Genomic DNA, 144,179 nt, shown 5'->3' with positions numbered 1-144,179 from the left:
GGGGGTGAGACAATTTCTCATTCCTTTGCTCACCCTCAAAACCTACTATAGAGTTTTGTTGAGCTGCATTGGATTCTATTGGTTGGCTTGAGTAGTTGAAGAGAGCTTCAAGGAACACAGTGGGCTTGAGAACTTTCTCACCTGCTGGCTATGTAAGCTCGAAAGGCTTTCCTCTATTGAAGTGGTGCAAACAGCCTCATCACAAAAAAAGTTGGCACAAGAGCAAGCAAGAAAGGAGAAATTATGCAAGAGGATCTTCAAACTCTACTGGGTGAGGCCACAGCATTCCACAGACGAGCTTAAACCAGAGCTAGAATCCAACCAATAAATCCCTTTGTGCAGAATGGTGGAAAAACTCACACACAGCTATTTTTTCTCTCTCCCTCAAATAAATATTACTCAGCCTCCACTTCTATAACCGTCAGTCTTGTCAATCTTAAAGCTCACCCTGTGTCCCAAAAAAGATACTATAGGTCCTACAGACCCTCATGTATCCTCCACAGATGTATCTGCCTTGCAGGATATTTTCATTTTCTCTGAAAGGTAACAGGAACATCTTTCCTTGGTTTCTGTGGATTTCAAGTTATTTTTAATTTTTACTTCCACTATGACTGTTTCTCTAACTTGGGACTCATTAGACAAAAAAAATCTCTGACGGGGAGAGTAAGGAAGAAGAATCGTCGGGGTCCAAATGAACAATATCTAGTCACCTATACACTGATTAAAATAATCTGTTACTTGGGGAATAATTTGTTTTTGTCAGTTTTCTTTGGCCTATTAATTATTCCCATGCAGGTGTTCAAATTCCACTGTGTCCATATATCCATGGTGATGTCTTTGACTATATTTGCTCAACTCGTTGAAAGCTAAATGGACCATACAGAAAAATCTGATGAATGGGTGAGATGGGAATGCAAGAGAGAAGAGGACCACAGTGTCAGTGGGATTGCTATGGTGCAAGGGACTTGGGGGAAAATGGTGCTTCAGGGATGAATTCCGTTGACTCCTGTACTCTTGTAGCTTCACTGTTCCCTGTGACTGGCCATGGGGTCTTTGCAAGCCATTTAACCTCTCCGAGCATCCTTTTCATAATGGTGAGCTTGAAACGATGCTGTTTACTAGTTTGTAACAGGCTTTGGGATCCCTGTATGCTGTCAATTGCTTGATATTAACAATAATTGCCTACAGAGTTTTCTAAACCATTTACACGAAGAATCTCTGAACTATGATGTTCAGTTACAATATGCTAATAGTCAACCAATGTGGAACAGGATACTTTCCTACACTGAGCTGACACACTTTGCCTGCTCAAAGCAAGGGCATTCCATTTCAGACTTGCATTTTTTCTCTGTTTCAAGCTTACGACTGTCTTGGCATTAGAGAATGAAAATCTTTTTTACGTCAGCTTTCCTCTACACTTCCATTGTCCCACTGTGCTTGGGAAACCACGCATGTATCTCCCTTCCTGAAGCAGGGGTGGAAACATTTCTGCATAGGTTGCGTGTAGCTGTGGTGAGAGACTCTCAGAATTCCTGTGAACAAAGAAAGCTTTGTGCTGAAACATAGCTTAAAGGAATGGCATGAAGCATGAGGAGATTTGCAGGAACCTACCCAAAGGAGAAATTGTAGGAACTAAATTTCAACCAAGAACAATGTAAATAAATCTGACTTGCACAGACTATATAAGCCAGAGAGACAGCAGAGAGGAACAGAAATGTCAGTGACCTGGTCCAGGTTTCTAACCTGCCTGGAAGGACATGTGGCAGATGAAAGGGAGGTAGAGGCTGCTGGAAAGGTATTTTTGGCAAAATTTAAAATTTCTCCCCTTTGGCCAAGAAATGAGTCAACCAACAGGACTTTATGATAAAATATCAAGTGGAAAAAAATGAAGGCATAAAAGAAGCACAAATCAGCGTCTCTCACCTTGAGAATCCTACAGTTTAGTTGGTGAAACAAGATAATCACTCCCTAGTTAAGCTCCTCTTTATGTTGGGAATCAGTGGATTTCACAAAAACATGCCTCTTGAATGAAGAATAGGATTATTTGGAAGAGTGTCTTGCGGCAGAGTCTGAGTTTCCAGGAGTTGGAATATCATTCCCAGTTGTTCAGGTACTTGATCTAGTTTATCACTGTATTACCAGCATCTGGAAGAGTTCCTGCCGTATAACATTCAATATTTGTTGAATGAACAGATTACTGAATAAAAGTGAAACTGAGCAGTGTGAGTACAGTAAATATGAATTGGGGTTCAGATGACAAGGATTCCCTTTATCATCCATTGGAAAGGGTTGGGCCATCAAAACAGCAAGTATAACAGCGAGAGAAAACATACAGGGATTTTTCTGTTTAGTGAAGTACGGGGCAGTCCAGGGCCATCGAAAACCTAGATCATTCCATGTTCCTGCTTTGCCATCCTTACCATGTAGGCTTTGTCCTCACCGCTGTCACCTCATGGTCACAAGATGGTGGTGGCTGTTATAAGTATCACATATGTGGTTTGGGCAGGGAAAAGGGGAAAGGGGCGCTAGAACGAGGGGGAAAAGCTGAGCTTCTCCTACGGAGGTTTTGCCCTTTATGTTTGTCAGTTTCTCCTTCCCCAAGGATTCTTGCAGGCATTTTCTTGTCCAGAACCATGATAGGAGGCTATTTCTGACTGCAAGGGAGTCTGAGACCTGAAGAGTCTGACAGCTTTCACCTTTGTCTCTCACAAGGCATTACCAAGTAAAGAATCCAAGTAGATTTCTGGAGAGATAGACCATGAGGGGAGAGAGAGAGAGGTTAGGTGAAATCTCAATGTCAGATGGCTAGTCAATGGTGGGATTAGGACCCACTTCCGTCTGTCTCTGAGGCTCGTACACTTAACCTTTCCTTTTCTAGCTCTGTGGTAACGTGCAGTTGTTTAACCCCTTGTAAGACTTAGTTTCCCCTTTTTATATAATGGGATAGTTATAAATTCAGAGGCTTTTTAAAAAAATTAACAAAAATAATGTTTATAAAATATTCAGTCATATACACACACACATACGAAATGCACACAAAACTGAATGACCGCCCTATTGACATATGAAAATCAGAGATTTACACACCAAAACCAGGTCAGACAATCCCTTGTGTAAATGACACGGTTATTTTATTATAGTAGCAAATTGATACAGAACTTCACTGGAGTCAGGATTCATGGCAAAAGATAGTTACTTTCTCCAAGATTGACAGCGTACCGTTTGCTGGTCCCCAAAGCATTAAGGTTTGGATGAGTGAGGGTCACATCAGACTTTCTGGAAACGCGTCAGGCTCTCTCTGAGTCCATCCTCCTACACATAGGAGCTTTCTGCATTTGTTAGCCTGCGTCCTGCCAGGCCAGCTCATCTGGGCCAGGCGCAACCCCTCAACCCTGGAGTTACACAGTGGACTGTAGATTGCAGGGTTCTACAAAATGCAGGCATAAGCAAAGACTCCGCTTAAACTACACTTGGACTCTGCAGTGAAGTGCAACCAGTGCCCAGGACGTCACTAACCTCAGAGCCAGAAAACTAAAAACAAAACCACTTTACAAAATTCAGTTAATTTTCTGAAAAAGTAGACTGACAGCGGTTGTACAATAAGATGTGCCAGTGATTTCTTTTTAAACAGAAACCTCTACCAGGAGAAAACTGAAAGCTAGGATTTACAGCATTACATATAATTACGGAGTAATGAGGCTGATGGCCACCTGTGGTTCTCACTCTCCGTAACTCACATAGACTTGCCTTTCCGCTGCCAGAAAGTCTTTCTTGACTATGCACTGGTTAAATATAAGGGAGTTTGTAAAACTGTTCAAAGAACGAGATGCTAAAAGTTCTTAGTAAGAAAATTATTAGGTAGGTATTTTTTAAAAGACATGTATACAATGTTTTTAATTTCTTTTACCTAACATAAAAAAAGATGACATTTTAGAAAACATAGGAGAGCAAAACTAAAAAAGGCACCCCAAAGTCTATAATTTAAACATAACCACTAATATTTTGATCTATTATTTTCTAGTCTTTTTCTTACAAATGTATTGATATATATATATCAATACATCTATATATCTATATATATATTTAGCATATCTATATATCTATATATCTATATATCTATATATATAGATATATTTAGCATATCTATATATCTATATATCTATATATCTATATATCTAGATTGATATATTTAGCATATCTATATATCTAGCATATCTATATATCTAAATATATATCTATATATATATTTAGCAACTATGTTATATATTTTTAAGTGCCGGCATGACTAACATAATAAAGTGAACATTTTAGCATATTATTAAATACTTTTTACCACTTGCATCAATCGACATACAGCCTAAATAAACTGACTTCTAAAGCAAGAGAACCAATCCATAGTTCCACTCGTGCTGAAGAATATTCATCATCTTTAAACCTACAAGCACTAAATATTTCATTTTAAACAAATAAAAATCGGTATGTCTTCAATTTTTAGAAAATATTTATTTGATTACTGCAGATTTAAAATTTTTCCATGTGCTTTTTGACCAACCATATATTATCATTTGCAAATTACCTGGTCTTTTCCTTTATATAGTTTGGTGGGAAGTGGGAATGGAAAGTCTTATTTGTTCCTTATTGGTTAGTAAGAACTATTTCTGTAAAAGAACAATAAACCTTTGTCATTTATTGTAAATATTTTTCTCGGTTCGATATTTGGCTTTCTTATGGTCATTTTCAGTCGCAGGAATGTAATATTCTCATATGTTCAAACCTCAGGGACTTGGAAAGGATTACAAATGTAAATGCATACGTAAATAAATCTTTCTAATCAGGACATTCCTAAAATAGTTTGTAGATGGGAATGGGTATATTTGTGTATGCAGGTGGCTGCTGGCTGGTGATCGTCCAGCCTCACTCCTCTGCCTCTATCAGGGTGGCCAGGTTAAAAATGCATTTGCTGCAATTGCTCTATGGAAAGGTACGGGTTAGGTGCTCTTTCTGCTGCTAAGAGGTGGATAACCTTGTGAAGAACCCAGTCAGAGAGTGAGTTACTTAAAATAAAATGGGAGGAAGACTTTTAAGAGATGGAACATCTGTGATAAACTCATTTTCTGTGTGAGCACCGACGGAGATTCCTGTCTAGGTCAGCTGAGCGGCATTTCTATAGCAGTTGAAAATTCATTTCATTTCATTATCGGAACTTTCAAGCACCACGGTTTGGATCAGGGAACAGCTTCTTAAACCTACAGGAAGCTCGTTTACCCCTGCTGAGGCTCCAGCTCCCTTTCTTATGGGAAGGTAGAGAGGTAGAGATGGCTCGCTTACAAATCCTGGCAGATACAAATATATAGATCTATATCTCCCTATATATAGCTTCCCTGATCATATATATAAATATGATCTGTATTGAAGGAATGTGAACATTTCCATCTCAAGCAGCCTTAATACTATCCTTTTTCTGTTTGATTTTGATCTGCTTCAAGGCTACTTTCCCAACTCCTTCATCTGTTAAAAATACTGCTCTCGGGGCATTAGTAAACAGAGAAGCACAGTGGAACAAAGGACAGAGCGTCAATTCTCTCAACAGCCAGCAATGAAGCAAGTTGGAGTATTTTTCAAACAACAAACACTGATTGAGAAAACTTTTAAAGAATCCCAGATGGCATTTACAGAGTCAGAATGAAATTAATGGAGGGGAAAAACAATCCACATTACTTGAAGCCTTTACAATGAGAGCCACAAGATTTCTACCTGTTCTTCAGTTGTGGCTCTCCGGGGCTCAAAAGCCGTAACCGAAAGTGCGTTTTTGTATCCTCCACGTCAGAGAAAGAGCCAGAAGCCAGTAGACACTGGGAAGAGGCCGACTGAGTGACTGAGACCAGGGAAGGCGGCACACTGGTAGAGACGGGGGCATGGTGATTGGGGTGACACACACATGCTGATGACAAAAGACATGCAGCCAGTTACGGCAATTCTGTGTCCAGAGAGTGGAGTGGCAAGGAGGGGGTGGCAGCATCCCAGGGATCAGGGAGCGGGTGCTGCAGGGGGATTCCAGATGGGTGGGCCTGGCATCAGGGTGAGAGAGTTTAGAAAGTGAGTTACGGTAAAGGAGAGTTTCTGAGGGGAACTCAGTGCAGGCCTCCATCCCTGGGTACCAGCAGGAATAAGCCACAGGCCTCTCCACCTCCTTCTGAAGGAGACCTGGAAAGGTCACTGAAGCATGGACCTGGGCTCAGGGAAACAAGGCAGATTCCCGTGAGAGATGGTTCCCAGAGATGGTAGCAGCCCCACCGCTGAGCATGGACAGAGCAGCTCCTCAGAGGGCCCCCTCTGCACGTCTGGGGTTCTGACTCCTTCTCTTCATCCTTCTAAAGATAGGATTGGCCTTCTATCTCCAGAGTGCTATGTCTGCAGGGGAGAGAGACAGACAGACAGAGAAAGGAGAGTGTCCAGCTGGGCTAAGGGCAAATACATGTAATAATAATATGGTCAAGTTCTGCTACTTTTAAGGAGTTAAAATTGAAAATTTTACTAATTTTACTAATATTTTACTAATTTCAATGCCTGGTAGTATGTGTGTGTGTTTTTAAAATTGGACTCTATGAGTGGGTCGTAGAATGACGGAGGGCAGTGCCAACGGTAACACTGCAGCAGATGACCTTGCTTGAGTACTTACTACAGGACACACATTACGTGAAATGTTTCACAAGCATTGTTTCATTTACAGGAGCCCTTTGAGATGGGTGCTCTTTTTTTTTTGCAGTATGCGGGCCTCTCACTGTTGTGGTCTCTCCCGTTGCGGAGCACAGGCTCCGGACGCGCAGCCTCAGCAGCCATGGCTCACGGGCCCAGCCGCTCCGCGGCATGTGGGATCTTCCCGGACCAGGGCTCGAACCTGCGTCCCCTGCATTGGCAGACAGATTCTCAACCACTGTGCCACAAGGGAAGCCCTTTGAGATGAGTGCTCTTTACCAGTGTAAGTGGTAGAACTTGCACACAGATTTCTCTGACTTGGAAGCTTACAGTACTAGATGCTGTAGCATATCTCCTTGGTCTGAGAATGTCTGTTACATGTAGGATCAGGCTCAGCCTGACAGATTCACTGCTGTACTGAAAGTACAGGATCACATATCTTGTCAACACAGGATATTTGATCTGAATTCCCGACCTTCAACTGACTTCACCTTTTGCCCACGTGAAATTAGTAAAATGGCTACATTAGCATTTCTTTTAATGCTCTTTTTTAAAGAGTACATTTTTAAGCACGGAAATAATGCACTTAAATGTGCTCTACAAAATGCACGTTTGTTTATAATAGACCAAGAAAATTGCAAATGCAAAAGTACAAATTGTTTTAGACATGAGCAATTTTTGTTCTTAGAGTTCTTATAACAGCTTAAAATACACATTTTAGTCTATATGTGCTGAGAAATGTCTTTTTAAATGTTGACTTGTGATTCAGACATATCAAACATTCTCATTAATTGCAAATATATCTCAGTTACTCTCTATTTCTTGAATTAGAATAATACCTACCTCATTTTAATGACCAATATAGAGCAATTCACACATACGTAATTTATAAGTAGGAAGCAAGATGGAAAATAAATGTACAAAATGCTAAGTCCGTTACCTCAAAAGACAAACACCTTTATTTTATGTATTTGAACAATTCGGCTTGTTGCTAGATCTGAACAATAAAGGTGGAAATAGGGAGAAAGAAAAATAGAAAGGAAGAAAACAGAAATAGAATAATGGTGGGAGTTTGGGGAAATAATAGTTATTTAGCCACGTGACGAATAAAAATGAATGATTTTTTGGCAGAAATATTTCATTAAGGTAGGGCTGTGCCTTTTTTACTCATTTATATTAGGCTTAAATGCCAGAAAAATGTAATTATTTTGCCGACTCTCATTTACTAAAATCATTTTAAAAGTGTAGTTCCCAGACACCCATCTGTCATATCAGGAAATAGGCTAATTTTCTCTTTCTTTCTTTTTCAAATATGCTAGAAAAAATTAGATAAACTAATGTAATGTAATTTATTATATATCTCCTCCACTGTCAAGAATAATATACTTGTTAGAAAACTTTGAAATAAAGAAAAATAGAGGGGAAAAATCATTATTTTTAACCACCCAAAGAAAACAAATCTTAACATTTTAGTGAATTTCCTTCCTTCCAGTCTTTTTTTCCCCCTATGACCACTTAACGGGTTTAAAGCAACATTTTTGCAAACCACTAAAATATTTAATAATTACTGATACATTCGTATTATTTTGTCCTAGATTGAAAAGAAGCAACAAAATGCTTCAGGAACCTTTAGTTCATGCATCTTTCTCTGAGTCCTGCAGAAATGATGTTTTAGTCTACGCTGAGTTAATTTCAACCTTGCATCCCTCACTGCTTTTGATGTATTCAACCATATGTGCCACAGAGCAGAGCCTCCATAGACTGTTCCCAAGTCTCTCTCCCAAGTGCATCATAATGATGATGGAACCATGAAAGCAGCGTCAATGAAGAAATCGCACCATTCAGAGTGTCAGTGTAGAATAAATCGAATGAACTTAATGTCTCAGGAGGTATCCATTGGTTCCAAAATTGGAACATAATACATGGTAAGAATTTTTTTTTCCCTGAAGACATTAGCCAGTAATAGGTCTGTTTTGATTCCATTAGCTTAAAGCGTAAGTTGCTCCCTGTACTGCTTAGTCTTTTACCAAAGATTGATGAGAAAACAGTCGACATAGTCCAAGTGAAGGGAAATGTTGATCGTTCTGTGGGAAATTCAGGTTCTGTAGGAGTGGACTTTGCATCTGACTGTGCATGTCCATGCTTACCCCACTTGAACGGCTGTGTGGCTGCTTGAATGAGGACTCAGGAGACCTTGGAAGTTCAGCTGCGACAATCAGTCACTCAGCAGGCTGACCCTTACTCTCTTGTCTCCAGTGGAAGCACAAGAGAAGTTATTCTAAATCTGAGAATGGAGATTTGATATTAATTGTCACTGATGTGGCTTACAGACCTAAACGTTACAGACTCAAATTACGTAGGTTTGAGTATTAGCATTTGGTGCCTTCATGCATGAGGGGTCAGCTCGGTGTGAGAGGAATGATGGGAGGTTTTCTAGCTTTGGCTACTTTATCCCAGAGTCAGTGCTTTCTTCCTCAGGAAAGTAGTTCTGGTCTGATGTTTTCTATGACTTATTGTCTCGGGAAGGCGCTGTTGCCTTAATCTTTCCAAAGAGTATGTAACTCAACGCAGGACATCATCCAATTGTTATTTTTGGATAGGCTGGGTGCTCTTGTGTTATCCTCACATATTTCCCAAGAGGTTGACACCTACTTTTAGCGAATCAGAGAACTGGATTTGGCAGAATTCTCTAGGTTCTATTTTCTCTGCCTTAGTCGTGTTATAGTGTCAATGTTGTTGATGTGCACACACATACATTTTTAGGAATTGTATACATCATTGATTCATTTCTGTGTTTTATTATTGCCTTGGTATACAGAGCTATTCGGCATGAAGATGGTATTCCTTATTCTCCTTCACTGATAACACAAAACCTTATTTTATTTATTTGTTTTAATTTTTTTTTTTTTTTTTTTTTTTGCGGTACACGGGCCTCTCACCACTGTGGCCTCTCCAATTGCAGAGCATAGGCTCCAGACGCACAGGCTCAGTGGCCATGGCTCACGGGCTCAGCCGCTCCGCGGCATGTGGGATCTTCCCGGACCGGGGCACGAACCCATGTCCCCTGCATCGGCAGACGGACTCTCAACCACTGCGCCACCAGGGAAGCCCACGAAACTTTTTTTTACTCCCTCTTCCTCATCCAGTCCCTCTCCCTTCAAGGGGATCTTTACTGTTGTCCTCAAATAAGTCAACTTCTATTTATTCCTTGATGTTGCTCTGCTCACGTCATCACTTGCTTCTACCATGGTTACTATTATTGTTTTACTTGCTAATTAGTGAACCAGGGTCATTCTCGGAGTCTCTTCCTTTGGTATTTCTCTAAGTATTGGATTTCCTTTAGCTCCAAAATATTCTTCCCAGATTTCTTGTATTCACTTTTTGGTCTGGATAGGGAGATGGCAAACTTTTTCTGTCGAGGGCCAGATAGTAAATATTTTAGGCTTTGCTGACTATGCTGCCTCTGTAGCAACTACTCTGCTCTGCCGCTGCAGCACAAAAGCACCACAGACGATATTTAAACAAATGGCTGTAACCGTGGTCCAATAATATTTTATTTATAAAAAGAGGCAGAAGACTGGATTTAGCCTCTGGGTCACAGTTTGCCTGCCTCTGTTCTGGACTATCACCTGCCAGGTCAGACTTGCTGGTATCCTATCACGTTTTTGGCACATTAAGAATTTATAAATATTTACGGGCACAGTTATGTTCATTGTTAACCGTTAAAAAGCTAATAATAAGGAGAACAACAACAACATTTCTTGAACACTTAATGTGTCCTAGGCACTGTGTTAAGCATGGTATATGAATTATCTCATTTAATTTGCTCCATGGCCTTATGAGGTCGATTCTAATATGAGTCATATTTTAAAGATGAGGATACTGACGCCCAGAGAGGTTGAGTATCTTTTGCTCAAGATTGGTTGAAAGATATCCAAGTGGTCAGCCTCGAGAGCCCACACTAGTTACCACTGTTCAGGTGATTCTAGGTGTGAGGATTATAAGCCCAATGGTACCACGGTGAAAATGACTCGTTGAGTGTGCTTTAACCAGCTGTAACCCAAGAAATAACAACAGTGCCATCGGTGATCGCCCATTCCTCAATGATATTAAAGGTTGAGTACCGTTACCTCAGAAACCACTCTAAAGCGTTTTAGCCATGATAACTTCCTTCTCTTTTTCTTGCTGTCTTTTGATTATCCACAGAGAATGGAAGGGGAGATTTAACTGTTGGTGGAGAACATCTTTATTCTATGATGCACTGACATCGTTGCTTATATTTCCATTCACATGATTAATGGTAGCAGCAAGTCAGACAACTTTTAGCTTTTGGCAAAAATTTGGGGCTGGAGTAGCACATCCTTAAGGGTTTACGCTGACTGAAGCCTGTAAACGGCATATCCTTACTTTGCTTCGTAGAGCGTAGGTACAAGGTGAGGGATTACCCATATTATAACTTCTGGTTATATCACTTAGTCTCTGTAATAAATGAGTGCATATATTTTTTTAAAAAAATCTTAGTCTATATAAGAAAGCTAAAAAAATCTTTCTCTTACATGAAATAGTTCGAGAGCAGCTTGTGCATGGAAATGTCCTCAGAATTTTTGTGAGAGTGTCTTTATGTAAAAATGAATAAATGAATGTTGTCTGAGCATCTATTACATAAAATATGTATTCATTACTTAATATGTTATAGGAACTGTTGAGAGGGGGGTAAATAGTGTACCTGTCATACAATTCAAAAAACCTTAAGAACATTAAGAAACAACGTTAAGAACAACATTAAGAAAGGAAGTTCCAACTCCCCAACAACGTTAAGAAAACCTGATTATAAAAAACCGTTCAGTGTTGAAAATCTGAAGAATAAAAAAAAGAATGAGGAAAAAAATTAAAATCCTTTTTAATTGCCCAAAGAGAACCATGTACCAATTTGTGGTGTTTCCTATCTTCCTGCCCATATTCTACACATAGATCATTTTTTAAAAGTAGATCAAAAGATCTACTTTTCCCTGTACATACTCTATCTGTAGCTCATTATTGAGATAATACAGAATATAGCTTTACTTCCTTTTTTGCCATTCAACTTTATAGAGGGTTTTTTTTTCCGTATCATTAAATATCATGCAAAAGTATCTTTTAAATTATATATTGTATTCTGATTCCTCTTCACCAGGTAACAGGATTTCCTTCTCACAGTTATCTGGTACTCAGTTGGAATCCTCATCAGAATGGTTTATCTAAGAAATAAGGATGGGAATTCCCTGGCAGTCCAGTCAGTGGTTAAGACTCAGCGCTTCCACTGCCACGGCTTAGGTTCAATCCCTGGTTGGGGAACTAAGATCCTGCAAGCCACGCAGCCAAAAAAAAAAAAACACAAGGAAAGTTAAGACGTTTCTATTAAAATGGTTAAAATAAAACTTCGTGGGTTTAATGTTGGTTATCTGGAAAATTCACTTATGCCAAACTTATAATGGTAAATAAATGAGCTGTTAATGAATTCACATCGTGTCTGGTCCAAAAACGTCTATCTACATGACAGAATATAATCACTATTCCTTTAAATCAATGCAGAGTGGTAGAAGCTGTTTATCAATACAGGTGCATTTTTAAATGAAAATCCAGAGAACTATAGATATATAAGCCAAACAAAAAATAAATGGACTACTTGGCAAAATTAATTAATATGAATCATTGCTGTGATTTAGATATTCAAGAACTTTTATTTTCAAATTAACATTTTTAATCTTGCCACTCCTTCCCCCTTCAAAATACATACACTCACCCAACATGTACAACACATAACACATAAGACACAAGCGCACACAACAAACACACACACTTGCTCACAAACACACATCCATATTCCTGGATTAGTCAACCAATTCTCCATTTTGCTGTCGAGTTTAATCATAAGATTTAGTGACAGATATTTTTCATATCTTGTCATATCTAACTTGTAGAATCACGTACATATGGTGAATTTTGGTACAGAATCACGACCAGATTTTTTTCTAAAGCACAAATCAAAACATTTTGATCTTTCATTTAATATAAGCAATAAACCCCCTTGCTTGACCTTGTTTTGTAACTTTGTAAAACATGTGATTTGGGTGGGGGGCTGTAGGGGTGAGTTTCACTGTGTCAAAAAACATCTTGAATCCCTCTGCCTTTTTTCCCCTCCTCCTCGAAGCTTCTTCAAAGTTGGAATTCAGCTCAAAATCTGAGTCTAACTAAAATTCAATTCAGTTGTTAATCCCATAAGGGGATACAATAGCTGCTACACATGCTGGCAGACTCAAAAATCTACAAATTTTTGCTTTTAATAATGTTTTCCCAGTCTCTAATTTCTTGTGTAAGAAAACATTCTCTTGGACAATTACCCCCGTAATGTCCTTGCCAGAATCAATTTCAACTTTAGCTGTCTCAGAGAGTTCAGTAGCAGTCTGAGAACTTTTTCCTACAAATTTCATTTTGTTGCACAAGAAAACTAAGTTTCCTTTTTCAATGCCTTCTCAAATGCTCTCGCATATTGTTCAACACACACAAGACATACATGTTTTAACGATATGGCAAAGGACAGTATTCAGACTGTCTCCAATTTACAAATGGGTTAAGTTCCTAAAACCCTTTTATCAACCATTTAAAGCATGTTACACATCTCCCTAGAGAAACAGTGGTAGCATTAAAGGGTAGAGTCCAAGAAAAACAAAAAATAATTTAAACCATAATGCATCAGTATAAAGCACTTTCAGCAATATTTTAATGGCACGTAGCCACCAGTGATGATAAGAAATTCATTCTGAATTCCAGTAACACATACCAGAAACACATCTCTCCCCATTCGGTGGTTTCTCTGCAGGGGACAGAAGAACTGGCATGTGAGGTTAGGGTGGATTGCGTGACACAGGCGAAAATAATCCCTATGCCAATATCTTGTTAACACTCCACAGCTTCAAAAGGAAACACATTTCTCCAGATAACTCACACCCCAGGCGGATCCAAACGGAGGGAAAAAAGGATAAATTTATCCAGAAGAAATGGGAGCTCTAGTCTTCAATATACTCATTGGCCTGGTGTTTGTCTATCAGATTCTTTCTTTTTTTTTTCCTCTGAGAAGAGGGTAAATATTTTTTTTGAATACCTTGAAAATGTAATGACATCCAACCTCCACAATACTGGGGTCTCAGAAGCTACCTTCTGATCACCGTAGCATTTGGATCTAAGCATTTCATCAGCGGAAGTGACCAGCAAGCTGCCTGCAAGGAGACAGGTGAAAGCATCACTTAGTGAATACGCCACCATTGAGGGACGAAATGGCAACTTCGTGTCACGGGAGCAGCTATCCACTTCCTGTACGCAGATCAGGCATCACTCATCAATTGCCCTATTGTTTCCTGCTGAGCCTGAATGAGGTTTCAGAATCTTTTCCTATAATGGTGCCACATTTTTTCATAAAAAAATACATAAAAAGCCAATCACAGTCATCAACCATATTATCAGACCAAACAAGAAAAACCATATGATCATAATAAGAGATACATATGTAAATCTAACGCTAAATGGATCATGGACTTAAATACAAAACCCAGAACTATACAACTACTAGAAAAAAAGGATAGGAGAAAACCTCTGTGAAATTGGGGAAGGCAAAAATGTATATATATATGTCCAAAAGCATGATCCATAAAGGAAAAAGTTGATAAATTGGGCATCATCAAATTTAAAAACTTCTGCTCTGGGAAGACATTGTTAAGAGAATGAAAACCAAGCTAGAGTCTGTGATAAAATATTTGTATATCCGATGTTTTATAAGGGATTTTTTTTATAAGGGATTTTTTTTATAAGGGATTTTTATCCCGAATTATATAAAGAACTCTTAAAATTTAATTATAGGAAACAAAAACCCTCAGTTAAAAAATTGGCAAAAGATTTGAACACACTTTTTACCAAATAAGACATACGACTGGAAAATAAACTCATAGAAAGGTGCTCAACGTCCTAAGTCATTAAGGAAATTCAAATTGAAACCATAATAAGATACCACTACACATCAAATGGAGGGGCTAACATGAAAACGTCTCACCATACCAAGAGTACGGGGAAACCAGACGTGACTTCCTGGTGGGAATATAAGATGGTGCAACTATTTGGTAACTTCTTAAAAAGTTAAACATACAGCCGTCATATGATTCAGCCATTTGGCTCCTAGGTATTTACCTAAGAGAAATAAAAGTGAATATCCATACCAAGCCTCATACATGTAAAGCAGCTTTATTTATGTAGCCAAATACTGAAAACAACCAAAATGTCCATAAAAAAGCGAATGGATAAACATTCACTTATGGTGTATCCACACAGTGGAATACTAGTTAGTAACAAAAAGAGATGAACTACATGATGAACGTGAAGGAATTTTAAAATGATTTTGCTGAGTGAAAGAAACAAGGCAAGGAGAGTATATAATGTATGATTCCATTTACACAAAATTCTAGAAAATGCAAACCAATCTAAAGGGACAGAAGCAGATCCGTGGTTGCCTGGGGACCATGGGGCAGGAATAAGAGAAAGAGATTACAAAAAATGACAAGGAAATTTTGGTGTTTCACAGGTGTGTTCGTATGTCAAGATGTAGCAAGTTGTACATTTTAAATATTTGCAGCTTATTGGATATTAGTTATACCTCCATAAGGTTGTTACAATACCAAAAAAAAACCCAATCATCAGCTTTACAGAATGATTCAATCCTCTGGAGAGAATCCAACTGGATGGATAGTTCAGTTTCATGCAAGGAAAGAGTATTAGTGTGCAAGAATGGTTTCTAAACAGAGAGGAGGTTAAAGATGAACTATGGTAATTCTGTCTAACTAAGCTAACACATCGAACTATATTGATCATTTTTTAAGAAAAAATTAAAATGGGCTATTTATTGGCAATAGTGGAGAAAAAGGCAAATGTACAATGATTTATCTGAGCTTTTCCCCACTTCTGCTATCAGGGCTGAAGACACTGAGCTTCCAGGCATCTTCAGCTCAAGAATGGATGGGACTGGTGATGGCTAGCCACCTTGGACCATTCAAGGCTCTGGCTGGAAAGAAAGCATTTCTCATTTTAGGTCTTTGAAGAGAAAGCACAGCACTCCCACTTCCAGACCCAGACTCAGCTGATTACAATGCTCCCTTTCTGTCTCTTGTCCTACCAACCTAGGCCAGTTTTGGGTTTTTTTTGTTTGTTTGTTTGTTTTTTTGCGGTACGCAGGCCTCTCACTGTTGTGGCCTCTCCCGTTGCAGAGCACAGGCTCTGGACGCGCAGGCCCAGCAGCCATTGCTTACGGGCCCAGCCGTTCCGCGGCATGTGGGATCCTCCCAGACCGGGGCACGAACCCTCGTCCCCTGCATCTGCAGGCGGACTCTCAACCACTGCGCCACCAGGGAAGCCCCTAGACCAGTTTTAACTGCTCCTTCTTACCCATAGTCAGGGCTTAGCTCATCAGCTGACTCCCTTATAGAAAAGCTGTATGTTCTAGTTCCTTACCCTGCATGGGGAGAAAGAATTTAAGCAGTGTGTAGAATCCCATCATTGCTACATTCAAGTCTTGCACAGAGTGGCAGCTAATCGACATTCTTTAAAAAAAAAAAAAAATCTACAGCCTAACCTCTCTATCTACTGCTTAAGGTGACAGAATCCTAAACAAAACATTATACTATGTAACAAAGTCCCTGGAAAAAGCTTCACCCACTTTTCTTTCCTAACCAATCAAAGGAAGAGAAAACAAACAGAATTTTAAGGAGTCTTCTAAACACGAAGGGGCTGTATGAGCTTGGGCCAGTCACAACTTGTTAGTCCTTGATTTTCCCAGCCATAGAAATGAAAAGATTATACAGAAAGATCTCGAAGGTCTCATTCAATTCTATGCAGACACGTATGTTCCCAGGCCTTAGTGGGTTTGCAATCTGGTAGGAGTTGAAGACTAAGCATCCTGAAAAAACAGTAAGCATTACTAGAAAAAAATACAATTAGGTGTTCAGTTATGTGGTACAGATTCTGAGTATTCTAAGATTTGGGTGCACAGGCATTTCTGAGGTTGCAGAAGCAAGTGAAGGTTCGTGGAGAAATGATCGTTTCATCTGGGTCTTAGACATGACTTATTAGCACTGTAATTCCAAAATCCACTGGGGCAGTGGCTAATTTTCCAGGCAGGAACTGTGTCTTCCTAATGGTTGTACTTTTTCTCCTGAGAGCTTCTTGTCTACACCATCGGATTTAGCTCTAAATCCATTCTATCTTGTCCTGTTTACTGTGGACTCATGCATGCTAGTCCAACTCTCTTGTAAGGCTTTTGAAAGCCAAGCCTCTGCTCTACATTCCTGTATCCAGATTCATGGACTCCTTGGTTCAACATCAGACTAAATCCTATGCTCTTTAAGTCACAACCCTTTCTAAACTCTTTTTCATAGGATTGAAATAATTTAAAGTGTGTAATAAAGACAGGTTTCAAAGGAAAAGAAATTATTAAAGAAGAAACGAGGAGCCTGCAGAGGAGCGGAGGGTGATGGCAGAAACTTGTGTGGTACATACATACCACAAAAGTACATATATATGCCTATATACCATCATTCCTTTGTGGTCATGGGCTGAAGCCTCAAGTTTTTTTGGTTATTTGGTGTATCTTGTTTGTGTTTAGCTCTACTCTCTTCTACCCTGTTTGTTGTCTTTTAAAATCCTTCCTCCACTCTATGTAAATTGGTACCCCATGCTGAGGTCATTAGAGAATTGTAGTCTAGTGATAACCATGTCTGTAACCCTCTCCCAGACTCCAGTAGGGAGCTGGGCATAGAGTGATGCTTTATAAGACATCAGTTTCTTCATCTGTTTATTTATCCCTTATATTTAATTTTCCTTAGATAATCGGAATGTTCTCTGCTTTACTAAATTAGAGTCAAATTTTAGGGCATGGTTAATTCTGGTGTAACAATTGGCTGAGGCTAGAGGCTCCACTGAACCTAGACCTGCCTGAACAGTATAGAAATTTGGGACATGATGGCTTAGGGGACTTGAGCTAGACTAGGCTCTGTGTAGAATATGGGTCAGGAGGGGTATAGTAGACTGAGTCAATGGTCTCCAATGGTCCTCATTCCTTCCTGAACTTGTGCCTTCTGCCACGTGATTTTGCAGTTTTAGTCAAGAGGTGAACTCTATTTCCCTCCCCTTGAGTTTTGGCCCGACTTGTAACTTGCTTTGGTCAATTAAATACAGCAGAAATCACAGTGTGACAGTTCCAAGTCCAGGCCTCAGGGGCCCAGGCATGTTCACGCTTGCTCTCCTCTTGCTCCTCTGTGGTGGCCATGAGAACACACCTGGGGGAGGCTGCTGGAAGCTGTGATGTAGGAGCAGAGCCCCACCATCCCAGCCAAAGCTAAACTAAACGTAAAACCCCGAACGCATGTGTAAACCCAGTCAAGGTCACCTGAACCCAGCCTGTGTTGACTGAACCTTGAAAACATGTGAGCCCCCAAAATGTTTATCGTTATCTGCCACTAAGGTTTTGAAGTTGTATGTTCTGCAGCTTTACCGTGGCGATAGATAACTGATACAGAGGGCAGCCACGGAAGTGGGACTGGTGTCCAGCTGCAGCTCTAGTGACAGAGGAGCTGTTGGACTTTACATTCCTGACTTGTTGGTCCTGTCTGTTATTTGGAAGCAGAACTGGCCTCTTCTGGACACAGTCAGAGATGTTCTTGGGCAATTGGAGGGCACAAAAGTCCTCTAGGTGGTGATGCTGTACTTTCTGCTAAAAAGGGGGCTTCTTTTGGAGACTCAAATGATATAAAAGAGATATGAGCATCTTTTGTAAGAAGGACATGCCAGTTAGACTATATTTCCAGGTAACTTAGGAGAAATAGAACAAAAGGAAAACAACTAAATGTAGTACAATTCCTATCCGAGATATGGTGACATTTGGATCTATTAAAATGTCCAGAATGGGTAGACTGATCTATCCATTCATGCAACAAATATTTATTCAGCAACTTGCATATGCCAGACACGATTTTGGATATCGGAGCTGCATCGGTGAACAAATCATAAAAACTTCCTCTACTTGTGGAGCTTCTGTTCTAGTGAAGGGAGAGAGAGAATAATCAATAAACATAGTAAGCAAATCATATAATATGCTGAAAGGTGAGCCAGCCTATTGGAAAGAGAAAAAAAATAACGTAAGAGGCATGGGGAGTGCCACAGGGGAGGGTGCAGGGCAGTTACAATTTAAAGGTGACACTTAAGCAAAGACTTGGGAGAAAAGTGAGGTGTGTGGAGGTCTAAGGAAGAGGCTCCAGAAAGAAGGAGCTGGTGGAGTAAAGGCCCTGAAGCAGGATCTGGCCTCATGGTTAAAGCAAAGCAGGAAGCTGGTGAGGCTGAATAACAAACGGGAATGGAGGAGTAATAAGAAAGCTCAGAGAGGGAGCAGGAAACAACATGGTCTAAAACCTCGAAGACGGTTAAGAGAATTTACTTTGTACTCGGAGAGAACATGGGAGCCCGTGGAGGGTTTTAAGCACGGAGGTGGTCATAATCTGACTCAGCTGCCTGCTGGGTGAGGCTACACTGCCCTGGGGTATGGTGGAGATCAGTTAAGAGGCCATTACAGAAATCCAGGTGACATGCAGTGGCTTGACACAGTGCTGGCAGAGAATGTGGTGAGAAGGGGGCGGATTCTTGGTATATATTCAAGGTAGAGGGAAAAAGAATTTGTTGATGGATGGGATGAAGGGTATGAGAAAAAGCGAGAAGTCAAGGATGATTACAGGCTTTGAGAGACTAGAAGAATGGGGTTGCCCTTCACTGAGATGGGAAGACAGTGGGAGGAAAAGGGTTTAGAGGAGAGACTGGGATTTCTGTCTCAGACACATTAACGGTGAGCTATTCGCTAGACATTTAAATAGAGATATCCTATAGGAGGTGAAACTAGGATATTACTTTCTGGATTCATTGGAAAAACTACATTTTCCTTTTAAAATCATACAAGCAAAACCAGAAAGCCATAAATTCCTGATTTTCTAGCAGGGTGGTGACTATTAATACCTGTTTGCTTTAGTTTCCCTTCTAAATAACTTGACCTAAACCTTTGCACACACAATTTAATTATTCCTTATCAGGATAGACCCAGTTATGTTACTTCCAAATTATGAATTTTGTTTGGTGACGTAAATTACCAATCAATATCATAAAAGTCTCTCAAATCATCCCTTACATGATTTCCAGTGCAAACAGAGCTGAGAAAACCAGCATACCATCCAATTGCATATTTAGTGTTTTAATTTTAGATATACCTAAATTTATTTTATTCACACAAAAAACAGTTATTAACTAAATACCGAAAGTCTGGCATTGTGCTAGATACCAGGGGGTGCAGAGAATTTTTTAATTCCTTTTTTTTTTTTTTTTGCAATTAGGATCCTGTATGAGGCAAAGGTGCAGGTGATGGAGGTGTTAAGGAGTCAATGAGTAGACCGAAATATTCATTATAACAGAACCAAGTGCTGTAAAGAAAAAGTTTGAACAAATTGTGTGGGTGCACTAGAGGAAAACACTGTCTCTCCATTCCACATGCAAATTCCATCCCTAGTATGTGGACAATTCCTTGAGTTTTTAGTTCTTAGTTTCAACCCTTCCTCCCTTCTACCCCAGCAAGAGGGGCTGGTCGAGTTCAGAAACAACAGGCAAAACTGAGTTAATTCGATCAAATATTCAGAGATTCTGGGTTACCTTCCCAGATAGCAATGTTTTATCCCCTAAAAAGTGACCTCTCAAGGGACTTCCATGGTGGCACAATGGTTAAGAATCCCTCTGCTAATGCGTGGGACACGGGTTTGAGCCCTAGTCTGGGAAGATCTCACATGCCACAGAGCAACTAAGCCCGTGCGTCACAACTACTGAGACTGCGCTCTAGAGCCTGCGAGCCACAACTACTGAGCCCTTGTGCCACAACTACTGAAACCTGTGCACCTAGAAGCCCATGCACCGCAATGAAGAGTGCACGCTGCAACTAGAGAAAGCCCATGTGCACCCAATGCAGCCAAAAATAAATAAATTAATTAATTAATTAAAAAAAAAGAAATTGGCCACTCAAGTTTGAATTCTGGAGATGCTTTGTCATGTAGGAGTAAGGAGGATGTACCTACTGCAATCCTACTCCAGTGGCACTGCCTACTCTATTTCAGCCCAGGGGACACATTACTTGAGGTCCTCTTGCTTTCTTTCTTGGAAGCCTAGAGCTACTCCAAGTATCAAGTATCGTATACACTCAACAAAAAAACATGAAGTCACCAGCCTCCCCACCCGATGCCATATTTTATAAGATGATGTCCATTCTTGATCTCTTGCACAAGATAAACTGAGGGAGTGAGTGATGTCTGTTCACTTAAGAGCCTGGACTCTGCATTCAAACCTCAGCTGCACAGCTTGGGACCAAGTGACTTGGGTGAGTCACTTAATTGTCCTATGCCATGGTTTCTTGATCTGTAAAATAGGGAGATATATACATCAGAGATATATCAATCATATAAGATAATCCAGGTAAACCTTGGCACAAAGTAGATGCTCAATAAATGTTAGGCATTCTCATTTCTGTCTTCTGGTCTTGATACTTGATTTTACAATGCAGATGTTGATGATTCTAGAGCCTATGATGACCATGTGAAACAAGAGGGCTGTATAGGGCGGTGTGGAAGGTACCCCAAAGTCCCGGGTTTTATGATCCTAAGTATAAACACAGTATCAGGAAACTGGATGTCTAGACATTTTCTGAAATGTCCACTAGGTGGCAACATGTTGTCATATTTACTGTCCTCACTGTCTAAATTTGCAGCAAGAATCCTGAGAGAATACATTCCCCTCAACTGATAATTAAGAATTTTGTTATCTCAAACAAAAATGCGCTGGCTACATCCATCATTTGAAGAAAGGAAACGTTTCAACTAGTGGCTTCTTGTTTAAAAAATAACATTTTTTATTCACATGTTTGAATTGGTTATCCTTGTATCGTAAGAGCAATGTAATGCTAACTATTACACTCTAGGATTCGTCTATTTCCTATTCTTGGGCTCTTCTTTATTTGAATTTTGAATGTTCTAACTTGTTGGTTTCCTGACGAAGGATGAATAATTTAGGAGATGTTCATATCCATGATTCAAAAAATTTCATTGCCTGCCCTTCTTTTCATTTGTCGTGATAGTAACAACTTAGAGAGACAAAGGATAAAGAAGTTTTCTCTTCTCATGGATTTTGTGTTCTTTGATCAAAGTATTGATGCAGATGAAAACAGTAAGGAACAGCACATGGGACTGATTGTGTGATAAAACAAGGGCGGCATTTTTTCACAAATATCAAAGTAATCTCTCCAAAGTGAACTTCTAATTTACGTTCTTGTGCTACTCCCTTTATAGCGTGTTTATTTGGAGAGGCATAGAAAAGGCACAAGGGAGAAGAAGTTGATGAATCTGACATGAAGCTTTGGGAAACAGCTATCAACGAGAGAACAAGGAGTAAATAAAAAAATTTGTGGATGAGGTAGAAAACATTCCTAATGATTCCAATTGACATTAAAGATTTACATCTTGAGGAAGGGTTTAGGTTTATAGGGAAAGCGCAATTATATAACAAAACCATTATAAGGAGATGAATTGGAAAATATTTGTATGATGAAACTTTGTTACTTTACATAATACATATTTGAGTACATTATTGAGAGTGCTTTGAAAGTGCCATGACACAACTGATCGCTTACTTACTTTTACTGTAAAGCATTAAATGGATGGGGAATAGTTGATATTGATGAATGAAGTTCCAGAACAAGGGCTGTCTATAGGCATTGCTTCTGAAATCCCACTGCCTAGAATAAAACAATAATATATTCTTGATCAATACACAGGCTAAGTCTTTACTTTTTAATTCAAAGTCATTCATGATCAAATTATTACTTGAAAATGAACCTGTCAGCCTATTATAAAATTCTCATTCTCACACTCAGATTTTTAAGCAACATTTTAAAATTACTTTTGCTGTTATTAGTGATGGTACTGGGGCCCATAGTGGAAAAGGAGGCTTATTGATTATAATATGTATTATTGAGGAAGGGTCATCCAGCATAAACTTCCAATTATATTGAAAGTCACCCTGTGGTAATATAGAAATAGTTGCAAGTGTTGTACAGTAGGGTTTTATCTGTTTGTTTTGTAAAGAATACCCTGTCAGTATCTGAACGGTTTAGAATTATTGAGAGTTGTAGTTGCTGAGAGCTGGAAACTTTGCCTGAGCAAGAATAAAGTATATCATTGTTCATCAAACAAATATTTGTTGACTTCAGGATGTAGGCCTTTAGATGGTGAAACATGAATATCCGTCAATGTCGTATAGTGCTGCTTCACTGGCTTGTTTTGCAAAAAGCACATGAATGGTATACATGAATGGTTTAGAATTATTGCAAGTTGTAGTTGCTGAGCGCTGGAAACTTAGCCTTAGCAAGAACGAAGTATATCATTGTTCCTTAAACAAATATTTACTGACTTCTTGATTTAGACCTCAGGAATTCAGTGGTGATCCAGATAGACATAGTCTCTGCCCTCACAATTACTCATAGGTTTCAATAGGAAAACAGACAATAAGTAAACATTTGTATTACATATAGCAATGATGGGAAAGCAGGCTAGCGGACATTTGAAATAAAAGAAGAAAGTTTGCCTAGACTGCATATTGGAACTTAACTCTACTAAATCAGTGATTTGTACATGTAAAACAAAAAAACCCCACAAAACCCCATGTTGTTTAATGTAACTAATTAATGATCTTTCAAATAATCAGTAGACATGTTACACTACCACTTTGTTGGTACCCTGCGATCCTTCAAGCTAGCACAGAATCTACAAAACTCTATCTGATCCCCAGCTCACTGACTCACTGGATGTAACTTCCAGTGTCCATTCCATTGATAAAATCTGTGAGTGATACCCACTGCCCTGAATATGGGCAGCTGGTAAGGTATGTCTCTAGAGCCCCCAAATACTTCTGCTCACACCAGTGAACTGTATGCTTATTAAGTATCAATTACACTTTTCCCCAGACCTGTTTATGCCAGTTTTACTCTACATTTTAGTTTTTTTAATTTACTTAAATATTATGTAAACTGATAAAATAGTGTGAAAAGGAGTAGTTGTTTTTATGAAAACAAGTTGAATGCTTTGAAGGCTTAAAGACAGATTGCTAAAAAAAATTTTTGCTTTTGAAATAGGTATAGGTAAGAAAATTAACGGATTAGGAGAAACAGTAAAAATCTAGACGGGGCGTACCCTTAGATGGCTTCATAAGTGTGTTTAAGTCTCGGCTTTTTTAAAGAAACTGAATTTGGACATTGTAGTATGTGCCCTTTTGGGTGTATGCATTTAGAATCAAGATGCCCAAAGATGATTCAACAGACGTCAGCCACTTACTCAAAGACTTGGGCCCTGCCTCAAAATATTGATGAATAAAGGTACACTTACGTTTGAAGTTAAAGTGAAATGTTTAAAGTATTTACATGCCATTTTTTATGATTCTACCACTTTAACCAACTATTTGGATCCCACTGCAATTTTTTTTTAACCAAAAAACTCTTTAAAGTGTAGTTAGACAGCCCCTGCTTCCATTTCTGTACCTTTCTTCCCCCTTAAACCCTGGAATCAAGTTTTCCGTGATCTTAAATGGGTCCCCTGACAGCCCAGCACCAGAGCCAGGGGACTGTGCCTTTCATTTCCTTTCCATTCTCTCTCCATTCCCTGTTCATTCCACATTCAGATGCTCAGATATTGTAGAAGACTCCCAGCTAGCTCACTCCCTCCAGCCGGCACTCTACATGGAGGCCAGATTAATCTTCCTAAAATACAGCTCTGTTCAGGTTGCCCAAGTCCTGCCTGAAAGGTCTGTGGGGCTGGGCAGGAATAGGTCTGATAAAGTGGGGTGGGCATGGGAGAGGGGGAGGGGAATGGGGATGCATACAGGGGTTCCAGAGGCAAGTTGAATGAACCCCACAGAACAAATCCGCAGAGTTCACAGAAAAAAATCCAAACTGTGGTTGAGGGAGAGCCAGGAAAACTGTGTCAAATGTGAGGGCTGAAGGGTTACACTGAAGGGGGAAACCACAAAGGGAAATAGGATTGGAGAACTGGAACGTGGAATATATATTGAATGTGGTCTGAGTAACAAGAAGGCCTTGAAGTAAGCAGGAGTGTGGGGTTGGCTTTCTCCAAGCTGCCTGATATTTGAACTGTTGAGCAATCTCAGGTTTGGGGTTGAGTTTAAGAGCGGTGATGCCTTTTTTTTTTTTTTTTTTTTTGCGGTACGCGGGCCTCTCACTGCTGCGGCCTCTCCCGTTGCGGAGCACAGGCTCCGGACATGCAGGCACAGCGGCCATGGCTCACGGGCCCAGCCGCTCCGCGGCATGTGGGATCTTCCCGGACCGGGGCATGAACCCGTGTCCCCTGCATCGGCAGGCGGACTCTCAACCACTGCGCCACCAGGGAAGCCCAGTGATGCCTTTTTAGTTATACACCTATCCTTAGAAATTCCTTGGAAAACTACCTGTCTCCACTGCCTGCATTCTTGTCGGGACTGTTGACCAAGATTCTCTTCCTAACTTTGGCCAAATAATGAGCAATGACTCATACAGACCAATAAGATTCTCTGTCTTGGAAATTTGCATCTTGGGTGGACAGAATTTGGGGCGTTGACTCACTCTAACAGAAGTGTCTTGGAAGCACTTCCTACTGGGTCCTGCCCCTTGAATCCTGGCCTAGTAGAGCTATCTGGGTTTCTCTTTTTCCTGAGACTTGATTGTTCAGCTTTTCCCTTGATTCTGTGACCTCCTTCCAATTAAATAACTTAATCAGGGCCCAATTTCTGTTGCAGGCTGCCGCAGGCACTGACATTCTTCAGCTTAAAGGACTGTCTTGGCCTATGCCTACGGGGCTTTTCTGTCCAAACATTCAATCGTTCCCGAGGACCTGGCATATTAAGTATACATTCCTCTCCATGAAGTTTCAGGCCTCCCAAAATAAAATAATGGTCTACTTCTTAAGTTTTATTTCCTACTATTTTTCCTATTTACATTCTGCTCTCTAGTCAATAAATTACCTGACATTAGCTTAGCCATCTGGGATAACTGTCATAATAAAGATTGACAGTGAATCACACCCCCGGGTATCCATGCCTTTGCAGAGTCCCTCCTGCATTGACACTGGGCTTGGTCATGTGACTGGCTTCGGCCAATGGGACATTAGTAAATGCACAGAAGCAGAGGCTTTCAGAGAAAGCCCTTGTGCCTTGGGGTTTGTCCTCTTACAACACTGCTGCCACCAGGTGACAAAATCCAGTCTAGCCTTTTTGAGGGTGAAAGAGCAGGCAGTTCCAGCCCCCAGCACCCTCCTGCTGAAGACTCATGAGTGAGCAACCCACAGAAGCCAGTTGTGTGTTTTGATAAATGATGGTTATTTTAAACTACTAAATGTTAGGATAGCTTGTTACAGAGCAATAGAAAACTGAGACAAAAATGTTCCCATCTCCTTAATCAGAGCCATAAGTCCATTAGATATATTTTTTAATTTTCTAAGTATTAATTTTTTATATTCCACCAACAATCCCCTTACTGCTGCTCCAGCCTCTGCCTGCTGCCTGGACACAAAGTCAAAGCCACATATTTTCGTTTACTTTTGTGGCAGCGTCTGCATGACCAGTTTCTATCTCTTGCAAAATTGCAAGTAAAATTCTAATGTATTACAACATTTTAAAAATGCTACTTCTTCCATGAAGCCTTTCTTCCTGTACCAGGTGTGGTTTCTCCCTTTTTGAAACTCTCACCATACTGGAACTTTGAACTTCTCTCATGGTACTAAGAATTTGCATCGTATTCTTTCCTGTCTTGTGTTTGTCTTCCAGGTGGCCTCCTGCGTGGCAATTACCAGATGTTAGAGCACTTGTCTCTGCACGCCCTCGGCTCTGCTTCTCAAAATGTGGTCCCCAGACCAGGAGCAATGACATCACTTGGGAGTTTGTCAGAAACGCTAAATCTCAGGCCCCACCCCAGAAATACTGGATCAGAATCTGTGTTTTACCAAGATCTCTAGATAACTTGAATGCATATTAAAGTTTGAAAAGCTTTACTTTAATGCAAAAGTATGCAGCTGTGCATTAGAGTACCTTGGGAATTAAACATAAAAAATCTATCCCAATGCCTGGGGACCGCACCAGATGAATTAATTTACAGTCTGGGTTGACACCCACCATTCTAAAATAGAATTGCCAGATTTAGCAAATAAAAATACAGAAATACAGTTACATTAGAATTTTAGAACAAAAGTAAAGATTTCTTTTAGTATAAGTCTGTCTCAAATATTGCATGGGACATACTTACACTAAAAAATTCTTTGCTCTTGATTTGAAATTCAAATTTAATGGAGCATCATAAATTTTCTCTGGCAGCCCTACTCTAATGTTTATTCCAGAGCAGCGAGTGATTTTCAAACACGAGAGTGCAACAGAATCGCTTGGAGAGATATATCGAGTCCTAGGCCCCCATCCTCAGAGTTTCGGATTCAGTGGATTTGGGATGAGGAAGAAGAATTTGTGTTTCTAACAAGTTTCCTGGGAGAAAATGTTGATCTGGGAACCGCATTTAAGAACCATTGATCTAGCATTAGATTCGTCTGAATGGATGCCTTATATGGATACAAATTGGTGACTGGGAGAAAACCTCTGGGCAGATTCCATGGTTATCTTCATCAGCAATGCTGAACATGAAAAAACCTTATAATGGAGATGAGGATTATATAAAGGTCAGGTGTGTGGGTAAGAAAATCCATTCCCTATTGGACTCTTTAAGTTCCACCAGGGTCCCTATGTGTGCCCCTCCCTCCAGGGCAATGGGAAGCTTGACTTATCTCTAAGAAGATGGCTCTAAACCAGAGCTATCTCGTAGAAATACAATGTGAGCCACAGATATAATTTTAAAAATTTTAGTAGTTACATGAAAATAATTAAAAGAACATATGAAACTAATTTTAATAATAGATTTTATTTAACCCAGTATTTCCTTCATCTTAATCTGTAATCATTATCAACAATTAATAAGATCATTGACATTCTTCTTTTTCATAGTAAGTCTTTGAAATCTGGTGTATATGCTTAAATTTCATCTCAGTTAAGACCAGCGGCCACATCCCAAATGCTCAATGGCCATATGTGGCTCGTGGCTGCCTTATTGAACAGTGCTGCTTGAAGCTACTGCCTGACTCTGAACTTGGGGACACAACCTGACCTTGGACTGATCACCTGGTCCAACCACCGCATTCTTCTCTGACCACAGACTTGGGCTGGTTTCCAGGCTAGTTGTATTCTGTGATTTTTCCTTTTTACAAATTCCTACCCTTGCCCATCCCCTCCTCACTCCTGAGACTTTGCTTGAGAGGAAACCACATGAATGAAAATTCCAATGTCAAAAATAACTAACGGGGCTTAAAGGGACCTTGTTGCCCATCCAGTGTCACGCTGAAATGTTGCGTGAGACCATTGCTTCTTTGCTTTGGAAAGGTTTACCCATCACCCAAAAGGCTTAACCAGAGTCTCAGTCCAAGAAGCCCTTGTTAATCTGGTTTTAAAATCTTAAGTGCCAGAGAGACTAACATTTCCCTGGGATAGCTTGACTCCTATAGCTTTCCTGTTCAAGGAAGTTGGCTCCACATAAATAACACAAGTGAAAGAGAAGAAATACCATGAAAAGGTGATAGGCCAAAAGTCTTAAGTTCCTGAATAAAACATAAACAGAGTGTTATAACTGAGACTATTATTTATATTTTTTTTACAGATCAGTGGCATATTGATCTCATATTTGAAACTCTTTAAGTTGCAAAGTTGTCAAAGAGTTTAGTCATTTTATAGTTACAAGTCGAAAAGAAATTATTTATCAAACTATTTCTCTATGAGACAGAACAGACAGATGCACAGATTTTCTGTATATTAGTTCTACTTTCATAGCCTTGGAAGGTTCAGATAAGTTTCAGACTGAGGTTCTGTGAGATTTGGAACTTGGCTACTTTCATGGAGAAGCAAAGTGGCAGACAGGGGATTCAAAAGCTAGGATCACTGCTGTGATCTAGAATTATGTGTGAGGTCCTGAGACATGGGTTAAATTTAACTTAGATGATTAACTAGATGAATTTTCGGCTACGATTTCAGCTGTAAACAATCTGACAGGGTGATTGGCAGCCTCTCATTATAGAGGCGTAGTGATTAATTAACACAGATCTTAATTAATTTTGTAAGGCAAGGAACAGTATTTCCTCGCAGTGAAAATCAATATTTGAATACTTGGGGCCCCTTCTCTGAGTTAATTTCACTCAGATATTTAGCTCACTTTAAATTCCCAGTTCCTAGTAAATGTTATGTGCTTCCAACTATTAAGGTAATTGAGAATATTTATGATATTCTATCTCAAGCTATTTCTGGAAAGATGTGAAGTGTAAATAAATATATTTTAAAATTCTAGTTTCAATTTCAAAAGCATATTTCTATTTTTGTACTTGTCAGGATGTTAAACTACATTGCTAAAAGCAAAGAGGTATATAGAAATGGTGGGAAAATATCTCCCCTGCCCCAGCCCTGCCTTTGGTAGGAATTATCTCAGTGCTGTGCTCAGTGCACATTTAAATCATTTTGCCACTGTGAAAGCCTAGAGAATTATTTCCTTAAATATTGGAGTGAGTCTCAGGGACTCCACAGAAAGGAGATCATTCCCTTGGCACATGACTTAGCAGTAATCTCCATTCTGCAAATAAAACAAGAATGGGAGAATTTCTTCAGCCTGGAAAATTAATGTGCTGGGAGAAGCCAAAGATTGCTCAGAGGTTGGAAAGTGGACGGGCTGAGATTCTCCCTCTAGCTAGGAAAGAGGGGCGATGCCTGCCAAGTGGCTTAAGATGCGCACTGAACTGCGAGGTGGTCACTTGGACCGTGCAAAGTTGGGGTCAGAACAAATAAAGATGCTCGCTTCCCTGAGGAAGACGGCAGTGAATGTGGCATTGACCAGCGGTGCAGGGCAGAGATGCAGAGGGAGATGGCACAAGAGGGGGGGCTGGCCCTCTGGAGGAAAAGGTGCTCCAGAACATTCCTGTAGAGGGAATGTGGAACCTACTAGAAGCCCAGAGGCCCAGGGAGGACTCAGGGGTGAGGGGATGGGGATCTTCTTTTTCCTTTTGCTAAACCAAGGGCTAGAGCAAAGCTTGAGGGCTCTGGAAGGGCAGAGTGAAGAAAGCAGACAGGAAATGACTCCGCTCTGAAAGGGCCAGAGAGGATTGTGGGAAGCGATGGTCAGGAAACAAGTTCCAGCCTGAACACTGTTGGTGGGAATGTAAAATGATACAACTGCTGTGCAAAACAGTATGGTGAGATTCTTCAAAAAAACTAAGAATAGAATTATCATATGATACAGAAACTCCACTTCTGGACATATACTCAAAAGAATTGAAAGCAGGATTTCAAAGAGGCATTGTAATGTTTTGTAGCAACATTATTCACAATAGTTAAAACATAGAAAGTGACCCAAATGTCCATCAGCAGGTGAAAGGATAAGCAAAATGTGGTCTATCCATTGCAGTGGAATATTATTCAGGCTTAAAAAAGAAAGAAATTCTGACACCTGCTACAACATGGATGACCCTTGAGGACATTATGCTGAGTGAAATAAGCCAGTCACAAAAAGACAGATACTGGGGGCTTCCCTGGTGGCGCAGTGGTTGAGAGTCCGCCTGCCGATGCAGGGGATGCGGGTTCGTGCCCCGGTCCGCGAAGATCCCACATGCCGCAGAGCGGCTGGGCCTGTGAGCCATGGCCGCTGAGCCTGTGCGTCCGGAGCCTGTGCTCCGCAACGGGAGAGGCTGCAGCGGTGAGAGGCCCACGTACCGCAAAAAAAAAAAAAAAAAAAAAAAGATACTGTATGATTCCACTTATATGAGGTACTTAGGACAATCATAATCATAGAGACAGAAATTAGAATGGTAGTTTTCAGGGGCTGGGAGTGGGGAGAGAATGGGGTGTTGCTGTTTAATGAGTACAGAACTTCAGTTGTGCAAGTTGAAAAGAGTTCTGAAGATGGAGGGTGGTGACGTTTCTACCACAGTGTGAATGTACTCAACTGTACCCTTAAGAGTGGTTAAGATACATAAGTTTTCTGTATGTTTTACCACAAGAAGAAAAACTTAAACAAACAAACAAAAAGAAACAGTTTCTAGGACTGATGGAACCTCCTGTCACACCTAAAACCCATGATGCGGGTATTTCACGTCTGCAGGAGCAGTATTTTACTTTAGTTTGCAGGGTAGTTCTCTCCAAGCAGTATATTGGCTTGGTCAAAAAGTTAGTACACCAAATAGTAGTTATTTGGTATAGCTAAATATCACTCCTTTAAGGTCTCTTTAAGGTCATAGAATGGGGAGCAGTGTCTTCTTAGAACTGAAGTGTGGGAGTGTCTGAGTCTAAAAGCCCAGGGAGAATCAGTGATGTGGGCAGGGGGAGATGAGGTACCAGAAGGAGAATTTCAGGATCATCTGTGGACACTTGGGGCCCAAATGCCTGCTTGTTACTAAAGCCATGCTCCTCCCCAGGTGTCTGTGACTGCTTCACACCGTATGTACAAATCGTGTGCGCACAGAGGGGACATTTATTTGCTAGTAAAGATATGCTGTGACCTTTGGCAACTCTCTGCTTTCAGGAATAAGATGCAAATTAGACTTCTTTCCAGATTTTAAACTGATTCACCTGTTTGAGCAGTCCTAAATAGCTTCCTTTTTTATTTTTAATAAAATTTAAATTTCCCAGTTCGTCATCATGATAACATACACACATAAGCTTTCAATGTTTACATACTAGTCATTTTGATTCATTAATTGGACTTGTGATCGAATCTTATTTTCATGGCATCATGAAATTTACAAAGAAATCTGAGACTTCAAAGCTACATAAATCCAGTTTTTCTCCCAATTCATTGGCTGTTTTTCCTCAGTTTTTGCTACATCCTCCTCCTATTCCTGTCATCTCAATATTTACTCTCTGCTCTCATTTCCTCAGTTCCTTCATCCAGTTCTATATTTTTCCCATGGCTATAATAATTCATATATATTTATATCCAATTTTGAATTCCAGACTCATATATTCAACTACTTCAGCGTTATCTGTCCTCACTGGGTATCTAATAGGCATTTTAGTCATAACAGTTTGAACAAAACACTCCATTTTCTCTAAGACTTGTTCTTTCTTCTCTTACTCCAATCTCACAAATTAGTTATTCAACAAGTATTATTGAGTACGTCTTATATGCCAGGCATTGCTCAAGACTCATCAGGGAACAAAAAACGGAAGGGGTAGAAAATAAGCAGCAAATAGAACACCTAAATAAATTACCTAGTGTGTCAGAGGGAAATAAGTGCTTTGTAAAAAAAGAAAAAAGAAAATTAGATCGGGGTGCAGTGGAAAGAGGCCAGCATCACTAAATAAGGTGGTGAGGGAGATGTCACCAAGAAGGTGGCATCTGAGCAAAGACTTGAAACTGGTGAGGGAGTTCAGCATCAGGAATCGGTTTAAGAGATTAGAAAAGAGACACTGGAGAGAATATCTCTTTTTAAGAGTTCTTCTATATGTTGGTCCAAAGGCATGGAAATCTAACAGGCAGAGGAAATGGAATCAAGACAATGTTTTTCTTAAATATTTCAACTGAAGTACAAAAACACATAGAATGTGCAAAAATTCTAAGCGTAGATTGTGAATTATTTTTGTAAGGTGAACACTATCTAAACCAGAAAATATAATAATGCCAGCACCCCAGAAGCTGCCCTTGTACCCCAAGCCAGGTACTAGGCACCCAAGAGTAACGATTTCATTGACTTCTGATTCCACAAATTGATTTTTCCAGTTTTTGAATTTTATATAAGCGGAATCATTTAGTGTGTGCACTTTTGTGATGGGCTTCCTTCTTTCTGTTTGTGAGATTTATTCATGCAGGAGGAGGGCATTTATTCTCACTTCTGTACAGTATTTAATTGTGTATCATATCACTCTGTGATTTGCTTTTCACTCTTAATGATGTGATTTGATGAAAATAATTTATTAATTTTAATGTAGCGACATTTATTAATCTTATTCTTTAGGGTGTGTGATTTTGTGTTCTGTGTAAGAAAGGTTGCCCATGCCAAAGTTATAAAGATATTCTCCTGTGTTAAATTCTAGAGCTTTGCTTACTTTGTCTTTTAAATTTTGATCTAAAATCCACCTGGATTAATTTTATGTGAGGTGTGAGGCAGAGTACAAGATTCATCATTGATTATTGTTATTAAAAAACATCTTTTCCAATTTTTTCATTTCATAAATTATGTGACTGGATATATGTGACGTGTCTCTGGACTTTCTAATCTATTCAATTTGTGTTACTCTTTATCTCTGGGCCACTTGCAAAGCTAATTACTATAGCTTTTTACCCAGTCTTGATATCTGATTGTGTAAGTCCTCCAACACCGTTCATTTTGTTCAAGTTTATCTTTACTATTTTTGGATGTTTACATTTCTGTATAAATTTATAAATAACTTGTCAACTTAAATTTAAAAATATCATTTTGATTGTGATTTCTTTAAAACTAGAAAGGTCAATATGAGGACAGCTAACATCTTTCTAGTACATTTTCCACTTTACTAGTTAGGCTCCCCAACTATGAACATATTACGGCTCTCCTTTTCCTACAATCTTTCTTCAGTTTGGCTTAGTCTGTTTTGTAGTTTTCTGTGTAGAGATCTTGCATTTTGTTTTATTTATTTTATGTTCACTGGTGCTACTGTAAATGGTATCTTTCTAAAAATCATCATTTTCTATGATGATTGTTGCTTTTATGTAGAAATAGAAGTGATTGATTTTCTTCATGTATTACCCATGTATCTAGCAACATTGATGAATTCACTTCTTAGTTCTAATAGTTTATGTGTAGATTCTTGTGGGCATTCCTCATATACAATCACACTATCTGTAAATAAGGACATAATTTTTCCTTTTCAATCTTCGTATAATTTATTTCCTTTTTTTGCCTTAGTTCACTGTCTAGTATCTCCAATATGATATTGCATAAAAACTGTGATGAAAGTATCCTTACCTCATTCCTGATCTCAGATCAGATGCTTTCAATTTCTCACCAAATTATGACATTTTCTATAAATTTTGTGGATATTCTTTGATCAAATTAAGGAAGATTCCTTCTTAGTTTTCTATGAGTTTTGTTTGTTTTTAAATCATGAACAGGTGTTGAACTTTAACAAAGTATTTTTCTCCATTTTTAAAAATTATCAGATATTTTTCTGCTTTCTTAACGTGGAGAATTGTGTTGACTGATTTTAACAATGAAGCCAATCTTGCAACACTGGAATAAGCCCGACTTGGTTAGGGTATAGTATACTTTTTGTACTTTGCTGGATTCAATCTGATAATATTTGAGCACTTTACGTATGTGGTCATGAAGGACATTGGCTTTCATCTTCCTTTCTTGTAGTGGTCTTGTTATACTGTCTGATGGTCTAGTTGTGAGCACCAGATCAATGCCTAGCAATATCAAGGCCAGTTGACAGTACCATGCTGTCTCTTGGCTGACAGGGTCTGAATTTCTCTTTCTTAGTCTCCTCTTTTGGCCAAAAGTAAATAATGTTAGGCCACAGGGTACTGATGTAGGATATGTAGCTCTTTACCACTGCCATGATTTTACTGATCAGGAGCTCGTCCAGAGTGTGTTGTGTGTCGTTGAGGGAGGGTTACCGTTTCCTGCTCTTTTTGTTGCAGAATGAGTTATTCAAACCCCTGATATCACAATGGCTGTGGAGTAGCATTTAGATATCTGGGAAAGATACATCAGCCAACTGCAGCCCCAGTGATTACCAAAAACAAACTGGCCATCTGTTCTTGTACTAGACTCTGAAGCAGGGGCCTAGATTATCATCCCAGCTTATGAAAACATGTCCTGAAGTTCAATTGGTCTCTTCTAGAGACCTGGGTGGTCTTCTTGTCCTTACGATACAGAGGGAAGTGACATTGATTATTTCAGCTACTGCTAAGGCAGAGTGAACCATGTTCATCATGGAAAGAAAGATTATAAAAATCACAGCTTGTTAAGTCCAAAAGAATATACCCAACTGTGTACTTTGAAAGAAAATGAAAGAACACCTAGTCTTGCTAAGCGAGCAGCAGTAGTTTTAAGTAGTGATGTCTAGGGCTGACCTCCAGCTGGTCCACATTGGTTCATCTGTACCAGTTCATCATGGCTGGCAGCTTTTCTGATTGGTTGGTGCCATTGCTCAACCAGTAGGCACATATTTGGAATGTCAAGCTTGGTTATGTCATGGTTTTTGTATCCTTTATATGAAAGGAGTCTTAGAAAAAGATCTACCTGTTTAGACAGACATGTAGCTACAAGTAGCCACTTGTATATTGTTCATAAATATTTGCTAAGTGTTTTACTAATGAACTCAAAGCAACCAGAGTTTCATTTCCTACAGTGACTTTTTCTTTCCTCTCCTAGCAGGGATGAACAAGAAAAATCTATTACCTGGAGCTTTTGTTTGTTACGCACAATGTGTTTCCACCTCTCTGATTTATCTCCCACAGTCTCTCATGGTCCAGCTGGACTGGTCTACTGGGTAGCTCCCAAATCTGCCTGAACATTGACTTGCTTTTGTGCCTCCGCCTTTGTCTGATTTCAAAAGACTCCTCCTCTCTCCAGTATAACAAGGTACTTACACTCAAGACCCAGATCCAATCCTGCCTCCCCTTGAGGGTTTCCCTTGATTGTTCACTAAAGTCAATTTTCTCTCTTAGTCTTCTAGTACTTTTTAGCTCTCTTACTACTCAGTGATGATTTGTTTGGGACACTTTTAATTTATTATGTAATTGTATTTATAGTTATTTTCCATGTGCATGGGTAACTTATCCACCTATAGTACAAACTCATTAAAATTTAAAATTATAAAAATTGACCCCAACACTCAGCACAGCAGCTGGCATGGAGTAGAAGGATTGTTTTCCCAAGCTGGAGAGAGACATGTAAATACTCATTTTCCCAAGCTCAGAGTTCAGTCTGCAAGACTCAGGGGGGACCCACAGAGTTTGATTTTGTCAACATCAAATGCCTTCATTGCCATGTTTGCATTCCTTTCTCCATCCAACAAGTCCCAGAAAGCCCAGGAAGACTGTAGGTATGGGGTAGGAGGAAAACCTTAGAAAATCTGCCAACACCAGGCCCTCCTTAGGGCGGTATGGTGGGAGGGCTGTGCGAAAGGGAGTGGAAAGAAGAGGAGGGTAAGCAGAGGCATCACTAAAAAGGAGATGGGAGCATGCCTCCTTCATAATCTTGCCAAGCCTTCTTGAACTTATGCCTTTAAAAAATGAAATATTTAATAACAAAATCTAATTGATGTTTGAATTATAAAGTGATTTAGGAGCACAGCTGTGGTTAGTAGAATCATGACCTCAAAAAACTGTCCACATCCTAATCTCAGGGACTTGTAAACATGTTATCTTACTTTGTAGGTGTGATTAAGTTAAGGATCTTAAAACGGGGAGATTATCCTAAAATACCCCATTGGGCCGAATGTAGGTGAAAGAGGGAGATTCAGACTGAGAGAAAGAGATGGGGCTGGTTTTGAAGATGGAGAAAGGGGCCACAAGCCAAGAAATGCAGGCAGCCTTTAGAAAAGGATGGAAAAGTCCAAGGAACAGATTGTCCCCAAGAACTTCCGGAAAGGAACACAGCCCTGTTGATACATTGATTTTAGCCCAGTGAGGACTATGTCAGACTTCTAATTTACAGAACTAGAAGATAATAAATTTTCTTTTTTTTTTTCTGTACGCGGGCCTCTCACTGCTGTGGCCTCTCCCGCTGCGGAGCACAGGCTCCGGACGCGCAGGCTCAGCGGCCATGGCTCACGGGCCCAGCTGCTCCGCGGCATGTGGGATCCTTCCGGACCAGGGCATGAACCCGTATCCCCTGCATCGGCAGGCCGACTCTCAACCACTGCGCCACCAGGGAACCCCAATATGTATTTTTTAAGCAATCAAGTGTGTGGTAATTTGTTACAGCAGCCAAAGAAACTGATACAATAACAAATGCAGCATATCAAGCATTTTATGGGAAGACCTAAGTGGGATGCCCCATGTAAGCTGGAAAGTTCAGGGAAGGTTTCCCTGTATGCAGCAAATAAATGGAGAAGGAATTTTCAGGGCAAAGAGGAGGGGAAAGGGCATTATAGTGTGTGGGATCAGGATGTGTGTGGAAGAAACATGAGCAAAAAGGAACAAGGTGAGAAATGAGAGTGAGTTTGGATCACTACAAGCCATCCCACCTTGCTAGCAAGCAACATGGCAAGAGATGAAGCAGGAGGGATGGGGTGAGAGTGTGGAGAGGACTTCTCTGCCCTGGGGAGGGGCTTAGGCTTTAAACAGGGGGGCCTAAGGAGGCAATGAAGTCTTTTAATGAATGGTGGTGTGTATGTGTGTATGTATGTGTACTGGGGGGCTGGAATGACATGGTAAAGATTTGCACTAAAAAATATATCTTACATAGAATATATCTTACATATAATGTATATACACATACATATATACATATATATATGTGCACATATATGTGCATATATAATATATAGTATATACATATAATGTATATACTATATACATTATATGTATATAATGCATACAATGTATACATTGTATATATTGTATATACTATATACATTATATATATGTATATATACACATATATATGTATATATAGTATATATACATATATATACTAATATGTATATATAGTATATATGTATATATACTATATACATTGTATATATTGTATATACTATATACAATATATACAATATGTATATATTGTATATACTATATACATTATATTATATACTATATACATATAATGGATATACTATATACATTATATGTATATAATGTATACTATATATATATGTAATTCTTCCTTTTAGCAAATAACTTCCAAACAGAAATAAACAACAGTTATTTCAAATATAAACCCCAGTGGCTGTGTCACAAGGCACAGGCTCTGAATGTGGGCACCTGATTTGCAGTCAGACCCTTCTTCCCACCTGGGCAACAACATGCACTGTGCTCCAGGAGGGGAGACTGCACGAGGCACTTTCTTCTGCCCCTAAATCCCTCCTCTTTAGTGGTCCCCCTTCACAGGGGCATTGTCAGAGGATTTATTCAGAGAGGGTGCTGATGGTGGTTTGGGGATGCTTTAGTCCCTACACAATCTCCATCGGACCAACCCAAGCTATTCCAAAAAAGTACATAATACTAATACTTTTATAAACATATGGATAATCTTATAAAGCAGGTAGGTTTGAAGCTGCTCTGCTTGGAGTGGGTGTGGAGGCCATACTGTCTTCTGCTCAGCTTTCTCCCCCTGTCCACGGCACCCTCATCAAGCCCCAAGGATTCTTCGATCATCGTCAGTAAAGTACCACTCATTGCCCTCATTCATTCCACAATTACTGTGCAACTACCATGTGTCTGGAGCAGCTTCAGGCAATGGAGGTACGAAAGTGAAAAAGACAAATTTCTCTCTCTCTCTCTCTCTCTCTCTCTCTCTCTCGTTAACTAATGTGCAGATGGTAACTAGTGTGATGGAGAAAAACAAATCTGGAAAGAAACTTAGAATTTTGGAGTTGGAGGAATGAACTCCAAATGGGTTAGAACAGATAAAGTTTATCTTCAGATTCATTGATCTTAACAGGTACGCAGAGAACAAGGTCATCAGCTGAGCTTGCTGGAGAGGAGTTGTTGCTGGAAATCTGGAAGGAGAGGAGGAAACTTGAAACAGTCACGTAGGGGAATAGGAGAGAAACAGGTCTGGGGCTGTATCATATGATCACTGGGCAGCATTAAGGCCCATTTGAAGTTAATGATAATAAATTTAAAGTGAAGCCAGGTGACACCCCTCCCCCTCCCCCCAAAAAAGAAAAACAAATAATCTCAGGTAAGGTGTGAAGAAAAGAAGCTTCAGAATATTTGGCTATTTAAAATGATTTGTACATATTCTGTCATCAAAATAGCAACCAACTGCTATAGCCATAAAAGAAATCCGTAAACATCTATCCCTTCTTTCCCAATTTCCAACCTCTAAGACACACCACTGGCATTTTATATTTATGGGTGGTTTATAGATCCTCCTGAGCTGCATTATGTAGGTTGCCAATATTTTCTAATTCCACATTCTTGTTAATGAGTGGCTCCCCGTTGCCCTCCACACAAGATTTATTAAAATTACCCAGGGAATAGTACATTTACAGAACTATGAAATACAGTCACTGTTTCATACTGATTAGAATTGGTACTTTCAGTTGAAGTCTCCTCCCAGAAAAGTGCACAAAAATCTCACCTTCTCCTCCAATTTTGTCAATTTCTTCTGGGATATAGTGGGCCTTCAATACAAAATATTTTCCCTTAACAATTATTGTTTCTAGTAACTTTGTCAAAAATACATGAAAGACAGAAAATCACTTAGCTCTGTGATGCCAGGCACTGGGCCATCCATCCTGTGTTTAGCAGGCAAAACTTGGACCAATGGAGTAGATTTTGTTCTCCAAGGAGAGTTAAGGACAGGAAGAGAGGTGAGAGGCTCTCCAAAAGCAGGACAGCCTCAAATGCTGAGCCAGACGCAAGCTCAGAAGGAGGAAATGTGATGTTTATGGGACCAACTTGCAAATGCAAACATGAGTCAGCCAAAGCAACATAACAAAGGACCCTCAACAGCTGGATTTCTTTGATGTTTAAAGTAGTAATAAACATCCATGACTATCTTTGGAACATGATTTATCTCTACATACACATATATCTATTTAATAGAACCACAAGGATTAGTTAACCAAAACTTACCTAAGAACTATCAACTTTCACTTCCCTAATTGGGTCCCGATGCACAAGTTTATCTGTTGGGGAAAAAAAAATTTTTTTTTTACTTCCTATTACTGAAGTGGGAATCAGTAATTGTAGGGCTCCCAGGAAGACACTGAAAAACCCTCGGATTGGGGGGGATTTGGGCTGCAGTTCTCCAAATCTGTTACATGGGAGGGGGTAGAGCAAATCATTAGTGAGTTTTCTTGTCTCCTCAGGTCTAAAAGTTTATGAACTTTCAAAGGGATACAGGAGCCAACCTGAAAGAGTTCCAGCCAAAGCTGTAAAAATTTGAGCAACAAAATAAATAATGTAGTATTGAATTATAGCTCAAATTATAAACTAAATACGTATGAGTCCACACTGCTATAAATAAATGATTGAATAGATAAATATTTAAGAGGGAAGGAACACATCTACCTTACAGAATAATTCCAAACAATAAAGTAGATACTCCCCGCTCCAGGAGGTGGAGTTGCATTTCCCCAACCCTCCTCTCTGGAGTGTGGGCTGAATTTGGTGACACTCATCCAAAGAAAAAAGTATGGAAAGAGAAATAGCAACTGCTGGGCAGACTCTACTTTAAGCGATTTAGGTCAACATCACCAGTAACAAGTCCTGTTGCTATCGTGTAGCCCCTGAGAGGATGTGATAACGAGAAGGACATTTTACCTGTGTGGTCTTCCTCCCCCAAACCCATAACCACAGCCTAATCATGAGGAAAACATCAGAAAAAACCAAATGATAGATATCCACAAAATAGCTTAGCAGAATTTTTCAAAACACTCAAAGTTAAGAAAAACAAGGGAAGACCAAGAAACTGTCACAGACAAGAGGAGATTAAAAAGACATAACACTAAATGGAGCGTTGGGTCCTGAACGTGATCCTGGAACAGAAAGATCTTAGAGGAAAACTAGTGAAATCTACGCGAAGTCTAGTTTAGGCAATAGTAACGGATCAGTGTTCATTTCTTATTTTTGACAACTGTACCATGGTGATGTAAGATGTGAATATTAGGGGACACCGGCAGAGCGGGTTTAAGCAACTCTGTACTATCTCTGCAAGTTTTTGGAAATCTAAAATTACTCCAAAATAAAAAGGCTTATTATCAACAACAAAAGCAAAAATTTATGAACCTGGAGTGCAAACAGAACCTTTTTGAAAAAGCAGCAGCAACTATTCCCCTTTACATAACTCAGTTACTGAGGGGTGTGCAGTGCTGGGAACTCGGGTGTTGGGATGCAGAGAAGGCAGCCCGGGGCCGGGCGTGCGCGTCCGGGCGCCGCGGGGGCCCAGGCTCCTCCCCGGAGCCGCTGGGGCGCCGGACTCTGCCCTGGGCGCGCCCTGCGGGGCGGAGCCACCAAGCCCGGCCTGGCCGACCCGGCCCGAGGTCCAAGCAGAGCGGAAGAGCAGCGCCTGGACCCTGCGCTCGCTGAGCGCCCTCCAAGGTAGGCGAGCCCCTGCGATCTGCGGGCAGGTCAACCCTCCCGCCCCCCAGGTGAGTGGGTGTCCAGGTGCCCTTGGAGCTGCCCGCCCCCCCCAGCGCCGCCCAGTGTACCAAGGGCATTTTCCTGAAAACGGATCCTTGGTAAGGAGCATATTCTCCCTGTAAACCTCTTTTCTGGGCTCGGATTCCCTGGGCGAGAAGTTTGTGCTCCTCCAGGAACAGAGTTGCCTTCCCCGAGAAAGCTTACCCCCTCCATAGCCCTGTGCACACCTGATTATTTATTTAGATTGGTGTTACGCAGTCCCTTGGTCAGGGGTCCCCGCGATTCACAGGCGGTGGAGAAAGCCCTCTGGAGAACTTGCTGTCACCTGTGAACCCCTGCGTGGCAACTTTGACGGCTTACTGTGCCCGAAATTTTTAAGAGCATAAACAAATGAACGAGTGAAGGTGGTTGTCTTACCCTTCATTCATTCGTGCTGGCTTCTGTAGCTGTAGGTGTAGCGAAAAGAGAACAGCCTATTGGCTGACAGTTTTCTACTGTCATGGGATTTTAGAGCTGAAAGTTACTCAGCCCCAGGCAATTTTGCAAAGGGGCAATGTCATCTTACGGAAAGAACAGTACAGGACAGTGCAAAACTGGATGATGACATGGCTGTAACTTTTCAACCTTCTTCGAAAGGGAAAATAAATTTATATATACACACATATATATACATATATATGTGTGTGTGTGTATATATATATATATATATATATATATATATATATATGAGCAGAAGAAGCCGTTAGCTCCAAATGTAGCTGAAGCTGTGTCTGTTTACCATTTTCACTATAGTTGTTTGATTTAAGAATCAAAACCTTTTTTACTTCTTGGTATGTATAGACTAGATGAAGTGTCCAAAAGGGAATTACTTCTCATTTGCAATTGGGAAAAGATAATGTCTTTTTAACCTAATGCTATTAAATATTCAGTTCTGCAGAAGTCTGGCTTTTCAGAAATATGATCTGAGCTGGAGTTTCAGGTACCCTAGCACACACAATCGGTGCTGTTGTTTCTTCCTGCTGGGCTCTCCCCCCTCGCTCTCGCCCTACACTGATAATTTGAGAGTGAAGGGCCCTGACACAGAGGAATGTGCACCTAAGCAGAGGCTTCTCAACCACTTACAGAAAGAATGAAAATGGCTTACACTTCCTGTGACCTAGGCAAACTTCCCAAGGTTTTTACCTTTGTGATTTGCTAAATAAATGTAGTAACTAAACCTGCACTAACTAAAAAGAGATTTTTGAAATAAAGACAGACACTATTTCAGTTGTATTATTCACCTTTCTGATTCTGAGAATTAATGACAGGCATGTTATTTGTTAGCGTATTGATTTATAATGTGCTGGACAGTGGGCTTGAGTTGTAATCCCCAAATCTGGACAAAGCCGGAAGATCTAAGCTAGATTTGGCCAAAACTGAAAAGTGAGGTGTACATTTATTTGTTTAGAATAATGGCTGTAAAAGGGAACAACGGAAGGTTTCTGAAGCGAATGTCATTTAAAGTAGTGGCTTTGACTCTGCGAGGCATTTACACCAAAATTAAAAGGCCATTTATCGACAGAAAAGCATTTCAAAATGGCAACACGTTGCTATCAATTTAATAGCATGTTTAAGTAAATTTACATTTCACTAAGTGTGAAAACAGCCACCCACTGAATTTGGAAACCAAAAGCACGGTATGTGTGTGTGTGTGTGTGTGTGTGTAATGTGTGTGTGTGTATGTGTGTGTGTGCGCGCGCGTATGTGTGTGTGTGTATGTGTGTGTGTGTGCGCGCGCGCGTATGTGTATGTGTGTGTGTGTGTGTGTGTGTGTACACTCGGTTTTAGAAAATATTTGGTGCGCCTGTGGATTTTCGGGCCTAGTCATATATTCACTGAACGAATATCTATTGTGTAGGGCACTACGTTCTTTCTAGGAGACCCAGGGGGATACAGCTTTGTGTAAATAAGACACATTCCTGTCCTCATGGAATTTACACAACTCTGGACTCCTCCGGGACACCCCGAGGCCATAGATTAGGAATCACAGCAATCACCATCCATCACTTTTTGACAGTGACCGAAACTAGAAACTAGATTAGTTTCAAATCACAGACTCTTTTACACTGATTGAAATAGATTAAAAAATTGTAAAGGAACTTATATGTTATTCAAGTCAGTTTTCTCTTCTGCTTAGGTTGGGAAAGAATTTAGGGATCCTGTGTTCTGGGTTTAATATTATGAAATATTGAGATCTTAAACCTGAAATAGCTAAATATCAATTTCATGCAAATTCAATGAAAACTAAACTTGTAGTAGCAGATGCAATCATTTAGGGGGTGAAAAATTCAAATCGAGAGAATCCTATTCATCAACTTATTTTTTTCCTGTAAATTAGAAAAACATGACTATAATTATTTTTAACCTCAGAGGAAAAGAGTGACTTTATGTAAGGCATTCTTGCTTTTTTTTTTTTTTTTCATTTTGCTATTTTTAAAAACAGCTCTATTGGAGGTATAATTTACATACCATAAAATACATCCAGGTGTCCAATTCAGTGATTTTTAGTAAATTTATGGAATTGTACAACCATTATCACAATCCAATTTTAGAATATTTTCATCATCCCCATCCTTCCCAAATCTCAAGGGCCTGTTTTCAGTCACTCACCATTCTCACCCCCAGCCCCAGGCAAGCACTCTTCTACTTTCTGTTTCTTTAGATTTGACTTTTCTGGACACTGCATACAATGAGATCATACAATATACAGTGTTTAACATCTGACTTCTTTCACCTAGAATAATGTTTCCAAGGTGCATTCAGGTTGTGGCATGTGTCACTAGTGGTTCCTTTTTATTGCTAACTAATGTTCATCCCATTGGATGGCTATGCCACATTTTGCTTACCAGGTGATGGGCATTTCTGCAATCACATTGAAGGGGTAAGACAGATATTTTGGTCCAGCTTCCATGGTAGCATAATCTGAAAATAACTGATAGGAGCCAAACTTGTATTTATATTTATGAAAAATATATTCCTGATATGGATTGCTGATATTTACCAAATGTCATAACTGTGATCTTTCTGTGAGACTCCATGAAAGTAGTAAATCGTAAATCCTGTGCCAGTGGCAGGAAGCATCGGTCATTTCATATTCTAGGTTGGACTTAGAAGACGTTTAACTCTTTTTTTTTTTTTTAAATGTGAGAATTTATTTTGCCTTTATTTTATTTTATTTTTTTATTTTTTATTTTTTTTGCGGTACGCGGGCCTTTCACTGGCCTCTCCCATTGCGGAGCACAGGCTCCGGATGCGCAGGCTCAGCGGCCGTGGCTCACGGACCCAGCCGCTCCGCGGCATGTGGGATCTTCCCAGACCGGGGCACGAGCCCGTGTCCCCTGCATCGGCAGGCGGACTTTCAACCACTGCGCCACCAGGGAAGCCCTTGACTTTATTTTTGATAGATAATTTTGTTGGATATAAAATTCTTAGTTGACATTTTTTTCCCTTCAGCACATGTAATGTCACTATCTCCTGACCTCCATTGTTTCTTTGAGAGGTCTGCCTTCAATTTTATTTTATTTTTTTAATTTTTAATTTTTTTTATTGGAGTATAGTTACTTTACAATATTGTGTTACTTTCTACTGTACAGCAAAGTGAATCAGCTATACATATACATGTATCCCCTCTTTTTTGGGTTTCATTCTCATTTAGGTCATCACAGAGCATTGAGTAGAGTTCCCTGTGCTATACAGTAGGTTCTCATTAGTTACCTATTTTATACATAGTATCAATAGTGTATATATGTCAATTCCAATCTCCCAGTTCATCCCACCACCCCCCTTCCCCTTGGTATCCATACTGTGTCTCTATTTCTGCTTTGTAAATGAGATCGTCTGTACCAATTTTTTCAGATTCCACATCTATGCGTTAACATACAATTTTTGTTTTTCTCTTTCTGACTTACTTCACTTTGTATGACAGTCTCTAAGTCCATCCATGTCTCTACAAATGACCCAATTTCATTCCTTTCTATGGCTGAGTAATATTCCATTGTATATATCTACCACATCTTTATCCATTTCTCTGTTGATGGACATTTAGGTTGCTTCCATGTCCCGGCTATTGTAAATAGTGCTGCAATGAACATTGTGGTACATGACTCTTTTTGAATTATGGTTTTCTCTGGGTATATGCCCAGTAGTGAGGTTGCTGGGTCATATGGTGGTTCTATTTTTAGTTTTTTAAGGGATCTCCATACTGTTCTCCATAGTGGCTGTATCAACTTACATTCCCACCAACAATGCATGACGGTTCCCTTCTCTCTCCAGCATTTATTGTTTGTAGATTTTTTGATAATGGCCACTCTGACCGGTGTGAGGTGATACCTCATTGTAGTTTTGATTTGCATTTCTCTAATAATTAGTAAAGTTGAGCATCTCTTCATGTGTTTCTTGCCCATCTGTATGGAAAGACGTTTAACTCTTGACGTTAACTTCCGTAGAGAGCCTATGTCTCCTTTGCTACGTTTTCTTCACAAATGATATGCATTTAAATTTGGGGGATTTTGATGAGTGTTTGGTCCAACAGTGACAACTGAACTACTCTTAAAGATATGAGCACTGCTTAATAACATATTTTAGTGGCACACTTAACATAAAGCATGAGTCATCTAGAGCCTTAAGCCAAAAAGTAGAAGGGAGTGCATCTGGATTGACATGCTTTTCGTTTTATTATTCTGTAGTTTCTATGACTGTGCTAAAGGATGAACCTGATACAGCTGTTTGTTGATTTACCAAATCAGGCACTAGTTTGAGCTCTTAAAATCTAAAACAGAAGAAATGCCACTCCTTGTTCCTCCAGGACCTTTAGAGGAGCTAAACCAAAGTAATAAATTATTCCAGGTTCCTATTACGTGGTGGTGTTTCTTCTATGAGTAGTCTACAGAACAAATGAAATAAGAACTCTTTAACACTACAAAAACATTGGCTTTTGGTTATATGTCTCTTAGGAAGCCGGGACCTTGAACAGCAGTTCAGTCAGAGCTGTTTTCTTAATTAGCCCCATTCACCCTGCTTTGTGCTAACTCTTAAGACAAATGCATTTTTAGTGGGTTACGTTTGACAACTTATGCTCTAACATAGATTTCTCCAGTTGAGTGGAAACTTCTGTAAAATGTTGGCAGATTCTGTGAAACTAAAGAGAAGACACTATGTCTCTGAATGCCTGTAAGTTACTGCTAAAATTGCAAGATCCTATGGGGAAAAACAGAGCATTCAGATAACTTGAAGGTCTTTTTTATGGACAACTTGGAATGCAAGGATTTTAATTTTATGCTCCTAAAGTTTGAAAATAAGGTAGCCTAGGTTAAATAGTATAGTTTTCTGAAGCTGGATGTGCTCATTTGGAGCTCAGTTTGTCTGCTGGTAATATCAAAACAACTTGCTGAACTCATGGCTCATAACACTAATGTTTTGCTGATCTGTGGTTAGATGAATTAAGTCTCTGTTGGCAACGTCTCTCTCTCTCTCTCTCTCTCTCTCTCTCTCAACTTGGTAAGAATTTAAAAATTTCTATAACAAATGTATTTTTCTAGTCTTACACTGACAATGTCATTCCAATTGTCTCTTGAGAGTCAAATGTCAATTACAGGAATCCATCTTCATCCTTCTCACCTTTTGGAAATTGGAGTGGACACGCTCCCCCTGTTGTGTCTGTTCACCAACAGCAAGAAGGCTCACTCAAGCATTGAGCTGTAAACTTCTTCTAGTTATTTTGGTGAGTTCACTCACGCATCACTAATGGTCACGTGATCTGGTATAAGGAACTTGGTTTCACCCAGAGCCAGGAGCTGCTTCTCAGCCTTGTATCTTTCTATTAGCCCCTGGACTTTGGTAGGATGCCGCACTGGGATCAGTCTAACCTCTTCCTGACATAGGAGGATGGGCAGAGGGGGCAGTGAAGCACAGGGTCCGGGCTGCTTCAGGGGGTGGTCAGCCTTAATAGACTTTGTAGTCACTGCCTCAATGGTCTATGTGTTTATGCTCTACTGTGAAGAATGAAAACATGCATCTAGACGATGATCAGAAAAGGAATGGGTAGATGAAATAAGGAGTTCTAGGTTCATGAATTAGATTGAAATCTTCTTGTTGCAAATATCCTTGAATACGTCTTATATATTTTTATATATTTCCTCCTACTTTTCCACATTAGTAAATAATAATCATGATTAACTTTCTTAAGATGTTTAAGATTTCCCTTGTTTTTGTCACAATATTGAATGTCATACTTCATGGACTATTCTTCTAGGGGCAACGGCACTAACTACCTGTCAGCAAATCAGTTCCTTGCTTTTTAACAATTCCGATTCTGTCACTATTTTTTTTTTTTTGTCATTTACACTTCTGGAGGGGTTAACAATTTGAATTAAGGAAAACAAATTCAGCTCATTGTGCCTTCCAGTTAGTTCTGGTATAATCAGTGAAGTTCCTTGGATTTTGAAATCACCATTGCACTTTGCATTTTCTAGGGTACTGTTGAATTACGGTTTAAAAAATAAAAGCGTATAAATCCATCTTTTTTAGTGTAGAGTTCTGTAAGTTTTGACGAATGGTTACAATCATGGAACCTACATCACCATCAAGATTGAGAACAGTTCCATCACCACTCTCCAACCCCCCAAAGTATTCCCCAGTGTCTCCTTTGTAGTCAATCCCTCCCCCACTCTTAATCCCCAGTTCAGTTTTCTGGCCCTATAGTTTCAGATTTTCTAGAATGTCATATAAATGGGAGTATGGAATATGCATCCTTTTGGATTTGGCTGTTTTCAGTCAGCATAAGGCATTTGAGATTCATTTATATCGCTGTGGGTATCAGTAGGTCATTCTTTTGTGTTGATGAGTAGGATTCACCTGTTGATGAATATTTGAATTTTTTCCAGTGTTTGGCAATTATAAACATTTGTGTTTTACGGAACATAAAAATCCCCTAGGAGAGAGGTCGCTGGGTTGTACCGTCTGTGCTTAATTTTATAGGAAACTGCTTACGTGCTGCCGTCCTGCGTGGCTGCACATTTGCTTTCCCACCAGCAACATACAGGAGTTTCGGCTACTCTCCATCCTCACCCACACGTTGTATCATCTGTTTTTCCCTCCTTCGCTGGATGATTTTTAAAGTGACGTAGATGATGTTGAAGCTCAGCTATCCCAAGACCAGCTTAGGAAGCTACAGATATTTTGTAAATGCCTGAGCCTTTTGCTCTTAAAATACTTAATAAAGCCACAAAAATTTTCCAAAAGGGCACCTTCCTTATAAATGTTACAAATGACTGAGATATATGTCAGTGACAACTGCTTCTCATGTTTTTTTCACTGACGAGTCGTAAGTGGCTTTTAAGTTGATTGTTAACTGAGAAGGTCAAAGCAAGAGGAGTAATTGACTGATGGGGATGGGGGGATGAGAAGAGGGGGGACAACTGGGCTTAGGTGTTGACACTTTCAAATGATGCCCTGTAAGTAAATGTCTACAGTAAGTTGTGAACATAAAGATAATTACTTAATATTCTCTGAATTTGTATTATGGTCAGATACGCCATAAGCACTTTTGATGCTGTATCCCATTTAGTTGTCATATAACTCTATAAGGAAGTTAACATTTTCATCTGGATTTTTCAGTTGAGAAAACTAAAGCCTAAGGGAGTTTAAAAACTTTTCCAAGGGGCTTCCCTGGTGGCGCAGTGGTTGAGAGTCCGCCTGCCGATGCAGGGGACACGGGTTCGTGCCCCAGTCCGGGAAGATCCCACATGCCGCGGAGCGGCTGGGCCTGTGAGCCATGGCAGCTGAGCCTGTGCGTCCGGAGCCTGTGCTCCGCAACGGGAGTGGCCACAACAGTGAGAGGCCCGCGTACCGCAAAAAAAAAAAAAAAAAAAAAAAAAACTTTTCCAAGGAGGAGTTTGGGATTAACAGATACACACTACTATATATAAAATAGATAATCAACAGGGACCTACTGTACAGCACAAGGAATGCTACTCAATACTCTGTCAGAACCTGTATGGGAAAAGAATCTGAAAAAGGATAGATCTATATGCATAACTGAATCACTTTGCTGTACATCTGAAACTAACACAACATTGGAAATCAACTATACTCCAATATAAAATAAACATTAAATATAAAAAAAGATGAAAAAAAAGAACAGACATATACCAAAATAGATTAGAAGAGAATCCAGAAATTTACCCAAAAAAACAGTTGATTTTTGATAAAGAAAAAATTTAATTCAATATGTAAAAATTAATAATTTCAATAAATGGTGATAAAGGAATTGAAAAAAAAAACTTTTCCAAGGCTGCTCAGCTAGTGGGGAAGTAAAATAGTCTTGTGGGCAGTACCGAGTCCGAAGCCCTCATCTTTAAGCCATGGAGTCACACTGCCTCTGTTTGTGGAATAAATCTATTGCGACAACATCTACTTAGGCTCCTGAAGGACGCACCTGGGGGCTCATGGCAGGAGTCACTTGACTGTTACTTAGTCACTTACTTTGGAAAACCCCCGTTACTAAATGAGCTTGGACCCAAGAAACTAGGCTTGGAAGTCCATGCAGAATGCAGCAGGAGACAAAGTGGAAATTTGGAAAGAGCCCAAGCCCTGTGGGTTGGGGTCCATGACCATCATTAACGAGCTGTCTTTGCTTGACATTGGGGAGCTCATTCTCTCATCTGTAAAATGGGGACAATAACACTTAACCGCCTCAGGTGTTCATGAGGATTATTAAAGGCAGCATACCCCAGCCTGCGTGAGGTGGGCTGTCATCGGATCCTGGTCCCCTCACTCTTCCCCAGATGGGAAGGGATTCATGTGATTTGCACCACTCTGCAGTTGAGCTGCTATACTGGTCATTGGGCGAAACCTTCAGCTGTTTTTCAAAGTTTCAAATTATACCAGTGAACTATGAAGATAGATTTTCTCATTACAAAGACACTTGGATTTGGGGGTCAGTCTATCTGGGTTCAGGTGATAAGATTAACTTATGATCTTGAAAAACATGTCCCTTTTCTGTGACTTGGTTGCCTTATACCTACATATAGACAGATATAGATATATAGGTAATAATTATAGCACAGTGTGTTGGGATGATTAATTCTGACAATATATGGAAAATAATTTTTGGTAAATGGCACAGTGCTTTGTCAATAGTATATATTTTACATTGTGTTTGTACTAGGATTTCAATCGTTTTTTCCCCCCAAACTAAATAGCTTTCATTTCATATCTAAGAGCTTGCTATAGCACTGGCTATGATATAAATATATTTGTATATATAAATGAGTAGCATTTAGAAATGAATAAAAATTAATTCTACTTTAAAAATCTTAGATTATTTCTTGCAAACAGCATTGCAGTTACTTGGGCTCCGTGTTAACATGCATGTCTTTTGATATACTGTACATCATTTTCAGGTAAACTGCACAGTCACCTGAGATTTAGCCAGCTGACACTGGATGTCACCATTGTGCCGTGTAATGTCGCTGCAGAACAGGTGTGCTATTCAGCATTCAGTACATGACCAGTCTCTTCAAGTGTCTGGAGATATATTAGCTTTTCTCCCCCATTACATAACCTAATTACCCTTGTAGCACTTTTATTGTAAATTACTCTTTCAGTTTCTAATATCAAAGCTCTCTATCATAGTGACCAAGAATGATGAGACAATTGTCAATATTGTTAGCTCAGAACTGAGGAGGTGAAAACTCAGAAACTGTGCGAAAACAGGGCTCTTGGTCACTAAGCAGAGTCACTGACTCTGGCTAACCTAAGTAGGAAAGGAATTTACTGGAAGTAAATTCATCTTCCAGAATCGATGGGAAAACTAGGTATGGAAATGGGAGAATCCAGTCCCGGTATCTCAGCAAAGATCAACCTGTAACAAGAGGGGGATAGACTTCTTCTGGCATTGCCACTGGTCACTAGATACCACGCTGGTGTCCCTGCTGCTGGACACAACGCACTCTCTGTGCCAGACTCCTTCCTGCCCAGAATAATGACGGACTTTTCACTGCCTCCAGCTTATCAAGCCTGAGGGACAATCCTTTGCTGGCCTTTCCGGGAGGGAGCGCTCAATTGGCTGAGTCTAGGAGTTGTTCCTGTGCTCCAGCCCCAGGGAGTGAAGGAGAAGTAAGGGATCTTTCCTGAAAAGACTCCTGCAGATGGTGACCCTACATACCTGGGAGGGAGATTCAAGCCAGGCGTCCACCACGTTGCTTTTCAATCAGTACCCACAGAAGTGAGTTGAGAATGCTGCCGTGTGGTCAGCTGCCCTGTGGTCAGCTGCCCTTTGCTACTCCTTCCATGGACCTGGACTCAGTTGCATGTGCCCTGTGGCACCTGACAGCATCCCAGACTTTGCTGTCCCTGTCTTTCCTTCAACCCTGAGGGAGCCTTACCAGCCAGGGCTAGACCTGTTTTAAGTGGCCAAGGAGAAAACTCCTTAGGTAAATTGAAAGTCTTAACAAGTTCGGTTTATTAAAAGAAAAATTCCTGCCCATTAAAAGAAAAAAAAAAAAAAGGTAGGCCACACTGCATACCTTGCTCTTAGAACATGACTTCAAGCAAGTTCCAGCCTCAGCTCTTGCTCTGCCCTTTGCCTGGAATCCTCTTCTCCCAGATGGCCACACGGCTTCACCTCCTTCATTCACGTCTTTTGCTTAAATGCCACCTCTTCAGATCGGCCTTCTCTCAGCACCCATCCAAAACAGCGCCGCTTTTCATTCTGTTACCCTGCCTCCGCTTTTCTTCATGACACCACCTCTGATTATGTTCCCTATATATTTATTGTTTTGTTTCATGTCTGTTTCCCCCCTGTACTGAAAGTCCCGTGAAAGCGGGGTCTCTGACTCATTTCTGTAGCCACAGCTCCTAACACAGCTGTATTCAATAAATGTTTAATACATGAATGAATGAATCAAGGGTTAAATAAAGGAAGGGAACTCCTTTGTTAAAATCTCTAGACTATAAGTACCACAAACTGAATGGCTTAAACGTAGTACTTTCTTGTCTCACAGTTCAGGAGGCTGAAAGTTCAAGATCAAGGTGTCGGCAGGGTTGGTTCCTTCTGAAAACTATAAGGAAGAATTTGTTCCAGGCTCTCCTTCACCTTCTGGTGGTTTCCTGGAAATTTCTGGCATTCCTTGGTGTGTAGAATCATCACCTTGATCTCTGCCTTCAACTTTACATGGAGTTTTCCTTGTGTGCAAATTTTCCCTATTTATGAAGACATCAGTCATATTGGATTAGGGTCCACCATACTCCAGTGTAACCTCATCTTAACTAATTACGTCTGCAACAACCCTGTTTCTATATAAGGTCACATTCTGAGGTACTGGGGGTTAGGGCTTCAACATATGAATGGAAGGGGGGACAAAATTCAACCCACAACAGGCGCCTTCTTTGTGTTTATTGTATAATGGTTGAGCCATGCTTAGGTCATTAATCAGAAAAGCAGGTTTGGTTACATAATCCTGGGTGCCCAGTGCTGTACTGGTTTACCACATGGATAATAATTCACAATAATGTGTATGAATTGCTTTGTAAATGGTGAACTATTCATTGGATGTTAGTATAATCAGCTGGGGATGTTGACAAATTATTGACGCATTATCAAGAAAGAATCAATACTATGGATTTGCTAGTCTTAAAATACCCCCAAATGGATTTTCCTTTACAGCCCAGCTCGATCTGCAGACTGTTTAAAGTATTACCGGACTTTTTTATACCAGTCAGACTGCTTGTCAACAGTAATTGTGGATAATGGCTTTATGTTTTATTTACTTATTTGACAAACATGTACTAATCATTTATTATGTGCTAAGCACTATTATAAGTGCTTGACAAATGTTAACTCACAACCACATGTTTATTATTTATATTATTATTATTAATAATAATATTATCTGAATTTTACCGATAAAGAAACTGAGGCACAGAGAAGTTAAGGAATTGCTTAAGGTCACACAGCTACTGAGTGGCAGAGTCAGGCCATGAAACTAGGCAGTCTGCCTCCAGACCTTTTAGCTGTAGAACATTCTTTGTTCACAGAAAGTCTCATGGAAAAATTCAGTGTGTGACAGAACAAAGCAGAGCTGCTTTGGTTCAAGTCCAGACGGCAAAGCCCTGTCTGGGCAGTGCCTCCCCTTCCCTGGGGAGCCCTGTTTGAAAAGGCCTGATCTAGGAAATAAAACCTCTTGGCTTGATGCCACTTGTAAGCTGTCTTCAATCCACTCTAGCATAAAACAAATAAAATTCTTTTCTCACTTTAATTAACTGATTGTGTTTTATTTTGAAAATTTTATCTGCTTAAACTACTTCTGGCAGAAATAAATGTTAAGATAGATTTTCCCCCGGACGGTAACGCCATATGGCAATTTGGACTTTCCTGGCTTAAGTTCCCCTTTGGTTTCTTTATACAAATGAAGGACTGTGATCGTGAAAGTTTCCTGAACCAAAAGAGAAATGGGATTTGATTTCCTATAAATAGAGTTGCATATAAACTTTGCAACCAGATAGGCATGATCTACCCTCTCTGTTACGGACTGCTTATTTTCTGTGGTTATTCATAATATAAAATAATCGGAGCAAGAATTTTAAGAGTTACTGTCCATTGAGTGCCTTCTGCAACCAGGGATTTAAAAAACTCTTCATTTTTTACAACTCTAGGTGTTATCACCCCTATTTTACAGATATGTAAGTCGGGGCTCAGGTTTTATGTAACTTGTTTAAGTTGGCCCAACCAGTGAGGGGAGGAGGGAGGATGTTTTGAGAAATAACATTGGTTAAGGAGCAGAATTTTTTTTTTAATTGAAGTATAGTTAATTTACAATGTTGTGTTAGTTTCAAGTGTACAGAAAAGTGATTCAGTTATACATATAGATATTCTTTTTCAGATTCTTTTCTGAAAAGAAAAGGTTATTGCAAGATATTGAGTGTAGTTCCTTGCAAGATATAGGTTATTGCAAGATGTTGAGTGTAGTTCCCCCCTGGGCTATACAGTAGGTCCTTGTTGTTTATCTATTTTATATACAGTAGTGTGTATATGTTAATCCCAAACTCCTAATTTAGCCCCCCCTACTCTTACCACTATCCCCTAACCATAAGTTTGTTTTCTATGTCTGTGAGTCTATTTCTGTTCCATAAATAGGTTCATTTGTGGAGCAGAATTTTTTGATATTAAGAATAAAAGTCACATAAGAGAATATATTTTAGGATGTATAATGTGAGGCCTGATGCAATTTTCAAATTATGAAAGACTGAGAATGCAGTGGGATCCATTCTAAAGAGTGATTAATTCCTGTGATGAAATGCCCCTTATCATTCGGTAATGTACACAATTATATAACACACTAAAAAGAAAAGAGACGGTGAATCAAACAAATGCGACTATAGATCAAGGGCGATTGAATCGAAGAACAAGAAAACAACTCAGACCAAGTCAATTGCTTTGCTTGCCTCTATTTTCCCCCTGCTTTTGCTCCCACCTGCTGCCATACTCTACCCCAGGGGAGGGCAAACTTTTTCTGTAAAGGACCTGTTAGATAGAAAATATTTTAGACATTGTTTGCCATGTATTTTCTGTGTTGAATCTACTCAACTGAGCTGTTACAGTGCAAAAGCAGCATAAACAATATGTAAGTGCACGGCCATGGTTATTTTAGAGTAAAACTTCATCTGTGAACACTAAATTTGAACTTCATATAATTTTCATGTGTCCCGAAATGTTATTCTTCTTTTGATTTTTTTTTTTTTTGAACCATTAAAAGATGTAAGAACCATTCATAAGCTGTCCTAACAGGCTGGAAGCCAGACTGAGCTCCCCGCCGTGGTTTGATGACCACCACTCCAGCCTGACCACCCCTCTCTCATTTCCAAACACATCATTTCTTGTCTCTGTGGGCATTTCTTTTACTTCCAGCATTTAAATGTTGTTTTGGACTAAGAACTTAATCCCGGAAGAGACTTCAGAGGACCAAGTAACAGAAGTAGTTCCGCTCACATCCTGCAAAAAACAGACATGCAGAGCTGCTACGGCCAAATCAAGTTCCCCTGAAACAAATAGAAGCCACGGTGGCTGTCTAAGAGGATTTAACAAAAAATGGAAAATTCTTGGCATACTCTGTCAATTTCATTGAAGATTAAAGGATAAATGCAGGACTTTGAGTCATCCCCAGAAGCTATTTAGTTTCAAAGTGATGCTAGCAAATATGAAAATTCTTTGTGTGTTTTAACAGCATAGGTCATTGCTAAATTTTAATTTTTTTCCCACTAGGGAATCTGACCTTAATGTGATAGAAACACTTTTGATCTTGGTGTCCAAAAGACAAAGGTTTGAGTTTCAGCTCTGTTAGTTTTACTGTGATCTTGGGTAAATGAATAGCACCTACTAGATTCTTGGCTTCCTTATCAGTAAACTGAGATTAATAATCCTACCTTACAGGACTTTTATTTTATCTTATTTTTTTAGTCCTTTACTATTTATTATGAAAATTTCAAAGAGAAACAAAATAGTAGAGCACTGTAGGGATCCCATGTGCCCTCACCCAGCTTCTACAATTCCGTGCATTTTATCAAACTTCTTTCATTTTTACCTCACCCCATTTTTTCCTCTCTTTAAATACTAGAGTAAAATACTCTCTTTAACATTTCAAATGTAATATTATCTCACCTGCAAATATTTCAGTATGTATAACCAACAGAGAAGATCTTTCTAAGGAATATCAATTCCACTATCACACCTAAAATTACAATAATTACAAGTAATGCTTTGCAAAATTGCAATAATTCTTTAACATCATCCGTTATCCAGTCAGTGGTAAAATTCCCCTACTTGTTTCAAAAATGTCTTTCTATAGCTGGTTTATTTGAATCAGGAGCCAAAGAAAATTCATATATTGCATTTGGTCATATGTTTCTTAAGTCTCATAATTTCTGGCAACTTCTCTTCTCTTCTCCCCATCTTTCTTCCTATAATTAATTTGTGGAAAGAATAATTATTTGCCCTGTAAAATTTTACATAATCTGGATTTGGCTGTTTGCAACCTTCACCTTTGTAGAGTCATTGAACAGTTTCCTCTTTCTCAGATGTTTACCGTCAGTAGATAGAGGGGCTGCATACTTCATAGGTGATGCTTTCTACTTGTGCTTGTACCACATCTAGAGAGCAGAGCGTCTGGTTGTCTCTTTTTTAGTTTTCTCTTAAGATTGATTAGTGGGGTCCCTCGAGTTGATGCATTCTTCATCAAGCTCTCACCTAATGTTTTTAGAGCTGGTTGATGACTGTGGCTTAGATCCATTACTTCACAAGGGGTTGCAAAATGTAGGTTTTCTAATTCTATCAGTCCTTTTGGGTTTATTAGCAGAAATTCTGTAGCAAAATTTTCCTAATCAACTGTTTGGTTACCAAAAAATACATGGTAAATTCATATCATAAAGGCAAGACCAATGCTTGTTGGTGTCCCCCTCACCCCTTTTTCTGGGCTAATTTTTAGTATAATCATGGCCCGTCTTCATTGAGTTTGAGGATTGTTGTTGGTGGTGGCGGTTTTTCTCTTGTCAACATAATTTCAGGAATTAAAAAAGTTTTGATATGTTTTAATCCATCACAGTCATTCCTCTTCAGGTTGGTTTTTGTGTCTTATTCAAGTAGTATTTGGTTACTATTTTGCTTTCTGGTATGACAAGATATCTCAGGCTCACCTTATATACTTCTTGCTCCAGATCTAAATCACTCAAGAAGCCCTAGTTGCATTTTAGTAGAAAATAGTGTACTGAGACCATAGTCTGGGCACTGGGAGTGTTAATTGCTTCTGTTTCTAAATTTTCAGTGGATAGACTTGGAATATACATTTTTAAAGGAAAATAAATCATTATTTTCTACTCATGGTTCCAGTTTGGATTGTAAGGTTTTTACGTAACATTTTTGGTTCTGATTTGGATTTCTTCTTCTCTTATGCTAAAAATCTTGGTTCTTAAGACATTAAGACCATGACTTCTTGACTTTATTCTACATCATGCATTTATGTGAGTGAGTCATGTGAATGTTTGCACACACATATAATAGTTTCAAAATAGCAATACCAATATTTCCACTAAAGTATTATTAGTGAATACGGTTTAAGATTGTTTGGGGATTCTTTTTGTTCTTAGGACATATCACATCTGGGAAAAATAGTCCCTGGTGCATGTTTTAAAGTCACTTCAAGTAATTCATGAGGATATGCCACCAAGTTTGTATGCAGATATATTCATTTGTTTTATTAGTTTTTTATTTTTGAGGATTTTATTTTTTCTTTTTAACTTAGTTTTATTTTATAATTAGGTAAAATAATTACATTTTTCAGTGTCAAAATTACAGATTTTCCCCTTCTATCCTACTCTCTCTTCTTAGAGAAATTATATGTATCCTTTTCTGCACCATGCTTTTTCACTGAATAAATATATCCTAGAGAAAACTCTATAGAAGTAGGTAGTTCATTCAGTCAGTCCTCTTTTTGTGGGCATTTGGGCTTTTCCAAATCTTTTACTATTACAAATAGTTCTTGAGTAAATGGCCTTTACAGGCTACTGAGAGTTAAATAACATGCAGTACATTAGAGGTCTCTGTAAAGTATAAAGTGATATACATACATGTATATAAGTTTTATATATATATATATATATGATTTTGTTATATTATTAGCCCCACAGACATTTATTAAGCACTTACAGTGTGCTAGAATATGAATATGAATAAGGCATAGTCTCTACTCTCGAGGTTTTATAGTCTAATTGATACTGAATGAAAAGAAAATTTTCCCATTTTTCATTCTCAGTTTAATTTTTAAGTTTCTAATCAATGACTGTTTCAACTGGTGTCGTTTTAATATTAAATTAATTCCTGAATTTTGGATATATACAGATTTCCATAATTTATAATATTTTTTACTATATTTGATTACAGTGCTAATACAGAACTCCTTTCAGTTTACAAACCACATAATTATAACATCAAGGAGGTTAGTTTTGTCCAACTGATTTGGGCTGGGCTTCACAATGACAGCAGTAACAGTGACCACGACAGTTCCCCTGAAGGGGAAGATAGAAGATAATTCTGCCTCGTATGAGTCCACATCAGCTCACATTATTGAAGAAACTGAATATGTGAAAAAGGTATGTGGGCACTGGAAATCATGTTACCATGGTATGATTTTTTACAATAAAGTCTGATATGAATTAGTGGGCTTTGTTTCTCCCTCCCTAGAACATGTGAGGAAGAACAAACCTAGCTTGGCAAAGGACAACCTTGATAGCTGAAATTTAAACACATGCGTTGTCATTTCTCTTGAGGGTATGAACCTCTGTTCCTACACTTGGACTAAAACTGAATAAAGGACCAGGAGGGTTCAGAACACCTATCAGCACTTAATTTGTCCCACACTATTCACCACTGCGTCCTACTGTTTTACATCATTTCTCAGTTCTTTCATAAGTATTGATACTTTGTTGCCAAGTAGATATTTATGATGCCTGCTGAATTTCTGTCTCTCCTTACCTTGTTCCTTCTCAAGCAGTTCAGAGCCACTATCGCCAATGACTTGTACATGTTGGCATGTTACTTCATTAAAAATGTGAAATCTTATGAGAATCCAATGATAATGTCTGACAAAGGTATATATTCTCATGAACTACTTTTTAGAACAGATGGAAAAATTTGGACATAGCTAGTTTATGACTTAGAGCGATTAATTTATCTTTGAGTGTCTTGCAATTCCATAGGTCACCAAGACACGGGGCTTGTATTTCATGCATAAATTTGTATGATCTCCTCTGAGTAATTATTCTCTAGTAATTATTAAATAGTAGTTATTCTCTAGTAATTACTAGAGAGTAATTATTTTGCAGTAATTATTGGATAGTAATTATTTTGTAGTGATTACCAAATAGTAATTGTTTTATAGTAATTACCAAATAGCAAATTAGTACTAAATTACTATATAGAAAAAAACAGAACTAACTAGTATTAAATACTAATTACTAAATTGTAATTATTTTGTGGTATAATATTCATTTGCGTTATATTTTAGGTTTGCCTAAGAAACAGTTGTAAAGACCAAATGCTCATTTTCTGCAATCTAAACAATATTAGCCTAAATGCAAGTTAGGTCAATGGCAGTCATTTAAATCTGAGATTGACACAGATGTAATACTTCCTAGATAAATTTGGTACCCTGTAACTGGTATAGAAAAAAAAAAGTATTTGGTGTTAAATGCCTTTGAAAAAAATATTTTTCTTTTCTTTTAGATTCGAACTACTCTGGAAAAGATCCGAAATCAAATATTTAAAGATGAAGTAAGACATAATAGTACAAATCACAAACAAGATGCAAAGGTAATGAATTCATCAAAATGTACCACTTTTATTCCTTCAGTAAATGAACGTAAAGCCATATAGACTTCCTTTAAATAACTTTTTGATATTATTAAATTATTCTTTGAATGATGAGTATTAAATATTTTGTTGGTGTCTAAAGATGTTAATGGGCATATGCATATTTAACTACAGATGTCATTAGTAGGATCAGATTGGAATGGCCAGGTCTTACTTGAATATTTTAAACTTGGCTTACTTATCTAAATTGTATGGGAAGATATTGGCTCAGCTGGGATACATACAGGTTCACCTGGGCCACACCAATGGACACCCAGTTGAAGCCATTACGCTGCGTGATCAGTCAATAAGCTTAAATGCACCCCCTCCCCTGTGACCAGCCTTTTATTCTTAAGGTCAAATGATGTGCACTTAGCCTTGTCTGGATTATGCCAGCTTAGACCTCACCTGAGCCACATGCACCTCATCAATGTCAGTGTTATCCACTCTGCAGGATGGCCACAGAGAACACTAGAACATAGCGTAAGATGTATAAACAGAGTCTTCTTTATCATCCTCAGCTCCTAAACTAGCACAACTCACTCCCATTATTTTCTTAAGTGCTCTGAAACTGAAAAAAAGATGAATGTTTGTGAATGATAGGAAAGATCAAACATTCAGTTCTGACTATGTTGAGTTGCCTATCAGAGTGGAGGTTTCTGATGGAAGTTGGATATCTGATTCTAGAGTTGAGGGTAGAAGTCTGGTATAGAAGGTCCAGGCTATAGGGTAGAGATTTTGGGAGTAAGGATGGTATTTAAAGTTCTGAAACTGGAGGAGATCACCGAACATATCAGTGTGGATAGAAAGGAGAGAAAAGCTAAGCATCTAGTCCTGAGATTTATGATATTTAGATGTTGGGAAGAAGAAGAATCCATCACAGGAGGCTGAGAAGTGAGGCTAGTGAATTAGGGGGATAAACAGGAGAGAATGGAGCTACTGAAGACAAGGAAAAAAATGGGTTTTAGAAAGTGAAGAGGGACCGCTGTGTCAAGTGGCGTCCGTGGGTTAAGTAAATTGAGGGCTAGTTATCGACCTTTGGCTATAAAAATGGGGAGGTTGTTGGACACCTTAATAGGAATAGCTTCCTGGGAATGCAGATGAATTGTGTTGCCAGTATGTCTGCCTCGGCCATCTCAAACCACAGAAGGTCAGCAGACAAGTTAGATTAAAAAAAACAAACAACTGGCTTTGTGGATATCATTTGTCTCCTTAAAAGGTCTTAATAGTATATTTTAAACTGTAGGGAATATAAAAGGCATGAAAGATGTACTTCTACCTTCCTTTTAATATAAGAATCTATTCAAATTTGAGCAAATAGAGAGGCCAGCTGCGTTTCATCTGGAACTTCCCATTGATATTGGAGATTCAAAAGATTTATTTGTGTTGATCTGAATCTTCCTTGAAATATGTAATACTGAGTGATAATTATTGTTATCAGAGTTAGTAGAGAAAAGGAAAAGTCAGGTGAATGATTTTCTTGTTTGTTCTTTTCAGCACTGTCGGCACGTTCAAAATGGCCTTGACTCTGAAATGGACCCCTCTTGTTGCAGTTTGGATCTGCTCATGGAAAGGATAAAAGGAAAAGACCTACAGCTCTTAGAAATGAACAAAGAGAATGAAGTGTTGAAAATCAAGGTATGAGCAGTAGGAGAAATTTCTGATTTTGTACTTTGTGCCAGTAGGACAGATTTGTGGATCTGTGAAATTAGATAGACATCCACACACATCCATAAATCCACACATGTGCTCACATACTTAGAGGAGCACTTTTACAGTTGATCAATTAAATCTCACTGTTTTATTCTGAAGGCGATTTTTATTATTAAAATAATTTTACAAAAGTTCAACGGGCAGAGTTTCAGTTGTACAAGAGGAATAAGTTCTAGAGATTCACTGTACAGTATTGTGCCTATATTTAATACCGTACTGTACACTTAAAAATCTGTTAATGGGGCAGGTCTCATGTTAAGTGTTTTTACTACAGTAAAATTTAGAAGTCTTTATATATGTAATAATTAGGTATTAAAAATGGCGTATTAATTAGAGCACTCAGTCAAATGTCTCATTGTTTTGTTTAGCTAATCTATTGTTGGGTGCCTTATAGTTTCCTTTTCTGGCTTATTTTATATACAGTCCTACAGTGATTTAGTAGGTAGATCTTTGCAGCCATCCTTGATTATTTCTTTAGGTTAAATCTTTGAAAGATTCGTGACACATTGTCGATATTGCCCCTAATACTTCAATCTTGTCCTCCTCCTATTTCAGGAAATATGTCTTTTAGTACTGTTGTGGCCAATGATACGAAAACGCTTGCAAATACGTGTATATGCTGATGCGGCACTGGGGAACACTTTGCAGGGGTGTGGTCTATATATGCAGGGCACTGATGTTCATAGAGCTCGCTTTGGCCTGGCCAGTGCAAATCACCTGCATGACAGCCCCAATAAATAGGGGGTCCTCATTTTATGTTTTCTTCTTACCAGATAACAGCATCTTTCCTCTTATCCATTGTCTATGAAGGTGCAAATGGTACGGTTACAGCCTCTGTGTTTCTGGTTGCCCATCAAACAGTTCTGTCTTTAATCCTTTTTATTGTAAAAGTCAAAACATGCACAGTGACCTTTTGTTTCTAGCTCGAAGCCTCCAGAGAAGCAGGAGCAGTGGCTCTGAGAAATGTGGCCCAGAGATTATTTGAAAACTATCAAACACAGTCTAAAGAAGTTAGAAAGAAGCATGAGGACAGTAGACACTTACTCCAGGTACCGAGCTAGCAGCTTGCATACTGGTGGACTAAGCTCCAAGCTGTTCAAGTCTCTCTTCTGGGGAGGAGTTAGATGTGAAACAAGCAATGACCACGTGACTTGGCAAGACCTTGGAAGGGCAGGCTGCCCGTCTTCTGCCCTGATCTCCCCCCACCCCTGTTTAGCCTGGTACCCGGATATTATGCCTCCCTTGCCCAGAGCCCTTCCACCCAGCCTAGAAATCAGGGCTGACCTCATGACACTGGCCAGTGGCTTCTCTTCTGGTTCTGCCTTTGACTAACTAGGTGACCCAGTTTGAATCACTCTGACTTGACTCTAAAATGAAAAAGTTGGGCTACATAAATGTTTTCAAAATTTTTTTGGTCCTGGAATACATTCTTCAGAGTAAACGAACAAAAACATGTATGTGTATGTACATATATATATATCATATAAAATTATATATTTTATATTTAATATATAAATTAAAATATAAAATCATACAAATATATATGTGTGTGTATATGGGTGTCTCTATATCATAGACACCACCTACACTTTGTTTGTTTTTGAATCTGAAATATGTGTCCTAGGGCCAGTAAAACTTTATCTGGAGAATGTATTCTAGGACTGGAAGAGGGAAACGTGTGTATGTGTGTGTTTGCCAAAACTCAAAACAGGGAAGCTCGTTCAGGCACTGGTAGGGCTCCTGGGTCTCTGCCAGCTCAGGCCCTAGGAGGGTCCCCAGGGAAGCACAGTAGGAATCCACTGCATAGGCGACACGCCCTCAAGCTTCAGGTTGGGGTGATGATGGTCACAAATGCCTAGGCACGCAGGGTGCAGGTAAAGTACCTACGTGAAAGAGTGAGCAGGTGTGTGTGGACGGGAGTGCCCATGTCCCAGCAAAGGGAGTGTCTGGGCAGGAATGCCCACCTGGTATATTCAAGGGAAGTCAGACACTTTTTTTTTCTAACCGTAAAATCTTGAGTTCTATTAAACACACAAGCAGATGTGGGTGCGCATGTCAGTTACAAGTCAGTTGAAACACTCCCAAGTGTGGCCTATGGGCTGCCCGCTGAAGACTTCTCTCCTATGTCTTTTAGTATAACTCCTGCTATACGCCTAGGAGATAACCCCCTGACACAGCGGGGATAATTATTCTGCTTTTATGACACTTTCTGGTTAAAAAGAAAACACTTTTTATTTGAACGTATAAGATTTTATTTTTGTTCTAGATAAGTTTTGTTGAGAAAAAGTCAAAAGTTTTGCTTTTCTTAAATTTTTGTCTCTCTTTCTTATACCAGTTCACAGAGTATGCTTTATGGTAGCAAATGTCAACATTCTAGAAATAATATTTATATGTTATTAATTCTCCATTGATTTAGTGTTGCTGTAGTCCATCAGGTTTATTTTGAAGAAAGACTGAATTCAAGGAAGTAATTCTAAACAAGTGTGAATTATTACATTTTTTTGGCGACTCAAAATTTTAGAGGGAGATAATAGCTGTATAGGTTTAATGAAAACGATAGTCTGATAACTGTTTTTCTGACAAAAGGTTAACACACTTGAAAAAGAACAGAAATTGAAGCAACATGTTGAAAATCTGAATCAAATTGCTGAAAAGCTTGAAGAAAGACATAATCAAATCACAGAACTGGAGAACCTTGTACAGAGAATGGAACAGGTAGGCCTCTGGAGAATTAAAGGGATTTCTTCCTGACAGGGTTAGGGTGAGAATTAAAGAAGATAATATGAAAATAAATAACATTAAGTGAAAGTGTTCTTTGCAACTCCTAAGATCTTAGGATGTACTCAATAATGTTCATTTCTTCCCTTACACGTTTAATATGCTGTGTATTGTAGTTACTGATTTACCTCTTTACAAATACTGCACTCGAATCATTATCTGTCACTTTTTTTTTCTCGTAAATGTATGGCTTAGAAAGGGGAAACATGTGAGGCTATGAAGAGAAATAATGGAAAAAATCACAAAGTCTACCTACTGCTAGTAATAATATAGCGAATCCCTGTAATTACAGCATTTTTATGTATTGGAGTCAGTGAAGTGTTTATCTTTGGCCACCCAAGTCCCCTTTAGAGTTATAAAAACCTATGACTGCCCTAGGACAGGTATAGTGCACAATTAAGAAAAGACATTCTTGGGACTTCCCCGGCAGTCCAGTGGTTAAGACCCCACGTTCCCAGTGCAGCGGGCACGGCACACGGCTTGGCCAAATTTAGGGAAGAGCAATAATAGAACAAAAGTTATTAAAAATTTCATGCAGTGTTCCTTTAAGTAGCTGCCCCTCCAAATACACACAAAAGGTTCGCACATAAATTTCGTTTTGCATGCCTTAGAATTTAGATAAACCAAGCAATATTTTTTAATAGTAAAACAAACCAATAGAAAACTGGCATCTTTGAAACTGAGTTGGAGTAGATAAGAATACAGACTTTAACTTCTAGTAAATGTTGCCCAGTACATTTTTATATTTATTACATGAATTCCCTGATTTTCCTCCACTCTGCTCAGTCTTACTTTTTTTTATGAGTCTCCTTGAATTGAGGCTATTTCAGAAACATCACTTCAAAAGCATCACATTTCAACATTCAGGATATTTGCCTGAGAAACCTTGAGTAATTTTTTACATATTTCCCAAGAATTTAATTTATAACACTGTGAGTTTGGCTGAATTGGTGATCTTAATGAAGGTCCTATGAAGAAATCATGAAAATTAAATAAGCCCAACCTTAACTGAATCTAATAATAATAATATACAGCTACATCTGTGTTGTACGGTGGGTGATGCTGAGTGTTTTACTTTAGCCAAAATCACAGGGCTAGAATGTCCTCAAGTAGCTGGTTTGCCCTCGTGTAACAGTTTATAATTATGATGTTTTGGACAAACTGTAACATTTGGATGAATACTTTACAATGTTAGAATATTTATCCTGTAATAAATAGTTTAGCAAACTAAGACAGCACAAGGAACGTTTGCATTTCGGAAAGGAAGACAATTCTGGAATGCAAATAGGGTTGTTTAATCAAAGTACTTGATTAACCAGCTTGACATTTAAATGTAGATTTGCCATCACCTCAAACCCAGTAACACTGGGTCATGTTTACTGGTCAGCTGTCAGTCCCTGAAAGTTAATAAAAAAAATAGTGTAATGTAATTTCTATCTTCTAGAAACCCCAGGAAATCTGTACTGGATGTGAGTTCATCTCAGAATTCCGGGGTATAGTCACTGGACTATTTATTCAACAAATATTTGAGCTCCTACCACCTACCAGGCAGAGTTCCAAGCTAGATATCTATTTGTGAATGAACCAGATACAGTCTCTTTGTGGAGATTGCAATGTAATATATCTGGGTTGTGTGAGACTCAAGGAACTGCCCAGATCTCCTTTCATTCATTCTCCCAGGGGTCCTTAGGGAAGCTGACATCCAACTGAAGGTAGGGATGGACCCCAGAATAAGGTTAAGTGGCTTAGAGACTGGCAGACATTTTTGAGAAGTGATGGCCTAGCATTTGTCTTGATATTGACCCATAATGGAGAGCTGTCTCTAGGAGCTCTGTGACATAGTAAGTGGACAGAATGCCCATCGTTCAGCAAGGCCATGCAGGAACCTTCCAGAACATTCTAGTTCAGTGACTTCCTAGAGTGGAGTCTTTTGGAATCTCTGGGAGGTGGAGGTAGGTGGGGATGCAGTGGAAGGAAAATGTGCAGGAGTTTTATCTTTATTTTTTAAACATATTTAGTTTAAAGATACATTACTTTTGTAAAATGATCACGCAAATAAATAAAACTATAAGAAGCAAAGCTTGGTAACATCTTGGTCTAAGGAGATACTGAGAATAAAGGCTGTGATGAAGGGTTTCTCAGGAGGGAAGTGTGTATCGGAATGAGAGGAGGGGGTACTGAGACCTTTGTATTAATAAGAAAAGGCCATGAGTTCAAAAAGGAAATGAAAATTAAAAATAAACATCCACAACAAAGGTTGATAAATACTGCCCTGGTGGTGGGCACCCCCTGGAGAAGGATTCATTTTCTACTCACTTGCACGAGCCACTGCTCCAGTAAATAGCCATTAGTGGTATGAGGTCTGGTAATGAACGCATTACTTAAAACCTTCACCATCTGTCCCACTTTAATCAGGAATGCAGTGAGAATGAATTCCATAAACACAGCGATAAGCCAGCAAAACCGCCCAGTAAGAGCATTTTAATACGGCATATGTCCCTTTGGCTGGCAGCGCACTTCTGTTGCATCATATTTGCTTTCCAGTGTCATTGATTTAGCTCTATTAGCATTTTAGAGCTCAAAGGCTCTTTTGAGACCACCTAATTCCTCCTCATCATTTTATAAACGAGGACAGTGTGAATGAGGGACTATTCCACCGTCCTCCACTTAGCAGTTCACAATCCTTTCCATTATGCCCACATCTTCTCTGATGTGGGATAAAAGGGATGCCATTGGTTCCTAAATCATTTAGATGTTAACATATGGCAGTGATTTAAGTTGGTGTCCACTCCACCTTGATCAATAAGGTGCGGGGACTCTTACACTCTTCAGAGGTGTGGTTTTGGCAAGAGTGGATTACCCACTGGGTGGTGCTGTGAACGCCTTTCCCTTCCCAGAAGACACTGTCCCTGAGAAGTGCTAGCTGATGTAGTGTGATTTTCCGTGTTGTCAGAGAGGCAGCATTAAGAGTCCAAGCTACAAGGACCTACTGTATAGCACAGGGAACTCTACTCCATATTCTGTAATAACCTATATAGGAAAGAACATGAAAAAGAACGGATATACATGTATGTATAAATGAACCACTTTGCTGTACACCTGAAACTAACACAACATTGTAAATCAACTATACTACAATATAAAATAAAAATTAAATTAAAAAAAGAGTCCAAGCTAAATACTGGAGGCTTGACCAAGGCAGAACATTTATTTGTCCAGCTGTCTGGTCTCCTTGAACCCTGGTGATAAAGATTCATGAATTGAGAGTAAGTCCATTAGAAAGAATGTTTGTTAAACACCATTTTTCCTCCTATAAATTCAAAATATATTATCAGTGATGTGTTTCTTTGATGACCCAAGTGTCATAATAAGCTTGCAAAGAGTATCTTGATCCCTCAGATCAACTAAGGCTACACCAGAACAGTATCTAATATATGGACAAGAATGCTACAGGAAATTTTTGAAAAAGTATAAATTTTAAAAATAACAGAGCACATAAGATATGAAGTATTTGGCACCTTCAAATTATTATATATTGAGGTCCTAATATGTTTCAGAGAAGCATGTAGACCTTTCACATACATCTCCAATCATCCCAACATTTCAATATAGATAGTATTATCCCCATCTTAGGGATGTTCAAAAAGTCAAAAACATGACTCAAACAAATATAGAATGAATACATGTCAGATGTTTTAGTCAACTCATTAATTAATGAGGGAACCAGTAAGATTGTAAAGCTGGTTTAAATAAAATATTTTTTGAAATTGGCTATTTGCATGCATTTTGAGAAAAGGAATGTAGAATAGGATTACTAGGTTAGATACAAAGGTAGTTAATATTCTTTAAGGCAATAAACCATAACCTTTGGGATTACCTTTTCTACCAGGCAGAAACCTACAAATTAACATGCAACTTCACAAAGTCAGGGCTCTAATCAAATAATAAAGTCACACGCAAAGAAATTCTCCAAGAGAATTAAAAAAATCCTTGTGTCAGGTTATTAAACAATGACCCAATATGACATTAAAATTATATATTTTGATTTACAAGTTTTGGTTAATTTTTCTTAACAGTGATAAGGTCTAGAAGGGTTAAAACCTTGGCAAAACTTAACACAGTCACCAAGTTTCAGAACCAGTTCTATCCATGTCCAAAGACATTCTGAGATTTTTGCTCTAATGGCACTGTCTTGTCTTTTACCCATATAAATACTACAGAAGGAATGATTTTAAACAGCATTGTAAATACTGTCAAAACATCTATTTCCATCAGATATAAAAAAGAACACAATCCTCCCAGCTTGGTTTTTCATGGACTCATCTATTTTCCTGTTGGATATAGAGAGTTTGGTTTAATGGTGACAATCAGAGACCTCTTTAGGGATTCTTTCACAATGTCAACATTTCTGTTATATCCTAATTAGGAAGTGACTTTATCACTTATGACTTTGATCTTTCACTAAATACACATTTACTACTTTTCTACCTCGGACAGATGCCATGTAAGCAGGTAGGTATCAAGACAAGTGCAATAATATCCTTGGATACCAACAACTCAAGATTACCGGAGGAGAAGCAGGTGGAATGATGGGAGAGCCAGTGTCTAGAGAGAGATGGGCAGGCAGTTAGCATTTAGGGCGGGATGGAGAGACAGAAGAGAAGTTTGACTGAGCAATGGACTGGGGGAGGGGCCAAAGCAAAGCTCTCCAGAAAAACGTGGTTAGTGAAGACAACTAGTCTTGATCTGTCCTTGAGCGGCTTACGTTACCGAGTCCAAAACCGCTCTGCTCGCCGCACGACAGGCTAATAAATCGGAAACGAGGTGTTGAGGCAAGGAACATGACTTTATTTGGAAAGCCGGCAGACGGAGAAGACAGCGGACTAAAGTCTCAAAATAACCATCTTATCGGGGTTTGGATGCCAGTTTCTTTTATAGCACAGAGGGGGAGATGAGGAAGTAAAGTAAAAAGGCGTAAGTTTTGCAAATATCACCTGGAATGGCCAGCCTCGGGGAGGGGATGTGTTAATTTCTTCTTTTTTGCAGCCATCCATGGCTGGAATAGGGTCTGGATGTTTCCCTGATCAAAGGCAGTTTGGTTTAACATTCAGACAGAGGGGCAGGGTTCCCCGAGGCAGGCCGTTATGTATAGACAGTATCCTTTTAGTGAACAAAAGCAGTGGAAAGCAAAGGTTAAAGTAAAAGAAACAGATTCAACATGTAGTCAGACCTGGCTCTTCCCTGTTACACTTGTAAACCATGCTGGAGAATGCCTGCCCCGGACTTCACTGGGGTGGGTTGTAACAGCTCCGTATGAAATGAGCTCTTTAGCTCAAAACATATTTCTAGTATTACAAGGAGCATCTTTTGCGAACAGTTTGCAAGAATTCCTTGCTGAATACACACGCACATAGAGAGAAAGAGAACGAGAGAGAGAAAGACAGAGAGAGAGAGAGAGAAATAAAGGAAAAGAAATGAGCAAAAATTGTATTTTATTTTCTCCTAGGAAAAGAGGACACTGCTAGAAAAAAAACTGTCTTTGGAAAACAAGCTGCTGCATCTCAAATCCAACGCTACATATGCTAAAAGGTTTGCAGATCTCCTACGTAAAAGCAGTCCCTGATATCTTTCCTCTCTTCAGGTCCACTGACCAGTGGATAGAAGGCAGCTATCCCCCAAGGGAAAGGAAGCCTGAACGTGCAGGAGGAAGGGAGATTTCTTAGCATTAACAGCCGTGTGCCTCTCCCTCCCTACCCACTAGGGAATCTGGATGGGGCAGAGGTCACTGGGGGTACAGGGAAACTGGTGTGTGTATATGTGTGTGGTGGCTCGTTAATCCTTTTGAAGAGTGAATGAGCCTGTCCCCTCCCTGTTTACCCTTGGTGCTGAAGAGGATGCTGTTGAGGTCTCCATTCCCCTGATGCTTCTGATTTTGTTAATGGATCTCCGCTACAGCCGGCCTTAAATTAGCTAGCCCGCAAGTGGAATTGTAAGATAGTTTTGTCGTGCTCCCAACTTCGTAGAGAATGAAGGAAATACTGTGGAAAGCATCCTTAGTTCTTGGGACTTACTTACAAATATTCGTAATTCACAAGCAGTCCTGGTCCTTGTGTGCTGGGGTAGGGATGGATTTATGGGTTGATGGGTATCGAATGGCTTGACTACTTGGCTGCTGTTAGAAAAATTCTCTGGAATGTCATAGAATAACTCATATCATATGAAATCTCCTGAACTTTTTCTTTTCTTTTCCTTTCCTTTCTTTTCTTTTAATTCTAAACCTACCACAATCATTCTATATTCTGATATAACATCCAAAGTCAAATCTATTTCAAGATCTTAGTTTATCCATCTAGACCTCTTGATCTAGGCACTATTATGAATCTCAAAATGTACACATTCTTATTCTCATTTATTCAATAACATCTGCTCAGACATCACTTTCTCTTGGTCTTTTGATTTTTTCCTATCTCCTTTTCCTTTCCCATTATCTCTCTTTCTCATCATTGGACCTCATAAGCCAAAGTCCAGAACTGGGCTGACCCTGGCAATTGTACCTACATATTTGAAACACACTGGGATACCACTGATATTAATTTCCTCATACGCTTCCCTGTGAACACGCATATAGCCCCAGAAGGTGGATTTCTGAGTTTCATAGCACTGTACTCTCTGTACAGAATAAAGGAAATATTATGGAAAATATCCATAAGTCTTTGGAATTACTTGTATATACTCATAATTTAACTCTAAGTAAATTTTTGGCTTACCTCTTTTTTTTTTTTCCCTAAAGAGAGCTTTTCCATGCAGCAGAACTACAGCTGGTACACTGTGCCTTCCATTAAGAGTCCAGACAATGAGTTTGATTTATTCTTTAAAACATGATTTTTTATTGATAATAGAGGTTTTGTCAGTCTTTGAGCCAAAAATGTAATGATTTTAAAAACCAAGCTGAGCTATTCTTTCAGTTCTATTATATATGAGCAGTCAGGATAAAGAATTCTCAAAAAGCTCTTGAGGAGGTTTTAGAAATATCTTGAGGGAAATGGAGCTTCTGTGTTTCCAGAAAGGTGTTTGAACATCCTGGCTCGTGCAGTTTTCATAAATTGCAGGTGTCACAAATATTTATTTTACTTGTTATTTTGAGCCGTGCGTAGAGGTATTCACTTTGCTAAGTGACAAGAAAATGAAATCAGTATGAGTCAGATTCTTTTAGTTAAAACAACAGAGACTTGGTTAAGCTACCATAAATAGGACTTCTGTTAGGTTAAGACTGAATAGATATGGCCATAAAGAAGATGTACTCATGGGAAGACAGGAGGACAACCCTTTAGCACCTAATGTGATTTGAAAAACCAGATTATTTTGCTGATCCCACTTAGTGATGCGTGTTTATGCAGTTTCACTCTTTTCTTGTTCGTCCTGGATGATTCATTACCTTTTCCCACCATTTTTCACCAGCTGGTTTGTATTCTCTGTATTTTCCTTTCAGATTCCAGAGGAAAGAGTCTGACTGGCCTAATATTACTTCCTGTATTGGACAGATAGATCATCTTGACCAACCCCTGCATTGACATCCAACCAATAGCCTTTGGCAGGCGTCCCCTCCCATCTTTGTGGGTGGCCTCCCCTTACTCAAAGAATAGCCTAGGGCTTCTTCCCTGAGCAGGGGGCTATGGGTGATTTAATTTCCCTTAAACATAGATAGTTTGATAGGTGCCATGACTTTCTTGAATTGCAGTGAGTTTCATTCTACAATTTTGATAAAGAGATAAAAAAATTCAATATGTTGTAACTTGGCATTTCTAATATTAGAAAGCGTCTCTGAGGGTGATAACTTTTAAGCTTTTATAATTCAGAAGAAAACGAGTTTCTTCTTGCACATGGACTTGTATGTACCATTATATTAAGCTAATTCTCACAATTACTTTTTTTTTTAAACATCTTTATTGGAGTATAATTGCTTTACAATGGTGTGTATGTATATGTATAGCTGATTCACTTTGTTATACAGCAGAAACTCACAATTACTGTTAACGGGAGTAAAAAGGTTTGGCAGAAGCCATCTTTTTTAAAAACAAGGTTGACTCCATATTTCTACTACCATCACTACTAACTGACACATCCATAGTGCCTTTCGGTTTATAAAGTAACCTGAGGGACCTTATTTAATTTGATCTTTCCACGGACCTTTCAGGGAGGAAACAGAGCTTCTAATTGGTTACATGACCTGTCAAGATCACTCAGCTCTCCAGAAGTTGTAGGGCTGGGAGTTTGGGCTCTAGTATTGCCGTAGCAAAGCCTGTGCTTGTTCTTCTATAGAGGAGACTTGACTTTTTTTCTCTTATTTCTGGAAACTCCAGAGACCTTTTCTCTGACTGGTTTCCTCAGTCCCCTGTGTGGCTCCGAGCAGAAGGCAGTTTTCCAACTTTTCTCTCTGCCCTGTGATGTCACAGACAAACACACAGGCCCATTTTAGAGTTATCCCTTGGGGAACACATTTGGGCTTTGTAAAGACAAGTAGTATGTTGGCTTCAACATACCTGTAGAAGCTGCTTAGGGATGGTACATTCCTTAGAGGAAGAAACAGGGTATCTTGAAGATGTGGTTGCATGTCGAAGCATACTGTTGTTACTTACATTTATCTTTGGTAGTTTTGAGGGCTGTCTTAAACACCCCCATGCCCCGCCCATCTAGTGCTACCACTGAAAACAACAATGGGGAAGATTTTGACTGGCAATAGTAATACATATTCCTGAGATCTGGTTGAAATGTGAACAGAGCTATACCTATGTCTTGTTTATTCTTTCACCTTGGTCTGGCCTGGGAAAGGCAAGGACCTGGCTCCTCCTATTCTTATGGTTGTGATTGTCGGTTTCCCTCTCTTCCACTGGCCACCATAAAGGTCCAAAGAAACATCAAATCCTAAATAGCAGGAAACCTGAGTCCCTGTAGATTCTAGTATAATTTTTTCATAGCTTCAAAGAAGCTCCAGGATGCCACCAATCTCACTATCTTCTCTCTCAAGTGGGAATTCCATATGGGGTTATTCATATGCCCAATGCTATGAGTAGTGTGCCCAGAAGTAGCAGCATCTGGTACATGCAGCATAGTTTCAGTTGCCACTTTTATTGCATTCATTTTGTCTCTCAGTATCTAGCTCTTTTTATTTCTTCTGGAATTTTCGTTCCTATAAACAGCATAATGCATTAATCCCTGATAATAAGTACAATTTATAAAGACTTAAAAGGGTTATGTTCTGGGGTTGTGCAAATATGGCCATCCTCATGTTCTCATACCCTTTGCAATTATGTATTTATGTACCCTGAGTTCTAAGAAAATGTAAGATCATTTACAAAAACTACATAAAAGTAACATAATCCTTTAACTGGAAATAGATTAGATGAGAAGGCCAAGGAGATACAAGAACAGGTAATATAATGAGGTTGCCCCACAAAATGTATACACGTGCTCACAGTGGACCACTGACTCAATTTTAAATTTTCTAGCAGCCAATCCAACGAGAAAATTATGATTAGTTTTGTGATTCACAATGTCCAAATGACTAAACCCAACCAGTTCTTTAGGAAACGTCCAGTTCTTTTTAATGTATCTGTAAGTCCAGAGAGAAAAATTTCCAGGATATATTCATAAAAAGTACCATGAATGATGCCTTCAACAAAATCATTATAGTAAACACAGAAGCTGTACCTCAGAAAATACTCTTAAAAAGGTTACCATGCCTCCAAAGAACAATTCACTCAAAGCCATTTGAACAGCGAGCAGCAGAGGGCAGTGTGGCAGGACTCAATAATGCTACCTCGGGTGGTGGACGTTAACCCCAAAATAGATTTTAAAGTATCCTGACCATTGGATGGAGAGACAGTCCTCCATGACCTTGATTTCCTTTGACCAAGTCTTTCGCAGACATTGGCCAGCAGAGAGATTGAGGATGTGCTTCTTGCCTAGTACTCATTCTACCGTTATCCTGTGTTACTAAAGACAAACCATTTGTTTTCACATTTCTGCAAGTTAAAGATAAGATTGACTTCCTCTCTTGAACACTAGGGAATCTAACATGAAGAAGACCAGAAATGGTACTCGGTTCACTCTCCATCCGTAGTGATTTGAGAGAGCATCTTCAGTTCCCTTTCTCAAAAGGGTGGAGCCAGGGTTTTCCTCTCTTTTTGTTTGGGCTTTTTCTATGCTCCCATTGCCGTTTCTAGGCTGTGGACTTACTCAGCTCCAAGCCTAGCATCTATAAAGCAAAAAGAAAACCCAGGGAGGTCACCATTGTGTTGTTCCCTGCATCCCAAGGTCCCAAGCTAGTGTTCCTCCTTCTTTCCACCTCTCAGAGTCTTCTTGTGTTTGTTGATGTACAATGTTCAGGGTTTGGGTTGACTTAACAGGAAGAATAGGGGAAAACACATCTTCTACATCTTTCTGGAAGCAGCAGTATTCAATTCTATTTTAATTTCAACATTGACTTTGTATTTATATTGAGGCATTGGGAAGCAGAGCATAAATCCTAGATACAGACGTTTGGCCTCCTTTCCTAGGCCTGGCCTTCATTATGTTTCTTCTTACTGTTTTGCTTTAGTACATTAAGACTGAGTGCTTCAGCTGAAAGATAAATAACAGAGATTAAAGGGAGCTCAAATGCAGCTTATTTAGCTATATTCTCACATTCAAAGACCTTAAATGGATGACTAGGTTTTCTGTTTGTTGAATAAACCTAAGAGATTTTTTTTTTGCAACTTCCTTAAATCACTGTTCCAGTGTATAATGCACATAAGTCTGAAACCCTTACGCTCTCCAGAGTGCTTCCAGAAATACTTTTCTTCCATCTTAAGACCTGTTTCAGATTTTTATTTATTTACGGTGAGCTTGATGGTAATATTCTCCTGAAATACATGGGGAAATCTCCTGAGTTTTCTATTTTCGAGAACATATCTACCCACTCCCATCCTTCTAAAGACTATTTTTCTTTTCAGTCCCCGAGTTCTGGGTCATCATAAGACACGATGAGACCATTTTGAATACTCACCTTTAATAACATACGGTATTTTCATATTTTATGAATTCTCAAAGCCGACCTGGCTCCGCAAAGCATCCCGAGTTCCTTCTCATTACTCCCCAGGAAAGTCCTGAGTCTGGCTCCTCTTTCCTCCTTTTCTTTTCTCTTTTTTTCCCTTCTCTCTGGAGCAATTTTGAATCTTAGCACCAGCTGTGGGCCAGATTTCCGTTTGCCTCTGTGTCACTTTGATCCTTATGTCCACGACTCATCTGTTTTTGTGAAATGCCTTTTTGAGTCACTTTCTAATTTTTATGCTGAGTTCCTGTTCCATTGATCTGTAGATGTTCCTTATATATTCTGGATACAATGCCTTTATTAGTCATTTATGTTACCGAGATTTTGAGGCTATCCTACTCACTCTGATTTGATGACTAGAAGTTTAAAATTTTTGTCTAGTCACACTTATCTTTTACTTTGCAGGTAATACTGTTCTAAGCTCTATTTGAACAATCTTTCTCTATTCCAAATTCATGAAGATGCTCTTCTGTATTATCTTTTGAAAGTTTTTTGGGTCTCCGGTTTTATCTACATGGAATTTATTTTTTTGATGAAGCGAGGTTAGGATTAATTTTCTTTTTCATTTTTTCCTATGAGTATCCAGTTGTCACAATATCATTTGTTGAAAAGACCATCCTTTTATAATATTCTGTAACATCATCTTTGATATAAATTGTCTATTGGTCTATCTCTGTTATATATATGTAAAATAAAAGTAACATGGATACAGCATAATTTGTTTTATCAGTCTATTGATGAACATTTGGATTGTTTCCATTTTTTAATGCTATGAACAATAATGAACTACATTTCACGTATATTTTGTGACATACATTGTGTAATTGTACAGTATTTTATAATATAAATTATTTCATTCCATAGGATAAATAAATAATAATGGCTATCATTATACATCATTTGTACTTGTGCAAACATTTCTATAGTTGTATAGAAATTAATTTTTTCTACAATAAAACAAACTCTTTTTAAAGCTCTCTCATACAAAACTGAACAAGGGAAAAAATCAAGACTGTCTTAAATATTGCAAATTGCCTGAAAGTTACTCGGCTTTGAGTGACTTTACTGTATATTAAACATTATTGAGACAACTGTAGTGGATTAGTGCTGTGCTACTCAAAGCACTCAAAGCCTGGCTCATGGACCAGCAAAATCACTGGAACACCTGGGAGCATGTTGGAAATGCAGGCTCTCAAGCCCTTCCCCAGGCTATCGGATTAGAATGTGCATCTTAACAAGATCCCTGACAATTTAACAAGATCCTCCAATGCATATTAAGTTTGAGAAGCAATGTTTTAGTACATGATGTAAAACAAAATGGAGACTCTTTTGAAAAAAATGAGAACAAGTTCCGCCGTAGTGTCACATGAATTTCTATGACCTTTGTAATATTTGTAGAGACTGTGAAAATCAGAATTGCGATTGAATTGGACGTTGGCTACTAATTGTGAAACCTTAATAAGCTAAAATAATATATTACTTTATAAAACGCTCGTTTTCAGAAAGCACATTCACTTTATCTCTTTAAGTGTACCGTATAATCTTTCAATGCTGTAAAGGTAGGGATTGTTATACCTGTTATGCTGAGGCTTAGAAAGGTTATGTGACTCCAAAATTACAATGCTCCCAAGTTTAGGGGTCTTGTCTCAGGCATTTTGCCTCAAACTCTAATAACATTGGCAAGAAGAGAAATAGTCAAAAGGCATGTAATCCATACCAGTTACTTAAATGGAGCTTTGGGAAAGGATGAATAATTTAAATTCAAACTTCACTCATCTTTCTTCACCATGGTTCATGTGGACTCAAAATATTAGCTGGAATTTAATTTTTCTTTCCTTGCCTTATTTACATGTAGTAGAATTAACAAAAATAGGAAGCCAAAAAAAAAAAAAGACAAAACAGGCAATTCACAACCTATACTAAGCCCTGTATCCTTGGAAGTTGGTTTCTGATATGTGTGTTGAGTCTCCATTCCTGGCCCCATGTTCTAACGCTACTATCCCATATGTGTGTGCTCTGATGGACGCTAGGTCTGTGGATGCTCTTAGGTGAGACAGGTTAGATATATAAGTGCTTCACCTGGTTCGATGCAACTTGACTCAACTACCTGCTGGAGGGAGGGAGTCACAGGTGGCCAGAGAGGAGCTTTGGACATGAATCGATCCTCTCATTCAAGTTCATGTCTGAGCTAATCAGAGCATGCTTCATGACTGTTTATCTTCAGTGTGTCTTGTTTGGCATAAGGGACCCTGGGCATCTTACCTACATGTTGCCCAGCGGTAGAGTCAGTGAGGAGATCCTGGTAGCACAGCTGTAAAAATAGCTGTATAATGCTTTAGCAAACCTTTCTCTCTTTTTTTCCTTTGCATTTCCAGTTGCCAGGATCTTCAAAAGGAGATTTCCCTCCTCCAGGAGCAGATCTCTCATCTGCAGTCTGTGATTCACTCCCAGCACCAGAGCCTGCGCAGTGTCATCCAGGAGGTCAGATTAATCAAGTGTGTTTCTGCGGTAGCTAGTGTGTTTCCAGTGAGGAGACCAAATACGTGTGGCTTGCCTGGACTCTACGAGCACTGAGATTCTTCTCCCCGTTGACATTTCCTTTTTATCCCCATGTGACAAGGCTCTGTTTTCAGTGTCCTCTCTTGTCTCTATGCCGACATCTGTGATGTTCTCAACGAAGATATGTGGGGAATTGTGTTTGCTCTTTAGATGTTTTGGGGTTTTTTTTTAAGTGTTCTGAGCTAGATAACGCACGCTGTTCTTTAGCAAATTTTGTAGATTAGGAGATTCAGCCCTTTCTTGAAGAAGAAATGCTCTGTTTTCATAACCTCATAAGTGGTTAATTTACGTAGAGGGTGTGTTAGCACAGGGCTGTAACCTGGCCCTTCCTCGCTGGGAACATCTTGGCAGGTGAAAGAGAAGAGGTCATCGTGATGGCAGCCAGATGGATGGTGAATTGCATACTCATACAGTTTACATCAAGATTTGTATTGATCTGGTTTGGGAATCTGCTTTAGACTTAAAACCAGAACTTCATCCATTCGTTTTTTTTTTTAAACTACCTCATATTTGTTTCTAGAAGGAGTCCTTCTAAATGACTCAAATGCCTTCTTGACATAAATGTAACATTCATGCTTGCTGCGGTAGGACCTCTCCAAACAGCCAGAGAATTGAGTCATAGCACTTGCGAGTCAGGGAGGACAGGGGGGGCATCCCATGTCCTCATTTTACAGATGAGAAAACTGAGGCCCACAGTAGTTAAATGATAGAGCTAGCCTTGGAATCCACGTGTTTCTTCTCTTCTGGCACCGTCCTGGATATCACCCCACATGCCCCAGTTCCATGTTGCCTCTTAACAGATGCTTTTCTTCCGAAGCAAAGTGGGCTCACCTTAATATGCTGCTGGTTGACCAGATCTCTGCCGCAGGGAGCTTCCCCATGCCAGACCACGGCCTTGCATCATGTCCCCTGGCCTCTGCCTGTGCAGGATGAAAATGTTAGGTGGCTGAGACACAGAACAAGGACCAGTGTTGTTCCACAGGATGCACTCCTGCTGAGTTTGGTTTAAACAGGTTTTCTAAAGATTAAAGTGTTTAATTGCACTGTCTGTGTGCTCTCGTCCCCAGGTGCCAATTTGTCCTGTTATTTTCTGTAGCCTGCTGAGTCCGCTAATGCTTGGGATTTAATTTTGTTGATTTGATAAACATTACTTGACCACAGAAACCTGTACAATTTCTGACTTAAGGAACTATTCTCTGTTGCCTGACAAGATTTTTGCATTTGTGTTTCTTAAATCTTAGATGGAAGGCTTAAAAAATAATTTAAAAGAACAAGATAAAAGAATTGAAGATCTGAAAGAAAAAGTTAACATACTTGAAGCCCAGGTAAGGAGGGAACCTGTTCTATATTTCAGTATGAAGTGAGTTATGTGTGTGTTCAGTATATCTGTGAGCCTGCGTACGAATGTGTCCTGTGTGTTTGTGAGTGCTTGTGTGCGATGGTGTGCCAGTGTGACACTGTGTCCAAGTATGTCTGTATGTGAATGTGTCTGTGTGACTGTATGTGAATGTGTCTGTGTGATTGTGTGTGATGTGTCTAGGTGTATGTGTGAGGACATGCATGTGTCTCTATGTGGGTATGAATGCCTTTTTGTGAGTGTGTGTGTGCATCTTCTATGTATAAGAATTATAGCTTTGTGGGGGAGGTACTCTTAATCATTATTAAAATATTAAGTATTAAACATAATTTTATATTATTAAATTATTAATATTAAATATTACTAAAGAATTGTTGAAAGTTTATTCAAATGTTCCAGAATACTTTCTCTACTGGGGAGACCAGTGATACTATCTCTCGATGTGGACTTGAGTTAGAAGCTTGGTCAAGGCCTCTCTTGCGTGAACTCAGCTCTAGCCAGATAGCCGGGTCTGCTGTCTCCTGTCTTTGTTTCTTTCCCCCGTCCTGAGACTTACTATTCCTCCTCTTTCTCCATCCGTATCCATCAGGGCATCCAAGCTTCGCCTCAGGGCTCACCTACTTCAAGAAGCCAATTGAAATTTTCTTATGTTTCAGTGTTTTAAAACTTATCATAAACCTTTATACTACACTGTGATAAGATGTGCTTTACTTTTGCCCACTCATCCCCGCCTTGACTGGGGAAGCCCTTTTCAGGTGTTGAGCTGCAGTCCTAGGCTGGTGGTACCCCTACCTCACAGGAAGTACAGAGAAGCCCTGTGGTTATTGGAGCACCTGACGACCCCCAGGTGTCTCCAGCCCAGCTCTGCTTTGTGCTCAGTGTCACCCCTTCTGTCTCTGTTGAATAGCTCATCACGGACCGCCTAGACCTGGTCATCTTTTCTACTGCATCCCTCAGCATTGTGACTTCTCTGTGTGTCACGTTGTCCTGTCCAGAGATGCTCTGTCTTCCATGGAAACCTGCTTATCTTTTGGAGCTGTTCTCTTCCCCAGGACAGACTAGAGAGGAGCTCCATGATTGGACTCCCAGCACACGCCTCACCATTCTTTCCACCACCACATTCTTTCTGCTTCCCTCAAACAGAAGAAAAAAATCATAATAACATAAAGAGGTTGTAAATATTTTGCAACTTAAGTTTTGGAACCATCCCCCTGTTTTGCCGTTTCTACCTTCCTGGGACCACTGTTCTCTTTATTTTAGAGGGTAAGCTCATCGCATCTTGGGTTTTCCTTAGATTCTCACCTAAGTAAGATGTAAATTGGTTAGTTTACATCAGGTGATGTGATTTATGTCGCATTAGAGCCCCCTCCTCCTAAGAAATGTCTTTAAACGCATTTCCTCCCAACTTTTCTTATGTAGTGGCCTTTTGACAAATGTTACTTGATAAAATATTTTTTCTTATAAATATTTTTCTTATAATATTTTAATAACTGTTTTTTATTTTTTTACATAACTAACATATGGTCATTAATCCCATACAAATTAGGAAATATGGATGAGCAAATATAACAAGAAAACCACTCAAACATACCATCCAAGGGCAATTATTCAGCACAGTTGTGTATATCTCTATTTCTGTGGGAATTTTGTGCCTGTTACATACTTGTATGTATATATTAGAGATACAGACTATATATGGCATCATTTTATTGTGTTTTTAAACTTTTATTTGTTTCAACAATTTTTTCATATCATTAGTTACGTAAGTCTATAAATACTTTTTTTTTTTTTTTTTTTTTTTTGCGGTACGTGGGCCTCTCACTGTTGTGGCCTCTCCCGTTGCGGAGCACAGGCTCCGGACGCGCAGGCTCACCAGCCATGGCTCATGGGCCCAGCTGCTCCGCGGCATGTGGGATCTTCCCTGACCGGGGCACGAACCCGTGTCCCGTGCATCGGCAGGCGGATTCTCAACCACTGCTCCACCAGGGAAGCCCCTATAAATACTTATTGAGTGGCTACTATGGTGTAGGCACTACGTTTGGATAAACAATGTTGAACAAAATAGACATGAGCCCTGCTGTCTGGAATTTACTAACTGATGAGGGAGATAGATAAATAAATTAATATGTAACTAATAATATCTTGGAAAAGTTCTGCAGGAAAAGGACAAAATACTCTGGGCAATAATACCTGGATGGAGGAATGTATACGGACCATTTAGATTGGTGGGTGGGAACAATCTCTCTAAGAAAATGAATTTCAATATGACCTTTGTGGAAAACTGGGTGGTAGGGCCTGTCAGGTAGCCAGACAGGAGGCCATTGTGGGTGCTTCTAATCTAAAAGCTGTAAATAGCGTAGGATGACATTGGAAAGGTAGGAAGGTGCTAGATCATAAAAAGCCTTTAGGCCATGCTAAGGGCTCTTTTTCTCTATAGAACAGTATAACAAGAAAGTCTTTGCTTACCAGGCAAATTAAATTTACATTATCTTTTTAAAGAGCCACCAAGGTTTCCACTGTATTGCTATGAAATAACTTAGTTAACTTAATCCCTGCTGTTGGATTGTTTTCCAGTACAGCTTTTGTAAACAGCAATGAATTCAACAGACTTTTACAAACGTTACCGATTATTTGTATAATTACTTCCTCCCTTAAGATACATTTTTAGAAGTTGAATTGGTAACTCGAAGACTATCCATTTTTAAGATTGTTGATCTGTGTTCTCTGAATTTCCATGTCTGCTGGATCAGACATCTCCCTCAGCTGCCACAGCCTCACCTGCTGCTGCCTCTGCTCTTGCAGTTAACTCTTTACTCACATTCAGTCTTTCAGTTCTGACATTTCTGATCTGCTAATAGCCCTCTTTTTTCCTCTTTATTACTAAGGGATTTCAATATTTAAAAATCCTTTGGTATCATTCTAATGAAATCTAAGAAAGTAGAGATGAAAAACACATGTGCTTAGGGCTTCCCTGGTGGCGCAGTGGTTGAGAGTCCGCCTGCCGATGCAGGGGACACGGAATTCTCATTTAGATCCAAGTTTATCTGTAATTCAAGGCAGTCCGGTGTAAGGTAGGGATCTAATTTTTTAGTTGTCTCACTTTATTGAGCAGTCTGGCCTTCCTTCATGATTTTGAAACGCTGATATATCCTAGACTAAATTTTTATGCTGGAAATCTGTTCCAATGGTGTATCTGCCTATTTGGCTCCAATGCCCTACTGCTTTAATTATCATACATCTGTAATACATTTTAATTGGAGAGATTGTTGTCTTTCTCTGATCTTTCATTATGGTCCTAGGCTCTGGTCATGTCTAATTAAGTGTTAGCCCTCATCACAGAGTCAGGGCATCAATGGTGCTACTGCTTCTAATTCAATCTTATATTTTTAGTTGTGTCTCTATTTATATCATCCCCAAAGCTAATTTTATTGTCCTAAGTAAACCGGCAACTTAACCTATACACTACATTATCCAATTGGCCTTTTGGTATAATAGTTAGACCAGAATAATGTATTGCTTCCATTGCACTACTTCTATATCCCCAAATTTAGCAAATAATTGCAGACTAGCCACTCAGTGTCATAGGAGGAAGCAATAGATTGTGTTCTCCTCATGGAAACTTCTTGGTTGGATGCAGTCTGCCCACATTGATGGGACAGCATCTCTCAGTACTGCCTAAGATTCTCTGTATGAAGTTGATTCAAACTACTATTTTCTAACATTCTCTTTTATTTAAAAAAGTCTTCAGATAAAGCAGTATTGATGAATGTCTTTTATGACCTCAAAATTTTTTGTCTTCAGTAGATAAATCATTTCCTTCACTGTAAGGAATGTTACAACGCCCGTTTCAGCTTTAAAAAGCCCGGCCAAGCCACATTAGTTTATTTATTCAGCAAATAGTTTTGTGTGTTTATGATGTACCAGGAAATGTTCTAAGTGGTAGGTACATAGTAGGAACAGGACACACTGTCCTGACTTCATCTAGCTTTATTTTAATTGAAGATACATACAGTAAATACATAAACAAGTAAGTATACAACTTAATTAGGGATGGGTAACTGCTCCAAAAAGAGTAAAACAATGTGACAGTTATAAAGTGATGGGAGTCAGGAAGAGCATCTCTGAGCCTGTGATCTTGGGCCAGGTACCTGAATTTAGTAAGTGCTTGAGCTGGAGTGAACCTGTTTCTAGTCTAGCCCTAGTCAATGCTTCGTTATGAAGATCTTAAACGGGGAGGGCACGCAGGGGTGCACTATCTTGTACACAAACTTAGGACTATCCTATTTTGAAATAACGGTGTGAGCCGATTCAGTTTGTGAAAAATTGGTCACCAGAGCTGAACAACCCTTTTAAAGACATCAACTTTCTAAACCATACAGACAACATAGTTTTCTCATCCATAATAACTCATCTCTTTTAAGGCATGCTACATACTTCATTTTGTTTAATCTTCAAAGCTACTCTGGGAGAAAATTATTATTTATTCCCTCAGGGATTAAACTGAGATTCAGAGAAGTTAAGACACTTGTTCAAAATCACTCGGCTGCATTTGAGTCTAAATGAACAGATATAATGTTAAATTTGCAGAATCATTTGTATGTATTTTAGCCATTGTCACAGTTACTACATTAAATGTTTTTCTGTTTTCCAGTTTTTTGACTCATGGAAACTAATACTTTTTTCTGTGTATTCTTTTCTATCCTACCAAGGACTTCCCACCCTCTCCCCCCCCCCTACAAGGGGATAAAATTCACTCATCTAACTCTGTCCTTTTTTTTCTTTTCAATCTTTCAGGATTTTAAACCTCTTTTAAGTATCACCAGAAAATTTCTGCTTAACTCTGCCAAAATTATTTACTTTTCTTTCTACTTTGGCATATCTTTCATCATCTTAATTTACAGCTCTGAAATTCATCTCACATTTCACACATTTCTAACTTCTTCACTAATGACATGCTCATATGAAAATGCATCTTCAGAAATTACTCCATTTTCTAGACTTTGAAGAGTATCCTACTTTATGTAATCACCATCATCCCTAAAATTTAATTTACTTCCAAGAGCATGTTGCTAGAAGTTTAAGTATGCAAAAATTAGGTTCTTTTGGAAAACTGTGTCCGTGAACTATCCTTGGATAGAGTCATAATAATGGTGGACTTACTCTGGTCATTGATTTGTAATTTTGTAAACTAATGATGAAAACTCATGCATTTGGTTGTTCTAGTTAAAGAAAAGCATATGAAAGCCCATGAATCAAAAATAAAGACCTAGGGCTTCCCTGGTGGCGCAGTGGTTGAGAGTCCACCTGCCGATGCAGGGGACACGAGTTCGTGCCCCGGTCCAGGAAGATCCCACATGCCGTGGAACGGCTGGGCCCGTGAGCCATGGCCATTGAGCCTGCGCGTCCGGAGCCTGTGCTCCACAATGGGAGAGGCCACAAACAGTGAGAGGCCTGCGTACCACACAAAAAATAATAAAATAAAAAAAATGAAGACCTAAATCCAGTAGATGAAATAAATCATCACAGAAGTTGAAATATATGAAAATAAAGACAGTCTAAGGTGATAACTCTTATGCTTCTGCAATGTTTGGAAGGCAACAACTTCAGAAAGTAGGAGTTTATTTTGGAAAAACTCCAAATAGCTTTTACATACTTGTCCAGCCACAAAAATATTTTTATTCCAATGCTTGTTGTCATCATGATATTGTGTTTCGAGTTGTGCTTCATAACTTGTAAAGTACTGTACAGAGAGGAGTTTTTCTTAGCCACGTACTTGGCCCTGATATATGCCTGTACTTGTTTGGAGTGTATATTCGATATATCTCCATTATACAAGGAACATCTATATCATCAATTTGTCAAATCTGAAGTACATTTCCTGAGTGAGACTTAAGTGCTTAACTCTTGAAATATCACAGTGAAATGATTCAAGTGTGAAGATTTTTGCTCCATCTTTTAGTTATTATTCTGTGTAGATGCCGAGGGGTAAGAAGGTACAAAATTCACATCTTGTCTCTGCTTTCCTTAGTTCAGTAGTTCTTCATCTTAACTGTACATTAGTATCACCTGTGGAGTTTTGAAAACTCCTGAACGTAGATTACAACCAAATTAAATGGAAACTTTGGGGGTAGGACCCAGGCATCACTAGATTGTAAATCTCCCAGGTAATTCCAATATACAACCAACATTTAAAACTACTCTGGTCCAGTGGCTCTCCGATGTGAGCAGACATCAGAATCATCTGATGAATATCTTAAAACACATCACCTGGCCACCCCGGATTTCTGGTCCAATGGCTTGGTTGGGAATTGAGGATTTGTAGTTCTAATAAGTTCCCAGGGGATGTTCCGATTGTTGATTCCAGGACTACACTTAAAGAACTGTGTCTTCATCTTTTTTCTCTCCCTTTTTTCCACCTAACCCATTTCACCTTGTCTTCAAGGTCCAGGTTAAACGTCCTTGTGTAGGAAAATTATTCTAGTCACACTGATTTCTGTTTATACCTTTGAATTACTGGCTGCCTTATGGCATCTCTTGAATCGCATTTAATTAATTTATTTTTAATTTTTGAATGGTCACATGTTTATCACCTCCACCATACGGTGCATCTTGTGTACTAAAAGGGAAGATACTATCCTTTCTTGTGCTGTGTCACATTCCCTCTGCTACTGGTATGGTGCTGCAGACATGGCAGGGACCGAGTAACTGGATGTATTGCGGGGGGCTGGATGTTTGGGGTAGATTCATTGTTGATTAATTCCCTGACAGTTTGCTGTCTTCTCTTTCCTATATATCATACCTGGAATCCTTTCAGAAATCACTGAATCTCTTTATCTCCTGGGGTCCACCGATTGCTTATTTGTAATATAAGGAGGCTGGGCGAATTCCTCTGGTCACAGAAAAATAACTTCTTGCAGGGAAAAGAGCATGAGTTTTGGAGTCAGACAGGCCTGCATAAAGCCTGCACATTTGCAGACCCATGCTGCATATACTACCTGTGGGTCATTGGAAGCAAGGTTCCTCGTCAATTTGAGTTTTGCCAGCTTTATTTCTTTCACATACATAACAACAATGAAAGTTACTCCTCAGAGATGAGTTTATATCGAAGAAAAGAATGTCTGGAAAACACCAGGCAAAAGTCTTGACATTTGCTAGGTACTCAGAATTATGAACTCTTCTGCTTCCATCAAAATTCTGGTGTCTATTTCCCAAAACCATGCATTCTGGTGCTGGCTTACTCCAAACCAGCAGATGGAGTCTTACAAAATAACTTTTATTCAGTCCTTCGTTTCCTACACGGGAAGGGAGCTGGTGTGTTGCTGTTCTTTGAAAGCCGTGGTGTCTCTTCTGCCTTCCTCCCACGGTTACCTTTCAGGCCCAGAACTTTCTGTACAGATGTATCCTTGAAGGACTTCTGGCCTGCCCATGCAGCCAACTGGCAAGTCAACCTTGGGCATGAGTCTTCACTGGAAAGTCTCACTTTCCAGATCTGTAAAAAGCAATTGTTTGGCTTTGCTGCATTGTAGAGAAAGTATTGTCTCTGGACTGGGAGGCCCTGACTTTGTGGGGGTTTTTTCTTTCACTTTTTCTTTTTATTAATTTTTATTGGAGTATAGTTGCTTTACAATGTTAGTTTCTACTGTACAGCAAAGTGAATCAGCTATACTTATACATATATCCCCTCTTTTTTGGATTTCCTTCCCATTTATCGGAGGACCTGACTTTGAATCTTCAGTTCTGCCCTGAACAAGATGTTGGGCACTTAAACTCTTTGGACCTCAGTTTTTATATATAATATATAATAATGGGCCTTGGACTAGAAAGTCATAACCAACTGCCTTTCATTCTTAAAACCTGTGCCAGACACCGAGCTGAGTAGTTTATGTACTTTTATTTCATTTCAGAACTTGTGAAGAAGAGACTATGATCATATCTGTTAATACAGATGAGGAAATTAGGCACAGAGAGGATAAGTAAACTAAATGAGGTCACACAGCTAGCAAGTGGTTGTGCTAGGATTTGTACCTGAAAACTTAAACGCTTTCCCTTCCCGTTATTAGCCATTGCATTATCTCCCAGAATTCCAAGGTGCTTCCAGATTTAAAATATTATGGTTGTATGATATCTGTTTCTTCCACCTTATATATGGTAGTCAGGACCACTACTACTAGAGATGAAGAAACTGAGGCTTCGATGAGAAAATTGAGGCTAAAGATGCCGTGAACCAAAAGAACAGATGGTGCCTATTTTCATGGAGTTTCTAATCAAGAGATTGCACAAGAAAGACAAATGTGTAATAAATATTGTGCATGTCTTTCAAAAGGTTCTTTAATAGAGTTCTTTCATGAAGTTCTTCGCATCTGTCCATATAAAAGAAACTGTAAATTGAAACAGAGAGTTCAGCTGTTGAATTTCAGAGGCTAAGTCAGAATACTGAATTTGAATCCCTTGGTAAATTATGCATTTTTCAAGGAGTGTTTGTATTTTCAGAAGTAATATTTGGGGACTCGCAACTGGCCATGTTCTGTGTTCTAATACAGTGACTGAAACAACAGACTTACTGCTAAACAGGGATGTAGATGGTGGATCGTCCAGAAACACTAAGCACATGGCTAGTAAATGTGCTAACATGCATGTGATCTCTGCACAATTTTTGTTTTCTATTTCAGAACAAAGAACTAAAAACCAAGGTGGCACTTTGGTCTGAAATTCCTAGGCCGAAGGTATCCAAGGCCGTCTCTACAAGGTAAGGCCTCTCTTCCGCCCCCACCATCTGCCTTCACGACTCCTGTTGAACACGGTTGACATTTATACCACTTGAGAAATTATCCATTCAATTAGTACTTATGTAATCACGTGTTTACAGTCTGTCTCGCAGTTCTTTGAGAGTGGGAACTCTATTAATCTTGTTAACCACTGAATCCTTGAAGCCTGATATACGAATACTTACTTTATGAGTAAATGAATGAACAAATTTAGATATCGTTTTTCCTCTTCTTTGGCATAAAACAAGCCCAGTCTTGGCTTCATCCAAACAGTACAGATTATCTCCTCCACCATCCTTGTTCCTCCATTGCTCATATTTTCTGTGTCACTGATGGGCATTTTAATCATAAATCATGTGTATTTATTTAGGTTTCCATGTCTGTCTCTCAAGTCGATTGTAAGTGTCAAGAGGGCAGGAATAGTTCCTTGTTTTTCCCTTTATTTCCTGCATTGTTAAAGGCAAGTGTCTTCAACAACTACCTAATAACAAATGAATGAAGCAATGATAATGACCCCTAAAGCAATGGAAATAATAGTCGAAACCATCAAATCACTTTCTAATGTTGACAGAATCAGAAGTGACAGGTTTGTTAAAAAAAAAAAGACTTCTGGACTCAAGTCTCATTTCCATAAAATTCCATGAAATTATCACTTAAAAGAAAACATAGTCTGTAATTACATGAATCATTTAGAAAGTGACTAAAAACTTCCTGTTCTAGCAACTTTTGAATTTCCAGCCTAGTCTCTCTAGGGCCGAAACCCATTTTCTGAAACTCTCTTCTGCACAGTGCCTGACGTGGAGAATCAGGTCCCCTATGATTAGCCCCAGTCTAGGGAGTCAAGTAGATCTTTCTCCCTCTTCAAGACACCCTGCAACCATGCTTCACTTTGCTAATGATGTATGTAATTAGAGACTAGAGATGAAGCATTATGCATCAAGTCTTCTAAAATCTTTGGGCCCCCAGAGGCTAAGTCATTAACTTTTTGGCCAATAGCCCTGCAACGTCTAAAAAGGAAAATTAAGCCCGAGAAGTATTGAAAGAGGAAATGAAATGCCCACATTTTAGAAGCAGTAAGAGAAGCAGACATCTCAGAGCAGGAAGAGATGAAGAGTTTAGAATAGAAAGGGAAGCATGACTTTCCAAGGAAAGGGAGGATGGTCGATTTTAGCTCCTTTACCAGATACATCCTCCTGGGGTAGTGAGGTATCATGGCCAACCTCAGCTGTTTTGACCCTGGAGGGAATGGAGCCAGAGTGGAGCAGAGGAAGGAGCAACACGTGGTCTCCATATTGTACTGACTCCAGTATTGCGTGATGAGACTCAGGCTGGTACAGAGGGGATGAGTTTGAGAGAATGACTTCTATGGCCAGTTCTTTAGCTGCAGTTCATTAATAAAGGTAGTTTTAAAGACTTTTTTTCTCCCTATGACTGAGGAAAGGTCAAATGGGAAATTTTCCTAATTGAAATAGGGAAACTGGAATGAATATGCCCTTTGTTTTATAATTTTGGTAGAAATTCCAACAGTAATGATATATCTATAATGGTAGGTCTCATGTTTGCCAAATGAAATCTGACCAATTGGCCGTTTGAGAATGTAAGTGGTAGTATGGTTTGGTAAGTCTAGATTCACCAACGTAGAATGGAATTATAACTCTCGGGAGGAATTAGAATGTAAAAGTAGCTGTTAATGCAAAGAAAAACAAGCATCACATATATTTAAAAATTAATCTTGGCAAATCTCTTATATCACTCATAAAATAGAATTCTCTCAGTCAGTGCAGGAAAAAAAAAAAAGTTTTTTTTTTCCCCAAGCATTAGAACGTATAGATGTTTCTTAAGTTGAACACCAAAGAAATGGTTTGCTGGGTATTAAGGATCAGGTTGTTAGAAAACAGCAAAACAGCAACAATAAAACACACATATATACATATATGTGTGCACACACATATTGATGTGTGCGTGTGTATATTTGTGTGTGTGTGTGTGTGTGTGTGTATACATATTTTTTAAACTAGACTCACACAGTGAGGAGAGACGTTTAGGCTATGAGAAACCCACAGAACTAAAACGTCCTGACAGAACAGTCTATTTGTGTGTCCCATCTCCAAGTCACTCTGGTGCACATCTTCACTGAGTAGAAGGGCAGACACACCCTCACTCTTCCTCACTCCTGTCCTCTTACAACCAGATGCATTTACCTAAGGTTAATGCATCCATAACGTGCTTCTACTGTGCCTCATGGGGAATTAGAATCAATTAACCATCATCAACTCGGTTAAAGCAATTTGTTCAGACTTGGTAGTACAGCAGTAGTGGAGATGGTAATGAAGGTGGTACAGCAGTTATGTCAGTAAAGCTTTATGTGCTCGATTTTGAGAATTGTGTGGTCTTTTCTACAGTGAATTGAAGACTGAAAGCATGACTCCATATTTGATGTTGGTTAGGCTACGGAAATGAGGCGCCTGGCTGAAGATCTGAATGAGAAAGACCACTACCTGCGTCTTACTTACTCCTTGAAACACAGTCTAAATTTACATATTAAAACTGCTCAATGACAGTATTTAATGGAATGTATTGTATTATATTTAATGTATACATCAATAACTTTGCAGGAAGATGACATTTCAGAAAATCAAACCAATATATATTCAAAGAAAGGACCTCTTTCTTCAAAACTTACTAATGGATGAAGAAACCAGATGCTTTCCTACGATGGAAGATGAATTTTGCTTTAAACTTAAAAAAAAAAAAAACGGAATTTTTTTTTTTTGGCAGATTTTTGCTGAAGGGACTGGTTAAGGTTGTCAACTTTGACCTTTTGATAGTGGTTTTTATGTACAGTCATCCCTAGGTATCCACAGGAGATTGGTTCCCAGAGCCCCCTCGGGTACAAAAGCCCATTCGGATGCTCAGTCCCATATATAAAATGGCAGCGTGCAGTTGGCCCTCTGTATCCATGGTTTCCACATCCATGGATTCAATCAATCGTCAGTGTGGAACCTGCAGGTACAGAGGGCTGACTGTACCTAAACATAAGGAAGAATATACAGGCATGCTTCCTTTTACTGTGCTTCACAGACTCTGGGGTTTTTTTTACAAATTGAAGGTTTGTGGCAACCTTGCATCATCAGATGATGGTTAGCATTTTTTGGCAATAAAGTGTTTTTAAATTAAGGTATGTATATATATATATTTAGATATAATGCTATTGCACACTTAACAGGCTACAATATAGTGTAAACATGACTTTTAGATTCACTGGGAAACCAGAAATTTCATATGACTCACTTTATTGTGATATTCTCTTTAGATTGGTGCTCTGGTACTGAACCTGCGATATCTGTGTGTGTGTATGTGTGTGAATAAATGCTATATTTTAAAGTTGACTTTTGGATCATAAGAAATATCTTACCATGATATAAATTCATCTCCTAACCCATGGTCAGTGGGAGAGTTATTCTCTACTGAATTAAGGGCAGAAAAAGGAGTAGATTCTTTTTAGCTAATTCCCCAAACCAAACAACCCTCCAAAGTCAAGAATTCTGCCTGCTTCACAACACCTTAGGAGGCGGCTGTTCTTCAGCTGGGATTGAACTTTGGTTGCTAGAGGCAACCCGCACATCAGCACAAAGAAATACACCTTGTGATTCTGCCTTTGTGACTGATTTTCTTTTCGATCTTTGTTAATATTATCTAAGTAAAATGTTTAGGGGAAAGAACAGAACACAGTGCTGTTAGCTCATACCTCCATAAAAAGGTATTCATTATGGGTTCAAAGGAACAGTGGCTGCTGTCTGCAGCCAGGAGGAATCTGAATTCATGAGCTTGGAATTATATGTCTAGTGATTTTATGAAAGTGACTTACATTTTGATACATGCATTCGTTACAGGTGGAATTTGAAATTGCTATAAGTAAAAGAAAACTCTAACTTGTAGAAATACAAACATACTGACACTCAGGAAAGCAGAACACACTTCAGCTAAAGGTATAATGGGAGACCTTTGTCATCCTAAAAGGTGAATTACCTGTAGGTTTTTTCATCATTCTCTTTGGTGTATAACTCTAAACATTTTCTCAGGAAAGATGCTTCATGCCTTTCAAGGTAGAGTGTGAAACATCTGTATGATCTATGAAATATTTAAAGGTATCTACAAATGAGATGAAGTAATATCTTTCTAAATTCAGCAAAGTACTGTAATCCTTGCAATGTTGCGTAACTATGTTTGTGAGTTTCATACTTCTTGTTTTTATTGCTTTGTAGTTTTTAAGGTGTAGTTACCTAATAACATTTAGGACACAGTCACCCTATGCCAGGAACAATTCTAAGTACTTCACCTGTATTTATTTCTTTAATCCTCCCAGCAACCCTCAGAAATAGGTCATATTATTATCCCTGTTCTTCAGAGGAGGATACTGTCATTGATTAAGTAATTTTCCTAACTGCTAACTACGGAGCGAACATTTGAACCTTTGACTTGACTATTGATACTCCTACCTGGTGGTCTGAGACACCTCCCAGCTATAGAAATGTCTCTCTTTTTGCTACTTTAACAAACACAGCTTTTTTGTTGGCTTTCTGCACCACACCGTGGATGACAGTCAGAAACAACACTTACTAATCAGGTAAATACTTTGCTGAGATGAGTTGGCCTTTTGCTGTTGGTCTACCCTCGTGAGTACTTAGTACAGAAAAACTTCCTGCTAAAAATCTGCTAATTTTATCATTCATGCCTTTATGCCACATTGAAGATTTCTGGTAATGCATTTCCTGGCACATGTGTAGGGGTGTTGGGATCATGAATTCTGCTTTAAGCATCTGCGTGTGGTAGGAGATTTCACCTTTCACTTAGAGATCACTTAGGTTCCTCTTATACCCCAACCATCATGCTGGGTTGTAATAAATGTGAGCTTTTGGAATGGACCCATCTAACTGACCTAACAGCCTGGATGATTTCCATTAGAATAATGTATTTTCAAATCAAAAATGGAAGGACACTGTTGAATTTTATTTGGGTTTCACTATATTCATTTTTGAACACAGAAGTACAGTTCAATGTAATACAGGTAGGACCTGCTCATGTGGTCTCCAGCTTCACTTTGGGATGGTGTTTGGATCTTTTGAGAATAAGAATAAGCATCTTCAGAAGCCTAAAAAGATCTGAACTCTTCAAATACAAAAGTATTGTTTTACTAACATCAGTAGATCATTTATATGTCACGTATGGATTATTTCCTATCTCCTCATCGTTTCGGCTTCATCATTTGAACTCTTCGTTTAAATAAACATTTCTGAGTGATAAAAAATCATTACAATGGAGAATGAAATTTATTAGTCTAAAACTAGTACCACACAGAAAATACAAAAACAAAAACCTCAATTGTAGTCAAAGTATTTGTGCTTATAATTATACTCATCAAAGTATTGGATAAGAAGGTCTGAGGTGGGCTATGAAGTAACTACATGGAGGTGGGAAATGAAAAGAAACTTAGTTTCACTTTGATTACATATATTGTTACAAATTATCATTAAGAAATGTTTAAACAATTGGTATAATATATACCATTTTAATAATTGCTTATGATATGCCTTAAAATAAAGAAAATTGATGCCATATTTTGTGGGTTTTGTTTTTCTTTTTACATTAAAATTATTATGCATAAATGAATTAAGTAGCTGTTATTTGACTGTTAATGACAATATAACCCATAATAAATAGTTTCTGTCAGTGAGCAGATATTTAGATAGCTCCTTGAATTTTTCTCCTAATTTTCTGTGAATCCAAATTAACAGCAAAAGTAATCTATTATGTTTTTATTCTAAATTTGAAAAAAATGGTAGCATTATAAAATTAAGAACACACAAACACTTTATCGAATTCTTTCATACTGCTTCACTTTGAAAATTCTTACCTGGCCTGAAATCTTCTGATCTGAAAATAATTATAGAATCTTTATCAATGTCAGAGTAGGGATCCAATCTATCAATAACTAAAAATTCTTTAAACAAATATCATAAATATTATGATTCCTTTCCTACATCTCTTCCTTCCTTCCTTCATATTGAAATATAACTCAACAATAAAAACCACAATATTACAACAATGGATAAATATCAAATTATTACACTTGAAAACATCCAGTAGAAAAACAGAGGATATACCATATTATTTTATGGGGACAGAGAGCAAATCAGTGTTTGGGGACAAGAGTAGAGGGAGAGAGTGTGAAGGAGTACAGGGAAACATTAGGAAGTAATAGCATGTTCAGTGTGTTGATAATGGTCATATTTTCGTGGGTATGTTTTATGACAAAAAATCAATAAATTGTACAATTTAAACATTTACTTCAATAAAGTAGTAAAAAAAAATTTAAGTTAACACTATGTTATTCTACAATCCACCCAGTTCATTTCTCACACTAGATTCATTCATTTCTTCTTTCACCAAATATTTATTGGGGCTCTCTATTTGCCAGGCGTTGTTCTAGATGCCAAGGCGACAGCAGTGGGGAGAGGGAAGAGGTGCATCTGGCAGGGAAGAAAGAAAAGGGGAAAATCTCTACCTTCATGGAAATATCTTCCAATGATGAGGAACAGATAAACTCAGGGAAGTGCTATGGACTCTGAAGAAAAGTGAAGCAGAACCTAGGGAAAGGGAGGTACCAGGGGTGAAAGGCTGTGGCGGCAATTTTTATCTGACCGATAATTGAAACTAAACTGTGTGTAGATTGGTCAGTTAAATAGGATACTGATTTTAAATAAGACCTTTCTCTTTGAAGGTAATATTTAAGCAAAGATAGGAAGAATGCTAGGGAAGTGATTGGAAGGGGATGTTTTTTGGTGGAAGAGGGGTCCAGGCAGAGGCAAGCACAAGTGCATGAGTCCCTAGGGGCAGGCAGGCCAGCTGTATTCCGGAATAGCCAGGAGGACATCAGCTGGACGGGCATGTAAAGAATAAGCCCCAGGGGGGCTTCCCTGGTGGCGCAGTGGTTGGGAGTCCGCCTGCCGATGCAGGGTATATGGGTTCGTGCCCCGGTCCGGGAAGATCCCACATACCGCGGAGCGGCTGGGAAGATCCCACATGCCGCGGAGCGGCGTCCGGAGCCTGTGCTCCGCTACGGGAGACGCCACAACAGTGAGAGGCCCACGTATCGCAAAAAAAAAAAAAAAAAAAAAAAAAAAAAAAGAATAAGCCCCAGGACTGTCTAAATTATTTTCCACGCAGCGTATTCCTTCACATTTCCATTGTATAAGCCATCCCTTTTATTTGTTTAGTAAGTTATCCTTCAAGGTCTTTTTTTGACTTCCTAGGGGTGGTAAGCTAATGATTTTCAGGAATCTGTGTCTCAATCCCCTCCTTTGCCCACGTTTCCCTGACATACAGAGCAAGCTCATGTTCTGTGGAAGGGGCAGTGAAGAGAAAACTGCCCTTAAAAGGTTCATTTGAGAAGTCTTGTTCTGACCTACCCTGTTGGCCTAGAGGACTCACGCAGAACTGCTCTTGGAAGTCAAGGGAGGAGAAGGGCTCCCGTGAGCCTGGGTAATATGGCTTCATAATCCAATGTGTTGACTAACATGATGCCAAGTTGCTCGTGAATGAACTCATGATGTAAGTTTCTCTAGGGAATCAAAGAGATTGAAATCTGCTGCTTTTTCTTTAAAACCTTTTGGTTAAAGGTTTAAAAAAGAGAGTTTTTTAAGAGAGTCTTTCTCTCAGAGACCTACAGAAATGGTCCAAAGTGATGATAATTTCAAAACTCTGATTCCTATCACAAAATTTTTCTATTACTTACGATACAGCCTCAGTCAAATTATAATTAGTGTGATGGCCTCCTAAACCATAATGCAAGTCCCCTAAATGAGTTTCTAACAGAAGAGCAATGCTCACACTCTTATTACAGCTATTCTTTCTCCACAAGTAGTAATCCATATTAGAAATGAAATTTTCCGGGCTTCCCTGGTGGCGCAGTGGTTGAGAGTCCGCCTGCCGATGCAGGGGACACGGGTTCGTGCCCTGGTCCGAGAGGATCCCACATGCCGCTGAGCGGCTGGGCCCGTGAGCCATGGCTGCTGAGCCTGCGCGTCCTGAGCCTGTGCTCCGCGACGGGAGAGGCCACAACAGTGAGAGGCCCACATACCGCAAACAAAAAAAAAAAAAGAAAGAAAGAAATGAAATTTTCCTTGGTGTAGAGAACTGTGATCATACAAATACCTTACATCCAGTTTTAAAAAGAGAAATCCTACCATTACAAGATGGCCTTATTTTTTCCTCAATAGGGGGCATGTTATGACTATTTTTACACCCTATAAACCATTAGGAAAAGCAAGTCTCTACTGACTTGTCTTGAATTATTTAAGATGAATCCAGGAGGCAAAAGATTCTGCCTGTGTGAAACAGCATTACTGCTACCATGGAGTAAAGTTGAGAGAATGGTGCCAAGGATTTATTTGCTTGCAGTGGGAGAGTTGTTTATCTTTAAATTAAAAACTCATCATTATCTTGGCAAAGCTTATCTAAGTAACATATGGAGGGAGAACAACTCTGGGAACAAGGCAGCCTTTGCAAATGAACATTTAAGAGGAAGCTGTATGGTTGTGGTCTTGAATTGGCCTTGAACATTGGTCCTGTCACCAGTCTGTAACTAAAGGAGATATTACCACTCGCCTCAGCATTTTATTATGGTGAAGAAATAGGTTATAATACATTGAGGTGTTGACATACCATGGAATACTGTAACGTGCTAACTGCTAACTTCATAAATGTATCATTTAAAATTATTAGAAAAGGTGCCTTGAAAATTCCAGCCTTTAAACAAATAATAAATTAGAAAGTTTCGAGAGATGGATAAAAACCACTTGGCCATTTTTTTCTTAGATTCCATATATATGTGTTAGCATACGGTATTTGTCTTTCTCTTTCTGACTTACTTCACTCTGTATGACAGACTCTGAAGAACCTAGGGGTAAGACAGGAATAAAGACACAGACCTACTAGAGAATGGACTTGAGGATACGGGGAGGGGGAAGGGTAAGCTGTGACAAAGTGAGAGAGAGGCATGGACATATATACACTACCAAACGTAAGGTAGATAGCTAGTGGGAAGCAGCCGCATAGCACAGGGAGATAAGCTCGGTGCTTTGTGACCGCCTGGAGGGGTGGGATAGGGAGGGTGGGAGGGAGGGAGATGCACGAGGGAAGAGATATGGGAACATATGTATATGTATAATTGATTCACTTCGTTATAAAGCAGAAACTAACACACCACTGTAAAGCAATTATACTCCAATAAAGATGTAAAAAAAGAAAAACCACTTGGCCAAATCCAAATCACTTCTTTCCTAGTTCCTGATGGATATCACTTTTAATGGGATACAATCCCCATACTGATACTGATTTAATGTTCCCCATTCACCATTCATTCAACTTCAGCACAGAAATAAGATTGCCTTGAATATACAAAATAATTGATAAAAATGCATTTTTATTTGAAAAGTGTGCAGAAACAATCACTGAATACAGTTCTCAACCATAGTTTTGAAACCCACACACCACAAAATCATTGGATGCTCTGATTTCTGAAGCTACTAGAACTTTGGTACAACAAAATCCTGACCTAACAGCGTCTGTCAGGCACCACAGTCTATTCAGGGTCACAGAGAATAAAAACTCCATGTTTAAGGTTTTAATTTACATTCATGGCACTAGACAGAACAGAGATCTGAGTAAATGACAGACAAAACAATCGAACGTGCTTAGCCTAAAACTGAGGATAATATCACTTAAATGTAGACCATTGGGGTACAGTGCAGCACTTCAGCATTATGCCAGAACGTTGTCTACTTTTAACACATTAAGTGGGATAACTTATTTTCCTCAAATAATTTCAGATACAGTCAGTATCTTTTATAAGGCTGTGGACACAGAAGCCCTATTTATACAAGGAGGATTTTGGCCAGATGGTAATATACTATCTAGAATGTAATTGGATTCCTTGAGAGAAATACAAGATGACCTACAAAATGAAACAGAACTCATATTTTTTCAATAACTTGAGATATATTAAACATTTTCAATCAAATACCATGACAGTAAGCCGACTACCCATTTCAAGTTTCCAATATCTCTGCTAAAATTAGTGTTTTGTCCCTGCTATAACACTTGTGAAAGTACGGTTGTGAAAGTATGACTGTGATATTTTATTATTCTTAGCTTGGGATAATAGTGTCAGTTTATGAAATGGAACATAATTTACAAACCAGTTTCTATATATGTTCTCCTTTGGGCCAGACATGAACCCTGTGAGGCATGTAGGATTTATAAGCCTACTTGGAGAAGCCATATTTAATGACATACCCATGGCCCCCAAATTGTTCTTTTTGGCCACTTTCCTTTCTATAATACTAGGCTTCCTCTCAAAGAACATTTGAAAAAAATAACCTGGAGAAGAGTAAGGATAAGCACATGTTATTACTTTGCTAGGGACAGATACTATTTTGATGTGCCGGCAGACATAAGGACAACAGCCATTGGTTAAATAAGGGATCCATTAGGTTAAGAACAGACATGCGGCTCCTACAGAACTTGCTAATGACTAAGTCGACTGAGGGATAATAGCCATGACTTCCACGACCAGTTGGAAAGAAAATGAACTCGGAAACAGATTTAAATAACTCAATTCAAAGACAATTTCTTTGTACTCTTTTTCTTCAAAAGAGAACACCTTTTTAAATAACCCCATTATTTTGGTACTCATGGTTTTTTATGTTCGCTTGTTATTCTCTCTAAATATGAATTTAGAAAATATCTCAATCATAGGCTGTTGGGAAAAAGAGCTCTGCAGAAAGGCATCTTTGTGATGCTACTTCTTAAAAAATTAAAGTGCAATTTATGAAAAAATTTGATTCAGAGAGACTAAATGTTTCTAATTTTCCCATATTTTGATGCCAATCATGAAATATTTAGTGTTTCAATATTTTTATTAGCTTAGTTCTAAGGGCATAAACCTCTAGTTGGTAGATAAAAATAATGGCTAAACATTTGCCATAGATCTGGTTACAAACAACTTTGTCAGTCTTTTTTTTCTTTCCTGCCTAAAAATCAACCTTGTAAGTATGGTCTTCTCCATGTTCCGCCATAGTTAGAAACTCTATTTAGACAACTTTAATCTCTAATCTCTATAGTTCTTGCTCAACAATGTCAATGTGGTTGAGTCTCTACCCAAGAACTCCAAGGCAATAAGTTTATAAAATTCCCTATTCAGCTAACAATGTTTTATTTTTATAAGTTCTACTTTATGAGACAAGTATCTTCATAGATTTATAAAGCATTGAGACAACACTCATCTCAGAGAACACTCTCTATCTACTTTCCATATTTAAGAGCTCAGCACTCTCCCCAGAAATAAACTTATACCACTTTGGTCAAAGATCAAGAAGAAAATACAGCTTTTGGTGAATTCTTAGACAAGCTTTTCAAACATAGACAGTATCTTGGAATCTTTAAAAACGATAAAGCTTTCCCTAAAATATTCAAATACACTAGACTCCTTTTAATGCTTTCAAGCTTGGGAGTAGAAGGTGAAAGACAACTTTTCTATCACTTTGGCTAATGTAGCTCCCAGATCTTCCTTTTAAAGAGTTATTAAGTATCTTAGAACACCAGAAACTTCAATATTATCTCTTTACAATTAGAATTTTAATCTCAAAAATTCTTTATGGACGAGGATTCTCCCTCAAATGTTTAGTTCCAGGTTATATGCTACATCTAGTTATACACTGTATCTCTTTACACATATTGCTTCTCCTTCTAACCGATGCACCCACTCCATTGGTGAGAATGTATATGAGCTTCATCAAATTTGTTGATTCCCAGTGGACGAAATTTACACTTTAAAGAATATTTCAGCTGTTAGTAAACTATCTTTTAATGTAGTGAGTCCTCCTCTATGGTCAAGTTTCTCTCTCTTATAAAGAAGACAAGAAACGCCTGATAAAAACTCTTGCCCCGTTCCTCCTATCTGTACAGATTGGCAGAGAATAACATACTAGAAGCATAACAAAGACACCCACTGATACATAGAATGTCCCATCTGGTTAAACACAACAGGTAAAATATTTACTTTAGAAAACGCTGGTTTCAAATTTGTTGCAGCGTGCTAGCTGATAATATGGAAATGACGGCAACTTGGCTGGAGTGGGACTGGCCGGAGTTCTGAAATTCTAATGTAGAGACCCACAAGTTCAATTCCCAGCATTTAGCATTTTTTTTTTCCTGCCAATTTGTGACTTGTTACCCTCATCACACCAAGACAAACATGTTCTCTCAATTATATTTGATACATTTTTCAAAGGACTTTTTTTTTTTTTTTTACATTAAAAGGTAACCTTGTACCTAATCACAGAGTCTCAAATAATGCCCACTCCCCAAAAAGTGACCAGGAGATGGTGGTAATAATCTCCAGATTTGAATAAGATTCTTATACCCTTTGCTGAAAACCTCAGAATACCTTTAGCTGCACTAGAGTCTCTGTGAGGCCTTCCTACAACATGGTATTATAGGAAATAAGCTATGGGGCTGGAGACAACTCTGGTCAAGGAGGTCTCCGAGGCACTGTGTTAGAGCAATGTAAACATTAAACCAGTGTAAACACTTCCAAAATGGTTTCTATATCAGAAAGGAACTTCATGTACATTTTAAATAATTCTCCAAAATATGATATGGTTAACTAAAGCATTTGGGACAAAATAAGTAATACATATTGCTGTGTATTAAAGGGTGTATGCAATTGTTTAAAAGCAGTCTGTATACTTCGTGACCCCAAGTCAATTTGAAATTGTAAAATGAATTATACAGAATAATTAATTCTGAAATAATGAAAGAGTAATGGTTACTAGAAATGGTTATATAAACTTCAGGGTCTTACATCAAACTTGACAGAGAAAACATTTTTTTTAGATTAAGTGTTTATTTATAAGTAGAATACTATTTTAAATTAATTTTCTTGTCTGTTTTAAATTTCATTCCTCTTGAGATTACCCAATAATTGTTATTTTTATAGGAATAGTTCTTTAATTATAAGCATCATCACCCTCTGCTTCACGCTATGGCTATCAAATAATGATCCTAAAATAGACCCTGAATAAAGGCTTGTTAAATAACTGACAGTGACAGAATCTTGGATAAGTAAATCAATCATGTAACTGGAAAATAAATAGAAACAAAAAGGCATATCAAAAATAAAATGCTTTTTGGATTTTAGAAAGGCTAAGTGTTTCCTGTTGTGGAAATGCAGGGGGCATCATAATTTGAATCCGAAGGAGAAATCGACCTAATGACTGAAAAGTTCACCAAATTTTGCCACACCAATGGTTACATTGTTTTTGCTCATATTCGTTTCAGAAGAAACATCTTTGATGATAGCTAATAGCTTTCTATCCTCCTGGCACAGGCACTGAGGTCATGAATAGCATCATAGAGAAAAGCATCCTGGGAGCGAATACCCACTCATGACTAACCTTAGAAGTTGGCATCGTGCTGCAGAAATCAGAGGACCTGGGCAGCTGACAGTGAGAACTTGTTAATCTGTTAAGGACTAACTCCATTAAAGCTTCCAAATTACCTGGATTCATGACATTTCAAGACATTTCAGGGTCTTGTAACTAGACAGTCCCTTGGGTCTGTGTTCCTAAAACTGATTGACACCCAGTGGAGGTTGGCAGATGGAGGTTAAAGGTGGGGGACTGGGATTTAGAGTTTCCTATGTTTGTAACTTAACAAAAAATATACAGAGAGTCTAGAAAAGTGAAGTTTAATCGGAAAATTTTTCTACAAAGAGGAACTATCCTGTAGAAAAATCATATATTCACAATAAAAAGAGAAAACCTAAAGTATGATGACTTTGTTATTGACAAAATTGACTGAAATACATAAATAATAGTAATAGGAGTGGCTTACGTTTACCAGAAACTAAATCAAAAGCCAATGTTTAGATGCAATAATAATAGGCCAATGGAAAATACCTTTGTGATCATTTTTAGAAAGAAAAGACAGCATTATGTGAAAAATAAAGCCATTAACAAAAGTTTTGCTTAGATAAGATACAGCTCCATCTCTGCCAGCCCCCCAATATAGTTCAAGCATAGGTGTTTTGCCTTAGGCAAAATAAAAACAGATGCTAAATACACTGTAATGTGGCATGATGTATCATCCATTTTTATGTGATAAATGACATGAAAATTCAGAGTGACCATAAAATCGATCCATCATTATTCTAAGTTGTTGATCTACAAAGTGACATCCCTCTATTTTTACAATTGATTCAAAGCCAGAGGTGGGTGTGGGTTGGAGGAGAGTAATGTGATTTAGAGTTTCCAGTACTTTGTAAATCAGAAAGAAATCTAGAATTAATAGTCACTTTTTATTTCATATCACCGACATATTTTATCTAAAAAAATTAAGGCTAAATCGTTTTTCTTGAGTGCATAAAGAGATAGTTAAGAAAGAGCAATCTTTAATTTCTCTTTGTGACTTTTCATCATGATTGCTAAGAAATATGAAACGTGAAGCTGAACACTACACCAATTTCTAAAATTTTGTTGGAAACGCAAACCTCTGGAGACTCTCTTAATCCCAACTGATAATGTCAGCTTCTAATTGGCTTGAGTGAAATTTGGCTAAGTATCTCTCCCAGACATCTGTAACAGATACATTTAATTTCAGTTGCCCAAATGCCACGTTCCCATACCTTCATTTTTCTCCCTGGGCATTTCTCTTGTCCTCTGTCATTCACAGTCCTATTCTTGTCTATCTGCCATTTATTAAGAATATACAAATGGCATTATTACGCAGTCTCCTACATTTTCTCAGAAGTCTGACATTCATCCTCTCGTAAGGTAGTCATTCTAGCACAGCTTATAGGATGTACATGGTAATGTCACTCTTAATGAACCACTTAGAATTCTTTTTTGTGTATATGCATTTTTAGCTAATGTTTCTCCCAATGCAAACCTATAAAAGTACAAGTCAGATTCTATATAAGTAGTAAATCCAACCATTTAAAAAAGTCATCTTTCTATGTTATCCCTTTAGAAGCTTATTCTTGTCCCCCATGTGACAAGGTACCTTTGGTTCTTCTGGTTTGAAAACTCCCTGATATTTCTTCTTGTGTACTCTCTTATATACTCATCTTCTTTATAAGGAAAACAAATGGAGCATCCACGATGGTATGATGACAATGGAAAATCTTTGATCTTGTTTGGATGGGCCTCAGGGACAACTGGTCAACTCTTTTGAACACTGTTGACTACTGTGACTTCTTAAAATAGATTTTCTGGCAGAAAAAGAAAGACATGCCATTATGCATGGTCTACTCAACAACAATTGTGTGGTTTGTCACTCTTTTTGGAAGTGATGCTTGTGTGGGGTTCTGGATGATCAGTTCATATGGTAGAGTTTAGCAGGCACACTTCTTTTTTTTTTTTTTAGCAGGCACACTTCTTCTCTGCTGGTTTGTCCCCATCCAGCTTCCCAGAACTACCACCATTGACAGTGTCGGGGACTTGCGTCTTCTCTACACACTGTTCCATTCGTTTCATTATTAAGTCCAGAAGGGTTTCCACAGCCTTTTCCACATTCTGGCCAGTCGCTGCACTTGTTTCAAAATATGGTATGCTAGCATGGAAGAGATGACAAATATTTTTGAGAGGAAGGAACCAGAAAAGATACAACAAGATGTGCCAATGAGTCACACATGCAACAACATGGCTGGCTGAGAGATTGTGAAATAATCACGATCTTGCTGGCTGAGTTGGAAAACATCCTTGTTTTTCCTCAGTGAGTGAAAGCTGGTGGGTTTCTTTTTAGTATGGGTGTAACAAGTTTTATGGGCAAGGAAACTGATACAGGAGGTAATCAGGGACTTGAAGCCAAAGCATCATCACTGATTCTTAAAAATTAAGAGGGTAAAAATGCCTAAACTAGTGAACAATACTACCATCAGAACTATTACTTCCCTCCAATCAATTATCTAGGGGTCTGATTTAGACTTCAAGCGGGCACTGTATAGGGTATTTATGTGAATACAGTCTATATTTATTTGGAATCCAAAGTTCCAGAAAGACATGTACATTTATAAAGCTCTCAAGGAGAATCCTTCAGCAAAAAATGGACAGATTTGGCAAAGATGCTTACATTTGGAAAAGAATGACAATTTCTGCCTTGGGAGTCAATTTACAATTACATGGAATATTTAAAAAATTTTAAAAGCTGCCATTTAAGCTCAGCTAGGATAATGATTGCAATATTATGTCTAGGTCAGGTATCACTCCTTAGAGTTTTGTAGTTATTGATTGAGAGGCAGTAGAGTACAGTGTTTGAAAAGCATGGACTCTGATTTCAGTCTGCCTGGGTTGAATTCTAGCTCTACTACTTACTATCTATGTGGCCTTCCATCAGTTACTCAATCCCTCTGTGTCTCAATTACTCATATATAAAGTGGGATAACTCTAGATTTCCTACATATGATTATGAGGGGTTAGATGAGTTAAAGCCTAGGAACAGTTGCTAGCACATAATAAGCATTCAGTAAATGTTAGCTGCTATTATTATGAAATAGTTCATTAAAAACATCACATATATTCCTCTGGAAGATCTTTTTCATTCATGCGACATTCCTGAATCAAAGGTATCCCTTCTAATATCAATCTTGTGAGCCTACCCCATTATAAGCAGCAGTGTGCGAGTTTAGAGGACATCTCCACATGACTGACTTACCTGTATTTGTCAGCCAGGTCCCGGGCTTGCCGTTCGTTGACTTCTCTCTGGTCTGACAGGTCCGCCTTGTTGCCAATTAATACTATATCTGGATTTTCACAATAAGCATTTGCTTGCAGTTGGCCTTGGAAAGAAAACAGATGGAACCAGCAAGTTAGTTATAAACAAGAGATGTCAAATGACTGCTCATACTTCAGAGTCCTAATCTAATTGTTCATCTGCAGCTTGGCTGCTTACACGTTACATTATATTAGCCAAGTTGCTTAACTCTTCCCAGCCACAGTTTCCTCATCTAGAAAATGGAGCTAATTCCTCACAGGTTGCAGGTTGTGAAGATTAATAAGAGTGTATATGAAGCGCTTGTATGAATACCTATCAGTGCTCCTCTCTATCTGGGGAAATGCCCTTTGAGATGAACATACTGTTTTTCATTCCATTTATTCTTCAAATATAAGTGGAGATAATGGAACGTGATCTTAAAGTACATAAGTTTGCTCTTTCCTTTAGGAGGCTGCTACATTTCCCTTTCCTGAAGTTCAAGGTGATGATCCATAAGAGCAGAACCTTTTTGAACCACCACAAATTCATGTAGAAACAATATTAAGACAGGTCACTTGTTTTTCTCTTTTCTCCAGGAGACACTGTTTAAAAGAGAAGGGGGGTGGGGGGAGGAGGAGGAGAGAAGAAGAAGGAGGAGAAGAAGAAGGAAGGGAGGGAGGGAGGAAGGAAGGAAACGATTAAAAAAACTTGTCAATCTATGTTTTCAGGGTTACGGGACTATTTTACGGTCTACCTCAAGGCAAGCTATTTGCAACCTTGCTGAGGTCAGAGAAAGAAGACAAATGCTTACTCTATAACACCAATTATTTGGATGTTAGAAATTAAAGCCTTATTAGGTACGGCAATTAATTATCCTAAATCCCAACTGTATCTTTCTGGAAATTTTAGTAATAAGGGAGCATCTCATCTACCTTGAAAAATGATGAACGAATCAGTCTCTGAAAGAACTGAATAATCTTATTATCTCCTTATCTCCCAAGAATCTAATAATAACACCAAAATTTGGATAAAGAAATGTAATAGCAAAAGAAAATGGAGACAGATCCTAGGATAAACACTCATTTGGAGAAGGAATTAAGTCAGAATTTGTTGGTATTTTTCCCCACTGTTAGTGAACTTACATTTAAAGCATTTATATATATTAATAATTATATATAACATGTAATAATAAGATATGTATATATTTGAGAATCTACACAGCCAGACACTCAGCCAGGTGATCTGGGATATCGCAATGGAACAAAGAGGACCAAGTCCGCACCTTTGTAGGGCTTACATTCTAGTGGTAGAAAGAACCCAAACCACCAGTAAACAAAGAAATAATATAATAAATATAATATAATATAATAAATATAGTATGTGTCAGGTGGTGGCAGTGACCAAATGAAATAGAAAGTGTATTGAGGGCATACAGAGTGGTGAAGAGCACTGTTTTAGATGGGGCTGTCAGGGAAAGCCTCTCCCAAGAGATAAATAAGGTTTGAACGAGAACCTGAAGGAGATGAAAGAACTAACACACGCTATAAATCGGAAAAGAGAAATCAATGCAGAGGCGAACAGAAATCAAAGTCCCCAAGGCAGGACTGTGCTTCTCAGGGGAGAGACCTTTAGCTGGAGGCCAGTGAGCTGGGGCAGAGTAAAAGTGAATTAAAGAGGCATTCCAAGTGAGATGGGAGATCCCCAAAGGACTTCGAGCAGAGGAATAATATGATCTAGTCTTTTAAAAAATATCACTCTGGCCACAGACAGCCCTGACAAATCTAGAAATGACAAGTAGCACCAGCCCCATGCGACTGCTGGTACGTCCCACTAGGATCAAAACTGGTATTTGTAATTTAAAACATGCAAATGAAATATTGTCTTTAGTGCTACATCAGTTAAAAAAATAAAGGAAAAATCAAATACCACGCTTCTGTGCTGACATATCAATCTGGCTTTAATAACTGATTAGGCTACTTTGAAACTTTATATTATGTTTAAATTGCCATGAAGGCTGGAGATTTTTCTGTACCAGTCTTCCTCTCATTTGAACACTTTTCTAAAAAGAAGTAAAATTTCAACGTGAGCTTGTTGACTGACACGCTACCGTATTTTCACGTGGCTGCTCTGCTCTGAAACAATTTCTCACCTAATTAACCCAGTTGCCCCCTCAGAAAACGCTGCTGTTTTTCTGTGTCCCCACCAGGCTAGATGGAGTAGATGTGACCACTCATTTAGTTTTAAGAAGTCCTTCAAGACTTACTGGATACGTGGAATTAATGGCCTGTCAATTGCAACAATAAAGTCCTTACGTATAGGTGGTGATTCTTCTAAGGCGTCAAAGGAAAACACAATTTTAAGCCACTTTGGATGAGCCACGTAAAAGCCACCGCTTTGAAGGTGACACAGGAAACACTAAACCTGTGACTTTTTAGAGTTAATCTGTGGTCCCCAATCTGGTTTCATCTTGTGAGGCAGAGAAGCAACGTGGCCAACGGAAGTTACTCAGTCCCACTTACTCATCCAGTTTCTGACATTTAAGAAGCTCTGTTGACTGGTGAGGTCAAACATTAATAAGAAACCCATGGCGTCTCTGAAAAACGCAGTGGTGAGGCTCCGGAATCTGCCAAAAAAGCACAGTAGATAGTTCTGGAAGTCAGTCCACATGCAAATTCTGATGACAATACAAACAACACTATTTCCCTTTCAGATATGAACTCCCCATGGCATCCCTCGGGATTATTCTGCCGAATGGGCAGAAAGACTGCTGAAGGGTCGGGGAGAACACCTGGTTGTGGATTTGTTTAAGATCGCGTCCCGGCTTTATGTTCCATAGCAGGTATGCGGCAAGAGTTTGTAAACTTCAACCACACGCTCGCTTACACAGCCCCTTGGAATCTTTCTCTCATTGGCTCATGGGCGTCTCGTGGCCCACAATTAAACTAGAAGCCACTTTAGAGTTGGGACTTTAACTTATACTTTTCAAATTTCTTGTCTGTGCCCAGAAGGAAGCTTGGCACATGGTAGCCTGAAAATGAATCCCTGTGATTACATGCAGAAAATCACAACTTGTTAGCAGCTGGAGCTAGGGTTCTTTTGTAAGGAAGAACATTGGTGAGAAAACTCTTTTATAAGCACTCCTTAGGGATAAAACTGAGCTTTAGGCTGGCATGCATGTCTCTTAAGGAGAAGGACGACAGTGAAGAAAGGAAAAAGAGGATGTTGATTAGGGGAACGAGGGAAGGGCAGAGAGACTTCGTAGCTGAGGAGAGAAAGCAAGAAGTCTCATCTCTAATGGAGGATTCTGAAGAATGCACTCCTTCATGTGCGATGACTTTCCCTTGTTCCAACCCCTTCTACCCCAACATCCTCAGGGAAGTTGAAGATGCTTTGAGATCCACTTCAATGTCAGCAATGGGCAAAACAAGAGATCACACGTAAGGTCCAGAGAAGGTTTGGGTTATACTGATAAAGAAGTGAATCTGGCAATTGATTTTTAGAAAGGCACATGACTTTGAAACAGAGAAGCGTATCACTTCCTATCCTAAATGTCCTCCTAATTTTGGATCTCCTATTTTGGCCTATTTGTAGATTCTTGGGTTTCCTCTGGGTTCTATTCTTGACCCCTTCTTCCTCTACATATATTCACTGGTTAATCTCATTCACTTCCCTGGCTCTATTATCACCTATATGTTGAACCCCAAATTTATAGGTCTAGATTTTTCCTGCCCTCCGCACCATATGCCCAATTACTTGTTTGATATTTCCACTTGGAGGAAACTAAGGTACCCTCAACTTCATGTGTTTAAAACCAAACTGGCCCCTCCTCCTGATTTTCTGTCAATGACATCACCATCCTCCTTGGTCACCACAGCCTTTCTACCTCACCTGCTATATACAAGCAATCAACAAATATCTCCTGACTCTCTCATTTCTGTCCACGTACCCTGCCACTATTCTAGTTTTGGACCCATTATCTTCCACCTGGATAATTTCAACAGCCTTCTCAACAGTCTTCCTGTCTCCAGTGTCGTATGGGATCCTTCCCTTCCCTGATTTCTTCCCACTGATTATATAAATCCTCTGCTAAAAACATTTAAATGATGGTACTTTGCTTAAGATAATGACTGAACTTTTCAACAATCCGTCAAGGCTCTGCATGAACTAACCCTTGCTCATCTATCCAGCTTCATCTGTTGACTACCCACAGGCAAGCTGATCTTCTTTTGGTTCTTAGAAAGTTCACTCTCTCCCCTGGGCTTTCACACACGCTGTTATTCCTGTGGGTAGCCTCACCTTCATGCTTCCTTTACCTTCTATCCTTTTAGCCTGGATAAGATTCACTCATACATTGTGTATGAGTATGTATATTTACATATAACAGTATCACCTCCCCACGCTGACTTCCCAACACCCTCATGTAGCTTATGGGCTCCTCTTGGTGCACCTGACAACCACTCTTCGTTTTCCTGTTAGTGCCCTAAAGCTATTATTGCAGTTGTTTATTTGTCCAAATTCTACCCCGGTAGCTCCAAGAAAAACGGAGCTGTGTTTCTAACTTGCTATCCATTGCGTTTCTATGGCCCTGAGCACATTTTTGGCTCGCTAAATGCCTGTCAAATATAGATAAAGAAATAAAGAAAGAAAATAGCAAAGGATATAAATTATTAAAGTGTTAAATGACTTCAATAGAGAACAATACTTTCAATACCAAAGCAGGGAGAAGAGATTTTTTTTTTTTTTTTTTTTGCGGTACGCGGGCCTCTCACTGTTGTGGCCTCTCCCATTGCGGAGCACAGGCTCCGGACGCGCAGGCTCAGCAGCCATGGCTCACGGGCCCAGCCGCTCCGCAGCATGTGGGATCTTCCCGGACCGGGGCATGAACCCGTGTCCCCTGCATCGGCAGGCGGACTCTCAACCACTGCGCCACCAGGGAAGCCCAGAAGAGATATTTTAATGACTTTTTATTTCCAAAATAAGATTCCTTTGGTAGGACATACTCATCATGATTATGAAATACCAAAAGTTTTACTCAGTTTTCTTCCTGTGGATTTGTTCCTACCAGTCACTAGAAGCTCGGAGATTACAGGGCTTTTATTGAAGGGTTCTTTCTCTGTCTTTGGGAACTAGCTGTACTCCCAAAACTGCCTCCTGCTCCAACCACAAGAGTGTGGCTAACTCAGCCACAATAGTCTCCTCTCTGTCCTCTCCTTAAGAGTGTGTGTGTGTGTGTTTGTGTCTCATTTGAGGATAAGACTGTGCCTTATCCCCCTCTCATTGCCCACAGCACATGACAGTTACTTTAAAACATACTTGCTCGATAAGATCTCATTGGAGCAAACACTTCTGCATCCACAGCAACATGGGTAAAATACTCTTGCTCTGGACCAGCTTCATACCCTGGACCACTCAGCCCAGTACCCTTGTTAACCCCCTTACTTTCCAGGGTTTACTCCAGGGGAAAGCTTATTGATTTCTATCTTCACTCACCAACCTCATTGTGGCCCCAGGGTGGGGAAAGCTAGGACCCCATGAGAAAACAGATCCTAGGGCGCATTATAGCTCCTTCTCCCTCACTGAGAACTAAGTCTGTGCCCTGCATCCTTTAGGTTTACATAAGGGGTATGATTTTTGTCCTCCTTCCCATAATGTGCCTTTTATCAATAATCATTATCTTAAATGGCTTATACTGCCAGCCGTCCTCAGGCACAGGGTTGAGGTGTGAGGCATTGTTCATCCTGCTGCTTAGCTGCACCTTTTGTATACAGAATGCAAAATTCTCAAGGAATGAATAACCTTGATGTACTAAGACTGTCCTTAGTATTTCCTATTTCACTCCTGGAGCAGCTGTCTTAAGGGGACAGATGAGAGAAGCCTGCCATCACGCTAGGCTGACATATCGTGTGCGAAGACATATGGGAACCACATTTTCTCATATTCCTTCTTCAAAAATGAATTAAATCGGTCTATAAAACATACATCTTTGTGACAACAAAACTGACATATGAACAGAGATTCTTGTAAGGAATGACTTCAGAAGAACCAGCCGTGTTGAAGGATGTGTGTAAATGGAATTCACAGTCAAAAAAGCTCACAGAGAGGGCCCAGCACCTCTCCTGGCGTTTACACTCACTGAAAGCGAGAATGTTTTGGATTCATTTCAAAGACTGAAGTGTTTACCAGCATAAACATTGTAAGACATGTGATGTAGAATTGGGAGGTATGTGCCTTCTAAATGTCTTCTCTGACAATCTATTGCCAATTTTTGTTTAATCTAATATTGAAAAGCTTCACTAGCTTGGGGTCTTTTGCACTCCGGAAGTTTGAATCTCAAAGAAATATATTTTCATCAAATAATGGCATAGCACCTCCAGCTCTAAACAATCCACACTACTGTCTACTGAGTGTCTCTTGACTTGGACGTTGTACCAGAGACGAGGCTGAAAAACCAAGTATGGCCTCTGTCCTTATAAAGCTCACAATTGTGTTGGGGTGAGAAGGTCACAAGTGAATCAGAGACCAGCAGTTACAGATAAAAATAAAAGATTCACCTTACTGCAAGGTGGTATATAATTAATTGAGTAATTTAAGGGATGGAAGAATAGATGTAGGAGTTCAAGAAAGAGGGAGTTTGTTTCACTTGGGGTGTTCAGAAGAGCCCCGGCAAGCAGGTGTAACGTGAGCCAGGCCTGGTGAAAGGAGAGGCTCAGGGAAGGTGGAAAGGGAGTAAAACATTCCAGCTGGAGGTTGATGGTGAGACCAAAATCTCAGAGAGTTAAGCCAGTCAAACGGCACAGGGTGAGAGTCTGTGTGTAAGGGCAGAAAGAGATGAGAAAGATATTAACACCCTTTTCTTCAACTCCCTCTTCAAGTAGTACTTGTAACAATGTCAATTTCCCACCTCAATTTAATTAAATTCTGGAGAAGTTTTTTTCTTTTTTCCCCTATTACAAAGTACAAGGACAATGCATAAGAATTTTCACAGAGATTTCTGAAAATCTGATTTTTGAAATCTGTACCAAATACACAGTGCTATTATGGTCGATGAACTACAAATAATTTATTTTTATTTTTTGATACAAATGTTTATTTTGAAACCAGAAGGAGAGTTGCATATCTTTACAAGTCCACATACCACATACAGCATTCACATTAAAATAAGTTTTCCTAAGATATTTGTAGCTAGAAACAAAGTAATTCACTGTTACCTCTCTTGTCCTGCTGTGTCCCAAAGCTGAAGATGTACCTTAACTGCTTTCCCTGTTGACCCATTTGGTCCCTGTGTGTTATAAACCTGAAAAATACAAATGTCATCAGTTGATACTGCTTTGGATTATGTCAGCATTCAAATTCTCTGGGTTCACTCAGCATATTTTTTCTTCATTACTATAATCAAAGTTCATAGTGCAAAATAAATATTTGCTCTGTTTTGTTTCCCCAGAAGTATCACATATACTCTCACTTTTAAATGTCAAGTATAAGTATGGTTTTCAAAACAATTTAGGCATCCTGCAAACTTAAATTAGACACCTTCTGTCATTTCCTCATGGAGGCAGCAAACATTAGATTTAGGACCCAACTTCTACGTTCAAATATAGACTCTTCATTTAACTTCATAGAATCTTATTTTCCTTTAGCAAATTTAGACCCATCATTTCCTCCTACTTTACAGAGTTACTGCTAACTTGAATGAAATAGCAGATGTGAAGGCATTTTTAAAACAGTAAAATGCTTTACAAATACCTGAATATCCTCTACTGTGAACTGGACTTTCAAAATGAAAAACACATGGAATTTCTCAATAAGTTTACACAGGATATTTCAAGTCTTTCCTTACTAGTCGTTCCTTCAAAGGCTCTTTTTAGAAAAGTTTAAATTTTTTAAATGATGGCATTTTGACTTCTTATTTAAACAAAGCATAGAAATTTTAATATTTATCCAGTTCTTTTACTTATGGCTTAGTGAAGATGTTTTAAAGGAAAAACTTTGCAAAGATTTATACCTAGATTGGGGTTGAGGGTGGGGAATTGGGAGGGGAGAAGGCACAGAAAAACCCTGGAAGGGTTGGGAGCAAGTTTGCTAAGACTATAGTACTGGACTTTCAGATAAGGTACAGGACATTATAAGGAACCATGATTTAACTTCTCAACATCATTTTCTTTGTTTGTTGTTTTGGATTTGTGATATCAACTGGAAGCTGCCGCCATCTTGGCAATCAAGAATACCTTGGGTGGCAGTAAATCTGGCTAAGCTTCTGTGCCTATGTTACACGTCTCACATGTCACAATATCCTTGTCATTAGCGTCTAGCATAGGAGAAGGAAGTGGTTGTGATTCTCACTTAAAATCCCTTATCTTGAAAAATAGCAAGGATTGGTCTCACATTCTGTTCATAAGAAGCTAGTGATTGATGGCTGAGTCTACACATAAATAAAAATGCAGCAAGAACTCACAAAGCTCATGTTCCAGCTATTTGCCAATCATTCTTTTAACTTTTTTTGTAAGCATAGGGAAATGAACACTTGTTTTTATTGAGGAACTCAGATAAAGAGTTAATGATTTTAGATACTAATTCATGTTTTGAAAGTTTCCTTAAGAATTCATAGAAAACACACTATGCAAACCCATAAATGATTTTAGTTGCCCTGTGTACTTCTGGAGGCAAGTGATAGTGCCACTCAATTTTTTCTAAGCAACATGTTATTTATAATTGAGACAGTAAAAAATAATATTTAAATTGGATTAAAGTGACAGGTTATGAATTTCATGTGATAAAAGACGGTCACCTTGCAATGCAATAAACATAGCTTCTTAATCCTTATCTTTTTTTTTTTTTTTTTTTTGTGGTACGTGGGCCTCTCACTGTTGTGGCCTCTCCCGTTGTGGAGCACAGGCTCCGGACGCGCAGGCTCAGTGGCCATGGCTCATGGGCCCAGCCGCTCCGCGGCATGTGGGATCCTCCCAGACCGGGGCACAAACCCATGTCCCCTGCATCGGCAGGCGGACTCTCAACCACTGCGCCACCAAGGAAGCCCTTAATCCTTATCTTATATAGTAGGATCAGCAACCAGTTAACAGTATGGTTAAAAACTCACCACACGTTTTTCCCGAAAGTCTATCCCTACTGTCGTGATGAACTTGGGATTGAATTTATTGTCTGTGTAGCGATAAAGAAATGTCGTCTTCCCCACCCCCGAATCTCCAAGGGCCAGGAGTTTGATCAGATAATCATAGTCCCCATCGGTCATAGTGATGGTCTTGGTGGGCCTGTGTAGGAGGAAAAATAAGTACTTATGATTAAAATTGGTTTTCCTTTGCCTTCCTGCAAAGCAACGTAAATTTAGCTTTCAAGGGTAAAAAATTGGAATGCCTCTATTCTGTGACTCAGTGAGTTAACTAGTTCAGAGCAGCTTCAGGAGTAAGGACTCTTCTATGATTTCACTTAGTACCTATCTTTTTATACCATGTCAGGTAATATGGAACAAAAAGCTATGTGATACCCACCATGGCTATTGCCACAGCAATAGTAGAACTTAAAGAGTTATAGCTTTTTTTTTTTTTTTTTAAGCCAGTGTCTCTTGGAATCAGGAGTGTGGTGCTAGGAAAGAGAGTCACAGGGAATAGAAAAAACTGTCCAAGATGATGCAGGTGTGCTAGAGGGAGACTGAAATTATATATGAGTAATGGAAGAGAAAAACCTAGGGGGATATTCTGCATGTAATCCTGCAGGATGACCTTTCTATTATATGCATACAAAATATTCCTTTTTAATTTAAAAAATTTCACAGCTGAAATGACAACCTTTAAAAACACTGATTTGAAATCATTTCAAAAGCAATGTTTTAAAATCTTACGTTCTGAAATACTGAACCCTCTGTTCTCCAACAGCAAATATGCTGTATTTGGCAAATCTGCCGAATATTTTCTAGGCCTTGAAAAAAGGGAAGAGCTATTCAGAGGCATAACTATGGTAATTCTACTAACATTTCTCCTGAAGGAACATCACTTGCCATTTCACCCACTGCCCTAACCTCTCCTGCCTTGGTTTTAATTTCTTCTGTTGTTACAACGGCTATGGGTGATGCCAAGGGCCAATGCCAAAAACAGTGATGACATGAAAACTACCACCACATACCTTTGAATTACACCATCACCCACTAAATACTTGATGTACTTTCCACTCTTGAGGTTAGCAAAATGATTTGCCATTTGGTACAACTTTCTGATTTGTGGGTTATACAGATGGATAGAGGAAGGCTTATGAAGACATCCCTAGAATAGAAACATTTCTCTCCTATTAGGTAAGAAGGAGGAATATTTCCTCACCTCTACAATCCAGAAAACACTGTACTCTTCAGGAGTTCTGAGGTGATCAAGATTAAATGTCAACAACAGGCTGCTCCATGGACATATCTGAAAACTGCTACATAATTCGAATCATTTTTCTACATGTAAGAAAATGATGCACATATTCATCAATTTAAACAAAACTTTATTTTTTACATTGTCATTTTGGTACAGGGTCAAAACTAAAAGGTTCCATGTCTTTGGATAAATAATGACGAAGATGATGATTAGGTAGTTAGCCAGCCAGTATTATTACATCATTTGGAAGATTTACAATGTTTTTACATTAGAATTTTCTAAAATTTGAACCCTATTGATGCTAAATCCTCCTAAATGTATTATGGTTGATGGATGTATATTTCTTTAATTAATGAATGGTTTTTGAGGTCAGGTGTTTTGAGAGCTGCCAATATATATTTTTGCACTAAAGTTTTCCTCTCCTATAACATCCTTTCTTCACTGAGTAGGGCTCTCAGGGTAGATGTTTGCTGACTGTGAATGTACTCTTTTTCTTTTTTAAGATCTATACGAAGTATAACCATTGCTCAGGAAGAGGTGTATAGCAACCATCGACAACCAGCCTTCCTTAATGCAGGGATACAGATATCTCCACTACTGATGTGAAATTCTTAGAAAATGTCTGCATTGATCAACCCCCTGGCAGTGAGTAGTTCTGCGTTTGGGTTGGTGCCAAATATCTTACCAGGACTTTTTGGTTGAAGATGTTGCTGTTTCTAGTCTTTGAGCCAAATGGGTTGCTAGAGTAGATTGCTGTCAAAGTTGTAAGGTTTCCCCCATCTAAGGTCTATCATCACCACCATCACTCTACCTTAGTCTCTCTTTCCCTTCCAAACTTGCTCATGTGAAACTCCTCTGAAGGGTGATAAAGTCTGTTATTTCACCAGTAAAATCGGATAAAACTGTTAATTCTCTTGTGAAAAAAACAGCTGAAATTTAAATATTCTAAGATAGTTAAGTAATTAAAGCAAAATTCGTCCCTGGACACAATCCTTGATAATCAGAGGGAAGAAACTGAAGCTACTGGTTACCTAAATACACGATAAAGTCGGAGGATATTGTGGTTTCCTGGAAACATGAATAGAATCAAGAAGATACATCAGCACATTTTAAAACTTTGCTTACAGTTAACTATGCTTTTTGCAATATTTTTGGTGACAGTGTCACAAAAGGCTAAGTCTTGAGCAAATCTAGTTAAATACCTCCAATATACAGTATCAGGCCCAAAGATGAAGATTCCAAAAATGTAATCCATAATCTACTTTCTGTCAAGGCACGCATACCCCGAATAAGGATGAAAGAAAATACAACATAATTTTATAAGCTGGAACATGATTAGTTGATAAATGAGTCAAATCGTTGTGCTTTCAGTTCAAACAAAACAATAATCTTCATGGACTGCAATGGTCAGAGCAGATTTTGTAGAGGAAGATGAACTTGCATTTAACCTTATAGCATAGGGAGGAATTAGGTACGAGAGGAGATTCAGGACCATCGCGTGGGAGATGAATTGTCACTTACAGAATGAGACTATCACTACTTGCCAACTACATGCCCTACCATGTATTTCTGACCTGTAGCCATTCTGCAGTCCATAAACTGCCTGGGGTTGCCTCCCAATCAGGCTCTAATCCAGAGTCAACAATCCTGGCTAACGCAGATCAATTCTACTGCAGCCCACACAGGGTCTTTTCTTTAACTGAAAGATGGTGGAGATTTTGTGGCATTGAACATAAATTCCACCTGAAATGAATGCAAGCTTGGCACTGTGGAAACCATTTATTTAGTGTCTTCAATAGACTATTTAAAGAAATTGACATATTAAGCTGGGTATGAGATAGTTTGCCTCCAAGTTTCTTTTAAAAATGAATTATTTTATATATACAATTCTTTTGCATTTAGTTTGTAATTTTTAAAGAAATTTCTTTTGTATTTAGCTTCGTTCCTCTTTTATTACTATGTGATTTTCTGAGTCTTAAAATCATGTGACCTCAGTAGTCTATCCTTGGCACAGCAAATATACCACCACAAAGAAAAATAAAAGCCTTGGTAAAAAAGGCTGTTTTCTAAGAACTGGGCTAAAAGAAAAGATCTGGTAAGGATCAAAAAGCTGACAAGTTTAGCAGTATTGTTTATTCCCACGCAATGATTGATGGGATTGTTAGTTCTTGGTTCTATGAATCTAAAAGGGAAGAAAAAGCCAGAGGATTGCCATGTTTCAGGAAATGCGTCTGACCCTCTGCCATTATCACTGTGTCACAAACTATACCACAAGAGCCAGAAGGTCTTTTAGATACAGAAACCACAGCATCGACCTCAGAGCCTATCGTGGGAAGGTAAGAGGCTGGAAAGAGTAGGGAAAAGAATTCACAATGCCCATGAGGCTCTGTTTAATGAAGAATCTTAAAGGTAGAAGGAAATCTAAGTAATCATGTGGTCTAGCCCTTAGTTTACAGATGAGAAATCACGTGCAGGGAAGTTACCTAATTTATGGGGTGACATTTCTAATAGAGGAAACCGCAAGACTGGTGTTCATTACGATTTGAAATGGAAACTGGGTTAGATAGGTAGAAATTAGAAATATATTCATTCTATGAGGGAAGGGAATTTTCTCTGGGAACATGATTTTCATAGTTAGAATATCTCAAATGAGGTTGCCCATACTGTCTCTCTTTTTTTTACCCTGCTTTGTTTCATTCTTGTTCAACATAAATTCCATTAGCTCAGGAATTTAATTTCCTTGTCCACTGCTGGATCCACAGAGCCCAGTATAGTGGCTGGCATACAGGAGGAGCTCAATACATATGTGTTAGTGTATATTTAATATTTAAGATTCTCAGAGCCATGCAAATGTCATGATTAATGAAATGTGTCTTTGGGCAGTTGGTGGAAGTGGAGTCTCTCCAAGTTCAGAGCTTGGATTCTCCTTCCTTCCTCATCTGTAAAGTGAATGTTTAGATTAAATAATGACCTTGGTACTTTCCAGGTCTGGCTTCCTGAGCTCATTTTTCTATTTTAAGTTGCACAAGAGTATAAAAACTTCCTCAAAGTAGAATATTTATATCTTCAGAAGAGCAATTTCAAATAACCTGGGAAAAGAGAAAGTACAGAGGGACTATAATTTTTGAAAGTGAGATTTGTGCTGGCAGACAGCATATTAACTTGTCAGTTGAATAGGTCAGAGCTCAGAGAACTGGGCTCCCCTATGAAAGCATCCATTTGTCCATCTAACACTCATTGGCACCTTCTGTTTTGCATGATATTTTGCATGGCTCTGAGGATACACTCCGATTTGTCTAGTGGGGAGCTTAACAAATGCTACAGATATGTGTGGACGACTACTACCCAGATGGACTAACCCATGCAAACTTTGCTAGTTCTCCAAGTAACAATCTTAAGGATGCCATGACAAGTTATGACCTTGTGACGTGAACTTATTAAATTCATAAAACCATTCTTAAGGTACTTCAGAAAGCTTAAAATAGTAGACAAATAAAATATCACGGATACTACGTTGCATTCAGTGTAGATGGTTTCCATAAAATAAAACTATCAAGCATAAAATGGACAGATGTTTACTATTTCCTCATTTATCTTTATTTGATTGGTTTGTGTTGGGCTCCAGTAAGAGCATTTGGGGTCTGGGATTCTCACAGCAAGCACTTCATTATCTGAACGATAGCCTAAAGGTGGTTCTCATTAACTGACCTTGAAATACGGCTTCCTACCACCACATTCATGTCCAGGAGGTTACAGTTAAATTATGGACGGCTGAAGTACTCTAGGGGCCTGTAGCCTGTGCATCAGAACAGAAGGCATTTTCTGGAAGGAGGGAAGTTGTGGGGGAGGGTGTAAATTAAAAAATAAAAAAAAAAACCTCTTCAGTGTATTCCATAGCGTTTTGTTCGGTTAGCAAAGTTTATCAAAGGTAATTTTTATTTCGATACTTCCTAAATGCTATTTAGAATTAATGGATGTGAGCCTATATGGAACATTCAAACTAAACTGCAAATATAAATCAACATCAACTGAACTGAACTTTTATTTGTTGACAGTGGTCAATGTGTCTACTGGAGCAATCAAATCTATTTTTAAATGTGTTCATTTTGTTTCAATTTATGGTCAAGGGATATAATATAATAGAGACAGACTAAGAATTCACTGAGCTTACTCACCCCGAAAATAAAGGGTAAAAATTCCAACACAAGTCAGCTTTAAATTGGTTTTTCTCCATTGATATATCATTATTCTCACATAATAAGTGCACTTCTAAGCCAATGTATAATTTTATTTCTCTAAAATTCTTTTTTCTATAAGGTAAAAATTTCCCTTTAGCTTAATTTTGTGGTATCCTTTGAAACTGTATGAATTTTCCCCTTTTTCCCTTTACTTTTTATTATGAGCACTTTCAAACATATACAAAATTTGAGGGAATAGTAGTGTACACCCATATACTGATGGCCCAGCTTCTAAACTACCAATACATGGCCATCTTTGTTTCATGTATCCAAAACTCTCCCTTTACCAGATTATTTTGAAGCAAATACCAGGCATCATAACATTTTTTTCATGAATAATTCAATATATATCTCTGAAGATTTCTCAGCTTAACATTTATATTGTGCTTACCTATAGAGAAGATTGTCAAACATCTGGCTTTCTATTTGATAGGTCTGAAGCCATATCTTAATACTGTTTTAGCCTGTGTTTCTTTTACAGTGATCAAGGTCAAGCATATTTTCATACGTTTAAGGGTTATTTGTATTCCTTTTTTGTGTGACTGGAAGGCTCATATCTCTTGTTCAGTTTTTAAAAATGGTTTATCTCTCCTATTTTTAGAAGTTCTTTGTGTATTCGGGACATTAAAACCTTGTTACTTAAGTTGCAAATACTTTTTCCCATTTGTCTCTTTGCTTGTGATATTTATGCCACCCAAACGACTTTTATTGTTATTGTTGATGTCTGGGGGAGGAGAAATCAAATTCTGAATCACAAGGTTTTCCCATGCCAGATAATAAAGTAATTCACTTATGTGTTCTTCTGCTACTTACATGGTTTCAACTTACATTTAAAAATCTAACTCACCTGGAATTTACCATAAATATGTTATGAAGAATTGATCCAAACTTATCTCATGATAGCTGTCCAAATACAACTTACATACAAATTCATCTTTTCATCACTGATTTAAGATACTACCTCTATCATATAGTAAAATTTCATACACAGTTGTGTCTATTCCTGGATTCTTCTCTTCTGTTCCCCTGGTCTAGCTGTCTCTTCATGAAGCACCAGTTAAGTATACAATGTTTAATATCTGAAAAAGTTATCCCCTCCTCATTGTTCTTTTCTTAACATCTTTACAATATTGAGTCTTCTAATCCAAAATCATATGTCTTCCATGTGTTCAAGTCATCTATTGTGACTTCCAGGATTAATTTATGGTTTTCCTCATACAGATTTTGGATATTTTTGTTAAGTTCACAACTAAGTATATGATTTTCCTTATTTGCTTTTGTAACTTGGGGTTCATCTGTCAACTTTGGCCTATTATTGTTTTGTTGTTTATGTGAAGATTATTGACTTCTGTATATTGGTTTTATTACTCAGTGCTTTGCCAAATTTTCTTATTTTTTTAGTGGTTTTTCAATTCATTATTTTGAATTTTCCAGATGTACAATTATATCCTTGATTAATAGGTATACTTTATTTCTTCCTTTCAAATTTTTATGCTTCTACTTGTTTTTTCTTGTCTACTTTCAATGGCTGATGCCTCTACTATAAAATTAAAGAGTAGTAGAGACAGTGGACATCCTTGTTTCTGATTTTAGTTGGAAATTCTCTAGTGTTTTTCCATTAAGGAAGATGCTGGCTGCTTTTAACATGAGTGGATATTAAATTTGTCAATTACTCTTTCTTCTTCTATTGAGATGATCTCCTGGTTTTTCTCCTTAGCTTAATTTTATGAATAGATTTCCTTATATAGCAACACCTTTATATTTCTGAAATAAATTTCACTTGCTCATGATGTAGTATCTTTTAATGTGCCATTGGTTATGTTACTTACATTTTATTTAACTTTTTCATCAGTATTAATAAGTAAGATTTGTCTTACTTTTGCAACAATCTTTGGTTTTGAGCTTTACATTACAATCACTTCATTGAAAGGATATGAAAAATTTCCTTCTTTTTCTGTGCGCTACAGTAGTTTAAGTATTATGGAGGTTATCTGATCTTTAAATGTTCGAAAGAATTTCTATATGAAACCATCTTGTCCAGGTGATATGTGTGTGTTGTTGGGGGGGATTAAATTGCTCTCTATTTCTTCTTTGGTAATTGGTCCCTTTAATCCTGTCTCCAGTAGGATCAGTTTTGCAAAGTTGTAATTTTGTAGGACATTAATCGTCTCATCTAGAAATTCAAATGTACTTTATAGAGTTGTACAAACTACTCTCATATGATTTTTTAAATCCCGTTTTGATACTTATTTTTCCACCTGACATTTCTAATCCTGTATAATTGTATTGTACTTATTTGTGGAAGGCTTTAGAAAATCAATGAAAGTACCAGTCTTATTATCTCAAGAGTTTATTTTAATTTTCATATTATAGCCCATAGTCCAGTAATCCTATTTTCTACTATCATTAATTTTTCCCTTAGAATGTCCTCTCTACCCCTACTCTTTACCTTCTAAACTCAAATCATATCCACACTTTCCTTGTTTGTGAGTTCTTACACTTCTCCAATTTTATTCCAGTTTTTCTGTATCCATAAGGGGCATAGTACTCTGGGGTCAAGGTCTAGCCGACCTTGAAATTCTGGACTTGAAATTGCTAAAACCCAAATCTGCTCAATGAGTATTCTTACTGAGAACACTGCAGCTTGCCAATAATTCTCACAATCAGGGTCAGGATAAGGCTGCTCCCTGATCTGAGAAATTTTTACCTGAATTGAAAGAGCTTCTAAATCATTTGGTTCACTAATATAGATCCATTCAGAATCAATGCTTTTCATGTGTTTCCCTAACATTGGATCATTATGACTCTGTAGGAGGCAGCAAAACACAAAGCTATTTTGTTCCCAGTTGCAGCATGATTTTGACAGATGTTCTAAATGGAATCATTCTGAAAAGGACATGAGAGCAATGGTCTAGCATTATCTCTGAAGCTCACATGTACCTCTGGATAGAAAGCAAACCCCTAATGGATGTGTGCTTGAAAACACTGTTTAGCAGACATGACTCAAATCTCAGGGTAGTTAAAGCAATTCAGGCTTTTGGCTTCAGATGAGTAAATTATCAACAGGAACAAAATAGTACTTTACAAAGTTGCTGTTTCAGATTCAGAGAAACCTCTGAAGGCTTGTACTTATATTTATAAATGCTGATAAACTGAAATACCTCTTAAAAAAGAAAACTTCACAGTCTTCTTAGAAACTTAAATGTGTGCAGTCCCAAAGTGTGTCCAGGGTCATACTGAGGGCACAGGCCTTGAAGCTCACATAGTTTGTCACTGATCTGTCACCTCACCTTGTTGGCACAGGAAAGAACTGGGCGTTCAGTTTCTCTAGCTCTGACAAGATCTCCTTGTTTGGCTTCTTGGAATCCTAGGCTGGGTGTGTGTGCAGCTCCATAGAGAAGGCACAGACTCTTTGGCAGGTCATCTGCACCACTGAGGTCAGAGGTGGTGAGAGATGCAGGCAAGTTCCAGGCATCCTCCTGGATTCCAGTTTGTCCTCGTGGATTTTCCTGTTTGACCTTGCTCTGACTTTATGTCCATCTTTCTCTCCTGACCCTGGTTCGGATGACTTCAGGTACAACACAACACAGAAAAGCAATAGGCTTACATAGACTGCCAAGCCAGCTCCCACAACTGTGAAAAATCCAATCGGATTAATAAATCGCATGTTCTGTATCACTTACAGTGATTCTGCTTTTTTTGATAAAACCCTCACTGATACCAAATTCTAGAATCTTGAGAATCTCACTTCACTTTATTTTTTAAGGTTTAGAAAATTAAATGGACACTGTTATAACCAAGATAGTGGCAGGGAAAGTATACCTATTTCATATCAGATCTCCTGTATAACTTACTTCAAACTCATAAATTCTAGTTTTGAAAGAGAGCCACAAAATTACCACATTAAGCATTGCTTAGATATCCTGATAAACAGCTGAGAGGGTCTTTCAGTGCACTGTCCTGCAGTATTTCTATATCCACTGCAAAATAGTTTTAAGCTTTAACATTAACTTACTCAACTCTAAGACATGGTTTTGGCATTTCCCACCAAAGTCTCCAAAAGAAGCCCAGTGGATGCTGACATGTCTGTAATCAATGAGCAAGTGAATCAAAGACGAACTTCACTTTAAATGTACACATTAGCCTTCAGCTCACATTGGTGATTTAAAGGAATAAGTTGGCTTCTAGCCAAAGCAATCTTTAGAAAGAAAAACGGAGCTGGAGGAATCAGGCTCCCTGACTTCAGACTATGCTACAAAGCTATATTCATCAAAACAGTATGTTACTGGCACAGAAATAGAAATATAGATCAACGGCACAGGATAGAAAGCCCAGAAATAAACCCACACACCTATGGTTAATTAATCTATGACAAAGGAGGCAAGACTACACAATGGTGGAAAGACAGTCTCTTCAACAAATGGTGCTGGGAAACCTGGACAGCTACATGTAAAAAAAAAAGAAAAAGAAAAAAGAAATTAGATTATTCTTTAACACCATACACAAAAATAAGCTCAAAATGGATTAAAGACCTAAATGTAAGACCAGACACTATAAAACTCCTAGAGGAAAACATAGGCAGAAGTTGGCTTCTAGCCCAATTTACAGAGTATTAAGCCAATGGGAAAATAATTATTTTATGGATTGGAATAAGAGCATTTGCAGATATTATTCTTAAGTTTAAGACTTCATGAAATTCAGAAATAGTAATGAGAAACTTCACAGATGCTTCTCTACAATGTTACAATGTGGGATTTTATGACTGCTTCTCCAGACAGGTAAGAATTACACTCAGGCAATTCTAATAGATTTTACCAATTAACATAATTTTCATATAAATATAATAATTTTTACCAAGGAAAGCAATTTGTGACTATGAAGAGAAAAATGCCACACAGAAGACAGTTGCAGTATAAAATACAAAAGTATCAAACAGAAAGGATTACTTGAGACAATTCAAATGATAACATAGTGATATCTAACAAGTTATATTGCCTTCTTATATATCAGGCACTTATTCTAAGGACTAAGTACTAAGGATTAACACAGTTAATCTTTAACATAACCCAATAACACACAGATTCAACTCAATCTCTATCAAAATCTAGCTGCCTTTTGGCAGAAAATACAAGCCAACCCTAAAATTCATAGAATAGCCAAAATAATCTTGATCAAAGAAGAACAAAGTTGGAAGATTCATACTTCTCAATTTCAAAACTAACTACAAAGTTATAGGAATCAATACAGTGTGGCACTGGCCTCAGAGTAGCCATATAGATCAATGGAATAAAATTGAGAGTCTAGAAATAAACTTATACATTTATGGCTGTTTGTGATAAGGGAACCAAGACAATTCAACGGGGAAGGAATAGTTTTTTCAACAAATGGTGCTGTGGCAACTAGACAGCCACATTCAAAAGAACAAATTTGGACTGCTGCCTTATACCATATATAAAAATTAACAGAAAATGGATCATAGCCCTAAATGTAAGAGCTAAAACTATGAAACTCCTAGAACAAAACATAGGAGTACATATTCATAACCTTAAATTGGACAGTGATTAGATATAACACCAAAAGTACCAGTAACAAAAAATAGATAAATGGATTTCATCACAATTTCAAACCTTTTTCTTCAAAAGACACCATGAGACAAGTGAAATTACAACCCCCAGTTGGGGTGAAAATAGTTGCAAGTCATATTTGAGACTTGAATCCAAACTATATAAAGAATTCTTACAACTCAATAATAAAAGACTAATAACCCAATTTTAAAAAATGGACAGAGGATTTGAATAGATATATTTCTCCAAAGATTTTATACACAATAAGCATATGAAAAGATGCTAAGACAGCATCAATCATTAGAAAAGTACAAGTCAAAACCACAATGAAATACCACTTCCTAACCACTAGGTGGCTATAATAAAAATAGGGACACCATCAAGTGCTAGTGGAGATGTGGAGAAATGGAGCCCTCCCATATTACTGGTGGGGATGTGAAATGGTGCAGCCACATTGAAAAACAGGTTAGCACTTTCTCAAATAGTTAAACGTACAGTGATCCTAAGACCATCAATTCTACTCCTAGCTCTAAATCCAAAAGAAATGAAAACATTCATCCACACAAAAAATTGAAAACAACCCAAATGTCCATCTGTGGATGAATGTATCCAGACAATGGAGTATTACTCAGCTATAAAGAGGAATGAAGTACAAATACATGCTACAGCACAGACGGGCCTTGAAAACATTATTCTAAGTGAAAGAAGCCAGGAGTGAAAGGCTACATACTTTATGATTTTATTTATATGAAGTGTCCAGAATAGGCAAACCTGTAGAGACAGAATGTAAATTAGCATGTGCCAGGGGATGCAGAGAGGAAGAAGGGGGGTGACTGCTAACGGGCATGAGGTTTTTTCGAAGAAATGATGAAAATGTTCTGGATTTAGATATTAATGGTGACACAACTTTGTGAATCTATCAAAACCCACTGAATGATACATTTTAAAAGGGTGGATTTTATGGTATATGTATTATATCTCAATAAAGCTACTATTTAAAAAACCCAACAGTGTAAGAATACTATATTTTATATTAAAAATAATTGATTGGGCCTAGCTCCTCTAGCTAGGTGTTAATTAATACTTGTTTACAATGGAGCGACTCCCTAGTAAGTGTCTTGTGTATTCAAACGATACCTTCTTACAACCTAAGGGAAAGGGCCTTGAGTATATACTCAAGGAAGTATATTCCTGAGACTCTGTAACCCCTTTCAGCAACTGATTCTAGTAGAGAAAAACTCAACGGTCAGGAAAGGAGTCAGTTTATCTAATTTGATCCTGTTACAGTTTAGAGCAACTTCCTCTTGCTGATTATCATCAGCAAAGCTCGGCATACAGTGGATGCCTTCCTTTGCTGAAACCCATTATGACAATGCCCTTAATATGCTTTCCCAGCTACATGCTTTTGTTCCCTCACATATCCTAAATTTTGCTTCCCTACACATTAGTAGCCCCAAATCAATACTTTACTTGCTCTAAACACATACACTATATCACTGAGATGTTATGTAAATATTTGGATTAAATAAATTAAGCTTCAAGAATTTTTTGCAAGATTTAACATTTGACCCGGAAAGCTTTTCCATTTGGCTTCATAAATGGACTGCATGACTAACTTTTTTTAAGGGAGTCGTACTTGTTTTAAAAATGCTTTCCTAGGTCCTTTTCTCCAGAACTTCAGCCAGGAGCAAGAAAAAAAAAGTAAATCCCTGAAATTCTGCAAAGCCTTATATTGAAAGAATCTTTGACATATTATTGATATATCTCTTCCAGGCTGGAAAATCTTGTGATGCAATAAATCAGATTAGTAAGTATACACAAAGAGGTCAATGCCTTCCTGAAATCTATCAGCAAGACCAGAAAATAGGTTTTTCCAACTTAGTGGTTCTCAAACTCGGCTGCATTTAAAATTCCCTGATGCCTAGGCCACATCCCAAACCAAGTAAATCTGAATCCTGATGGTGAGACAAAAGTGTTAGTAGTTTTTGATGCTCTCCAGATGGTTCCAATATGCAGCCACCTTTGAGAACCACTGCCCTACCTCCTAGTCCAGAGACTCCTCACTGCCGATGAGTGATTTCTAATCTGGAAGTAACCTCAGCCCCCCATCCTATAGCTAACAGAAGAGCAGAGTGGACCACATTCATAAAGACATCTCTTTTCCTAAGATAGTGGCTTGTTGGAAAGATGGTCCTTTCCCACTATAGGCCTCTGCTCGATGGGCCAACCAGCACCAGTCATAGGAGTGTTCCTTTCCCTTATCACGACAAGGACATGTCATCCTCTATGTTAGCGGTCAATCTGTAGAGTTATGTGATATATGAAAGGACATTAAGTGTAGATATGTAACTTGAACCATCTACACTTAAACCATGTCTTCACATGAAAAAAGACATGATTTTAAGTTAAAGAGATGTTTGTTGAATAAGATGTTTTACTAAGTTTTCCGACTTCGGCCTAATAATCTTGCAGATCGGGTTCATTTTCCAGCTGGCTGCTGCTTTGAGAAAGTCATGCCACATTTCTACTGCTTTGCTTCAATATCTGAGAAAGGACATACTAATCAAAATATCTGCCCACAACGTCTGCCTCTCTGACATGTGAGGAAGCCAAATTAGATAGCATCTAGGAGTCCACAGGCAAATATCTATGAAAATAAGATGAGGGCCATATTATTACAATTTTCTCACTTAAACATAATTCTAGATAACTCCCAGAGCCATACAATTCCAAGAATAAGACAGATAAAAAGTCCAAGGCCTCTTCAGGAAAAGAATGTTGGCTGGTCATTATTTTAGCCAATATTTAACAAGATGCATTTTATTAGCTTAATTAAATGCGGGGAAAAGAGAGATTGTATCTACAAAGAATGGAGTTAGTCCAAAGAAAGTGCTTATTTGTCTCACAAGGGCTCTTTCCACATTATGTAGATGCGTATGTTAATTGAAATTTCTAGATCGGAATTTTATTTCTGCAATAGATGTGATCGGAGGCTGAAAAGAAAATTTTAAAAAAGCTATTCCACGTGGTTCTTAAACCTTATGTGGTTGGGGAGAAAAATGAACAAATGTTCAGTCCTTTCCTCTGATAAGTTATTTGAGATGAGGTCTATATCAGAAAATCTAGGGCTCGAAGTCTGATAGGTGTTCAGAGGAGAGAGAAAAACTCATAAAGAGGGATACGCAGGTGGGGCCGGAATTAATCAGGCGGGCTTCACAGAGGAGGTGGGATGAGAGCTGGAGTTTGACGGGGAAAGGGGAGAGAGAGGGATTGGGATGAAGAGAACACGCACTGGTCCTGGAAGCAGCACGTGCACCGTGGAGCCCTGGCTACAGGAAACGTGGCTCAGGTGGAAGCAGAAGCAGCTTTCTGGGGGCCTTGGCTGATGCGGTGGGATGTGCAGAATCAAGTGTTGGCTGTAAGAGGTGTAACCGTAAGCGCTGGAGTCCATAGTCCTTGTTTACAAGTCCAGTTTTAGCTATTTGCCAACCATGCAGCCACGGGCAAATTACTTAACCCCTTATTCTTAGGGTCTTTATCTGCAGCTGTAAGTAGGTAAAAATACCTGGCTTGATGCATTCAGTCACCATGAATTCCCCTTCACTCTGGGCTTGCCAAGAAGCAGAGAACCTTAAAAAATGTTTTGATTGATGACACAATGTAACAAAACACAAAATGATTAATCAACTAACACGGGTCACTTCATAGCCTAACGTGAAGTCACCAAATTTCTCAGAACAAAGGTGGTGTAGAAATCCCAAGGAAAAGCCGGTCTTACTTCTCTTTAACAAAGCACTAGATTATTTCAGCCACTTTATCCCCTGATGGAGCTCTGATTAAAAATACAATATGTCAACAGTGACTAATTACAACTTTAATGAGTCTATTGTTTACTTCTTGGCGGTAACCTAATCAACTAACCATGTCTTAAACTCACCTAGCGTTTTCCAATATCAAATATTTATAATTTTGAATTGGATAACTTTCACCCCCAGCTGTTACTGGTGTGAAAAGAAAAGTCATCATTGGCACAAAGACATTTATAGCAATGCCCTCCTTTTCCTGCTGTTTGGTGCATTTTAAAGACTAATCCGAACAGAGCAGACGGCAGCTTGTTTAGTGCCCTGCTCAGAGCCCGCTAAGGTTCTGACAACAGAGAGAGTCCTAACAGGGCCGTGTGCTTCTCCTTTCTACAACATTCTTTAACTTTACAGTAGGTGAACATTTTTTGGTTAATAACAATTTGGGGCTGAGAAAAGGTATGAAATGTTCAAAAGTGTGAATGGTTTGCTGAAAGGACACTTATGAAGAGGTTGCTCCTCAGAATTTTGCATTATGCCTTTGGTTAACTTTTCCTTAAACCAAAAAAGGGACTTTCGTGTGGAAACTTACTCTCTCCATAGCTCCTAGCCATAGTAACTGTTCTCACTGTAAAAGGATCACGGTTTTAGCAAAGAAATAAGAGCGGAGAGTTGGACTTTTAATAACCTAGCATTTGTGATAAGACAGCTCTTATGAAATTAGCTTGGTCTGTATTTTCCAGATTTGACCTAAAATGAGAGGAAAGCTCATGGGAGGCTGGGAGAACACAGACTGGCTTATATTGTGTCTCATTTCTGCAAAATCACCTTCCTGATATCCACTCCTGTCCAAGGAAAAACATGATTACATTTTCCATTAAAGATTTACATTTTACTTTCTGGTATTTTTGGCCAAAAGGACAAATACCATAATCTACTATAGTAAGTCAAAATACTGAAAGATAAATGTTAGCACTTTCGTGGAAAAAAATCACAGTAAGCTATCTGACACGAAGAATACATTTGCTATATCCGACACTTTCTAGTGTATAGAAGGTCTGTGTCTTGAAGAAATCGTTAGCAGTCAATTTCTGCAACATCAAAGAATGTTCTTCCTATATCATTTCCATCAAGTTTTTAAAAAGGAAAATTCAAATATCTTGCTTTCACTGTCTTGTTTCTTACGGTTCCAGTAACTTTAACTGCAAGCGGGGGCTTCTGTTACAGTTAAACTAAAGGTTTTCCTGCTGAAATCTGTGCCCATTTTGGTAGGTTCTATTATTCCAATAAGAGGCAAAATTATGAAAGTTAAATGCTTGCATATTAAATTTCAGGAGTATAACTTCTAGTTACACAGAATAGCAAAAGAGAGAAGTTCCACATTTGTTCCTTCTAAATATTTCTGTTGAATATATTAAGGTGAATATACACACCAACGTGGATCACTATTTGGGGGTTTATATTTTAGGATAAAGTTGGCTCTGCTCTACTCTGATAATGTTACTCAGCAGCTAACCTTCTAGTTCATATTTACATAATGACGAACAGAGGTTACTACTAAGTTCCTTGTCTTTCCCCTAATTGAGCAAAGGGTGGGACTATGATAGTATACACCTTGAAATCTTCCAATGTCATCTGAAGGAGTTGAATTTCCCTAGGATCTGAAACAGAAACTAGTTTTATAAATCCAGCTAGAGGTAAGGTGTCATCATTGAATAATCACAAATGTCAGCAAATGATATAGTCTACGTCAAATACGTAGGGTAAAATATGAGGAATGAGTATAAGAATACAAGCTGGAATATTTTTTCTCCAGCATAACAGCACTGACTGGGTTACATGAGGTATTGATTATAAAGGACTGGCAGGGTTGTAATGAGCGCATATGCACACAGATGCTCAAGCGCACACACACACACACACACACACGCATGCAGGCACATCACGCATGGAATCATTATGACTGTGTATACACTCTCTAAAGTCAGTCTTCTATTTAACTTGACCTTTTCAGAAGATATGTCTGCTTTGAATATTAATGGAGTAAGCCAGAAATACATACAATTTATAATACAAATTTTATAAAATAAAACAGTTTGAATTTTTTCTACGTCCATAAATCAAAGTACAAGAGGAAGATAATATTTCATGTTGAGAATTTGGTGCAAGTTATACAGCATGCAAAAGCGTCTCTACCTGCGAAGAGTGGGAGGTGGTCTTATGGACATGATTCCTAGGTTTCTTTACCTGGGAAAAAGGTGGTACTAATTTCCTGGAGGAGCAGAAGAGGACGGAGGAGGGGGGTCCCCTGTCAAAGAAGCGAGTGGAATGTTAGGGCACCACGTACCATCAGCCCTAGTAAACCAACCCTGACAGATTGCCCAGGTGGAGGCCTTCTGAGATTGGGCATTAAAAATGACACAGGATGCTTCAAAGAAAAGCTCAAAAAGTTGCCTGGGGATACTTAGACTGTCAATGCCTTTCAGATGCCTGCCTTTGATAAAACTACTGCAGCAAATACATTTCAGAACCTCTGTATGTAGGACACTAAACCCAGGAGAGAGGAGGAGATGAAGGAAGAAAATGGAAGTATGTGGGAGATGGTTTAGAAACATTTAAAGAGCAGCAACAGTGAGGTATTATGTAAAAAAATTGAAATTGTGGTTTTTATAATCAAAATTAGACTTCACAATATACTTGTAGCACAGCAACATTTATAAGGAAAGGATACTAATCTCTCCCAGATTCGGTCATTTACTCACTCACTCAACAGATATTTCTTGGGCACCTACTGTGTGCTGGGCACAGAGAGTTTTCTGTGGGGATCAAATGAAGTTACCTAACAGGTTCTGCTACTCTCACCCTCCCAGGACAACTGTAAGAGCTACAGCAACCACCGGTCCTGGTATGCTCAGCCGGGCCCAGTTTTTCCCCGCTATTCTATTAATAGTCTCCCCTTTCACTCTCAGAAGGATATTAATCTGAACAAACTGTATGATCACTGAAACTAATAAGAGCCTCCAGACTTGTGTTCATGCCCCCAGTTCTGCCTTGCCCCCATCCATCCTCCACATAACAGGCAGAGTTATCTTTTAAACATGTAATACAGGCCATGTCACTGTTCCGCTTAATATTTGCCAATGGCATCGCATCAAACCTAATCTGAACATCCAAAGTCCTTCTTCTGCCTTACAAAGTGCCGCGTGACCTGCCTCTGACTCTTCTCTACCGATTCTCTTTTCCTTGAAGGAGCCAAGTTTCATCCTGTCTTAGGACCTTTGCACTGGCTATTCCCCCTGCTGGTTTTCACAAGCTGTGTCCTTACTGTCATTCAGTTCTCAGTTTAACTGTTTCTTTGTCAGAGAGATCTTGCAGGGCCCCCAAATGTAGACTGCTCCCATTCACCTTCTATGGCATCACCCCATTTTAATTTGTTGAATAGTGCTTCTGCCCCACAGATATCTGTCTTCCTGTTTATCATCACTCACTTTCCCCTCTAGAATGCAAGATCTTGCGGGGTGGTGGGGGGGCGGAATTCTTACAGGCCTTGTGCACTTTGAGGTCTAGGTAAAAATGGACGTCAACAAATGTTTGCCGGATGCACTAATATATGCCCTGTTAGACCTAATTTAGTGTAGCTCTGTTGTAAAGACTGCTGGTCTTGGAGAGCTTCAGGTTGTGCACTAAAAAACTTGAATACTCTGTATAAGAAAATGTATCTTTACTAACAAAGTTACCTTGTATCTTCAGAAGAAACCAATCTAAAACTTCCAAGTTGAGTAGAAAGCTACAGAACTAAAGACTCTGATGGGTGAATGTATAGTTTCCAACTCTATTAATACCTATTTTTAAGAGGGTAAAAGGCTTAATACCTACCTCGGCTTCCTTGATTCTTAAAACCATGTCCAGGAAAAATAAGTGATGGGGGATTTTGATGAGGTGCGGGGAAGGGTCTTATTTAAGTGCTCCAAGGGTAGATTACTGAAGAGGGAATCTCCTTTGGGTTCCTGGACCTAATTCCAACGTGTGTGTCTATGTGCGTGAAGCCTTCCCCCACACCAACAAGCAATTCTCAGACATGAGCAGGTGTCTGAGAAATCAACTCAACTGAACTCAATTCGGACACTGTCTACCCATCAGATTCCACAGGTAAAGGGCTGAGTCCCGCAAGGCTGCCCTCCACTTCAGATGCCAATCACAAGCCCTTTGCTTCTGACCAACCAGCTACAAATCGGAGGTTCCAGCGACCCCCTCCTACTCAGGATGCCAATCCCACAGCCAGGTTGTTACCTGAACTTCTGACCAACTGGCGGTAAATCAGAGGTTCCCACAGTCCCCTCTTGGAGTTCAGTTAACTTGCTAGAGTAGCTCGAAGAACGCAAGAAACCCACTTATTCACTAGATTAGTGACTTATTACAAAGGTTATTAAAGGATACAAAATCAACAACCAGACTAAGAGATACATATGGTGAGGTCCTGAACAAAGGAGCTTCTGTCTTCATGGAGCTTGGGGCCAGGCATGGTGGCATGTGGGCTCATTATGATTCCCTATCCTGGAAGCTCTCCAAACCTCCTCCTTTTGGGTTTTTAAGGAGGCTTCATTACTTGGACATGATTGACTAACACATTGGCCATTGGTGATTGATTCAACCTCCAGCCCTTACCCCTTCCCCCCAAATCAAGGGAGAGACTGAAAGTTCTAACCCCCTATTCGTGGTTGGTCCCCTTGGTAACCAGCACCATCCTTAGGTGCTTTCCAAAAGTCACCTCATTCACATAAACTCAGTTGTGGTGGAAAGGAGTTTGTTATGAATAACAAGACACCCATTTTGCCCTTATGGCTCTGAAGCACAGGAACTGAGGACAAGAGACCAAATATTAAAATAAAAGATGTCCCATTGTTCTTATCACTTAGGAAATTTCAAGGGTTTGGGGAGTTGTGGGCCAGGAACTGTGGATGAACATCAAATATATATGAGAAATATATTTTGATCATCTGAATGACCAAATATATATATTTCTTACAAATCACAATATCACAGGATCTCATGCAAGAGAATCATTGGCTCAAGCCCTCATTTCTACCATCCCATATGCAAGGTTCTTAATGGAGCAACACACTGTCTTGGATATCCACTTTTGAGGATATATGATAAAAGTAGTCTGTACTTCCAGTAAAAGCAAGACCATGTTTTAAATGTATAAAAATGGTTAGTATTTCAGGAAAATTCAAGAAAACGTTATCACCATAGCAGACAAATAACTCATATTATATGTAAACTGAAGAATGTAGTTTGCTACTGAGCCACTGTTTTTACTTTGGACTTGATTCTTGGAAAGAGAATAAATTAATTGCTCAGTAAGGGACTAGACTCTGGAGGCCGGTCTGCCTGTGGACAAATTTCAGCTACACTGAAACCTTCAGAACCTGTATTATAGACATCTTATGGACGATTAGGAAACTTTTTACTTAATTTATCTGTTTTATTTTTCAACCTCCACATATTTTTTAAATAAGGTTTACGGTTGATCTTCTCTTGTGCGATGCAAATGCAAACTGTATCTTGTGCGCTCCCATATCTTTTTTCCATAGTTGTTCTCTACAAGTGGCCTCTGTGGACAGTTTTTTTGTTTTTGTTTTTTCTTTTTTTGGGGGGTGGGTACGCAGGCCTCTCACTGTTGTGGCCTCCACCGTTGCGGGCGGAGCACAGGCTCCGGACGCGCAGGCTCAGCGGCCATGGCTCACGGGCGCAGCCACTCCGTGGCATGTGGGATCTTCCCGGACTGGGGCATGAACCCGTGTCGCCTGCATCAGCAGGCGGACTCTCAACCACTGCACCACCAGGGAAGCCCTGTTTTTGTTTTTTGAGGTATACTGAGACTATCCTGGACCCCAGCATCTACCCAGCCACAGTGACTGAAATCCTCATGAAATCAGGGTGAAACAGACATTCATAATGAGTCTAGTAAAAGAAGTAATGTTAACTGTATTAGGGCAAGAAGTCACCAAGGAAGTAATATATTAACTAGCTCCCTTCTTAGTGTTGACTAAGTTAACTCATTAAACTCATTACCTCCGACTGTCACCAATGCAAGTTTTCATTAGCAGTGTACCTGGTAAAAAGAGATGTAACATACTTTGTTGAATGAATAATGAAAAGGTGGACAAGATCAGAACAGGACATATTTGTATTAATGAAATTCCTGAATGGGAAAGTAGAGAAGAAACTTAGTAGAATAAGGTCCATGGGCAGATGGAGGGACACTAAAGACGATGGGGGACGGGGGACAAAGCCAAGGCCCCATCACTCCCTACTTGGAATTTTGCTCCTAGTTGGCCGTAAAGATGTCATAACACATCCTAAATATCTGTATTGTAAATGGTCTCAGCCCACATTTGTTGAGCTCTTCAGATTCTAAAAGCTATTGTAAATAATTAACTTGGGAAAACCACTCTGCCCTTTACTGGTGGCATTTAATTAAATCTATAACAATCTGAACTTTTACTAATATACTAAGTCTAAAGCTGTGTGTTGACAAAAGATGCAGTAAAATGGCGAGGAGTCAAAGGGAGACACCAAATCGTTCACAGCTAGAATTTATAAAGACATACTCGTGTTATGTGATTCCAGAAGCAAAAGAAGCCACAGGCAAAAGGCTACCAAAAACTCAAATGCAAGGGGCCTGAAGAAAGAGAGGTGAGAACGTTAGATGTGAGATAATGATAGGCCTGGCCTGGGCAAAAGAGATTTTATAAACTTCCAGCAAGAGCTATATATCATTCTGAGCTTATAAAGGCTAGTCCCTCAACGACAAGAAGGTGCACCAACCGTAATACACATGAAGAGAACCCACTGTATGGCAAAGCGCCCATTGTGATACTTCTGAAAAAGAGTCAAGAAACTTCAGGCCGCTTCATAAAATTAACAAAACACTAAGAGAGGGGCTTCCCTGGTGGCACAGTGGTTGAGAATCCGCCTGCCAATGCAGGGGACACGGGTTCGATCCCTGGTTGGGGATGATCCCACATGCTGCAGAGCAACTAAGCCCGTGCGCTACAACTACTGAGCCCACATACTGCAACTACTGAAGCCCACGTGCCTAGAACCCGTGCTCTGCAGCAAGAGAAGCCACCACAATGAGAAACCCGCGCACCTCAACAAAGAGTAACAACTAGAGAAAGCCCACGCACAGCAACGAAGACCCAACACAGCCAAAATAAATAAATAAAATTAAAAAAAAATAATGTAATTAAAAAAAACACTGCGAGAATTAATAAAAATTAAGAAGTTGCTCTGGTTTCCATTTTTTTCTTCTTTCATAGTCTTTAGAGAAAACTACTTACAATTTCTTTTGATGCTGTCACAGCATTATCCTTTGGATTCTGGGCTGAGACCCAATTCCAAACTACTGGAATAACTCAAACTGTGGTTTCATGGATGTCTTATTTTTTTTTTTTTTTTTAAAGCAAATCCACACTTGCTACAGACTGCCAAGCATCAAGTTTTCTCTGAAATTCACTGGGCCTTAAAGAGTTCTTTCTCATCTACTCTTTGCTGAATGTTAAGATTTCAAGTTTAGTTGAACTTCTAAAGATGCTTCTAGGTGAATTGAAGTTGTCAAAATTAAAAGAATTTAAGATCCCATTGCAGCTTTATGGTCTCTGATTCCATGATAACTATGCTTTCAGATTCCGCCCCACTGTTGTCTCCACATTGTCAAAATACACGGAACACAGTATACCTTCAGTTTTAAAAAAGAACATCAAGACAGCTCAGCAAACATTTCCTGAACATCAGCTACATGCAAGAGACTTTCAAAAGTGTCTGTATTGTCCTGTGTGTTTTTTGCGTGTCTTCAGAACTGTATTTAAAGTTTCTCCTCCTCTCCTCCTGATGTAAGTATTTACATCCCCTCAAGAGATAATGAACAAGAGTTAATACAGAAGCCCTTGTGCTAGCCCACAAATAAACTGTATCCATACTGGAAACAATAAAAGTCCACCAATACTGAAGTACATATAGACATTGTAGAGTATTCATGTAATGGAAACTAAAACACTAGGGAGGAGAAAAACCTACTATTACAGGCAACAAAATAGGTGAATCTTCATGAATGCACATGAGGAGAGGGGGCGTGTCACAGAACCCTTCTATCATTTACGTTATGTGAAGGTTAAGATCAGGCAACACTCATCTGTAGTGATGGAGATCAGAACGGTTGTACAAGAGAGGGGAGTACGAAGGAAATGAGAGTGGGGCAGTGGTGGAGGCAGTGGTGGTTGTACAGTATACATGAGGGGACCTTCTGGGGAATTAGGATTTTTCTATCTTGATTTGGACATTGGTTACATTTTTATATATTGAAATAGTCATTAATCTGTGTATATTCATGATCTCTTCACATTATAGTGTGCAAGATTTGCTTCAATTAAAATGGAAAGAATAGGGACTTCCTTGGTGGCCCAGTGGTTAAGAATCCGCCTGCCAATGCAGGGGACACGGGTTTGATCCCTGGTCCGGGAAGATCCCACATGCTGCAAAGCAACTAAGCCCGTGCACCACAACCACTGAGCCTGTGCTCTAGAGCCCGTGCGCCACAACTACTGAAGCCTGTGCACCTAGAGCCCGTGCTCCACAACAAGAGAAGCCACTGCAAGGAGAAGCCCGTGCACCGCAACGAAGAGTAGCCGCACCCCCCTTGCTGCAACTAGAGAAAGCCCACATGCAGCAACGAAGACCCAACGCAGCCAAAAATAAATAATTTTTAAAAATGAAGGAATAAATGAAGAAAATTAAGTGCCAAAATCTGTACTGTGATGGAATTTCCCACCATCAATCTCCAATGAAGAGACTGGTGGTGTGATATGACCTAACTGTTCATTGTATAATCAGTTCCATATGAGTCTTATTTGGCGTGTTTTCCTCATCTTTTAACTCCTCCGTCTCACAACACTGTTATAACCTTTGAAATAAATAGATTCATTCCCCCCCTCCCACAAAAAAGTGCCGTAAATATGGAGACAGATGAAAGCAGCTAAGCCAGGAATAGAATTCACTCGCCATGTGCAGGACAAGATATACACTGCCAGTGTTTTAATTCAATTCCTTCATTTAGTCACACATCCAGACATGGATATGACATACACCCAATTTGATCAGAAAGATAAGGTTCATTAGCAAAAGACACTGCTTCCTTTCCCCCTAATTCACAACTTGTCATTATGTCTGTTCAACTCTTTTTTCACAAGTCCATCACGCTCAGGTGATACAAGGCAGGTGAACCAAACAACAAAATCCAGAATGACCTTAAAGGATTTAACAGCCATGAAAGAGCCTTGAGCCTGAAGGAATTTTTCCTGTTTGGTTTCTCTCTGGCTGGTTCTCTCAAGAAGGTATTTTAGCTGAGATAGTCATCCACTGAGAAACAGAAACTGCTGCTCTAGATCTTTTTCCAAATTAAAAATAGGAGTTTTTGAAGAGTGTTAGGAGAGCTGGAATCTCAAAATTAGGCCAGATTGGGATGTGACCTGAGTAAGACTTTGAGGTCAGACATGGTTCAAATCCCAGCTCCTCTAATTACTAGCTACCTGGCTTCTATTTTATTTAACCTGGGTCTCAGATCCCACCGATGTAAGGGGGGGGCAGGGCGGGGGGGCGCCGTCATACAGTACATGTAAAGCCCCTGTCTCTCCACTTAGCCAATGGGGAGACAGCAAGCAGGTGGAGTTGATCTCTTTGTATAAAGCACTGCGGGGAAACTATTTCTTTGCAATTTCTGTGTGTCTTTGTAATTAGCGTTGCAAACACTCATTAATAACATTTCTCATTTTGTGCATTAAACCTAAATAATGATTGCAATAAAGGACTTTGTGGCTAATCAGCCTGCATTTATCTGAAACACGTATGAGTGCTCAAGTGTTAAGGAAGAAAAGTAGCATAAAATACAATGCTTGCTCTAAAGCATTTACACTTTAAGAAATCATTTTTGGGTGATTGCCAAAATATATTGTTAAGTAAAAACAGGTGTGTGTATTTGTCAACGCTCATTGAACTGTACACTTAAAATGGGTGCATTTTTGGGGGTGTAAATTATTCCTCAATTAAAGACAATCACTGAAGGAAATTCTGTTGCCCAAGTACAACCATTAGAGATTCTGACGAAATTGGTCTGAAGTGTATGACTTGGATACAGGAAGTTTTAAAACCATTCCAGATGATTCTAACATGAAAACAATAAAAAAACTAAAGTGGACAAACAAGATGCCAAACAATGTGAATAGTGATTTAGGGATGCCAGAGTTAGCAAATAAAATTCAGGACACTGCTAAATTTGAATTTCAGATACAACACCAGTTAACTTTTTAGTGTAAGTGTGTCTCAAATATTGCACATTTAACTGGATGTCATGTATTTCATTTGGCAAAGCTAAATAGTATGTTAATTTTGTGCAAAAAAAACAGAAAAAAGAATATGTGAATCCAATTGTTTAATTAGATATGCATAAAATGGATTTGGAAGATTTGCTTCTGGGGAGGAAATCCAGACAGGAGGCAAGAGAGGGAAAGATACTTTTCACTGTTTAGTTTTTGTGCCTTTGTAATTTTGAAATATATGAATGTATTACATATTTTTAAAAAATAAAATTATAAAATTTAAAATAAGTTCTAAAAGGAGTGAAGATTCATTATAGGGAGACAAAACTAATACACATGATACACTTAGAAAATAAAACTGACTGAAATTGGCCCCAATATTTTATTCTATTATACTCTGGTAGTTAGATGTAAGTAGAATATTAACAACCACTTGCTGAGTTGCCAGGCTATAACGGGAATTAATATTAGCAACCTCCTGTTCAGTTGCTATTGTGTTAATTTAATTTAATCCTCACAATAATCTTTGGGGGTTTTCCAAATGAAAATGCTGAAAAACAGAAACATTAGTGGACTTGCCCAGAACCACACATTTAATGATTGGCAGGTCTGGGGTTTGAATCCAGGTTTTTCAGTATCCATAGCCTGTTGCTTTTAAACACAAGACATCACTGTACTGTCTTCAAGAATATGAATTCCTAAAGTCAGGACATTTGTACTTGGGCATGAAAATTGATACAAAAAGGAAGAGCAATGAACGAGCACTCTCATATGCTAACATCAGTTACTGAGTTATGAAAAAGGACACGCGGGCAAGTATCATGTTTGTTTCTAAGTAAATATGCAGGTATATTTCACTTTATGTGGTCCTTCTGTTCCAAGACAGCCGTTTTTATAAATGACATTTATGCAAATGTAACCATATTTAGAGTGCAATTGGGAGTCTACTTTTTAGATAAACTGTTAAATTCTTTTTTAGAAGGGAAGCTATTTCTGTAATATGGCTGACCCAGATTCAGTTGGTTTTGGACAAGGTACAAAATGGGATATTCTCGGAGTTTGATAATTGTCCTTTGGAGTTAGGGGTCTTAATACAAAACGTGATGGATGGTCTATGTATGGAGAGGGTACTTTGCTACATGACAAAGGATTTAACTAGTTAAATTAAGTTTCTAACTGGAGCCTACCTTTAGCAGATTTAATGTCTAAAAAGTATGAGTAAATGTTTGCCGGGGAGACGCAGAACACCGCTTCACTTATCAAACCTGTACTATCTTCGCAGCTTATCAGACACAGGAATATTTCGTTTTCTGACACGAATGAGTAGAAAGTCTTCTAAGACTTCTCCAGAATTTGTTCTGATCTACACCTTCTGTACATTTCCCAATGATCTGTCCTCTTTATATTGCAGGGTGTGGTGAGTGGGATGAAGGGGTCTATCTGTTGGATATGACAATTGAAAGCTAATATTTAGTCTTTAAAAAATTAGTTATAAAAACAGTTGACCAAAAACTATCATTCCATTGAGAGGAGAGCCACAGACTCCTTAAATAGTTGTCAGGATTTTTGTCAGGTATTGGGATGGGAGTGGTGGTGAGGCAGGTAATCGTCCTCTCCAGTCCAAGTGCAACCAGAGCAGGGCAGCTGAGGTTTAGGCAAGATTTGACTTCCCCATGTTTAAACTTTGTGCTTTCTCTCATCACACATTTACTCTTCTGAGCAGCCAGTATTACAATTCCAAATTCAGGCTTTTAAAATATCGACTCTGGACTGAACATTTAAGACTATGCCCCAGAGGTGCTGTTGGCTGGGCAATGGTTCCATTTGTCAGTGTTGGTCGCCATATTTGCAGAGCAATGTTTGTGCCATCATCTGAATATTCTATTTATTTTCTTCTTTATTCCTTAAAAAGTGAGCATTTTCTTTGAAAGAAAAAAATTAAAGGATATGTATAAAATGCTAGATCTACACCATCAAAGATTGTGTCTCAAAGGCCATGAGTAATTGAGAATTTTACATCACTTTTACTCATGGAAACAGATACCCCTCCATCTCCCTATTTTTTACCACCCCACCCAGCACCATGAAATTTATTTACTTTTTAACATATTTACACATATTTGATTTAGTGGACATTTTTCAGAATGTATCACATTCTGGTAAGGCATTACCAAGAATTAATCTGCATAAAAATTCATATAGTTTCCAACAAATCAAATCGCATCTCCATTTAATTCTAGTTTTACATCTAATTGAATCAAGTTTTTTGTTTACTCTTCTTAATTTTAAAAATAGGGAAATTGAATGGTTTACATCTTTTATAAATCATAATGGTTAAAAAATGTTTTTCCCTCAGTTTTCTGAAGGCCTTTTTTTTTTTTTTCTTTTCCCTGTAGGTCAGTAGCCTGTTCCTCCTTAAATGTCTCCTCATCTAGAGTCTGGGGCAATATTTGTACATTTATTTATGAATAAGTTCCATGAGTTTTCCCCATTTAATACTTTAATAATATGAAGGCCAACACTCAATAAAAAACTTTATATAAAAATTTCTGATAATATAGGGTTATGAAACAGACATAAACACCTATTTTTATAAATTCTGACAAGAATTGGGTTAATATTCAAATCAGGACAAATCAAGCCCAAGATTTTGGACATCAACAATCATGAAATATGTGTTGGGAGGTTTAAATGAGTTTATAAGCTTTTGCTGAATTTTTTTCTTAACATTTCTTTACTCACTCGTTGAGCCTATAATTTATACCTTTCTCCAAATCTTACCAGAAAATTCTTAGCACCAGTGGTAGTATTAATTAATAAATAAAAATGATCACTGCTATTTAAAAGAGTCAAAGCTTGGAGGGGACAGTTTCAGGTATATTTATGCTCATAATCAACATGATACTTCTAGTTAACATCACGTTCCTAACTGGAGTTGTCTGGCGTGGGTTGGAGGCCATAGCCTCCCTCATTCTTCTGGCCTCCCCCTGTTGACTCTCTAATCCACAGGCCAATGCAGATATCCTTGTTCTACAGTGATTTTAGAGGCACCAAAACAGTCACCTGCTCAAAGATAACTCTTCCTCCAATTCACCAGAGAAGTGGGTAACTCCACTATTACAACCATTTCCTCTGAAGCTCTTTAGAATGTAAATGTCAGCATAGTACCTGTGATAGTACTGCAGTACATGTCAGTGTCCCAGCAATATACAGAACATTCAGATCTCTTTAGAAATCCTTCCTAGGATGATGAAATAGTATTTGTGCCTTGGGCTTTGTTTTCAATATGAAAGCAATCACATAAGGTCCTTTTCTACATCACTTATAAAACTACCATTAGAAACATTATCTAGTCTGTGCTTGTGCCATACAGTTACTCTTAGAACATAATAATAGAAAAAAAAAAGTCTCTCTCAATAAATTGAAATACTTTCTTTAATCTGATAAGAAAAGCTGTGGTACTCATTATCTTTTTTGCCCGGAAGATCAGAGTTCAGGGTTTTTTTTTGCTTAAATACAATAAGCATCAAGTTTCTCTTTTTTTAAGCTACTTTACTTCTCTTTAATTCTGAACTACATGACTCAGTTTTTGCTTGTTTTTTATTCTTCCTTTAGCTACTTGACCGCATTTTTGTCACTAGCCCTTAACTACTGCAAATCCTTTTACGGGAAGAAGTAAACATAGTCAATTCTTGTTATTTATGGTAGTTTTATTCTACAAAGTCACTGCCAACACTGAATTAGCAAACACTGAAGAATTACTTCTAGGGAAAATACAGGGTGAGGTTCCCGTGAGCCTCTGGTCACAATACTTTCACCAAGTGATCAACACATCACCTTGTTTTATGTGTGTTTCTGTTTAAAGAGACCTTATTGAATATAGATTGCTGATCCAAAAACATTGAACTCAGCTAATAGCGCAATAACTCATGCCTGAATGAAGTTCATCTAACATACGTACATTCTTCATGGGACACATCACAGTTTTTTGAGCTTAGGAACATTAGCCCTTTGGCAATATCCTTGGGAGCCATTTTAAACAGAAAAACTACCATCTAAAAGCACAAAAATGCAAAAAATGTGGCTCTAAAACAACCACGAAAAGGATACTTGTTTACTGTATGAGAGTTGAAATAAGAAGGGAGAGTGTCAACTTGTTTGACCTCAGCTGGGCACTTGCACGAAATTCTCCCCACTCCACGCGTGTCTGTGAACGCCTGCAAAACCACCATGAGTATTGATTTGGGGGTTACAAAGGAATTTCAGCCAGTAGGCACATTCACAAATACACAATCAGTAAATCACGAGGATGGATTGTATGCTTTCCCAAGGTGAACATCTTATTATATTTTGGCCAATTAGCACATTAGTAACAATTAGAATACTAAATGATTGAGTAGAAAGGAGGGCCCTCAGGGAATGCAACCTGGGACAGGTACTTTTTGTTGATCCTGTGGAAACGTGAGAAGGGTAAAGACAAGAGGAGCGGATGCAAAGGGAGCAACCAGAGAGTTCCACAAGGGACTCAGGTCTCTGGGAAAAGTACAGGAGAAACAAGATGAGGCTAAAAAGGAGATTGCATTAACCTATTTCACAATTTTACTTTTTTCCTATTGCAGTAATCTTTTTTTTTATATCCGTTATTGCCTACCTCGGGGAATTCAGGGGAACTTCTTGCTTACCTAGGGGAGTTCAGGGGAACCTCTTTTCTTCCCCAATAGATTCCTACCCTAAAGTTAGAAACATGTATCAGACTATATGACCAAGTATTGCAATGCTAAAATGTCTGAGGGAAAAGCAGCTTCATATGTACTTAGTTAGTAAAAGTTGTTAGTAAAAGTTAGTAATTGTTAGTAATTGTTAGTAAGAGTTGTAATACCAGATTCAGAGGGAAGATCCCTCTTTCTAGTGTTGATGATGAGAAACAGAATTAAACCGGGAACAGCCACTCCCCTCCCCCAAACCTCCATTTTCCCAGTGACACCAACATAAAGACACATACTAGGCAAAAACTGGCAGAAAGGCTGACTGGGAAAGATTCTTATGAATTGTGTAGGGCTAGTAGTAAAGCAGATCAGTCCATTCAATTAGGATGTTGCTCCTAGCGAAGTCCTCCAGGGATCAA

At 38.8% G+C, this 144,179-nt stretch overlaps 2 protein-coding genes across 5 annotated transcripts; one reads left to right on the top strand and one right to left on the bottom strand.

Moving 5' to 3' along the window:
- The first annotated feature begins 41,056 nt into the window (after window positions 1-41,056).
- Window positions 41,057-91,480, top strand: CCDC68 (coiled-coil domain containing 68). 4 transcript variants are annotated; one of them, XM_082667740.1, is made up of 10 exons: window positions 41,057-41,161; window positions 59,514-59,600; window positions 61,137-61,277; window positions 62,276-62,401; window positions 63,939-64,067; window positions 69,637-69,719; window positions 77,595-77,700; window positions 79,020-79,103; window positions 87,805-87,881; window positions 90,516-91,480. In XM_082667740.1, exons 3-10 carry the CDS (start codon window positions 61,173-61,175, stop codon window positions 90,700-90,702), a joined length of 897 nt encoding a protein of 298 aa, XP_082523866.1. In that variant the 5' UTR covers window positions 41,057-41,161; window positions 59,514-59,600; window positions 61,137-61,172; the 3' UTR covers window positions 90,703-91,480. The 4 variants fall into 4 exon arrangements, with proteins under 4 accessions (XP_082523866.1, XP_082523863.1, XP_082523865.1 ...); XM_082667737.1 differs by lacking the exon at window positions 41,057-41,161 and adding an exon at window positions 58,191-58,381; XM_082667739.1 differs by lacking the exon at window positions 41,057-41,161 and adding an exon at window positions 58,191-58,381 and having other exon boundaries at window positions 90,303-90,621.
- An 11,902-nt stretch (window positions 91,481-103,382) lies between these two features.
- RAB27B (RAB27B, member RAS oncogene family) lies at window positions 103,383-113,974 on the bottom strand (the record flags this gene model as incomplete). The annotated part of the gene is made up of 5 exons (XM_082668485.1): window positions 113,807-113,974; window positions 111,921-112,006; window positions 107,232-107,335; window positions 104,674-104,797; window positions 103,383-103,572 (listed from the first exon to the last, which is right to left on the bottom strand). The coding sequence occupies exons 1-5, from the start codon at window positions 113,957-113,959 to the stop codon at window positions 103,383-103,385; spliced, it is 657 nt and encodes a 218-aa protein (XP_082524611.1). The 5' UTR covers window positions 113,960-113,974.
- Window positions 113,975-144,179: the final 30,205 nt, after the last annotated feature.

The sequence above is a fragment of the Grampus griseus genome (genome assembly GCF_964374135.1).
Source record: "Grampus griseus genome assembly, chromosome: 12".
Taxonomy (NCBI): Eukaryota; Metazoa; Chordata; class Mammalia; order Artiodactyla; family Delphinidae; genus Grampus; species Grampus griseus.
Note: the sequence above shows the minus strand (reverse complement) of the source record. Positions and strands in the feature narration are given on the sequence as shown.

Bases quoted from the DNA above. Each gene is read 5' to 3' on its own strand.
- CCDC68 (XM_082667737.1), top strand. From the start codon at position 58,265: ATGACAGCAGTAACAGTGACCACGACAGTTCCCCTGAAGGGGAAGATA. The intron at 59,601-61,136 runs GTAATGAATTCA...TGTTCTTTTCAG, and splicing joins ATCACAAACAAGATGCAAAG to CACTGTCGGCACGTTCAAAA. The intron at 62,402-63,938 runs GTACCGAGCTAG...TTCTGACAAAAG, and splicing joins ACAGTAGACACTTACTCCAG to GTTAACACACTTGAAAAAGA.